This window comes from Halichoerus grypus, chromosome 1 (genome assembly GCF_964656455.1).
Source record: "Halichoerus grypus chromosome 1, mHalGry1.hap1.1, whole genome shotgun sequence".
NCBI classification, from domain to species: domain Eukaryota; kingdom Metazoa; phylum Chordata; class Mammalia; order Carnivora; family Phocidae; genus Halichoerus; species Halichoerus grypus.
The window spans coordinates 105,868,142-106,001,416 of NC_135712.1; the positions used below are offsets into that span (position 1 = coordinate 105,868,142).

General features: G+C 38.7%; 1 protein-coding gene and 1 pseudogene across 1 annotated transcript; both read right to left on the reverse strand.

Annotated features, from left to right (window-relative positions):
- Window positions 1-51,764: 51,764 nt before the first annotated feature.
- GMPS (guanine monophosphate synthase) lies at window positions 51,765-115,834 on the reverse strand. The gene is made up of 16 exons (XM_078070025.1): window positions 115,347-115,834; window positions 95,181-95,362; window positions 91,162-91,276; window positions 86,108-86,205; window positions 80,853-80,956; window positions 74,385-74,578; window positions 73,963-74,128; window positions 70,737-70,888; window positions 70,079-70,252; window positions 68,478-68,583; window positions 66,049-66,164; window positions 63,656-63,781; window positions 58,038-58,153; window positions 54,623-54,753; window positions 53,492-53,664; window positions 51,765-51,887 (listed from the first exon to the last, which is right to left on the reverse strand). Exons 1-16 carry the CDS (start codon window positions 115,371-115,373, stop codon window positions 51,786-51,788), a joined length of 2,082 nt encoding a protein of 693 aa, XP_077926151.1. The 5' UTR covers window positions 115,374-115,834; the 3' UTR covers window positions 51,765-51,785.
- Window positions 101,948-102,037, reverse strand: LOC118553589 (U6 spliceosomal RNA; annotated as a pseudogene).
- Window positions 115,835-133,275: the final 17,441 nt, after the last annotated feature.

Sequence of the window (133,275 nt, forward strand, 5' to 3'; positions counted from 1 at the left end):
TTGCTGACTTTGTCACTGGTGCATTGAACAGACTCAGAAATAATCTTCTTTCCTCCTCCTCCTCCTCCTCCTCTTCCTCCTCCTCCTTCTGCTTCTTCTTCTGCTGCTTCTTCTGCTTCTCCTTCTCTTTCCTCTTCCTCTTCTTCTTCTTCCTCTTCCCCTTCTCCTCCTCCTCCTCTTCTTCTCCTCCTTCTCCTCCTCCTCCTTCTCCTTTTCTTTCTTCTTCTTCTTCTTCTACTCCTCCTCCTCCTCCTTCTTCTTCTTCTCTTTCCTCTTCCTTGTCCCCTTCTTCTTCTTCCCCTTCTTCTTCTTCCTCTTCTTCTTCTTTCTTCTTTCTTCTTCTTCTTCTTCTGGCACAAATGCCTGAGAATTTCTGGGTTCTTTCCTAAGAATCCCCTCTCCTCACCTTCTTGCTAGGCTCTTCTCGGAGATGTCTCCCAATCTCTTTCTCCAGGTCCCTCTTTGATGCTTCTCAAACATCTCCCCCTGAAGTATAAATTCATAGAGTATTTTCAGAGAAAATCCAATAATATGTATCAGGAGCATGAAAAATGTGTATACCCTTTTAATCATGTGGTCTTACTTTGAAATAATTATCTCAAGGAAGCCATAGAGATCCATACCCACATTATGTATAAGGATATTAAGTATGGTTTTATTTATAATAGTAAAGATGGAAATAAATGAACACAACAGAGAATTTCTAAGATCAGTTATAATCTATTCACATGATGAAATACAAAGGAGCTATTTAAATCATATTTTAGAAAAATACAAGGGAAAAGCTCACAATATGCATAAAGTGAAGATAACAGAACAAAGCAGCATATACAGTTACGTTCTAAATTTATAAAATTTACCAATATGTTATAGTTCTCTTTCATCCATATATTTCTTTTTTTTTTTTTTTAAAGATTTTATTTATTTATTTGACAGAGAGAGAGACAGCTAGAGCAGGAACACAAGCAGGGGGAGTGGGAGAGGGAGAAGCAGGCTTCCTGCCGAGCAGGGAGCCCGATGCGGGGCTCGATCCCAGGACCCTGGGATCATGACCTGAGCCGAAGGCAGACGCTTAACGACTGAGCCACCCAGGCGCCCCATCCATATATTTCTATTAAAAGCACTAGAAAAAAACCACTGAAATCCAAAAAAGGGAAAAAGACCAAAAAATCCCTTTCCCCACTATTTTAACAAACCAATAGTCATATTTCCGTGTTCATTTTCAGTCCAGGTCAACACCCATAATAGTACTTTTAATTACTTTTTGGTGGTAGATTGTGGTGATTTTAATTTTCTCCTTTATACTTTTCTATATTTTCCCATATGTTCAACAATATTCTTGTATTTCTTTTACAAACAGAAAAAAATGAGACTGCAAAAAAAAATCTTACTTCTTTTTTACAACTCCTCCATACATGCACATTCAACTCCCCTACCAGCCCTGCCACACACACATCACCATCATATCATTAGCACTGTCAGTCACCTGGGTCCCACCAACTTCCACACAGAAGTCATTTCCTTCACCTTGACCCACTAAAGGATTCCAGCACACATTTGTTGGTTAAGTGTCATCTCTGACCCTGGGGAACCCCAAAAGAGAGTCTCTCCCATTATTACTACTTCCCATGGCTCAGTCTCCCCACAGCCAATGAGGCCTTCACAAGTGAGCATACCGCTGGCCTTTGGGTGAGTGACACTTCCATCTGTTGAACATCTGACTAGTCTTAGTTTTCTAAAATGTGGATGGTCCCCAGGTTCTACCCTCAGACTTTCAAAGTGATACTGAAAAGATTTAAGGAAAAAGAGAGATTTCCAGAGGATTCTCTTCCCTGATAATGCTTCAGAATCTGGCTTCAGCCAAACCAATTGGCCCTCTGGGTGACAGACCACTCCTCACCAACAGCCTGCGAATACCTCTCTTGAGCTGTAAAGGCTGGCCTTTCTCAGAACTATTTGGAACTATTCTTCACTCGTGTTTGCTCTATTTCTTACCAGAAGGCAGCTGTTTCTAAGCAATTACCCCTCTTGTTGCCAAGGGCTACCCTTGCGCAAAAATATGTTTATCACCAAAGCTGATCTGTCTTAATCCTCTGGGCAAGAGCTCTGCTAGGGACCACTAAAAAAAAAAAAAATCACGAAAATAGATTGTTACATGAGTAACAAAACCTAGCATTTTTATAGCATTTTACATTTTGCAGATTGTTTCCACATACATTATTCTTCCTCTAGGTCAGGAACAAGATTCAATGTTGATGAGGCTTCCGATTTGTGTGGCAGCATCTGGTATCCAATGTTTTTGTAATTCCCAGGATGACAGTATATTTTACCAGGGCCACAATGACTACATTTTCCAAATGTAGTAGAATTCATCAAAGATGAGGCAAAACATAGGAAAACAACATCAGGGTTCTTGTGCAGAGGGTTTTTATTAAAGGCAGTGATGGATGCTCAACACCTCATTTTTCCCTTATAGCATCCTACGTGACTGGTTTTCTTTTGTTCATTTTACAGATGAAGAGATGTGAGTTCACACAGCGAGTACATGCTAACATGCAGATAACACAACCCATGTGGTAGAGAGATAAGACACAGACCATGTCCCTAAGGCTGGGTCCTAGATCCGGCTTCTTCACTATCCAGCCCTCTCTTTGTCTCTCTGGACTGCCAGCCCCTCATCCTCAAACTGGGGGCTTTGGAAGAAAGGCCTTTTTCAGAGTCCAGGTGTCCTAAGGAGTCAGTGGTGCTCAAGTTCTGGGTGAACCTTTTCAAGGCTCATATTCAATGACAGTTTAACTATATGCTGTCAGGGCAAACAGTAGCAAGTTGTTTTGTTAACTATCAAGATGAGATTCTTCTTTCAGTAATACTTTGAACCTAATTACCATTTCCATAGGACTGATTTCAGGTACTCTTGGTCAAGGCAAAAGACACCAGATGAATGTTAGTGCAAATGGTCATGAATATTTAGTCCCATGTGTCCGCACCCAGACTCCTGTATCTGAGTCTGTACGTTTTCACCCCCCTCCCCCAAACCTGTTTGATCCTAGCTGTTCTCCAAGGGCCGTGGCGAAGGTCAGGCTCCCTTCCAGGAGCAATAACATATTCTGTCCAGACTTGTCTCTGGCTTCAAGTAAAGGAAAACACCTGAGCCTCTAAAGGTTATGAGAACCACCTTATTAACAAAGGTTAAAAGAGTATTTAAAGGCTGTTCTATGATTTACAAGAAAAGCTCCAACTCCAAATCAACTGCAGATGACACTTCTGTGTGCTTCTGAAAAGCCCAAGCATTAGAGCCATCAATGAACTCATGGCTGGCTGACCATCGCTTGGTCAGACACAGCTTGCCGGATGTTATTTGACATTTATATTCCTCTATGTCATCCCTTTAGCTTTATAATCATTTATAATCAGGGAATATCCATGCCACACCATCAGATGAATGGAAACACTAATCTACCTTATTTTCTCATTTCTCATGCAGAGTTGTCCTTCTAAACAGTCAAGAAATGAATAGGACACCTAGTTACATATGTTTAAATTGCTGTTTTTGCTTTACAAAATATATACTAGGTTTTTTTTTTTAAATGTATGTCTCCAACCGTTAAAGAATTGCTACTTGTATTGAATTTTGTGACATTATGACATTATGGCTTGCCTGTATCTTTATCATGAGAAGAAAGGAAGACGAAAAATAAATCGATTTTCATAAGGATGTTATTAGTTGAAGTGCAAATTATTGATGAGTGGCCCTGGGATACATTAAAAAGCAGGCTTTGGGATTGTTTCTTTTTAAACATGTCAATACTAGCAACTTGTTAGAGAGAGCCTCCTGTACATCTAAATAGAGAAAGCCCTCGATTACAGTCAAGGAGAGAGAACCTCAGACACTGCAGGCACGGAATTTTAACCAGCTGCCTTGTTGAACTGAGAAAGCCACAGGTTACCATCTCTTGTGCTACCTCTATTTTCAGGGGAACAATCTGACAGCCTGATTAATCCCCTGTCTCTAACTCAGCTGATGTACTAAGCAGCAAACTCTTACCATATAAAACCTAAAGCATCCTTTCTCCCTGGCTGTGTCACATGTTACAGAGCTACGCTGTGCTGTGGCTATAACAAAGATTGTGAAGTTGGTCAGCAGTTGAGTAGAACAGTTGACTAGAAACTGTTATCATCACAGACTTCTAGAGAATAAGCATCTATTTTTAATAAAATTTGGAATTAAAACAACCTGGCCAGCTTTAACTCATGCCTGAAATATTTAACCTGCCTGCCTGCATCCAATCTTTACCCCTTCTATTTCCATTCCCACACTGATGGAAACTATGTCAATCCCCAGTACATTCTTTAAAACTGTATACATCTTTATTGAGATGTAACTTGCATACCATAAAATTCACCTATTTAGAGTGTGCAATTCAAGTTTTTAGCATATTTGCAGACTTGTGTAACCATCACCACAACCTAATTTTAGAACATTTTCATCACCCCAAAAAGAAGCCCATACCCATTAGTAATCATTCCCCACTCTCTGTCACCTCTACCCTCAAACCTAGACAATCACTAATCTACTTTTCTGCTGCCAAAGCTTTCCCTATTCTGGATATTTATATAAATGGAATCATGCAATATGTGATCATTCTTACTGGCTTCTTTCACTTCACATGACGTTTCCAAGGGTCATCTGTGTTTTAGCATGTACTTTACTCCTTTTTATTATACCCTTTTTTTGCCCATAACATTCCATTGTATGGATAGACCACATCTTATTTATCCATTCATCAGTTGATGTACATTTGGGTTCTTTCCACTCTTTGGCTGTTATGAGCAATGCTGCTGGACATATTCTTGTACAAGGCTTGGTGTGGACATGTGTTTTCAATCCTCTTCGGTAGATACCTGCGTGGAATTGCTGAGTCATAGGGTAACTATATGTTTAACATTTTGAGAAAGTGCCAAACTCTTTTCTAAAGTGACTGTACCATTCCCTCAGCAACGTATGACAGTCCCAGGATCTCCACATCTTTGCCACTATTTGCTATTATTAGTCTTCTTTTATCATAGCCACTATGGGTGTTATAAGGTGGATATGAAGGGGTATCTCACTGTGGTTTTGATTTGCATGTCCCTAATATCTAATGACTCAAAGAAAGCTTTATGTTTTCTTCTAGACACTTTTAAATTTTAACTCTTATATGTAGGTTTACCAGACATTTTGGTTGACTTTTATGGATGATATCAGATAAGGTCTAAGTTCATGCTGTTGTTGTTTATTTTATTTTATTTTATTTTATTTTTAAAGATTTTATTTATTTATATGACAGAGAGAGACACAGTGAGAGAGGGAACACAAGCAGGCGGAGCGGGAGAGGGAGAAGCAGGCTTCCCGCCGAGCAGGGAGCCCGATGCGGGGCTCGATCCCAGGACCCTGGGATCATGACCTGAGCCGAAGGCAGACGCTTAACGACTGAGCCACCCAGGCGCCCTATGCTGTTGTTGTTTAAATTGTAAATAACCAACTATCCCGACACCATTCGTTGGAAAGATTATTGTGTCCCCATTGAATTATCTTGGCTCCCTTGTCAAAAATCAATTGACTGTAAATGTAAGCATTTTTATTCCATTGGTCTCTATGTCTTATCCTGAAGCCACTATTGTGCTATTTCATGACTCTAGTTTTGAAGTAAGTTCTAAAATCAGGAAATTTAAGTCCTCCAAACTTTTTATTCTTTTTTGAGATTGTTTTAACAATTCTGGGCCCTTTCCATTCATTTTAGGATCATCAGCTCATTAATTTTTAGGAAAAAAAAAAAAGGAGGAATCTTGACAGGGATTGTGTGAAAGTTAGAGATCAATGTGGAGGGGCGCCTGGCTGGCTCAGTTGGTAGAGCACATGACTCTTGATCTCAGGGTCATGAGTTCAGGCTCCACACTGGGCACAGAGCTTACTTAAGAAAAGAGAAAGAGAGACTAATATAGGTCAATGTGGGGAGTGTTGCCATATTAGCAATATTAAGTTCACGTAGCAGAAGACCCAGGTCATCTTCAAGGGCTCTGCAAGTGCCTTAGGATGAAACCTATACACAACAGGCCTTCCAAGGTCCACCTTGATCCAGCTCCTAGGTAACTAACCAGCTTCCTCTATTGCAGCATCCCCCTCCCAGTGCCAACCCAAAATACACTACCAGCCACATAAACCTGCCGTCAGTTCCTGAAACACAGGATACTCTCTTTTATCTGCAGGTCTTTCCTTACTCACATATGCACCACATTCCCTGTGTCAGGACCTTTCTCCCTTAGGCCCCATCACCTGATCCACTGCTTTTCCTTTATCTCTCTACTTTTCACTCCCTCTGAGAATCATATCCTGAAACACACAACCCCCCACAGCCTACCTTATTTACTTTTCTTTGTCCTTACATAGTGGACTTCAGGGAATTTGCAGAAAACAGGCTGGTCAAGACCTCAAGCTGGTTGAAATGTCTTGGTTAAAATGGACACCACTGGCCCCTATTTTGGGCAGTATTAGAAATTTTGGCAGTTTTACAACTGCTCAGATGTCTTTAAACATTGTTATCACATTTCATAACATTTTCAGGATTTTTTTACCTAGATTATTTTACCTGTTCACATTGTTTATACTGGTTGTTATTGGCTGGAAGAATAGCGGCCCCTCAAGATGTGCGTATTTTAATCCCTGGAACCTAGAAATATGTTACATTATATGGCAAAAGGGCCTTTGCAGATGTGATTAAGGGCCTTGAGATGGAGTACCTGCATTACCCAGGTGGGCCCAATGATATAATCACAGGTGTCCTCATAACAGGAAAGTAGGGGGAGATACCATACAAAAGAGAAGGCAATGTGACAAAAGCAGAGATTAGAACGCTGGCAGCCTCTAGAAGCTGGAAAAGGCAAGGGAATGAATTGTCCACTCACAGCCTCCAGAAGGAACCAGCCCTGCTGACATCCGACTTTAGCCCAGTGAAACTGATTCAGATTTCTGATGTCCAGAACTGTAAGAGAATAAGTTAGTGTTGTTTTAAGCTACTAAATTTGTAGTAATATGTTACAGTAGCAGTAAGTAATACAACAGTAATGAGTTGGAAATAACCTAATATCCAACAGTTGGAGAGGCTCCTAGGTGGCTCAGTCAGTTAAGTGTCCAACTTCGGCTCAGGTCATGATCTCAGGGTCCTGGGATCGAGCCCCATGTGGAGCCCCAGCTAGGCTCTGAGCTCAGTGGGGAGTCTGCTTCTCCCTTTCCCTCTCCCTCTGCCCCTCCACCCATTCATGCTCTCTCTCCCTCAAATAACCAAATAAAATCCTTTAAAAAAAGGGGGCGGCGACCAGTTGGAAACAATCTCAATATCCAATAAATGTGTTAGTTGGAAACAACCTAAATGTCCACGGGATGGAATCAGTTATATAGCTTCTGATAACTTTCAAAAGAATAGGTGTGGCTTGATCCCTTTTAAAAAGTATTAAAAATTATTTGGAAGGCCATCTATCAAGTTATTAACGTATACAGAATAATCAGTATTCATATGTTAATCTTTTTATTTGTTTTTATTTGTTTCATCTGCAATGAGCCTAAGGCTGCATTGTTCTTGTTATAAGGGAGAAAAGGCAATAAAATAAACTTAAGCAATGAAAGAAATGAGAAAATAAAGGAAAAGGATTTGGAATTTTTGAAAGCTTTTATGGATTTGATTTCTTAATTTCTAATTTATATTCATCCAGCTTTTCCTGTATTATTTGTTCAGCATTGCTTTCAAGAACTTTTCTATCTTGTAAATTGGTTGAAAATGAGTATTTCTGATCCCCAGTTCACATTTTGTAAACTTTTGGAAGTACTATACATATCATCTTAGAACCTCTACTATTTATGCACCATAAGACACAGTGCCTGCCTAGAAATGATCATTTAGATGGAGAGAATCAACAAAACTAAGTGATATAGAAAATTAGGCAATATGCAATAACATGTTAAGGTATACAGCTTGGATTTTAAAAGAATGTTGATGTGGTGTTTCATAAAACCATACACATAGGTTTGCATGTGCTTAGATTATTTATCTAAGATTATCTCCCAAATGTTAGTTCAAAATAACAACAGTAATGGCAATGGTAATAGTATTAACAATAATAATAGTGTTATATTCCATAGTATATTTGTCTAACCAAAAAAATTGTCTCACTGTTCATCCACCCTTACAAAAACTATATGCAGCAAATGCTATTTTACTATTAGTTCCACTTTATACATGAAGAACCCAAAGCTCAGAAAGGTGAAGCAATATTTTCAAGGTCATAAAGGTCCTTAGTGGCTTGGATGAGTTTTCTAGCCAATGACCTGCCCATGGGAGTACACATATCCCAGCTGCCCATCTGTCTGTAAAGAGAAAAAGTAGGAAACCTCACCAGAAATCCCACTGGGGATTTCCAGTGAAGAGGAAAAAGGAGCCAGAAATTGCTGACTGACATCTGCTCAAGGCTCAAGGAATTGCTAGTGCCTAAGGGGTCATGCTGGTCAGTTTGTTTTTAAAAGAAGTTACTGCTCAACTTGCCAAAAGTGACTTCCAATATTATTGTACACATCAATAGGATATAGCAGAATCAGAATTTAGAATGATTCAAATGTGTACTAAATGGAACTTTATTTTCCACCACTGTTCTCATCGTGCTCCAGCTTGCTCTGTCTCTATTTCTGATGTCCATGGAGGTAGAGTTGGAAGGATATTGGGAAGGAATCGTGACTCTCCAGTGGCCACAGTACAGGCCACGGGGAATAAGGACACTATTTTAGGGCTGTCCATAGAAACACCTCTCCCTGACATTACTTCTAAACTATCCCCGTGCAATGGCACTGTGTTGAACAAGGTGCCATAACAAACTCAGAGCTTCCTTCAACAGCTGATAGTCTCCCCAGCCTGGACGCTCCCTGACAGCCCCAAACCTGTGTACATGTTTAACCACACCCACCCCCTGTTCAACCCTAAGGACATGGGGAGCCAAGAAACTCCTCTCTTTCTCAACTCTTTTCTGCCCATAGCACCAGAAGGACTTTCTACTTAACTTTTCCTTCCAGGAGGAACTCTATGTCATAGCCTCCTTCTTCCCTATCCAAGGAGCTTTTCCTTTTTTTCTCACTAATCAAAAGTTTTTATTGAAGTATAATTAACATACAATGTTATATTAATTTCAGGTGTACAACATATTGATTTGACAATTCTCTAATACATTACTCAACCTATGAGCTTCTTTTCTACAGGTGGATATCTTTTCCCTTCCTTAGCACAAAAAGCCTCATGATCTGGCCCTAATGGTGGAAAGATTATAGGAAAAAAAAATTTTTTAACGACCAAAAGGCAAGTACATGAGGAATTATTTCAAAATATTCATTTCTTTACAATAGCAGTGATTAAGTGTGAGGCTCTGTCTCCAGGATTTGGAAGCCCAGCTGTACCACTTACCAATGGCATGACCTTGGACAAGTCACTTAATTATTCTACACTGCAGTTTCCTGATATGTAAAAATAGAGACAATATTAAGCTCGTTGTGAGGATTAAGCATGACTATGAAACAGCAGGTATAGGGGGGCCTGGGTGGCTCAGTTGATTAAGCAACTGCCTTGGGCTCAGGTCATGATCCCGGGGTCCTGGGATGGGCCCCGCATCAGGCTCCCTGCTTGGCAGGGGGACTGTTTCTCACTCTCCCTCTGCCACTCTCCTGCTCTCTCTCTGCCAAATAAATAAATAAAATCTTCACAAAAAAAAAAAGAAACAGCAGGTATAGCACTCAACATAGTCACTGGCACACAACGAAGTATCTAGCTAACATTAGAGACTGAGTGTTTCTTTGTCCCTTAGCTACCAAAGCAGTCATTCACTCATGTTATTGAATTTCATATGCAGAAAGGGAACACTCAATGAAGGATATCCATCATTTTCTTTCCCTACAATAACAATAAAACTGTACCTCCAGTGTTTTAGATCTCCTTGCAGAAGGTCATTGCTGAGATGCCTGACTAACCCTGGATGGCAATGTTACAGTAGGTAGAATTTATATATTAGACCTGGGAAAGTGCATTCTGGCTTTCTGAGAAAAGGGCAGAGTTCAAATCAACAAAAATCTTGAGAGGCACCTGGGTGGCTCAGTTGGTTGAGCATCCGACTCTTGATTTTGGCTCAGGTCGTGATCTCGAGGTCCTGGGATCAAGCCCCGCATGGGGCTCTGTGCTGGGTGTGGAGCCTGCTTAAGATTCTCTCTCTCCCTCTCCCTCTGCCACCACTCTCCCTCTCTATTAAAAAAAAAAAAAATCTTGACAAAAATCTTAGGTGAAAATGTAGGGTGTATTACACACATGCACATTAAAACCAACCAGAAAATATATCTAAAAAAGGTATAAGCACATTTTAAATGATCTATTTAATACTATATCTTTTTTAAAAAAAGATTTTATTTATTTATTTGAGAGAGAGAACATGCATGGGGGGGGGAGAGGGAGAGGGAGAAGCAGACTCCCCACTGAGCAGGGAGCCCAACATGGGGCTCAGCTTCATCCCAGGACCATGACATCATGACCTGAGCCAAAAGCAGACACTTAACCGACTGAGCCACCCAGGTGCCCCAATACTGTATGTTTTATTAGCACTGAAAAGTGTCTCTTTTTATACTACTTAGTAAGTGCTATTATCAGTATATAGTGTTCTGTGTACAATTGTCAAGTGTTCAGTAATATCTGATTACTCTGGCTTTATTGTCCAAGTCACTTCTGAATGGATCAGAAGCACTTTGAAGCCTGGCTAAAACAATTTATCTCATGGTGAAAATGCAGTTCAATGAAACAAGCTAATAAATTTCCTTGGCTCACAGTCATGCACTCTCAATCAAAGTTTCTTGAATAGCAAAAGGTTATCGTACAGCTGCCTTGAACCAAATGCAATTCTTTAGAAATCACCATTATGGGGGCACCTGGGTGGCTCAGTGTGTTAAACATCTGCCTTTGGCTCAGGTCATGATCCCAGGGTGCTGGGATCCAGCCCTTTGTTGGGCTCCCTGCTCAGTGGGGAGTCTGTTTCTCCCACTCCCTCTGCCCCTCCCCCTGCTTGTGCTCTCTCTGTGTCTCAAAAAGAAATCACTATTGTGGAGATATTTGGGGCATAAAATAAATTTTATTTAATTTAGTGAGATACATATAATAACTCAAATCAGGCTATGATATTCCTTTGCTCATTAGTTCCTTCAAACTATGTTGAGAGAGAGATCTTCAAAATAAGCCAGATTTGCAATTTCAATAGCCCACACCAGAATGTACAATTTTCCCATTTTCCTCTTAGAACCTAGCAGTCTAAATAATAAATATGTGCTTAATTTAACTAAATATTTTAATGATATTTCTTAGATGCCTGGGATATAGTTACTCTTATAAATATAAATCACACCCACCCCAGACACTACAAGAATCTTATTTATAGTATTAATTTTCACCATCTATGAAGAAAGGGTTTGTAGAGCAAACTTCAGACTAGTCCCTGTGGAATTTAAACTATGTGGAACTTGAACTAGGAGACTTTATAGCATTTAGAACCGGAGCCAGAGCTGTTCCCCTGGAGGGTATCCGCCTTCAGAAATAATATTACTTCTTTTGCTTAGCAGAGTCTCCATTTAAGGAAGTGTGAACAGTATTCTAATAAACAAGTGTCTTCTAAAATTTGGGGGGTAGGTCTTTCAAAGCAAAAGAGAGGACTTTAAAAAAACTTTACTGCCCCACCTTGAGGGGCACCCTACAGGGACACGTGGATGATGGATACTGCTCCCAGGGAAACAGAGAGGAAGAATTGGACTGATGCTACCTCCAATATGTCCTTCTTACTGCCAGTTTCCAAAAGCAAATGGCTCTTGTCTGGACACTGCAAATGAATTTTGTCAGGTCAAGGTGCAAATTGGTATTCTTCTCTCTCCAAGAAGCCAGGTTTACATTTATTAAGCAAATTCGTTTCACCATTCCTGGCTATCTATATGCATGTCTGCCTTTTGAATTCTCTTGAACTGGTTATACATCTCCCTGTTTCTACACTAATTAGTGAATCAAATAAAATCATGGCCATTTTTCATTGTATATTTGTATGAGAGTCATGATTTTTAGCTTTTTATTAAAATTATCTTTTAAACAGATCCTGACATCCCCTTGACAAAAGGGAATTTCGAATTTCCCTTCCAAAAAAAAGGAAATATTAATCCTAAAATCACCCCTCAGAAATCATCACCAGTGGCAAATCACACATACCACCATCGCTGCTATTTTTATTGTTTTCTTTTTGTTTTTGACAACTTAATTAAAAAATAAATTAACTCAGAAAATTTAAATACTAAATAAGTGTATAAAGCAAAAAGTGACAACTTCTTCTTAAACCCTTAGGTATCACTTCCCAGAAGTAACCCAGAAGTTAACAGTTTACCACTCCAATTTTTATCTAGATAAAATAAAGGTTAAAATGAAGACGATGTACATAGATCTAGACTATATAGAGAAGGATCACAGGAAGGTAACAGGGAGGAAAAAGGGATAAATTTAGCCTTGGTGTTGGGGAGGAAGTCTGGTCACTGGATTTAAAGTCAGGAAACAGGTTGGGGCATCTGGGTGGCTCATCTGTTGAGCATCTGGCTCTTGGTTTCGCTCAGGTCCTGGTCTCGGGGTTGTGATCTCAGGGTCGTGGGGTTGAGTCCCGGGTCCAGTCCCGAGAGGGCCTCTATACTCAATGCAGAGACTGCTTGAGATTCTTTCCCTCTCCCTCTCCCTCTCCCTCCCCCTCTGCTCCTCCCCCTGCTCACATGGGGCGCACAATTGTGTGTGTGTGTGTGTGTGTGTGTCCCAAATAAACAAATAAATAACATCTAAAAAAAATTATAAAGTCAGGAAATGGGAATCCTGTACTGCTTCTGTGGACTCCTCACATGTACCTGTGAAGAGACAGGTGCCCAAGGAGAAGAAGCTGCCCTCGGGCTCTGGAATTGCTTCAGGCCCGCACCCCATTTCATTCACCCTCCCTGATAGGCTCCACTCCTGGGGTTTTGGTGGTGGTGCTTGTTCCCCGTTTTGTTTGTGTAACTTAATTCTTGTTCTTTATACAGCCTCCAAAACCCAGTTAGGGACCATCTGCCTAGTGCTCAGCCTTGGCACTCCCTAGAATATGATTGCCTTCTTTGCCCTCTGGGAAAAGAGGTGAATAAAGAGACCCCAAACCAGGTGAGAGGGTAGCCCTGCTGGCAGCGAGGCCATGCTGTTCCCAACTCAAGCCACACTCACAGGATAGAAACAATGTCTAAACAGGGCCACTCCTTTACCATATTTGGAAGGAGACTGCGAGGCCACTCTGCAAGCACAAAAATGATGAAACAGCCCCCTCTTCTGTCTAACAGAAGCGACTGCCGCTACCTTTGCTTTACCAACGAGAACACCCACCCCACTGTGGTCCTCCTATCTGATCAGGAAACCCTGTTAAGACACACAATCACAAAATTGCTCCTGCTTCCTGAAACCTCCAGTCCAGAACTGGCCTCCACTCCCTTAAACTCACCTTGCATCATCCAACACACACCCGTATTCTGTAAGAAGCTTCTCCCAACTCCTCATGGTTCTTCCGGAGTGCTCTCAGTTTGGCTACCACAAGAAAAATAAACCTAATTTCTTTTCACTACAATAAGTGTGTTCCTGATGATCTTTTGTTGGTGGGCTTTAATAGGGAATAACTTACTTACTTGAAAGGAATATTAAATTTCATTCTGATCTTATAGCAACCCTTAAAAATGCTTCTCTCTGCCTGCTTTGTATTCTTCCATTTCTAATGAAGATCTTACTAAAATACATATGCATTTTCTCACTGTAACCTAGCATCCAACATGTAAAGCAAATAAAATAAGTCTTTTTGTCCCCAACAGCCACTGAGGTTGAGACTTGGGCAAGTTCATTCGGGGAGTTATGAAAAATGCCATGTGGAAACCTGAATTCTCCATCCTGAGAATACTCTAACATGAGAAGAGTAGTCAAGGAAAGGGCCAAATCCTTTAAATTTATCACCTCAAAAAATACTCCGGGGGCTTCAGGAGCTCCTCGAGAGGCACTCCAATCCAACTGTGCAGGGGTTCAGGAAGTGTGGCCACTGACACCTGCTCAATGGACAATCAGCACAGAGGGCAAGGCTAGCCAAATAAGCTACTTCTCTTTCCCCTAGGGCCCTAAGGAAATCATCTCATTAGGGATGGTCAGACTGGAGAGAAGGTCAGAACCAGAGGAAGAACAAGACCTGCATTCCACTCCCAACTCTGCTGTTAATTAATTTATTCATTGCTTCTCCAAGGAGAGGAGTGGTTAGAACTTCTCCATCCCTAACTCCTTTAAATACTCCATCAGTCCCCTTCTCTGATTATCACACACGCCTGGAATCACCTTATTTCCAACCCTCTACCTTCCCACTTCCACACACCCCACCCCCAACTTCACTAATGGAGTTGAAGCCCATAAGCGCCATCTCAACACTTCAGACTGGCACAACCTTCCCCAGAAGGGGATCACCAAAGAATCTTCAGCAACACTGCCCCTGTGTGTGACACCAGCAACTTTGTAAGATGTCAAGTCAGCAGATGCATAGCTGGTCATTAAGACTTCCTCCAAAGCATTGCTAAGCTCACCACCAAAGAATAAGTCTTGACATCCCAACTTCAGACACAAGCTGTGTCCAGAACCATCTCATTCCCCAAGAGAACTGAGGTACTGGCAGGGGTTAGGGGTCGCCCTCCTAGTAAATGCCCCTTAGGGAAATCTCAAGTGGCCTTTCTTACACTGCTCCCATTGGGGATGATTTCAATCATCAGAGATGTTTTAATAACAGTTACCATGAGAAGGGGAAAGTATCAACCCTTGATCCCAGATGGTTCCACGTCCCCTATGCAAATGGGACTACCACCATCCCAGCAAATATTGAACACTTCATTCTAAAGGATATAGATTAGAACCCACATCTCATTAGCTTCAAAGCCCTTGCTTTTTCCCCTGAAAATAACTGCTTCATAAAGGGGCCCCTGCTAGAGATCATGCCCACATTAACCTAGCACTAGCAAAGGACACATTCAAACTCTGCCGTCATGACCTGCACCTCAAATAGCAAGAAGGCATGTAAATGTTAGGAAGATTTTCAATTCTTTTAATATATAATGTGGCAAAGGAAATAGCTTTTCAGGGTATACATATTAAATAAACTCTCTTCAAGCCGATTTCTATTTAGATAATTATTTGCAAACACTAGAAATAACATGTTCTATGAGCTGTCACTAGATGGATCAAACACACAATTTTCAACCAAATGTCAACCTTAAGTCACTAATATTCATATAAAATTCCAGCATTTCATTGCTCCAAGAAGAAGGGTTGTTGGTTTATAGAAAGTCTTCTGGACGTCAAATATAAACACATTTTAAAAGAAAAGTCAGGGCGCCTGGGTGGCTCAGTTGGTTGGGCGGCTGCCTTCAGCTCAGGTCATGATCCTGGGGTCCCGGGATCAAGTGCCGCATCGGGCTCCCTGCTCAGCAGGGAGTCTGCTTCTCCCTCTGACCCTCCCCCCTCTCATGCTCTCTCTGTCTCATTCTCTCTCTCAAATAAATAAATAAAATAAAATAAAATAAAATAAAATAAAATAAAGTCAGTCATTCGCTTCCAGAATTGGCGGTACTGATGGGGAAGAGTAAGTTAACTCATGCTATTTAAGTTTTTTCTCAGAGGCACTTTCTCTGGTGATTTTTACATAGGGTCTATGTCTCATCCCCCTAACTAGACTATGAGTTCCTGAGGACTAGGACTGGGCTTTCTACCCACTATATATTCCTCTTAAAATGCCATAGGAGAAACTGACATTTAATGAGCATCTACCATGTGCTGAGAACAAATAGACCTCACTTAATTTTTTTTCAATAACTCCAATTACCAACAGTCATATAATTTTAAGTAAACTGAGGCCCAGAAATTTAAGACATTTACCCAAGATCACTAGGGAAGTTAATGGAAAAGTTGATGCTTGAGCTATTATTTGAATCTGGGGTCCACCCACTACACTGTACTGTACTATCCACCATACCAAACCATACTACACCACACGATACTATCCCACACCACACCACACCATACAATACCACACCACACCATACCACACCATACGATACCATACCACACCACACCATACCACACCACACCATACCACACCATACAATACCATACCACACCACACCATACCACACCACACCATAACATACCACGCCACACGATACTATACCACACCATATTATGCCTCACTCTAGCATAGCATGAAAGCAGGTGATATTTACTAAAAGCTAGTGGTAAAGCTTACTGCTGAATGAAAATTTAAGTCAGAGTTATAAGACACCCATATTTCTTCCTTCTATTTCCAAGAACATCAACTCTCTATTTAAGAGTTTGAAAGGCATGTAGCAAATTGACAAGAAACTGGCAACTTAATTTCCAGCATTTATTTACCTCACAGAACTATGAGCAGATCAGCCCAATAACCACAATACAAATCTCATCACCAGAGATAGAGGACAACCTAACAATTACCTGGCTAGAGTTAGAGCCACATACCTGACGCATATGTTCAAAAAACACTGAATGAATGAATGAATGACTCAAAACTAAAGAACAAAATCTTGCTTTGTTAAGCATTGTGAAATCACTTCAGTTACTCCTAAACTAGAAACAGTAACACAAAGCCTAAGATAATGAAAAAACTGACGTATAAGATATACTGATTCAATTGTTTATCACAAAAATTTCAGCACTGGGTGTGCTGTCCCTTTGGCTGGGGAGGGAGGCAGGACACTTAAGCAGATGTTGCTTTGCAGCCACATTGGAAAAAGCTCAGCAATGGTTCTTGGACCCCGGGGGACTAAGCCTATAGTGTTTTATTACAATTTGGCTGAATTTCTGAGCTTTAAAGTTGAACTAGTAAAAAGTATTTGGAAATCCAAATGACGAAAGGGAACAAAAAATCCAGTAAATCCAGCCTGCCAGGAGGCCCTCTGCTGAGAAGACTGGCAAGCCCTGCCTCCCCATCCTGCATGTGTGTTCTCTCTAAATATCACAGTTGCTGCAGAACCTTAATATGGGGGCGCCTGGGTGGCTCAGTCCGTGAAGCGTCTGCCTTCGGCTCAGGTCATGATCCCAGGGTCGGGATTGAGCCCCGCATCGGGCTCCCTCCTCAGCGGGGAGCCCGCTTCTCCCTCTCCTGCCGCCCCTGCTTATGCTCTCTCTCTGAAATAAATAAATAAATAAATCTTAAAAAAAAAAAAAAAAAAGAACCTTAATATGGGAAAGGCCAGAAGGGGCTCCCCAGACTCTGCAAAAGAAAGGCAGGATGACCCTTTAGAGACCCAGCTTTGGGCTTATCATTAACACAGCTCCTTGGAGGGTGCTTCGCACACCTCGCCAGATCTGCACAGAGAAGATTAATGTAAAAACAGGCAGAAAATGAAGGAAGAGGGCAAAGGGGTCTTGTAAAATCCAACCACCATCTGCCACTTCAAATCCAGCAGCATTAAGGTGGTTTAGTTTGCAAGAATTTTCCCTCTGGTTTCTACAAAAGCACTGCTTAGGCAAAAGTGGTGTAGGTCGTCTGGCAGTTATGTGCAGGAGGACTTTATTGAGTGCAAATAAATGAACACACTGAAAGCAACAAAACAGGAAGACCACAGATGTATGCCTGGGCAACAGGGAACTGCAGCAACCCAGTTAGTGTGTGGTTACGGAGCTGCTCGAGTCATACCAAACCATGAATCCGTTCCACCCCCACAAGTTAAAAACAAAAGAAAAAAGATCAAAAGGGTTATCTTTGACCAAAATATAAAGAAATAGTAACTTTTTTGTTGATGTTTTTTATAACTCTAGGTTTACAGAATGGAATGGATCATATTCTTCAGTTCATAGTATGCTACCATTGGTGGCACCTGCAAAGTTATTTTATTCTATTTCATTTTATTTTCTCTTTATTCCCAATCCCAATCTTGCCCCAAGTATAGACACCCACTGTGGTATATTTAGAGTCTGATCTTTCACACATATTCATTTACAAATATGTGTATGTGTATTGTGATACGTAAATCTTATTTCTATCAAGCTTCTGCCTGCTGTATAGTAATCTATGAAGATGGATTGCCACAGTCTACTTATACATTTCCCTAAAGATAGACACCTATATTATTTCTGACCTTTTGTCTGTCAGAACATGTAATATTGCCATGAACATTCTCATATGTCTTTCTGCGGTCTTTTTTTTTTTTGCAAAACTCTAGGCAAGTGGCTCTCTGGATGTTGAAATTTGTCCAGGCATGGAATTTCTAGGCATAGGGTAAGCATATTCATAATTTCACTCTGCACTGCCAAGACAGGTTACTGGAATACCTGTTTATACTTCCACCAGCAACATATGAGCAATCTCACATCCCCACATCTTTGGCCAGTATTTGGTGTTACCTGACTTCATATATTTTGCCAACTGGATTGTTGTAAAATGGAGTCATTTTATTATAAATTGCATTTTTCTAATTATATTCAGAAATTGGAATAAGAATCCTTAATTTTGATTAAAAATAAAATTTTAATGTATAGTGTTGACTATCTGGACTCTTCTTTAAGAAATCTATCTTCAAACAGCATAACAAAGAGAGTCTCCTACATTTTCTTCCATAAATTTCAAAGTTTTATTTTTCCTATTAGGGTGTTTAATCCACCTAGATTCATGTTGCCTCCCAAGGGGACAACAGCAATGCAGCTCCAGCCAAGGTTGCCAAACAGGGATGTTGGCAAAAGTTGACAACTCTTTCCTTTTTTCATGAAAGCCAGGAATCTGGATTCTTTCAATGTAATAGCTCCTGATTTTTAAAACTCTGTGTTGCCCAAATAAAAGGTATATATGGCCCAGACTCAACCTGTGAGCTACCAGCTTGTGTCTTTGAATCACAAAGTATCTCTAGTATTTTGACCTGACTTGCGAAGCTTTGTACTCTAGTCATTGCCAGAATAAGCAGTTCTTGCATTTTTTCTACCCATTTATTATAGTTTGCCTATCCTTAATGTGTTCCTAATCCTGCCCATTTAGTAATTTTATCCCCATCTCTGAACAGAGGGAATAACTGACCATCACTCAGTCAGCATATTTCCTTATTATTACACACATGCCACCTGATGGCAATGGGGTAGCCACATGCTTCTCAAGAAGCAAAATCTGACTTGTCCTAAAAGAGAAGTCATTTTTCTTTCCTTTTTTTTTTTTTTAAGATTTTATTTGAGAGAGAGGGATAGAGAGAAAGAACACAAGTGGGGGGGTTGGGGCAGGAGGACAAGCAGACTCCCCACTGAGTGCAGAGCCCCCCCCCCCCCCCCCCCCCCCCGCCGGGCTTGATTCCACAACCCTGAGATCATGACCTGGGCCAAAATCAAGAGTTGGACACTCAACCAACTGAGCCACCCAGGCGCCCCAAGAGGAGTTATTTTTCTACCATCTCACAATGCAGATTCCAGGAATATATGTTTACAAGGAGTTGCTGGAGAGCACTGTTTTGTAAATACCTTGAGAGCAAGTGCTGGGTCTTCAATCCCATGCAATGCCCAAGGGTGCCTCACAAAAGTATTTATCTGATGAATTCCTTTGTCCCATCATCCTCTAGCAAAGGAGTGTAAAAGAATTCAGCCTCAAAGTATGGAGGTGGTCGATAACAACTACACAGTAGTAATCACAGTCCTGCAACAACTTGGATAAGAGAATTCTCCATAGCCAATTCACTTATTCCTGGGGCAAACTTGGAGAAAACTATATAGTAAATTGTATGAACATTCCAAATATCTCTACCCCTTTCTGTAGGAAAATTACACCTTCCACCACACTGATGTCATGCATGGCCATGTGATTTATAGTACCCTTTCCTGGAACCCATCTTCTTGAACTCAGGAGCAGCCAGATGACTTGCTTTGAGCAAAGAAAGGTGAACAGAGGGGCTGTGTGCCTCTCTTGAGCAAAATCTTCTCTCTTCCTTTGACTGGCATGTCCCAGAGAGCGCCTGCTCCTTTAAACTAAGTTGCAGAATAAAGATGACATGGTGCAAAGGCCCAGCTGACCTGCAATGGATATGTAGCATGAGTACAAATAAGTCTGTGCGGTCATAAGCCACTGAGGCTATGAGGCTATTTGCTACCACAGCATAACTTAGCCTAAGCTGACAGATAAAATTTCTTACAAGAAACTCACCTTAGTTGCTTCTTGGACACTTTCCTTCCAAACTATTCATTGTGCATTATGTTCTCTTGCTAATACTCTTCAAAGTAGTGGGGGTTTTGTTTTGTTTTGAAATTATCTGTCAATAAATACAATTACTGTTGTGTGGCCTCCATCCTTTAACACCGAGTAGTCTTTACCAGACTACTAAGCACACTGCCTAATGTCCCTGAAAAGTGCTTTGAGAACTTAGAAGTGAGTTAAACTTACAAGGTTTTTTTTATTTTAAAGAGTTCTCCAGTGTACCAACTTTCAGTTTCCAGGCTGGTATGTAAGGTGCTTAGAAGTTGCCATTTTGTCCTAAGAAGTGGAAAACCAGACAAACAGAAAAATCAACAATTCTTTTTAGATATGTCAGAAAAGAGAGGTCACAGGGCAAACTGCTACCCTCAAAATTGTGGATAGGTAGATACAAAGAATCACAACTTGACAGAGCAGAAGCCTCCATGGAAACCAGTGCAGGGGTAGAAAAACCTAACCTGTAATTGATGAATTGTTGGAGGCTGAGTGTGGACAAATATGAGAGTTAAAAATGCCAGGGAGGAGAGTCATAGTTTTGTGAGTTTTACTTCCTGGAGCTGAACCTGCTTCTCATAGTGAATATCAGAGAAAAGTCCCCTTGGGCTTCCAACAGTGAGAGAAGAAAAGGAACCATTTTGAAATACACCAGAACATTCTGTTCTTAACAAGACCTGCCCTCAAGAAAAACCGTTTTACTAGGGTCTAACCTACTGGGGAAAGGGAAATAGCCAACGCTGGCCACTGTAGCCATCCTGTCCCACCTAAGCCAGAAGCAGTAGGTCTGAAACCAAGAAGCACTTGTGATGTTCACAGCCCAGGGCCACAGGCTCACTAAAAGAGGGAAACCTAATTCTGGGACTGTAGCACACTTCCCTTACTCCCACACCTCACCACCATATCACGAAAGGCTTATTTGTTGGCATTCCTTTCACTCAGTTCATCCTGTCTGGCTTTCAACCAAATTACAAGGCATACCAAAAGGCACACAACACAGTCTGAAACTATAGAGCATCAGAACCAGACTCGGATATGGCAAGGACGTCTGAATTATCAGACTATGAATTTAAAACAACTGTGACTAATATGCTAAGGGCGCTCATGGTAAAAGAACAAATGAGTAAAGTAAGCACAGAGATGGATATTCCAAAAGAAGAAGCAAAAAGAAATGCTAAAGACCAAACACATAACAGAATAAAGAAGGCCTTTGATAGACTTGTTAGTAGACTACACATGCCTGAAGAAAGAATTGCTGAGCTTGAAGATATGCAAGAGTTCTATTATGTGGGGCTTTAAATATAAAAATGTAAATTTAAAAAAAAAAAAACACAGAAACATCTTTATTTGAAATCTTTGAGTTTCTAAGTGTTAGCTTTATAGGACAGCTTCCCTTTGGGCATCACTCAAAATTATGAGATGGAAGAATCTGAAAAAAAATAATAACCAATTACAAAAAAAATAAAACCCATAACTAATTTGAACACTCCAACATCCATTCCTGCCATCAGAGGAGTGAGGTTTCCCCTTGCTATCGTATTCGTCACCTTCTAAGGTAAAGTAGAGAAGGCAGCAGCACAGTGAAAGGGAAGCACTGAAACACCAGTCAAGTATCTTACGATTCTATCCCCAACGCCCATTTAGTCCTGAAGCTCTGAGGACAGTCCTGCCAGTAAAGGAAGGTTTGGTTTCTCTTAGACAGCTAGAGAAATACAGGGCAATACACAAGGGAAATCCATGTAAATATCTACAGGTTTCTTTCTTTTATTTTTACTTCTGAAAATTCTTCTTTCTATCTGGCTTCCTGGGGAGAAAGGGAATCCTATGGGCATCCAGTGGTTACAATAAGTATTTTAACATTTCAGAGCTCTTTTATCAGGATACTGGATCATGTCCACATTTTGACACTGACATTTCTAAGGTCTGTAATATTCTACATTTGTGATGAAAATGAAACACTGAGAAAATATAGGACTTTGGGATCATAGCCTGTAATATCATTTGACAGTGAGTAGCACCTGGGTTTTTAAAAACTCATAAGCACATTTTTTTTCTAGCTTCTCACATAATAGACCTTATCATTTGAAGATTTCTGAAAAGAAATTTGAGTTTGGGCAATACTGGCCCACAAGCTGCATCACCAAGTTATTCTCATGGTACCTAAGAATTATAGCTATGTGACCCATCAACACATAGATATTAGCAACATGTATATCTAACAAAGAATCAATACCAAGAATCAATAAAGAACTCCTACCAGTCAATAAAAAAGGATACAGTAGAAAAATGTGAAAAGGACATGAGCAGGTATTTCAAGGAAGCGGAGGCAAGAATGGTGAATATAAATATAGAAAGATGTTCAATCTTCTCAAGAAAATAGAAAGTAAGATCACATCAAGACACCATTATATTCCCACCACATTGACTGGTAATAGCAAGTATTAGGAAGGAAGTAGATCAATGGGAAATCCTATACCCCTATATGCATATAGGTAAATATACTACATATATGCCTATACATTATATGAAACTATAAATTGGTACTGAAACTATAGAAGGTAATTTGATATTATCTTGTAAAGGTAAGCATATGTGTATCTTATAAACCAACAATTCCACCCCTTGGTATATACCCAAGAGAAATTCTTACACATATGTACCAGGAGACATACACAACTATTTTTATATAACTAGTGTAAATGATAGCAAAAAAACTTCCTAGGAACACCCAAAGAACCAATGACAAAAGAATGGATAAATTCTGTATTCATATAATGGAATACTATACAGCAGTTAAAATGAATCATGATTGAGGCAACATGGATGAATCTTAGAAACATAAAGTTTACCGGAAAAAAAAAAAAAAACATGTTTTAAAAGAATACACATAGGTGCCTGGGTGGCTCAGTTGGTTAAGCATCTGCCTTCAGCTCAGGTCATGATCCTGGGGTCCTGGGATCAAGTCCCACATTGGGCTCCCTGCTCAGCGGGGAGCCTGCTTCTCTCTCTCCCTCTGCTGTTGCCCCTGCTTGTGCTCTCTCTCTTTCTTTCTCTCAAATAATCTTTAAAAATAAATAAATAAAAATAAAAGAATACATGTAATACAAAAACAATTTTATAAAGCACAAAAAATATGATTTAGTGATACATATATATGTAATAAAACGACTTTTTTAAAAAAGCAAGGGAGTGGGCGACTGGGTGGCTCAGTTGGTTGGGCGACTGCCTTCGGCTCAGGTCGTGATCCTGGAGTCCCGGGATCGAGTCCCGCATCGGGCTCCCTGCTCAGCGGGGGGTCTGCTTCTCCCTCTGACCCTCTTCCCTCTCATGCTCTCTGTCTCTCATTCTCTCTCAAATAAATAAATAAAAAATCTTTAAAAAAAAAAAAAATAAATAAATAAATAAAAAAGCAAGGGAGTAATAAATCTATAATACAGGATAATGTCTACCTCTAAAGGGAAAGGCAGAGGATAGAATACAGGAGAACACTGATGGGTTAAATGGCATTGTCAAAGCTCTAGCTCTCAGATTGGCTTGTGGATTCATCAGTGTTTCTTTTATTATTATGCCTTATAACTTGCATCTATGTTATATATGTTTGCATATAAATAAAATGTTAAATAATTTTTTAAATAAAATTTTAGAATATTAAGCTGATTTCTGATTGGCAATAGCCTTAAGTTCTGGAAGATCCTCATGAAGTATGGCAGCTCCTTAGTCTTTCACTATAGGAGACTCTTTAAGAGTCTTAACACGTCTTAAGAGTCTTTTTTTTTTTTTTTTTTTTAAAGATTTTATTGATTTATTTGACAGAGAGAGACACAGCGAGAGAGGGAACACAAGCAGGGGGAGTGGGAGAGGGAGAAGCAGGCTTCCCGCCGAACAGGAGCCCGATGCGGGGCTCGATCCCAGGACTCTGGGATCATGACCTGAGCCGAAGGCAGACGCTTAACCGACTGAGCCACCCAGGCGCCCCATTAAGAGTCTTAACTCTTTTTTTTTTCTTTTAAGATTTTATTTATTTGACAGAGAGAGACACAGCGAGAGAGGGAACACAAGCAACAGGCAGAGGGAGAGGGAGAAGCAGGCTCCCCGCTGAGCAGGGAGCCCGAAGTGGGGCTCGATCCCAGGACCCTGGGATCACGACCTGAGTCGAAGGCAGACACCCAACCAACTGAGCCACCCAGGCGCCCCAAGAGTCTTAACTCTTAAATAGGTCTTATATAAGACAAGTCATGTACTATGTGCAATCTGAATTTTGATTGCTGAGGTTAAGTTCTACTGCTAGGGCAAGAAGTTCTGATTCTTTCTTTGAAAATTCTACTTCAATTAATTATATTTTCATGGATATAGGGTGACTTTTGCTGATGTTTTCTCTCTTCTGTGTTCAGAGGATTTTGATATATCTACTTTATATAACACTGGAGCCTATCACATGTATGTTACTGGTTTGAGAATATATTGTTTGATTAGTGGCTCGCTCTGGTTTTTGCTTTTTCCCCTAGAAGAACAGTTCTAAAATGTGGTTTAAATATCACTGGGAGGACCAAAAAGACCCTTTCAAGAATTTCATGAGGTCAAAACTAGTTTCATAATAACATTAAAACACTTTTTGCATTTTTTAAAGTGTATTAACATTTGCAGTGATAGTGCAAAAGCAATGATGAATAAAACCGTTGGCTCTTTAGTATGAATCAGGGTAGTGGCATCGAACTATACTAGTAGTCATTGCATTCCTCATCAGCAGGCGGTGAAGGTGTGTGGGGAGGAGCCAGTTCCACTTACAAATGTCTTGGAGGCAGGAGTTAAATACAATTACATTTTATTGTTTCTCATTCCTTGAGCATATGTCTCTTAGTATTCTTTGGCATGAAATGGAAGTACACATAGAGGCCTTCTGCCTCATACCCAAGGTTGATATTTGTCTCAAGGGAAAACACTTGTGCATCAGTTTGATGTGCAAGCTGAACTACTTTTCACGTGGAATACCATTTTTATTTTTTTTATTTCAAGATTTTATTTATTTATCAGAGAGAGAGAGCACAAGCAGGGGGAGCAGCAGGCTGAGGGAGAGGGAGAGGGAGAAGCAGACTCCCCGCTGAGCAAGGAGCCCGATGGGGGACTCGATCCCAGGACCCTGGGATCATGACCTGAGCCGGCAGATGCTTAACCAACTGAACCACCCAGGTGTCCTACCGTTTTTATTTGAAAGAATAGCTGATAGGGGTGCCTGGGTGGTTCAGTAGGTTAAGCATCTGACTCTTGATTTCTGCTCAGGTCACTATCCCAGGGCTCCGTGCTCAGCTTGGAGTCGGCTTGTCTCTCTTCCTCCCCCTCTGCCTCTCTCCACGTGCACTCTCTCTCTCTCTCTCAAATAAATAAATAAATCTGAAAAAAAAATAGCTGATAAACTAGGTTTTCCACATTTGAGTTTGGTAGATGTTTTTTCATAAATGAACGGTGAGCCTGTCACTTCAAGACAAACACCTGACAGTATTTTTTGCTAATAATAAAATTCAGGTTTCAAAGATGAAATCTGGACTTTTGAAAACTTGTGATCATCACCACGAACTTGACAATTTCTCACTCCCAAAGACTTTTCTGATGAGATCAGTGGTGACATTAACAAATGTGATTTTCTTTTATTGTATAATGAAATCTGCTACATTTGGAAGACCTGCATAAGAATAAGCCAGTATTTTCCAAATGACAAATGCATGATGTTATAAAATTATGCATGGGTAAAAGGTGAATTCAAACTGCAAAATAGATGAATGAAGTATTTAAACAGAGTAGGAAAATTAATAATCTTGTAAATATTATCAAATTAACTCTTACCAAGTCAGATTATTTTAACAACTTTAACAAAAAGTTATTTCTCCCTCTTTAACTGTAGGAGAGAAAAGCATTTGCTGCTTCTCTTTTTCAAACTCCTTTGGTTAATAATGAAGACTGGTTTTTTTTTGTTTTTTGTTTTTTTAGGATCTTAGCACTTATAAACTAAAACCAGGCCGGTACAAAACTATAATAACAAAAAGTAGATCAGGGGCTGCCTGGCCCTGGGGGTGGCGGACAGGGATTGACTGTAAAGGGCCAGGAGGAAACGTGTGTTCTATATCTAGATTGTGCTGATAGTTACAGGATATCGTAAGATTGCTAAAATTCATCAAAATAATGCCTTAATAAGAGGGGTGGAAACTAGCCTGTAGAGTTCAATTTTACTGGCAGAAATGGAGAAAGAGAGGAACAGGTTTTACTTAATAAAAATGAAATCGGAGCATGGAGCGTTTTTCTTTCCTGGGTCCAGTGGTCCATCTGGAGGGAGTATACATAATGGCTACAAGTTCAGATACTGCAGATGCAGTCCTAAGCTTGAAATCTAGCATTGCCACATACAATCTGTGTGACCTTGAGCAGGTTACTTATCTAAGCCTCACTTTCTTCATCTGTGAAATGAGGATCGACATAGCACCAATCTCATTATTTTAAGAAAATAACTTGCATAAAGTGCCCAGCCTAGTAAATGCTCCATAACATTAGTAATTACTGAACCATTTAGACACCTGGTTGCCACATACATATTCCCTTAGATGCTGTGATGTCTTGAACTGTGTTCCCCCAAAAAGATGTTGGAGTCCTAACTCTCAAAATGTGACCTGATTTGGAAAGAGAGTCTTTACGGAGGTAATCAAGTAAAAATGAGGTCATTTTAGGGGTAGGCAATATGACTGTTATCATTATGACACAGATACAGACACATACACAGGGAGAATGCCATGTGAACAGGAAGGCAGAGATCAGGATGATGTTTCTATACGCTAAGGGACTCAAAGATTGCTATCAAAACACCAAGAGCTTCCAGAAGCTTCCAAAGCCTGGAACAGCTTCTTCCTCACAGCCTCAGAAGGAACCCACCCTGTCAACACCTTGATCTTGGACTTCCAGCCTCCAGACCCGTGAGACAACAAACTTCTCTCATTTAAGCCACTCTGTTCGTGGTACTTCGTTACAGCATCCCTAGCAATGTAAAAGGATGCTAACTGTGCAAAGGCCAACCTTTATTAACTCAAGTCACCAAGCAACTGAAAGAAACTATACAACATGAACAAACATGAGTCACTGCAGGCAAAGAGGGGACAGGAGAGGCACAGAGAGGAGGGAGAGGAAAGGGGAGGGAGAGGGGAAAGAACACAGAAACGGGAGCCTGAGGTGGCTCAGTCGTTAAGCATCGGCTCAGATCAAGATCCCAGGGTCCTGGAATCGAGCCCCGGCATCAGGCTCCCTGCTCCGCAGGAAGCCTGTTTCTCCATCTCCCACTCCCCCTGCCGGTGTTCCCTCTCTAGCTGTCTCTCTGTCAAATAAATAAATAAAATCTTAAAAAAAAAAAAAAAAACACAGAAACGATTAGGATTCCAATGGTGAAAGAGGAAAGGCTAGGAAGGAACAGTTTGCATTAAGAAGAAAAAAAAAGAACGCAGGGGCACCTGGCTGGCTCAGGCGGTAGAGCATTCGACTCTTAATCTCAGGGGTCCTGAGTCCAAGGCCCACATTAGGCATAGAGCTCACTAAAAAAAAAAAAAAAAAAAAAAAAAAAATTTAAAAAGAGAAAAAAAGCACAGAATCCAGCAAGCATGTCCCTTCCCTCCACACTCAGAGGCCCACCCACCATTTATCACTGCATAATAATTTTAAATCTTCACAACTCATAGGTGGCATGATAATGACTGTCATCTAAGGTTTTCCTATAAGAAATATTTCTTATTTATTTTTGTTATAAATTGCCGGGCACTTTGAATTCAAATGACTAGTCTGAGTAAGGGAACCACAGTATTTACTTACATGATTTTCTTAAAAAATATCCTAGGGGAAAGAGTCCTTTAGGATAATCTCGGTTAATACAACCACCAAATATTTAAATTCTGGTCAAGAACACAAGGAGTAATTGAACCAGGACTCAAGTATTAAATTCTTGACTTTTTGTACAATGCTTTCTCCTGTATATCATTCACTCCCTACAACTTTATAGTAAAAATGATAGGGTTTCACAATCAGGTAGGGCCAATCTGGATGCTGACTTTGCCCTTCTAAACAGAGTATAGACTCCCTCCTTTTACAAGGACGGCTAGCTCTAAGTATACCTCAGCCTGTTGTATGGAAAGTAGGAAGCAAATGCTTGACAGGTGTTTATGCAGATGTTGGCAGCTATCTGTTCCTTTCTGTTCTAAGAGCTCTGGAGGCCAAGTCACTGTGCCTCAGCGTGCCAGAGCAATTGTAGGATGCACAGACCAGTGACAGGGCTCAAAAATGCCGGTGCCATGCACTGTCCTCAGGGTTGAGCAAAGAAGTAGGTCAAGGAAGGACCAGAAGAAGGAAGATATATACTCAAGCAAAACCCTGACCCTCTTGCCATTGTTGGGAACAGGCTTCCAGTAGCTGAGATTCTGACAAGTGTTCACTCCAAGGTGAAAATACAAAATGACCCTTAGCAAATGACTAGTTCTCACAGCACCTAGAATAGTGTCTTTGCTTTCTGTGTTTACGCCAAGCACTTTACACGTATTAACTCATTTTCTCAGCGTAACTGCCCCCTGCAGTAGACATTATTATCCCCACTAAACTGACGGAGAAATTGAGGCACGAAAGTGTTAAGTAACTTGCCTGCCATAACAAAGCTAGCAGTGGCAAAACCAGGATTCAAACTGAGGCAGCCTGCCTCTGGGGTCCATACTCTACATTGCATACTCTACATTTTCTATTATTCATATCTCTACTACACCCAAGGATGTACTGGTAAATGTTTAACCACCAGTTCTTCCAGGGGAGACAGGCTCTGATATATAGCATTTCCCCCATTTCTATGGTGTAAAGACTCCCGGGCGAATTTCAAGCTGTCAACACGTATCACTGAACATGAAATTGGGAAGAGATACACACAATCAAAGGCTTTGTCTGGCCACCCTATTAAAACAGCACTCTCAGGGGACACCTAGGTGGCTCAGTCAGTTAAGTGTCTGCCTTCAACTCAGGTCATGATCCCAGGGTCCTAGGATTGAGTCCCGCATCGGGCTCCCTGCTCAGCAGGGAGCCTGCTCTCCCTCTGCCTGCCGCTCTCCCTGCTTGTGTGCTCTTTCTCTCTCTCTGATAAATAAATAAAATCTAAAAAAACACAAAAAAACAAAACCCAGCACCCTCAGGAACCTCCTAGCCCCTCAACCTGCTTTATTTTTCTTCATAGCAAGACCATCTGTCACGATAAATTATCTCATTTGCTTATTGCCAGTCTCTCACTAGCAGAATGTAGGACCTTCATTTCTTTCCCCTAATTGAGATAAGCAGAATAATGGCCCTGAAGATGTCCACGCCCTAATCCCTGGAACCTGTGAAATGCACTGCTTTACACGGCAAAAGAGACTTTGCACATGTGATTAGTTAAGCACCATGATATGGGAAGATTATCCTGGATTAATATGATTCAGCGTAATCACAAAGTTCCTTAGAAGGGAAAGAGAGAGGCAGGTGAATCAGAGGGGAGATGTGATAACAGACACAGAGGTTGGAGCGATGGGGATGTAAGATTTATCAGGCCAGTGCTATGAAAATGAAGGAGGGGGCCACCCACCAAGGAACACAGGCAGCCTTGTGAAACTGGAACAGGCAAGAGAATGGATTCTCTCGTAGGGCCTCCAGAAAGAACACAGCTCTGCCAAAACCTTCATTTTTGCCCAGCAAAACCCATCTTGGAACTTCTGACCTCCAGAACTGGAAGGTAATAAATCTGTGTTGTTTTAAGCCACTAAATGTGTAATCTGTTACAGCAGCAATGAAAAATGAATATACCAGTATCCTCAGCACCTAGAGCCAAAGGAAGAATAAGAGTTTTGAAGGTGATTGGGGAAAGTTTTTTCCAGGCAGAGGGAGGAGCATACATAAAGCTGTGGCAGCAAGAGAATATCATGTTTTCAAAGGAAGGGTATATAGAATATTGCCCTGGTTGATAATGTACTTTCACATGCAGTTTCTCATTTTTTCTTCCAGAGCCTCTCTTCTTCTCCATCGAATAGGTAAAAGCACCTTGTGGCAAGTTTGAATTCCTGGCTCAAGAACCCAGACGAAGCTAAAGGGTTCCTGCCAAAGACCACCAGAAACATAACTATATAATCAAAATGGTATACTTGCCAGCATGGAAAGCCACGGGACCCCTTGGTAAGAGTTTCTTAGGAAGGGCTTATTATATGAACAGAGCTTGGGATCGATGTTAGGGAAGATGTGAAGAAATGTGGTTTCGTTCTGGATTGGATGCTCTTAGGTAATGGGGCAGTTCTGTACTTGGCTATTTTGATCATCTGTATCTAGCAGGGAGGAGGAACAGAGCAGGGGGCAAGTGCTATAACTGGTGGAGGAGCAGATCAGTGGCCACTCGTGTGAGCCAGGTGAGGGGACAGTTAAATACTCTTGCACCAGGTTCTTATTTTCATCTGTGCTCAGACATGATTACAGAGTGGTCTTGTTTTTGTCTCCCTTCACCATGGACACAGAATGACCTTGGCAGATACCGAGGTTTTGTAAAACTATTTACATTCAGCAGGACAGCACCATAGCTAAGGCCCAGCTCACAGCTGTCACACTGAGCTGGGGCTCAGGATCACGTCTGCTGGTGGCTCTTCCTACCTCACCGCCCCGTCACCAGGTCGCTCTGGTCTATAGAGCTGCAGCGGTTACAAGACCCTCCCTGGCAGTTCTCATCTTCCTGTTTCAATTCCTTCTCTCACTTACTCTGTTTATTTTCCACTTATGTTGTATGTTTTCCATAAATTAATGAAAAATTGTAATCCCCAAAGGCAAGTAAATTTGTACAATACAATCACTTACAAACCCACCTTCCTAACACACCACATGACTGTTTTGTATTCCCTTCCAGATATGGTGTATAAGCATCCACGTTTTTTTTTTTTTTTTAAAGATTTTATTTATTTATTTGACAGAGAGAGACAGCGAGAGAGGGAACACAAGCAGGGGGAGTGGGAGAGGGAGAAGCAGGCTTCCCGCTGAGCAGGGAGCCCGATGCGGGGCTCGATCCCAGGACCCTGGGATCATGACCTGAGCCGAAGGCAGACGCTTAACGACTGAGCCACCCAGGGGCCCCAGCTTCCACGTTTTTACCAGGCATGATGATAGGGTAAATATAATTTTGTATTTTGCAGTTTTCATGTAATAATTTTTTCAAAAGATTTTATTTGAGAGAGAGAGAGAGAGAGGACAAGCGGGGGAGGGAGGAGATTCCCCACTGAGCAGGGAGGCCGACCTGGGGCTCGATCCCAGGACTCTGGGATCATGACCTGAGCCAAAGGCAGACGCTTAATCGACTGAGCCACCCAGGTGCCCCACTGTTTTCATTTAATGTTAAATTTTGTAATTTTCCCAATTACAAAATTACATAGCATAATGAAGAACAGCTTTGGATAACAAAGGGTGTCCTTTCAAAGCATCTACTCATTGGGTGGCTGTCAGTGGCCATCAAAACTCTAAGTATGAAAACCTAGTCTGAAAAAAATTAGGCGGAAAGTAAATTGGTGTAGTGGGTGGGGCTGCTGATTGGCTGAATGACCTCCGCCACATTTCCACACTTCAGAGACTACTGCAGATCCTGAGATTCCATAAGTATTTCCTTGAACTCTATCTACCCTGGGATCCTGGAACACCTCGATGGGAATTTAAGTGCTCCCTAGAGGCAAAGATAATCTAAGGATCTTTTCTCCTGTCTCAGAGAACAGCACACACACAAACCAAACAAAAAACAAAAAAACAACAAAAAAATCTTAAAGGGAAACCTAAAAGATGACTGCTTCCTCAACAGCAACCAGTAAGAGACTGAGTAAACTCTTGACGGAGCTTGCACTAGGACCACTGGCAGGAACTCACCGAGGAGCTGCCTCAGCGATGTGAAGGTCAAAGTGGAATACAGAGTTGTGGGGTCTGCTGGAACCCAGTAGCCAGAGAAACATTGCCCCCTGGGAACTGAAGACACGTCTGTGTTTTGGAAATCGACTTCTCAAGAAGTCCTTCTCAAAAGGCCTCCTCAAGGGATGTGAGGTGTTTGGGCGCTGATTCCATGTCTCTTAGTCATCTTCCAGAACTGAGCTTGTTAGGATCCCTTTAAGTGTTTGCTGAATGACTGAAACTGACCCAGCTGGCTGAGGAAAGCACCACCAAAGGCAGGACCAAAATTAGCTTCCCTGAAGAATGAGCTGCTGCTCCCCAGGACCACCTGCTGAAACCCTTGGGAACTCTGACACAAAGCCCTTGGTCCCCTGCCTGGAAACTCAGCAAACCCTGCCAGGCAGCTCGAAGACTCTGCTCAGAAGCGAGGGAATTACTGACAGGAGGAACACTGCAGGCTTCAGGACTGAAAGCAGAGCAGGTCTTGAGATCCCCACTGGTGAGCTTCCTAGTCATATTTCCTATTGGGAGAACAGAAAAGGTAGAGATTGATTTCTTTTTCATCGGTAGGTAACCGTGGGGAGGCAGTAGGCAGCATAACCAACTAAGAAACTTTATGGGGTTTGGCTGATAAAGGTATTTGGACCTAGATGCAGCATGGGGCCAACCCAAACCCACAAAGTAGCATGAAGACTGTTTCAGGGGGAAGGAGATTCATAGAAAGTACTGAACTTATTGGGATATATTCTAATCTCTGCTTCATAATCTGGGTATGTATGTATGTGATGGCCAGTTCCTTAACAAGCCGTTTTGGCTCTGGGCTGGGAAAGATATTTACCTTTGAGATCTGAGGTTTCTAGGTTCCTGTTCTCTATGCAGGAAAGAAAAATCCTGAGGGCTGAGCTGGGTATTGAGACAAAGAAAAAGGAGACACTTGCAAAGGGAGAAGTTAAGGAGTTTCTCTCTCCCTAGAGGGGAATGTATTGCCAGTCTTAGGACAGGGTAAAGGGGATTGGTGCTCCAGAATCTGATGGTTTCTTCTTAAGGCAGCACTTCTCAAGTGTCTGGGGTAGATGTGTGGAATGCAAGGGCCCCAGGATAATTGCAGATTCAGTGAAGTAGGCTGGGTTGGATGGGAAGATGGGGTGTTGGTTTTTTCTTTGCTCATGATAAAGAGAAGGTAAGGGGACGAGACACACACGGCCATCAAAACCATAAGAAACAGTTGAAGCATGAAGCAGTCTAAGACTATAGGAAATGTGGCCACTTCCTCTTCGGAGGCTGAGACCAGAACATGAGGAACTGTTCTGTTGAATTTGAGGAGAATGGCCTCATTTCATTCCAACAGGAGAGAGTCTCTGGTGTCACTTCTAAAATCATGTAGACAAAGGGAAAGAGATGAGAATGTCAAAAAGCAATGAGAGGAGATATGAGGGTACAAGGAAAGGGAGAAGCTGCTGGACAACGGATATTTAACAAGGGTCTTAGTTTTACCCCTGAGTATCACCTATGGGGCTATTTGGAGCACGTCCAGACGTTTGGAATCCAAACGAGATCTGGGGACATTGGACTGACAATTGTCAATACTGGTGAGTGGATTTTTGAGCATGGAACAGGAATAGGACAGAAGCTGAGGTGTTGGACAGGGAGTCTTCTCCAGGATGTAGAGAACTAGCATCTTAATTAGGAAAGACTTGGGTCCCAGGAGGTGCTTCTTTATTACAGTATGCTTGAATCCAAAAGGCCAGGTGAGGCCCACATTAGTGAGCACTGAGCCCCAGGAAATGTTGGCCCTCCTGCTAATGATAACTGCATGAGTGGAGGAGGATGTAGAGTGAAACTGTGGTAGGACAAAACATGGGTGACCAACCTTAGTTAACAGAGACAACCCAGGCAGGGCTCACACTGGGTGAGGACCTGGTGCAGGCAAAGTGTTAGCTCCTTTGTTGAGGACAACTGGAAGTGCTTTACAGTGGCTATAGAGGAGCAGTGAAATAGATAAAACTTAGCCAATGTTTTTATTCACAGAGACAATCCTGATTGTGTCTACACTGAATGAGGAACAGAGTACTGGAAAATGTTGGTTCCTTTGCTGATGATAGTAATTAGAAGACCTCTGGGGTGACTAGTGAGATTGGAGTCAAATGGTAGGGCAAAACTTGGCTGGCCAATTCTTCATAAGGACCAGCTAATCAGTGCCCGTAATTAGTAAGGATCTGGGCCCTAAAAAAAATGTTAGTTCCTTTGTTGATGGTAATTGGAAGGGCTTTAGGGTGAATAAAGAGGAGCCCAGAGAGAAACCAGAGAGAAACTGGGTTAGGATAACACCTAGATGGCTAAGCTGGATCCAAAAGGACAAGACTGGGAAAGTACTAATTTCTTAAACCTGTTGATTGGGTCAGCGGCCCTGCTCTGCCGGTGGTCAAATGAGAAGCTTCCTATGAGGTCTGATTCATATAATTTAAAAAAAAAAAAAAAGTCTGTCACACAAAGAGGAAGCTTCAGAGTTGAAGTTGCATTGAGAATAAAAAGAAATGTAGATGCAGGGAGAGAGATGAGCTCCGCATCAGGTTCCTGCTCAGCGGAAGGCCTGCTTCTCCCTCCCCATCTGCCCCTGCTTGTGTTCCCTCTCTCACTGTCTCTCTGTCAAATAAATAAATAAAATCTTTAAAAAAAAAATACAAATACAAATAAGAAAAATAAAAGTTCTATTTAGTACCCTTTTTACTCATCCGCAAATTTTTTAGTACTTGTTCTTAATGGGTGCTCAATTGAAATTTATGACATAGAAATATGTCTCTAAATATTCATTTAAAGGGCACCTGGGTGGCTCAGTTGGTTAAGCGGCTGCCTTCGGCTCAGGTCATGATCCCCGGGTCCTGGATCGAGCCCCACGTCTGGCTCCCTGCTCAGTGGAGAGCCTGCTTCTCCCTCTCTCTCTGCCTGCCACTCTGCCTACTTGTGCTTTCTCTCTGTCAAATAAATAAAATCTTTAAAAAAATAAATAAATATTCATTTAAATCTTGGTTTAAAATCTCATCATAAATACAAAATCTAAATGAATAAACTAAGACGTTTTTTAATAATTTTGAGAAATTATGAAATCTTCCTCCTTTTAACTGTTAACTGACAACCAAATTTGATATTTGGAATAGAAAAGGAATTTGTCCAGGCTTAGGTCGGTTTGGATGAATTATAAACCAGTTTGTGCTTTCCTAAATAAACTTCCCTGGTTTGGGCAACTACTAGCCACATGTTAATTAGTGACAGTGATCCAACATTAAAATTCAAGAAACTAACCAAAGACAAAAAACAATGCATGTCCAAGTATGCCATTACGTATAAGCCCCCATACTCATTCCTCTTCATGTGCACCTTTCCAGAGCCACTGTTTTTACCTTCTATGAAATGGATGGAGCAGCATCGCCCATAGGTGGATGATTCAGAGCTTTCCCTTCTCCAATCCAGGGCCCCAGCTCTGTGGCTTCTTAGCTGTAGATTTACATTTAAGCAAGTTAAATAACACAGAGCTCATTTCACCTTACAAGGTGCCCAGGTTCCCTAGGCATACTTGATTTCAAAGACCCAGTTCAACAAGGGCATCAGGCCAAACCACAAGCTGGAGGTTTCCTGTTAGGCAACTGCTTTTGTGTGGTGTTTTTTTGCACTTTTCCTTGGACTTTCAGAGAACTCATACTCCCTTGTCAAGTATCAGTAAGTTTTGCTTTTATCACGATTTATCCTTTCTCATATTCTCCCAGGCTCTGAAAACCACTTTTAATCCATTAATCTCACTTAAAAGTCCTATTCCTGGTTTCTTTAGTTTACAGTTAAGCAAAATTATGGTCTAATTAAAGTATTGTTAGGCCTTCCTCTAAGAAGAGCATCTACTTTTGGGGACTTTTTTTCTTACTATGAAAGTAGCATGTGTTAATTGTGGGGAATCTAGAAAATTCAAACAAAAAGTGGGAAACCAAGTCCCCTCTAATCTCACTATGCTGAGTTAACACACCAATAACACTTTAGTGAATATCCTTATAATATTTCTGTATGCACATTTTTGCAGAAAGTCTCCTTTAGTAATAATGTTTTGTATACAAAAATATCTTAAAAGTTCTTATGATTACAATTTTATGTAACACCAATTTTAATAATCACATGGATGTGCTTTAATTCATTTAGCCAGTATGTTATTATCCTCAGGTTACCAACCCTGAAGACTTGCACCTAGAAGAGAATGAACCACCAGAGGCCCTGAGAATAGAAGCTACATGGTATGATGGGAGTTGTCTTCTGATGGAAAGGACAAGATTGCATTTGTGGTTAAATGTGGGGAAGTAATTATGTCAGGTAGAGGATTCTTTACCACTCTTTCCACTTATGGAACAAATGGTTCTCTATCTTACACTAAGAAGCCATAATGTTTAAACATTAAACCTCTCTTGAGGTGTTTGCCCATTTCTTAGTATATTTCTTTAAAAGTGATCTTAACTTCGAAGTCATGTTCAACATTGGGCATGGATACCAAAATAATTATAGACATGGGTATATACATGGGCTAAACTACATACAGATATTTCCTAGTTTCGTCCACTGAGAGGGCCTAGAAACAGTGACACACACCCCAATAGCAACAAGCACACCCAGCACCCAGATCTTGGTTTCTAATACCATTCTCCAACAAAAGAAACCAGACTCCTTGAAGAAATGGCTGATTCTAGGGCTGATTTTGGGGGTGATGAAAAGTTCTAAAATTGACTGTGAAATGGTTGTACGACTTAGTGGATATACTTAAAACCATTAAATTGTACACTTCAAATGGGTGGGTCTTATGGTATGTGAATTCTGCAACAATAAAGCCAGTATTAAAAAAAACAACAAATGGAGGCATATTCAACAAAATACCTGACCAGCACACCTCAAAATCAAAGTAATCAAAAACAAAGTCTTACATATTGTCACAGACAAGAGGCGGCAGAGGAAACATGAAACTAAATGTACAGTGGTATCCTGGATAGGATCTTGGAACAGAGAAAGGACATTAGGGACAAACCAGGGAAATAGGAATAAAAAATGTTAATAGTAATGTACCAATGTTTGTTCCTTCGTTGTGATAAAGGTAGCACATAGTAATGCAATCAGGCCTGACTCTCCATAGTCTGGTGTTTATCACCACTGGACACCCTGCCTCTCTTGTAGTCCTACTTAGGGAAGATGAGCCTCGTTCCTGCTTAGGTGCCACTTCAGTCTGCGATCACCTCCCATTCTGAGGTTGGGATTCATGGACACGTGGAAATTGGGGATAATCCTAAACCATGTTAGGTGTACTCACCCAGGCCCTCATAGTGGAAGTTCATCTCTGTCTCATCCAGGCCTACCACTGAGATCCCAGGAGTCATCATCAAAAAAAGCTGCATAGGTTTAAAACAGAAATATCACTTTCTTCATAGCTCTATCTAGAGAGAGATTAAAATATGAAGCAGAATCAAAGTATCTGAGAACCATTTTATGATTCTCTTCTGTTCAAGTGTCATGAGATGATTCACCATGGAGTTGGCATTCAGAAGTTGAATGGTTAAACAAATAATTAAATGAATTAGCTTTTGAAGGCATTAAATGTCTTTTCTTCAAACGTTTAAAAAGTTAAATTCTGCTTTCCCAGAAGACCTCTAAAGATTGAAAAATCAGTGTCTATGATCTGATACATATAACCTTGAGGCCAACAGTATTTCCTCTGCCACAAAACCTCTTTATAAGCTCAAGTTATGAAGAAATAAAATAAACCGGGTGCCTGAGTGGCTCAGTCAGTTGGGCCTCTGCCTTCGGCTCAGGTCATGATCTCAGGCTCCTGGGATCAAGCCCCACGCTGGGCTCCCTGCTCAGCGGAGAGCCTAATTCTCCCTCTCCCACTCCCCCTGCTTCTGCTTTCAAATAAAAATCTTTAAAAAAGAAAAGAAAATTAACCAGTTTGTGTTTCTATGCCTTTCCCTCTTATTTCCTTCCCAATGCCCAAGATGATAACAAGCAGTTCAGTAGCTATGTCAGGCGGTAAGAAGACAGGAAGCAGAGAACATAAATAATTAGGCTTGCATAGCTGAGGGATGGATAGGTATCAATAAGCATTTTAAACTTAAATTATGGGGTGCCTGGATGGCTCAGGCAGTTAAATGTCTGCCTTCAGCTCAGGTCATGATCTCAGGATCCTGGGATCGAGGCCCACATCAGGCTCCCTGCTCAGTGGGGAGCCTGCTTCCCCCTCTCCTCTCTGCTTGTACTCTCTGTTGCTGTCTCTCTCTCAAATAATAAAATCTTTAAAAAAATAAACTTAAATTATTGTACCAAGTCACGCTATATGAGCTCCAACAGCTTGCACCCACCAATTTATACACCCTATTTTTGTTTTTCCTAGAGGCCAAAAAGCTCCAGAAGAATGGTAACTGATTAATTGCTTAAAACAAAGAAAAACTGACTTCATTTTTTCCCAGACATCTGGTTGCAAATGTATTTGAGACAGGCTGACTTCTGGTGCTAAAAGATGAAAAGGGAAAGGAACCAATTAAAATAGGAACTCTTTTCCAGGCTGGATCAGAAACTAAGCTGGTAAAGAGGATTGTGCCTCAACTTGGGTGTTGGAAGGTGGGAGAGGGAGCTGGAGATTTGGGGCGCAATTAATCTTTACTGCGCAAAGAGGACCCTTAGGTAAATCTCATTATTATTTCTGAACTATTAGACCGGAATGGATGGATTATTTTAGCCCATAATTTCATTGCCTAAACTGCAAAACTGAACTAAGATTTTTTTTTCCCCCTTGTTCAAATTTTCAACATTTGTGGCATTTAACTGCGGTTGTAAACGGCAGTCTGTGGACTCCTGAGTCAGTTCTTTTGGCTCCTAATGCCAAGCTCCTGTCCACCACAGGAGTCTGGGGTGGGCTCTACCAGCCCAGTGCCCTGTACCCTTGTGCCACAAGTGACCACCTTCGAGCTCCCCGGGGAGAACAGACTGCTCCTGTCGTGCCTCGCCAGGGCTGAAAGGACCCAGAGAGGACACTGCAGACAATCCCTCGGTGACTGCCCGTCTGGAGAAGGGCACCAGGCATCAAATGTGCAGTTCCTGTGTGAGCCTGCCTGACCAGCTAGCCTGTCACAGCCCTAGGACAACAGGACGTAAGAGCAACAAAGCCCAGATGTCACATGACGCCAGCCCTTCTGTCTTCTGTGGCAAGACACAGAGGGCCACTCATACCTTCCAGAAAGCTATTAAGAGCTACTCAGCACTGAGCCTGCCATCTCTTCCCACCCCCGTCCCCCAACTTCTGCCCCAGTACAGGATCCCTGCATCCGTGCATCTCTTCTGTCCTCACCTGACCACTTTCCCCTGCTTACTCATAACTACCTTGCACAGGGCCAACACAGCCTCTCAAAACCCAACTTTAATTTACCTTAAGTTCCTACACCCCTATGTAACTCATTCTTTCAGAATCCCCTACTTTATTTCTAAAGGCAGGAAATAGTGGTCAACTATCTAGGAGGAGCCCTTCGTGCCACGCCATCTCAGGTCACTGGCCGGTCTTTGAACAGGCTGTCTGTCTCTGTGCCTGTCAGTTGTAGCTTGGAAGGCATAAGGTCACACAAAACAAAACCAGTCTAGCGAAGCAGCGGAGGCTGTGGGCAGAAGAGACGGTGTGTACGGATGACCACTTGCCGGGAAACTGTTATGTGTCAGCACTGCATAGGTGCTGCATTTCAAACACCTTATTTAGTCTGTACAACAATCCCGGGAGGTAGGCAATATCTGCATCTCATTACAAGTGAGGAAACAGGTTCAGAAAGATTAGGTAACTTGCCCCAAGATTATATAGCTGGTAACTGATAATGCTAGAGAAACCACCTCAGGAAATCTCCCTATGCCACGTTGCTTCTACTCTGAAGCTGACCTGCTTGTCACCTACAAGCTACCTTTGACCTTCCCTACCCAACCCCTGTTAAGTTTGGATGATGATAGTCCAGTTCCTCTTTTAAGCACAGATAATGGTAATTTATGAAAATTAAGAGCTTGCTGACCAAACAGCAAGCAATTAAAAACACATATAAAACACATATAAAACATATAAAGCATTTGCTGAGCGTCTGCTGTGGGCCAAGCACCATGATGGGTGTCGATGGGACCCAAAAATCAAGACCTGTCGTCTCCCCTCACAAAGTTTACAACTGAGTATGGGAACTAAGCAAACAACTGCACAGCAGAGCAGATGGGATAAATGCCATCATACAGAGGTACATAATGTGCTACAGGAACGACGAGGAGAGAGCAAATGCTCTGCCTTCAAGGAACCAAGGAAGGCTCCTACAAGTGACATGAGCTAGGCCTAAAGCATGAGCTGGCTTCACGGCATCTGGTGGTCACACCAGCCTGGGTAGAGCACAACCTGGACACCCACACAGAAGCAGAAAGATGCCTAAGTTTGAGGGGTGGCTAGAAGATAGTTTTAGAAAATAAAGCTGGAAAAATGATGATGTGGTAGCTAAAGCAGCCAGGGTGTCATTCCCTGGACATAGCTTATTGATGTACTTTGAACAGACAAATAAGGTGACCAGGATTTTCTGAGTCCATGATCTGTGTTTTGAAATGGAGGTGCTAGTTCGGAGAGAGAGGAATCGAAGGGTAGAGAAAAGCCCTCAGCTGCCGCTGTAATAACACAGTTCAGAGACAACGGAGGGCTGGACTGTGGTGGAAGCCCGGAATGGAAAGGAGCAGATTGAAGAGCCGTGCTGGAAGGAGGGGGTCATTTAAGAGCAAACCGGATATGTATGTGGAGGGTTGGGTATGGTGAGGAGCCAGGGCAATCGAACAGGACATGACCTCCTCCAGGTTTGGAGCCTTGTTCTCTGGAGTCCAGCACAGTGCCGGGCACAAAACAGGTGCTCAATCCATAGTTACTGCCACGATTGAACTCCTGCGTGCTGGGAGGATAGCAAATGTCAAGTTATTTATACCCTCCTCTTACTAAATAAATGCAGAATATTTGAAGTAATGATGATGATGGATAATACATCTCTCTCGCTCTTCTGCCATTAAACTACAAAATAAACGCAGCCCATGGCTGCCTCACATTTGCCCGGCCGTCAGCAGCTTCCGTACTCAAAAACAAACCTTGTAAGATTAATACCATTAGGATTTTTGTGAGTAATGAACTAGTGTTCCCTGCTACAACAAAAGCTGAAAAACAACACTAAAATCCTCAAACTTGTCTCATCTTCTTTTCTCAAACTCTTTTAGCTTTGTCAAAAAGAATACTTACAAGGTGTCCAAAGAAGAGCAAAAGGGAAGAACAGTTTCTAAGAGAAACCTGAACTGCCACTTGGCCGGTCTAACCGTAAGCACCATGGAAACCGTTGAGACCACCTGACGTCAAGACTACCACCCCACTTCTTAGAATTCTGTGGTTTTCTGCTTCCCACACAGGCAGGCCCTTAACCACCCAACCTCATTAAAAGAAAAAATTGAACAAATCCCTAGTAATTGCATGCTGTTCTCCAAGCATTCATATTTTAATTTACAAGTCAAACAGAATTTGTCAAAAAAACAGACTGTCTGCCTAAAGTTAAAATAGTAATTTTTAAAAGCACAGCAACAGCACCTAGGGCTGTAGCACCAACAGCTGAAGCTAAACGTAGGTTTAAATATAAGTAGCTTCCTATTTGGTGATTTCAAGTATGAAAGTAGGGGTACGGGCTAGGTTACCTGGCTCAGTTTAGTTTCTTCACTTAGGTGTCTGATGCTTGGAATTCTACTATGAGACATCTACTCCTCTGAAGTAAGCCTTGTCCTCTTGCAGGTCTTTAAAAAGCATTCCATTTTTATATTTTATGAGCCAGGCTCTAAGACTTCAAAGGTGAGTAAATCACTGATCCTGCCTTCAAGAAGTTTATAGTCTGGCTGTAGACAATATAAACAAGTAAAATAGAAATAAGACATAAAATAAAGTCCTGGAATTCCTCAACAGGTAGTGGGAGCTTAGAAGACGAGTACTCCATCCTACAGACATGAGGATGAACTAAGAAGTTTTTGTAAAAGAAACCCTCCCAAGTCTTGAAAGCTGACTTAAATGTTTGCAGAGTAGGCACAGGGGCCTGGGGCTGGCACTCCAGGCAGGGAGAGCAGTAGGGACAAAGGAAGAAGTGGAACAGCAAGGGACATGAGGGACCCACAAGTGGATCGGCCTGGCTACAGAAGGCAGTCAGGCCAGATTGGTGGGCAAGTTAGGCTGTGCATGGTCTCAGACAGACGCGGGTCACTTGAGCCATATAAACAGCCTGGGTAACGTCTGTATGACTGACTAGCCGACCATAGTGTAGCACAGAGAGGGAGAAAAGGGCAAAGGAAAAGGGCCGGTGTGACTGTCTCACGAGGTAGCTCGGCTACCACAGAGTAGAGCTATTCTCGCTCTTCTGGCTTATCCAGCACACACCCCTAACTGGACACAACCCAATCCCTTGGCTGAATCATAGTCCTCCACAATTTTACACCAACTCTCCAGTTTTACCCTCCCAAACAACCCATGCTAGTCACAGTTTATTCATTTGTGGCTCTTCCTGGCCTCCACCTATCTGGAATAGTCCATACTTTCTACCTCTCTGGAACCTACCACCCAGACTCCACTCCAATCCAGGGCGTGACATAAACACTTGAACGTCACGAGCTTCAGGTGTTCTCCCTCACCTCTCAACATTTTATGGAAAGTGCTACCTGAATATTTAATTCGGTAATTACTCACATGCTGACTTATCACTTCTATTTTTTTCCAAACTTCTTTACCCAACTATGAGATTAATAGAGGGGACAAATATTACATTATTGCATATACCACTAGAATCAGAACAGAAAGAAAACTAGACACCCAATTTTTGTACTTTTCAAGTGCAAGGCTGGAGACTGGGAGACAGTTTTGTTCCCTCTCTTCTTTAATATCAAGTGGCATAAACTTCATAAAGATGCATACATAGCCCTTGCGTAGTTGAAAGCAGGTTATCCCAGTATCACCCCACCCTCACAATCTGGAGATCTGACATGGTGGTAAACTTCTCTGAATTGTCCCAGCTAATTGAGCACAATGGGATTAAGCCCACATCATTTGTCTCATCTGCACTGCCATCTGTTTCAAATAACAGACTATGCTTACACTAGCATTTTACAGATAAAGCATATTTTCATAATGTATTCACTTTTCCTACATTCTTTCACTTGACCCACCCCAGTAATATTATTCCTACATTAGAGTCAACCATTGCCCAGGAGATTGCTGCCTTGCCCAAGGTAACACAGCTATGTGCAATCAGAAATATACCAAGTTTATTGAATTTCAGGCTGATGTTTTATCAGAATTAGGAAGAAATATTTCTAAAATAAATTCCCAAAATTACATCTAACAACAGAACTAGGAATCTTATCCTATGTCATTAATACTCTAAGATTTCGTAATAGATTCCTATTCCCAATTCTCAGAAAATTTTTACATTTTCTACAATGGTTCTCTTCTGAGATCTAGAGTAAAGAAGTCAAAGAAAGGTGAAACTATATACAAGATAGCCATGTTCTTTTACTAAGCTTTAAATTCAATTTATTCCCAAAGTGATGTGATTAATGTTAATTCCCTCTCTCTGTCTTAACTAATCACATCTCTAAACTCTAAAAACATTCAAGGGATGGCCATCATTGTCTACATAACCAAAAAAAAATTTTTTAAGTGTATGTGGTATGTAACTATTTCCCCTTGTTTCACAAAGAGAAATCAATATAGTAACAAATGTGTAGATAGCATATTTGGCATGGTGTAAATCCAGTACATTAAAATATTCACTTCGGGGCACCTGGGTGGCTCAGTCGTTAAGCATCTGCCTTTGGCTCAGGTCATGACCCCAGGGTCCTGGGATCCAGCCCTGCATCGGGCTCCCTGCTCAGCGGGAAGCCTGCTTCTCCCTCTCCCACTCCCCCTGCTTGTGTTCCCTCTCTCACTGTGTCTCTCTCTGTCAAATAAATAAAATCTTTAAAAAAAATAAAAAATAAAATATTCACTTCTACAGTATAAAGGGTATATATCCTCAACTTAAAAAGTATAGGAAGTCTTTATAGTAACAACTGTTACCAGACAAAGCAAGCTCCAAAGTAAGTATACATCAAACTTGGATCTAGGCAGATTCTATGCATGTGTACATTATGTAACATATGCCAAATCTTATTTCTCCACTCATAAAAAGATGTTGAGATTTTAAAATCTTTTTGCAAAATATTCCAACTCTTAACATCAAAACCAAGACAGACCATCAATTTTAAGGATACAAGTGTATTTTAAATGTATCCTTTGAAGTTGAGAAGGGGGAAAAAAATAAAAACTCAGACACAGTGGTTCTCAAACTGTTCACTGAGGCACTCCGAGCCACCACAGCAAACTCACATATACACAAGATGAGCTACTAGCTTGTGGCAGGTCAGTTTCCACACAGCATCATGCTCCATTTCCTCCAATGATGTCATGTCTTTGCAAAGCTGAGTTTTCACTGGCTGCTGTGATAAAAAGTACTGCATAAGCATCAGCATGGAACAGAAAATGAAGATGGCAGTGTTCAATGCATGCCAAAGTTCAGTACGATGCACAGTCCCCAACAGATGCATGCATCCCATTAGTAACCATCTCCAGTTATTTAAGAATGAAATATATTCTTTCAAAGGATATTTTTTCAAGTGGTTACCATGTTGTTAGGGCATAAATATTTAAGTTGTTTGAACATTACCATCACTTAAAAAAATGGGACTATTAGATAATTTTTTTTTTATAGCAACCCTAGACCAAAATAACACTAAATGGAACTGTGAAAGGAGAAAGTTTGAAAAACTCCACACTAAATTCACATCAGGTGCTTTAAGAGCCTGACCAGAAAAGAAAAAAAGAAAAGAGAGAAAAAAAAAGGTAAAAAGATCTTTCAAACTGTTTCCTATTCAATGGTAAATCCTTAAATTTCTCTTTAAGCAAAAATCTGAAAACAGGCTAAGCCCACAACATAAACATTAAATTATTTTTAAATATTCCAAGATACTGCATTTACTTAAAAATCTCTGGGTACTTATTATCAACTTTGGGGTAATTTCAACTCTGTGCTATATGATTTACCCAGTAATTAAGGAAAGGCACTATTTTACTTCTCGAATCTGAGTAGTAAGAAGATGTAGAGGGTGCTAGCTGCACTATTTCACTTGTGAGTTGCTTGAAAATTTTTAAGCAGATTCTTTAACACAAAATGGTCATGATATATATATATTATTATTATTCCCCCAAAACTATAATAAGCACTATAAACAAGTTGAATTCATTACATCTTCATCACCCACACTGTAATAGAATTTGCTTTTGAAAAGAAATCAGAAGATGGAATTTTCTTGCACTTAGCTAAATATTTTTTAGTCTGTTGAAACTTTTTTTCTATTAAGAACAAGTATCAATCATCCTAATGCAATTAGGTAAAGACACCTTGACAAAAGGCCCTCATGTTCTCCACTATTTAATGTAGCCACATTTAGTAGGAATTTTTAAAATAGCGTTTTCTCTGTGGTGTTAATTAAAAAAAAAAAAAAAAAAATGTGTGGGCAGGTTAGGTATTGTCTAAAAAAACCCAGTAATATGCAATTGTAAGTGGAATAGCATTCTAAAATGTGAAAAAAGGATTTAATTAAAATTTGACACATTATTTGGATAACAGTAAGGTTAAAGTGAGATTTTTAGCTGTGTTTCTTAGAATCTAATGTCTTATAACTCAGAATAATTCACTAACAATCTACCAAAAAAAAAAAAAGGTTAGCTATGATGTAAGATAATTTCGATAACAATATTTTTTTAAAAAAAAGATGTAGAATGGCAGATTTTTGAGAGTTCAAGATAAAACCTCAGTAATATTTTTGTTTTGGGCCATGTTAAAACAGCAAAACCTTTACAGTTGAATCTTCAAAATACAGTTTTCTCAAATAGCAGGTCAGACCAGGTCACTGATCTGTAAGAAATCATACCACAGCAACGTAGCTACCTGAAAGTAATTACTGAGTTCAGTTCCTAAACATGGTTTATTTCCTCTCATCATCATATTAGCGACTTAATACATTTACTTTGATGGGTTTGATCAACTCTTATACTTCCAAACAACAAACAGGATCCAACTTTTCTATCAAATTAATAAAGGTAATATATGTTTTAAGAAATTGAGGACAGAGTTAAATATAAATAAATATGCAAGAAGTCAAATAAGTGTGCATGTGTATAGGACTTTAATTTTGGAAACACATACACACACCCTTCTAGCTATTCACTTAAAAAGCTACCCAATATTTTGTTTCTACCATGTCCATTGTTACACTCTGGGCAAAACCCTGACACCCTTCCTTATATAGAAGAGAAATAGATTAAATTTATTATCCAGAAACGTCTGACAGTATATGCAATTTCTTATTTCCCGTACCCTGGTAACGTCTGTCCTTCACCGACTTTCTCATAAACACTGAAGCTTAATGACAAGTTATGAAAGTCATCATTTTTCCTTTATGAAGTATATTGAAAACAAAAGGCATTAAAGTCATTCATAGTAATTTGGCAAAGCTATTTTATGCCATTACCACAACATACAAGATGTATCAGTATACCATAAACAATTACATAGTGATTTCACAACTATACTACTTATTCCAATTAACAAAATACTTCTTTATAAAAAAATCTGTTCAAAAGGAGGTTACATTCACTTCTTCATTTAATACCATAAGATTGTAACAATGTCACAGTAGGTTCAAAGACAGAAAATTACTTACCTTAAATATCTGTATTCTCCAAAGGCATTACTCCACTTGGACTACTTAAGGTCAGGCTTTGTGGACAACTTAGAAGGTTTCAGAGCTACTGAACTTCGTATACCCAAGAAATAGCCAAACTCTCTCCAAAGTCTCACAATTTTGCTAATCAAGGAGCCCTTACCAAGGTCAAAAGATGCCATGGGATCCACCAGTGAACAAAGACACTAATGGATAGGTCACTTAAAATGGGGCTGTTCAAAAAATTCTCATTCCGGGAACGTAGGTTACAGGTAGGTACTCTCCAGCTGACAAATTATATCCAAATGACACAGCTCCAGAAAGATTTCTCAGTTGGTGGAGTAAGAAGAGCTCAGTGTGTTTCATGATCTAGCTACAGTCAAATTCAGAGAGGTGGCTACAGCATAGGGGTGGGTTTCTTTTCTGTGACAAAAAGCAAAAGGAGTAAGGAGAGGCTAAGAGACGCCTAGGTAGTTGTTGCATGGACCTCAACAAGAGTTAACATTTACGTCAGCTGCAGACCAAACGCCCTCAGAGTGTCTGACCTACCATACAGTATACATAGGATCAATTCCAGTCTGGTCCCTAGTTCTGAAGTAATTTAGCTAGGATGTCTTCAGCAAGACATTATCTGTGGCCTCCTCTTATCATTTCTCTCATAGACTTGACTAAGATTTTAAGCCGTAACTAGATAGGCCAGGTATATTCCTCAGTAGTATTTCTTTGGAGCGGAGAGATTTAAAACTATCAATAATTGGGCTCTGCCAAGATTCTAATTTAATTGACTTGATTGTGGGGTCTAGACATTATACAGACTTAATTCCTCAGGTAGTAATAATACGCATCCAGGGTTGAGAACCACTGACAAAAGGTCAGAGTTGGGTAGAATACCTGGGCCTCTTCAATATAGAAGACTAAGTTTGAGAGCTGGCATTTTGGCACTCTTGGGGGTGGTGGTGGCGGGGAGGGATTCCAAATCTCTTCACTTGTCATTAAATGAAATGGTCAGGAATATAAGAGCCAAGGATACCACTGTTACTATTGTCAAAGCCCTGCAGTGGTTAAAAAAAAAAAAAGAAAGAAAAAACGGATACCCTGGTTCCCTCTATCACCTGCACGGCTAAACTACCTCAGTAAGAACAAGGGCGGGGGGGAATTTCCAAGGGTAGAGAGATCCAGCTTATACTCAGTTCCTTATTACTTTCTGAATTTGGGCCAATGAAAGGAATACCCATTGAGGTAATAGCTAAGGTGTGTCCTTACCACATTCCAATGAAAATTCAGGAAACAGTAGGAGAGAGGAGGAGGGTATGGAGAGTAGTGGAGAGGAATAATAAAAAGAAAGAGGGTTATAACATTGGGCATGACAGAAACTACTTATTGTAATTACGTAAGGACATGATTTACACTTTAGAAATACATTTATCCCTGATGGGTCAACTATACAAGGAGAACTTCCTGTTAAGCCTTGTTTTTAAAGGCCTTAGAGCATTACCTCTTCAATAGAGAGAAAAAGAAAAGCCTGGATTCTAGCTCCAGCTCTGCCAACAATTAGCTACAGATAACTGATTATGGGAGACTTTTCATTCTATTAATGGATATTTTCCAAGTGTCATGGTCACAACAGAAGATTCTCAAGTAGTCAAATTTTGCGGATCTATATTACAGCTTCAAAAAACAAGGTAATTAATATTTGACTTTAAACTGTATTTTGATGTTTACCTTTGACTGGGGTAAGGTCATATCTAATGTTAAAAGAACTTAAAAAAAAACCCTCAATTTCTCCATTCTGTCTCCTGCTATGCTTTTCCTTGTTATTTATGAAAAATTTATGGCTGAATTTGATGTAAATTTAACCCAACTGTCTCATCTTACAGATAAAGAAACAAATTAATCGTTCACACAGCTGTTTAACGTCAGGACAAAAGCATTGAAGATGGACAGTCCCACCTACCTAATCTGAATGCCCTCATTCTTGAGGGATTTGATTCATTTATACAGTAAAATAGGCTATCAGGAGATAAGCCCAAACAGTGAGAAAAAAACTTTTATGATGCTTGTTTGGCTTCATGCAGGCAGCTACCTCAGGATGAAGGGGCAGCAAAAGATGGAAAAACAGTGTAACCCATCTTCCAGATACATCTAAAGACCGACCTTCAGAAATTATGCCAGGCCATGTTATTTCTAAAACAGCTGATGATTAAAATAGCACCATTAAGGTGAAACTGGGTACTTGAAAGGCAAGTACCTTTTCAAGGCAAGTCTGCCAATTTGGGGAATAAATGATGCTTTGACCTGCCTACCTACTCCTAATCGGTATGAAGGAACAAAATATATTTAATTTGATGGGAATGCAGTCATAATCTACCAAGGATCATATTTCATTCTGAATTTCATTAAGTAACCATTACTAAGCTGAGCTTGTTTCCTTAATGTAAAATGGACTATAATCTTAACTTTTCTCAGCTGCTTGGATGACATACTGTGAAGATACAGAGTAATACTGTATGACACAAAGCAAAAAGTGCTTTGCAAAGGAAGAGGGGGGTTCAGAATATTAGGAAATTTCAAAATTCCCAAAAAATTAACTTTTTTACTATATCATGTCAGGATGTGTTTTGGAGAGACCACTTTTTCCAGTATTAAGGATTATAAAAAGAGTTTAGCAGACAAAGATGAGGAAAACATCAGGTTAAGAAAGTTTAACAACTGTTTTTCACATCAAAATTTCTCAGAGCTTTGAATATAACGTACACCATGACTTTCCAAGATAGAAGGACAAGCGAACAGCACTTTCCCAACTTCCATGACCATCTAACCCTTTTGACAAGGATCAGCTCGGTGGAGCAGTGTTCCATAGAACATACAGAGAAAGAAAACACTCTCACTATATGTTCTTCCTAGTTTCCTATTTGCTCGAAAACTTCTGCTAGAAGAGGAATTTTTTCACATAAATGTAAATATTTGTAAGCCTTTTAGAGGTTGTCTATTCCAGCTCTAAGATAACATGACTCCAACAGCCAGATCACTTACACATCCTCTTTCCAAAAGGCTAGTATGAATACCTCATCATCAGGACAGAAAATGAACCTTTCAAGTTCTGTAGAAGTCAAACACTCCTTTGTTTCGGGTACAGATATCCATTACAACAGACAGAAGTTCTTCCCTTGCTGGTCTGACAATACAGTTTTTTTGTCCTCTGGGCCAGCCAGAATAAAAAGCAGACTTCTGCCATGCATGATTTTACCATTTACCTAATACTGAATCCCGAACAAAATTTTGTACTTGATTAATACAAAGGATCTTGAAAATAAGAGGCAGCAACCTGAGAAAGGCATGAAAAGGCATGAGAAAAACATGCATAAGAGGCATGAGAAAAACATGACACCAGAAACTAATCTGCTATAGGTCAATTACACCTCAATTAAAAAAAAAAAAAGGAAAAACTCCTTAATGTTCTTAAATAGTAACAACAGCTAAAATATTGAGAAATGGTTATAGAATTTAAGTCTAGTACTATTTTTATAGTGCTTATACGAATGTTATAAAGGATCTGGTAGACACCAGTGGCAATGGCAAGGAGTCCTATACAAGTTCTTGAATCTTACAAATGATAGAGGATTACAAGGTGTGGCAATATCTTGCATGGACCAAGACTGGTTACAGTCTTCTGAACAGTGGGTAATAAACCTGCCTACAGATTACATCTAAGAGTTCATTTTACAACTCTTTACTAGATAGTCTAAGCTGTGGGCATGTGTAATGGTTTCTGTGGTCTCAGAGCTGGCCCTCTGACCAAATGAGATCAAAACTCTGACTTTATGCTACACCAGAGACAGCCTCTTCCGGGAAAGAGAACAGAAACTTCCTCACAAGGCTTTGGGAGCTGGCAACATGGGTGGGTGGTGGGGGGACAAAGCTCCTCACTAATGAACAGGCTGACAGTGAACACCATGGCATCTATGTGGAACAGGATTTGAAAACATTTTAAACCAAGACCATTCGTAGTTTCTTTCTCCCATGGCTGCGATGTCATAATATTCTAAAGTACTTCAACAAATTCCTGGTGCTTTCCATCTTAAGGGAGCTTACATTTGATAGCTCCAGTGTCCTGCAAAAGGGCTGGAACAGCCCACCTACACCTTATCTGGTATGTTCATCCCTCACCCCCACCTTTGGAGGAGTAAGGTTACTTATAAGCAAATTCAGATTCTCTGAAAGACATACATACTAAGTCACACTGGTAAATAACGCGTGTTTTCTAACAGCTCTTAGAAACTGGCAAGGGGACAGAAGCCTATTACTACCCCCAAACTCACCCACCTTCATATATCTTCATTGACAGAGACATTAATAGCAACAGTGAGTTTATACATAAAGAACAAGTGAGGCAAAGGCAAAAGCAGTGCCAATCTGTCTGATACGTGTAGGCAATGGTGCTTTGATTATACCCGTACAAACACTTCAGTCCCTTTTAGTGATCCCCGACTCAGCGCTCAGGCCGCAGATTTTTGCTGTAGAGAACTCAGATGTGATGCAGCTGCTCCAGTAACTCTTTTCACAGTACCGCATGTCAATACTGGGAATGGTTTCTAATCAATTTAAACTGAACACAATACTTTAATAGAACAAGAAGTTTATTACTCCCACTCGGTAGTTCCTGGGGGCTTTGATGTTAAGTCATACATAATTCGAGAAATACCAGGAATCTTCTTAATCTCAGTGACCATCTTTAACACCACCTGTTATAAAACAAAGATCATAAATAGAAGAGCCAGGATCCAGCGCATGTCCAACATACTTAGAAGGCTTGCATTTATAATTAAAATGCAATCTACTTTTATTATTCTCTTCTATGTATATAGTATGGTCTCTGATTAATTTTATGTAGTGAACCTAATTTCCTTCTATAGATTTAAGTGAATTAACTCAGTACTACTCAAAGCGTAGTCTGCAAACAGTTGCCAGTCTGCAAATTATGTTTGTCCTAACAAGTGTTTAGAAACATTTATAGCAATTTGAAATTGCTGTGACATCCAAGCATGTGATACTATGTATTAAAAGCCAATGCTTCACATATATTCTGTGGCTGAAACATACAAGTCCACGGCCAGCACAGTGGCACATAATGCACTGTAATAACAACCACTACCAAGTGTACAAGAGAAGAAGGCCTGGTCACTTGAATGGATAGAGATTTGGCAAATTTGAGCCTAAGGGGAAGCAAACTCTCAGCCACAATCCCCAACCTAGCTATCTAGCTATAACCAGAGCCTTGCATTAGAGTACAGAGCAGAGGTCCACCTAATAAAGTCTCACTTTGATTTCCTTTGCTACTATGCAAATAGCTGCTCTGGAACACTCCAGGGGAGAGAGAACAGGAGAGGGAGATGGTGATCAAAAATAGTTGGTAGTCAGAGCACCTGGGTGGCTGTCTGTTAAGCATCTGCCTTTAGCTCAGGTCATGATCCCAGGGTCCTGGGACAGAGCCCTACATTGGGCTACCTGCTCAGTGGAGAGCCTGCTTCTCCCTCTCCCTCTGCCCCTCCCCCCCCGCTCATGCTCTCTCTCGCTCTGTTCTCAAATAAATAAAATCTTAAAAAAAAAATAGTTGGTAGTAGGCAGAGCATTAAGCAATTCATGGGTGTCTAGCCATCATGGTATCAAATCTCATCCATATTTCTAATAAACTCTTCTTCACTACCAGGGTTTTCTCCTTTATTTGGAAAATACTATTTATAAAGTAGAGGTTGGCAAGATTAGATAGAATTGTAGATTAGAGGTGGTTACTCCACATAGTAATCAGACATCTGGAAGGGTATAATAAATTTAAGATCTTTTCTAGAAAACTACAATAATTATTTTTTTAATTTAAATTCAATTAGCCAAGTTATAGTACATCATTAGTTTTTAATATAATGTTCAATGGTTCATTAGTTGAGTATAACACCCAGTGCTTTATTTAATCAATTATGTGGAGATTAAAAAAAAACAATAAAAGCCTAGGGGTGCGTGGGTGACTCAGTCTGTTAAGTGTCTGACTCTTGATTTTGGCTCAGGTCAGGATCTCAGGGTCATGGGATGGAGCTCTGCCTAGAGTCCCCCCACACACACACCCCTTTCAGGCTCTATGCTCAGTGGGGAGTCTGGCCCTCTCTCCCTCCCTCTGCCCCCCATCCCGCGCACACGCATGCTAATAAATCTTTAAAAAATAAAATAAAAAAGCCAATCTTACAAACAGAAAACCAACCCCAGAAATATCAATTTTGTCATAGCATATTCCAGTCACCATATTATAAAATGTAGGAGATATTAAAAATGTACATGAGAAAAATATATAAGTTACCTCTACAGGGATTTCATTGCCAGGTGTTGCAGGTATACCAGTCATGAAATCACTAGTAATAAAGGTTCGAATAACCACAGATCTCTGGCATGAAGGCTGCTTCTGAAGTGGGTCCCGATCAAAATGCAATGGTGTCAAAATCACCGGCATCTGGCTAATTTTCCCAGCATACCCTAGAAAAAGTAAACACGTAGAACCCAATGATCACACCATGGAAAAAGCACTCTAACCCAATCCCATTAAATCCTCCCAGATAATATCTAAAATCACATACATAAACATACCAGTTAAGACTGTCATCATGCATTGTTTCCAACTACTGTCGTATCTATAAGTAAACTCAACCACAAATACAAACAGTAGAATTTGATGATTGCAGTGATGTTACAGTGATGCAATATATATATAAGCCCATTCTTGTTACTCAAGGTAGTTATGGTCTATACTATAAACACTGAATTAGCAAATTGTAAACCACTGTCCCTACAAGAAATAAAGAGATTCCTGCAAGCCTCTGGTCACAACATTTTCATCAACCAATCAATACGTAACCTTGTTTTATGTATGTTTCTGTTTAAGGACACCTTTTTTATTCTGGATTCATTAACACTGAATTATAGGCAACAGCACTATAATTCATACATAAATAAAGCTTATCTAACCCACATATTTTCTCCATAAGGCACATGACAGCCTTCCTGTGCTCAGAAACCCAGACAGCACCTCAGCCCTATGACTGGGGGACATTTCAAACAGTAAAATCAGAAATAAGCACAGAAATGCAAAAAACATGTTACTAAATAGACTACAAAAAGGACACTTAAGAGTGAACAAAAAGAATATCACCTTATATAACCTCAGCTGGGAACAATGGGAGTCAGGCAACTCAAATTTTTGCTTACATGTACATATCCACAAATGACCATAAAGGTGAAAAATTTTGTATGGCAGGCAGTATCATAGAACTGAATGAATAAATAATGAATGAATAATAAATAATAAATAAATAATTAATGAATAATAAAAATAAAAGCATCTAAAAACTCAAACTTGCATCCTCCTAATTAGCAATCATAACGCCACATTTCAAAATTCTGGTTAGAGCATGTAGTAATAAAATGAACAACTTACCAGACTCCCTGAGAATGTTATGGGCCTCAAAGTCAGCTTGGCGTAAAGTACTGAGCACCCCTGTTGTCAAGAAAGTGGGAGTGACATCTGTAGGGGGTTCTTTAACTGGTGGGCCAAATATATAGACAACTCTAGAAGGGGAGGTGAAAATTATAGAGAAATGACAATTTAGTAGAAGAATCAAGGAACATAGACTACCATTCTTTCCATTAATTCAAGGAACATAGACTACCATTCTTTCCATTAATTCTGAGGCCCCTCTCTTACCCACTTCAAATCACCACATGGGTAAGACAGGATATAAGATTATATATATAGGGGTGCCTGAGTGGCTCTGGCATCTGACTTTGGCTCAGGTTATGATCTCAGGGTCCTGGTTGAGCCCTGCATCACGCTCCATGCTCAGTGGGGAGTCTGCTTGTCCCTCTACCTCTCCCTCTGCCCCTCCCCCCACTCATACTCACTCACTCTCTCTCAAATAAAATCTTAAAAAAAAGATTATATACTTTTTTTGAAAGAGAGCATGCACATGTGGGGGGGGGGTGGAGCAGAGGGAGAGAATCTTAAGCAGGCTCCACACCCCGCGAATAGTCTAACACAGGGCTCGATCTCACAACCCTGAGATAATGACCTGAACCAAAATCGAGAGTTGGACACTTAAATGACTAAGCCACCCAGGTGCCCCGGGATATAAGATTATAGAAGGGTCTGTGTTCTTATGTACCTTCTTGAAAGTGTATTCTTTGGAAAAATAATATCTCAGACTATACAAAGATATATGGGATTATCACAATCCTCTTTTCATATGATGTACTGGATTGATACATATCCCCCAAACTTCATGTCCATCTGGAATCTATAGGTGAAAATAGGGTCTTTGCAGATGTAGTCAAGTTAAGATAAAGTCATAATGGATCAGGGTAGGCAAAAATCTTTGAAGGTGTCCTTCTAAGAAGAGGAAAATTTGGAAACAGACAAAATAGAGAGGGCCATGTGAAGATGGCAACAGAGACTGGAGTTATACTGCCACAAGCCAAAGATTGCCAGTAAACGCCAGAAACTAGGAAGGGTCAAGGAAGGATCCTCCCCCAGAGCCTTATGCCATAGATAGCATGGCCCTGCTAACACCCTGACTTTAGACTTCTAGCCTCTAGAACTGCGAGAGAATAAATTTGTTTTAAGCCTCCTGGTTTGTGATAATTTGTTATAGTACCCCTAAGAAATAAATATACATAAGCCTGGGAAAACACTGAGTTGAACAAATAAATAGGTTGTTTTATGCCAGAACTTCAGAAACTATATGCTAATATGCACTAGAAACCTCGAAGATAAGGCTACAGTGCATTTCCTAAACTTATTTGGCTAAATTCTTTTTCACTTTGCAAAATACTGATCTCAAAGATTGATTCTCATTTCCCCATTATTAAAAATGTTACCAAAATAGAACTTGATATCCTACTATTTGCTCCTAAAAGGAATAACTCACTACTTCTTTAAGTAAACATCTGTTTGAAAGATAGGAAGATGCACTGCAGGCGTTAATAAAAGTAACTTTAATAAAAGAACACAGCTTGAGGAAATTAGGATCAGATAATTACAACTCAAGAGAAATCCTACCACTGGTTGGGAGGATCTGTTCCACAACCTTCACCCAGAAAACAAGGGGCAGTCAGGATATAGGTATGAATGCATCCTACCTCTCCTGACTTGGACTCCAACCAGCACCCAACTGTCCCCTTTCCCTAGCCCTATCTGTCTTAACCAAAGAAAATACATCTCTCTTGGCAACTTCCATGGTGAAGTTTAATAATGCTTTTTTTCCTTTTTCTTAATATGTACTTGGAATAAAAACATACAGAAGAAAACAGCATCAGATCAAAACCACACTACCACCAACTAATTCACTGCCTCCTCCCAAACATACTATATAGCAAGTTTTTGTCCCATGTATCAAATACCACACTTTTTTTTTTAAATCAGTTGCATTTCTTTTTTTTTTTTTTAAAGATGTTATTTATTTATTTGACAGAGACAGAGATAGTGAGAACAGGAGCACAAGCAGCGGGAGTGGGAGAGGGAGAGCAGGCTTCCTGCCGAGCAGGGAGCCTGATGTGGGACTTGATCCCAGGACCCTGGGACCATGACCTGAGCCGAAGGCAGCCGCTTAACCAACTGAGCCACACAGGTGTCCCTCAAATACCACACTTCTACTAAACAATACAGTCCCTAGAGTTCATAAATGATCCTTCGAGGAAAAATCAACTAGGAAAAAGAATGCCATGAACTCGCTCTTTTTGTCTTATTTCTTACAAATAAGAGTGTTCCTGGGTGCCTGGGTGGCTCAGTTGCTTGGGTGACTGCCTTCAGCTCAGGTCATGATCCTGGAGTCCCGGGATCAAGTCCCGCATCGGGCTCCCTGCTCAGCGGGGAGTCTGCTTCTCCCTCTCCCGCTCCCCCCTCTCGTGCTCACTCTCTCTCTCTCTCTCTCAAATAAATAAAATCTTTAAAAAAAAAACGAACAAACAAATAAGAGTGTTCCTAGAATGTACAGGAATAAGTAGTCTTTCACATTGTACAGGACAGTAAAACTGGAGCAGACACTCTCTATACAAAGTCCACAATGCAAATTAAGAAAAAACTTGGCAAAAATAGAAAAAAATGTTTTAACTGTTTAAATTCCAATTCCTAAAACAAACCCTGGCAAGGAAATCTAAAATTCACCAAGACTCTTAAAGGCTTGCTAGGTTCGTATTTTAAAAATCTATTTTTTGTTTGTTGGTTGTTAGACTTTATTTTTTTGCAGGGGGGAGGGACATTCGGGAAAGGAGGGAGGAGCAAATGAGGGAAAAAGAAAACAGGCAGAGAAACCAGCATATAAAAGGACATTAGAATTACCATGCAAGTGAGAGAAAAACTGGATCTGAAAAAAATAAATTCAAGATAAATTCTACATGTAGTTATTTTAATGATATCTGGCATATGCCTATTTCTTTTCTGTGATTTCTCCTGGGATTATTACTAAATTAACCAAGTCTCTATCGGTAATTCTATAACTCATACATATTCCCTCCAGTAGAAGAAATCCTGGAAGAAAACATATTACCATAAAACCAACAGGTAGCATAAGCTCCTAATTTGGAAGACAGGTTTTAAAAGTGCCTTTAATATTTAATACTTAATAAAAAAAATCCTTCCTATTTTTTGTTTAAACAAGAGCAAAAAGTTTTTTAATAAGCAGATGATGGCACTGTGATGAAGGAACAAAACACAAGGTATTATTAAGTATCTGCTCAATTGTTACCTATGTGCATGCCTGTATCTATACTTTTGAGTCTTTTGGTCTCTCAAAAGTGGGAAGATCTTAAAAAATACACCCTTCCGTTTCACCTCACCCCTTGTCCCCTGCAGAACATACCTGTTAATGTTGTGACACATGCGAGGTATAAGTCTAGCCAGGAAAATAAGAGATTCCCAGTCAGGCTCATCTTTACTGGAGATGCCACACACATAACTATAGGAACGACAGTCACCCTAAAAAAAAAAAAAAATACAGTCAATAATTTTTAATGGTTTTATAAAAGCCAAAAGATGGATTGGAAAATATTCCATGCATGGTAACACCATTAACAATTTGTTTTTTTTAAACAAAAACATGTTTGATAAAAGTATATACAAATATTTCTCTAATGATATAAACCCTAAATTAAAATCCCATATTAAATTCTATCTAAATCAGTTCAGACACAAAGTGTTGTGGTAGTTTAAAATTTTATTCAACACATGCCAGAGGCCCACTGGGATTTCATTCCAAGCATCTGCACAAATGTATATAGCCAGCACACCTAATTTGGCAGACAAGACCTGCCCATGTTTTACCTCAACATAATGAAGGCTATATATGAAAAACCCACAGCTAACATCATGCTCAATGGTGAAAAGTGAGAGCTTTTCCTCTGAGAGCAGGAACAAGACAAGGATGTCCACTCCTGCCACTTTTATTCAATGTAGTACTGGAAGTCCTGACTACAGCAATCGGAGAAGAAAAAAAAAAGAGCTATCAATAGTGGTAAAGAAGTTAAGCTGTCACTATTTGAAGGCAACGTGATGCTACACATAGGAAATCCTAAGGACTCCACCAAAAAACTACTAGAAGTAATAAATGAATTCAGTAAAGTTGCAGGATACAAAATGAATACCCAGAAATCAGTAGCATTTCTATACACTTACAATGAAATAGCAGAAAGAGAAATTAAGAATACCATTTACAATTGTACCAGAAAGAATTACATACCTAGAGATAAACTTAACCAAGAAGTAAAAGACCTGTAACTCTGAGAACTATAAAATGCTGATGAAAGAAACTGAAGAGGACATAATCAAATGGAAAGATGTAATTCTATGCTCATGGATTAGAGGAATTACTATTGTAAAATGTCCATACTACCCAAAGCAATCTACACATTCAATGCAATCCTTATCAAAATACCACCAGCATTTTTCACTAGAACAAATAATACTAAAATCTGTATGGAACCACAAAAGACCCTGGATAGCCAAAGCAATCTTGAGAAAGAAGAACAAAGCTAAGGTATTACAATTACAGATTTCAAGATAAACTATAAGGCCATAGTAATCACAACAGTATGATACTGGCACAAAAACAGACACATAGATCAGTGGAACAGAGTAGAGAGCCCAGAAATAAACCCACACTTATATGATCAATTAATCTATGACAAAGGAGGCAAGAATATACAATGGGGAAGAAGTCTTTTCAATAAATGGTACTAGGAAAGCTGGACACCTACATGTAAAAGAATAAAACTGGACCACTTTCTAACACCATTCACAAAATTAAACTCAAAATGGATTAAAGATCTAAATGTGAGACCTGAAACCACAAAAATCCTAGAAGAGAACACAGGCAGTAATTTCTCTGGTATCAGCCATAGTAAACATTTTTCTAGATACGTCTGAGGCAAGGGAAACAAAAGCAAAAATAAACTATTGGGACTACACTGAAATAAAGTTTTTGCACAGTGAAGGGAACCATCGACAAAACCAAAAGGTAACCTACTGAATGGGAGAAGATATTTGCAAATGATATATCCAATAAGGGTTTAATATCCAAAATATGTGAAGAACTCACACAACACCAAAAACCCAAACACTCCAATTAAAAAACGGACAGAGGACCTCAATAGATATTATTTCAAAGAAGACCTACAGATGGCTAAAAGACTCATGAAAAGAGGCTCAACATCACTATTCATCAGGGAAATGCAAATCAAAACCACAATGAGATATCCCCTTATACCTATTAGAATGGCTAGTATCAAAAAGACAAGAAATAAGTGTTGGCAAGGATGTGGAGAAAAAGGAACCCTGGTGTACTGTTGGTGGGAATGTACAGCAACTGTGGAAAACAGTTTCTCAAAAAATTAAAAATAGAAATGCCGTATGATTCAATAATTCTGTAATTCTACTAATGGGTATATACCCAAAGAAAATGAAAATGAAGAGATTAAGTCGAGGGCGCCTGGGTGGCTCAGTTGGTTAGGCGACTGCCTTCGGCTTAGGTCATGATGCTGGAGTCCCAGGATCAAGTACCGCATCTGGCTCCCTGCTCAGCGGGGAGTCTGCTTTTCCCTCTGACCCTCCCCCCTCTCATGCTCTCTCTATCTCATTCTCTCTCTCAAATAAATAAATAAAATCTTAAAAAAAAAAAGAGAGATTAAGTCAAAAAGATACATGCACCTCTATGTTTACTGCAGCATTATTTACAATAACCAAAGTATGTCCATCAACAGATGAATGGATAAGGAAGATGTGATATGTACACATGTACACACAGAGAGAGAATATTATGCAGCCATAAAAAAGGATGAGATTTTGTTTTGTTTTGCCATTTGCAAAACATGGATAGACCTAGAGGATATTATGCTAAGTGAAGTAAGTTTGACTGAGAAAGACAAATACCGTATGACTTCACTCATATATGAAACCTAAAAACCAAATAAACAGCTGAATCAGACCTATGAATACGGAATAAACTGATGATTATCAGAGGAAAGGGGGGTGGGAGGATGGGCAAAATGGGTGAAGGGGGAGAGATAGAAGCTTCCAGTTAGAAGTTAACTAAGTCACAGGAATAAAAGCCACAACATAGGGAATACAGTCAATGATTTTATAATAGGGATATATGGTGACAGATGATAGCTACACCTGTGGTAACAAGCATAGTATAACATATAGAGAAGCTGAATCACTATGCTGTACATTTGAAAATAACGTAACATTGTGTGTCAATTATACTCACACACACACACACACACACACACACACACACACACACAACTATTAAAATGAAAAAAGATCTACCCATGTTTATTAGGTGGATATTCTTAAGTATTCTTAAGTCAGAGATAAAAATAATTTCATAAACATTTACTATAAATTTCTTTAAAAATGAACCACTGAAAGTTAACTTAAAAATAAAAGAATAAAACGTAATATTGATTCCCTTTCCCTTTGTCCTTTTTATTTTTTTTAAAGACTTATTTATTTGAGAGAGAGAGAGAGCACAAGCAGGAAGAGCAGAGGGAGAAAGAATCTCAAGTAGACTCTTCGCCGAGTGCAGTGCCCAACACAGGGCTCGATCTCATGACCCAGAGATCATGACCTGAGCTAAAACCAAGAGTAGGATGCTTAACCAACCGCTCCACCAGATGCCCCTCCTTTGTCCTTTTTAACCCAAGTGATTTGCTTAAAAAATTAAAAAAAAAAAAAAAGTTAAACTAAAATAAGCAATTTAAAAAGATTCATTAGCTGGGCACCTGGGTGGCTCAGTTGGTTAAGTGACTGCCTTCAGCTCAGGTCATGATCCTGGAGTCCCACATCGGGCTCCCTGCTCAGCAGGGAGTCTGCTTCTCCCTCTGACCCTCCTCCCTCTCGTGCTCTCTCTCATTCTCTCTCTTGCAAATTAAAAAAAAAAAAAAAAAAAAGATTCATTAGCTAACTACCTACCAGCCACTATACTGAGAATATGAGAATTCAGACTATATGAATGCTAATTTGATAGTATCTATCAAAGTTTAAAGTGTGCATGTTCCTAATTCAGGACATGATCTTACAGAAGCATGAATAACTGCTTGAAGAATAAGATATTACTTGCTGAAATGCCTATAATAGTGAAAAGCTGAAATAGTTTAAATGTCCACTGGTAGGGAAATGATTAAACTATGGTATAACCATACATGGAACACAAGGCAGTAGTTAAGAATAATCTACTTGTAATGGCACACAAAGATAAGAAATTCATGTCATCAAGTTTAAAGGAAAAAGATGACAATACACATCTATAATTCCTTTTCTTTTCTTTTTAAAATTAATGTTTCTGGAAGGACACATACAATACAACTGGAGAATAGGCAGAGGGAAAATTATCCTAAATGTACTGAATTTTTTTTTTACAAGTATGGTTTATTTTGGTATTTAGAAAATAAGTTTCATCGCTATACTAACCACAAATTGTGATTTTTTTTCTGGGCTTCCAAGGGTCTCACCTTCAAAAGCATAAAAGACTAGAATAAAATAAGATATCTAACAACAAAAGAAACTTTTACTTTGATGGTAAAAGTAGTGGAGCCTGAATAAGCTTCATTTTTAAAGAAGTCATTCATCTAACAAATTGCCTCAAACACCTATTCATCTAACATTATTACCTATAATAATTATCTAAGGAGGGGACTGGGGAACTAATTCAACTTCCCGCCTAGCAGGAGTTAGTATAGAGTTGCAAGTCCTCTGTAAAAGATCTACTTAGGACTGGAAAAACTTCTACAAATCAAATAACTTATCTGTTCTTCTATTTTTATGTAGTAGGAGAATATCTGCCTGTAAGTATCATAGCATAAATTTCAAAATGAATCTGTGTATGATAACCAAATACCACTGAAAGAAAATTATTTCTACAATTCTGGAAAGGCTTATTTTAATAGCGATTTAAAAAGAATATACATAGCTTTCACATATGGCCTTTAAAAAGGGGGGAAGAGGGAACAAGTTCAAAATAACTGGACCTATTATTTCCATGAACTAAAATACTTTAAAGACAACAATGAATTTTTATTGCCTCATTTACAGACAGAGCTACATGGATTCAGGAGAAGGAGGAATTTAAACTGATGACTCAACTTCATGTATTTAGGAAAAAAAGTATACTTACTAAGTTTCAGATGAATAATCTCTAAAACAGAGTTAATTTCTTCCCACACATAAGGAAGGCCCAATAACTGGCATTCATACCATTTTGAGTTGAATTACTGACACTTTTTCTAGTTTTCATTTAACTAAAAGCCCTAACAGAATAGAAACTTTCCTCTTCCCTACCCTCCCAAGCTTTTCCCCAGAAACTCACTTGAGGATCATATAAAGGAGAATTAATATAATCTATTTATAAATAACATTTTAAAAAGTGAAAACTATATTATCCTCACATGCTTTTACAATTAGAAAAACAAAAGAATAAATACAAAAATGTTAGTTGTACATGATTACAGCTAAGAAAGAACATGTTGAAGACGCAGAGAGCACTGGGTTTAAGGAATACACAAGCTGAGAGCAAGACTTAAATAGTGTAACATGTTCATCTGGGGGCCTTCTTGCACTGAACACTTCTAAAGTCACAGTACACTTTCACACCAAGAAGCACACATAAGGACAGGACTTCCTGGTACCTGCCCTTCAAGGCAGAAGCAAGCAAGTCAACCCTACAGCAAACCATTGTTTGAATATTTACTTTTGGTTGGAGAAGACAGATGTTCCCAAACTACAAAATCTCAGCCTGAATTTTTAGTTCCTATAACCTTATTCACTCCATGAACACTCTATAAAGTACCACCTTTTTACATTTCCAAATGTGGTGTATATACTTTCATATTTCATTTTCCTAAGTCGTTACTATTTCAATATTAGTGGAAAGAATAAACTGCAAAAAGTTACGTTACAGATCAATGAATTCACACAACTCACCTGCACACCTACAGTTTTAATTGGCAACAGGAAGGCATTCAATGAATGCAAACTTGTAATTTGCATCAGCTTCTCCTGATCCTCTTCCGTTGTACAAGCTTTGACTCTTTGTAATAGTGTATGTGGCTGAGAAAACCAAACAGACATTTCTTAAGATTTCAAGAAATAAGGTATTCTTTTGGTATTTATTACTGTCTTATGTATCTACACTTAATGGTTTACGGCAATAGATCCTATTTGATATTTGACTTGTGTGTGCTATGCAGTACATCAGAATTTCATTCCTGAGGGCCAGGGCTATGAGAAGTATCCGGATAAGAAACACAGATTATATTTGTATACTTCAGGGATTTAATCCTGTCAGCAGCAAGGGACATACATCGCATGAGTTAAACCTTTTCCTTATAATAAAACCTCTTACCATAAAGTCACTTTTGTCTAAAATTAATATATCTCCTCCAACTTCCTTTTTTTGGTGTATTTGTCTGGTATATGCTCTTCCATTCTTTTACTTTCACTCTTTCTATCCTTAGGTAAACAGGCTGTAATTAGATTTTACTTCTCAATCCAGTTTGACAATCTATGTCATAACTGGAGATGTTAGTCCTTTTAATTAATTGTGGGTTAATAATATGGTTGGATTTCACGCTACCATTTTATTCAGTAGCTTCTATTTGTCCCAGTTTTTAGGTTTCTTTGTCTTTTCTTACATTTTTCTAAACTATTTGTCCCAGCTCATTTATTTCCCTTCTACTGGTTTTGAAGTTAAACCCTGTATTTTTCTTCTTTTAGTAGTTCCCCCTAAGTGTTAACATGGATACTTAACAGAAGAGAATCAATCTCTCTGTCCCCCTAGCAAACAATACAAGTACCTTTGAATGCTTTAACTGCAATCAATTTCCTGTGGCTTATATGCTATTTTAGCTGTATATTGTTATAATATTTTTAAACAAACAAAAATTAGAGATTATTTTTATTATACAGCCCATGTTTGTTTCAGGCTGAGAACCACTGCCTTTAGTTCCTTAAGTAATGGACTGTTGGTAATAAATTCTGTTTATCTAAAAATGTCTTCATTTGCCCTAGTTCTTAGAAGACAGTTCATCTGTTCACTATTCACAATTATTTTCTCATGGCACTCTGAAATCTTCTCGTTTTTCCTGTGCTTTCAGTATAATAGTCTTTCCTTCAAAGGATAAACCATCTTTCTTCTGTAGCTGTTTTGTCTCTGGCAGTCTGCAGTTTTGATAGGTATGCCTACTAGGTGTCAATTTTTTTTTTCATCATCCTAAATGAGATGTGTTACACTTCCTGAATCTGAGCTATGGTGTCTTCACCAGTGTGGACGAATTCAAATACTTTTGTCTATTATCTCCCCCTGGACATATGTTAAAATTGACCTTTTCATTCTATTTTAACCTCTTCTCTATATATTTTTCTCTTTGATGCTTTGTTCCGATTTCTGGATAATTTCTTAACATCTGTTTTTGAGTTCATTACTTCTCTCTTTAGCTGTTTTTAATTTCAGTTATTTTCATTACTAGAACTTAATTTTTTTCAAAGCTGCCCAAGTCATTTTGATAGTCTTTTACCATATACCTTATTCTCATTATCAACTGCTTCTTTTAATTCTACGTACTTTACACTAACTCCAGTATCTGAAGTGTTTGAGGGTCTTGTGCCAGTTTTTTCCACTAGCTCTCATTCATGTTACCTTACTTCTATATATATTTTTCAATATTTTAAGTTCATATATATTTATTGGAACTGTATATGTGGAGATCTTTTAAGGCCTTAAGACAATCCCAGAAAGAATTTACATTGCTAAGCCTGACACCTGGAAGCACTACCAACCAAGGTCCGCTTTAAATTCTTAGCTTGAAGTTTTTCAGACCACAAAGATTATAAATTTAGGCACCAAATCTACAGAAGGACTGGGAGACTTTTACATTCATCCTTAGTTTGGAGTAAAAATGTTTTCCCTTATTTTCTTGCAATACATATAAAATATATTTTTTAAAGATTTTAAGTAATTTCCACACCCAACATGGGGCTCAAACTCATGACCCCAAGATCAAGAGTCGCAAGCTCTACCAACTGAGCCAGCCAGGCACCCCTAAAATATTTTTAAACACCCCTTCATATCTAGAATTTTTAGGGATTCAAGGTATCTTATCTGTTGTAAGGCTAAAAAGATAAGTTTACAAGTCTCTGTAGAATATTTTCTGTATAGTCATTTAACATGTTAAATTACCCTAAATTTTAAAAAAATGAAATTCTAATAAATTCATTGTAGATACTAGAGTACTACAAGAATCCATTCAATTCCTTATACTGATGAGCTATGTCTATTTAAAGCTCCTGTAATATACAAATTCAATGCAAATTATTACCTTCTTAACACTTGCAGAAAAATCAGCTACTATTTTCAAAATATTGTTGGTTTCAGGAAAGTCCTTACAAATATAAGGTTCTTCAGCACATATTACTCTGATTGCCAGGCCAGGACCTAAAGAGAACCATAACAGTGGTATTTAATATAAATTTTATATTTAAATATAAAAATATCAGTTTCCAAATATAAAATCCTTCCAAAAATTAAAATCCATTGGTCATTTTAAGTTTTTTCCAGTTTTACTGAGATATAACTGACACATAACCATTGTAAGCTTATTTTTTTTTTAAGATTTATCTATTTGAGAGACGGGGAGGGGCAGAGGGAGAAAACCCCAGGCAGACTCCCTGTCAAGAACGGAGACCAACTGGGGGGCTGATCCCACGATCCTGAGACCATGACCCGAGCCGAAACCAAGAGTGGGAGACCCAACCGAGCCCCTCCACTTCAAGTTTTTTTAAGTGTTTTATTTCAAATGTAACTATTAGTTTCCCATCCAACTCACCATTTTTTAGAATGCTTTAGTTCTCTTTACATCAATGATTTCTATCTCCTGTTTTTGGTAGCCCATGTATTAAGTGTCACAAAATTCTCCAATAAATATTAATTCACAATATATGCACCCATCTTTTTTAAACTTATTAAAGGAATTTTTAAATATATAGAAAAGTAAAGAGGACAGTGTAATGAACCACCTTATTATTCATCACCCATGTTCAACTACCAATCTAATTTAGGAAGAAGAATATGCTGTTTAAAAAAAAAAAAGTACAACAGTGTTTAATTCCAAAAAATGCAAACTGGTATTTCTATTTTACCAAATACTTAAAAGGATGAAAACATAAGGTATGTGTGGATCTAAAAAAAAATGGATTCTGCTTCTTTACTGTAACAGAAAAGGTATCCTGTGAGATACTTGGTTATAGACAAAACCTTAGCCATGTTCCATTAATTCCTCAGTTTCATTCTTCATCTGTAGAATAAACAGCTTATTTAAAGTAAGTAGTATGCCTTATTTTTTTAAAAGCACCAAAATATTTTTTACCAAAGAAATCTTACACAATAAAAAAAATCCAATATATAAATAGACTTTTAAAAGTCAAGTGACTCTAGTGCAATGATGACCAAGGACACAGGACCACTTGGCTCCCTCCATTACATTCACACACAATCCTTTGCCAACACACAGGTTAGAGACTGAACATCTTGAATTCCCAGATTTGAAGTTTATTAATACAAATAGCGCTAATCACCACATGAGTTATACCTTTGTGAGACTGCTTATAGGACCAATATGATATTTAAGAATACAAGTTCTGAGGTGAGACAATCAGGGCTAGAATCCCAGCTTCAAACCTAATCTGCATTAACTTTTGGCAATTAGGCTCTGTTCCCAAAATTTCCTCATCTATAAAGCAGAATAATGGTAGTTTTATTGTGAGGATCAAATAAGACAGTTGTAAAATATTTAGCAGAATGCCTAGCACATACTAGTACTTAAGAATTGTTAACTTTTACTATGCTTAATTAGACCATTCTCTCGACTCATCACCTAATGACTACTATAAAGAACCAGAAACTGAGGTACAAGACTTACCCAAGCTCAAGAACTTCTAACAAAAACAGTTTAAGACTCTCAGTCCTAACTTTAAATAAATACCACCTTCAGTTAGTTATTTTTCTATATGACAGCAGCAAATGACTATCTAAACTGAGTATTTTTTATTTGTTCATGAATTCGTTACATACAGCCCTATGCAAAGAAGTAATTCATTCAGATAAGTAGTCAACCATAGGATTAGGATTGCAGAGAACCACGTTTTAACCTTGTCTTCCATGGAAGGCATCATGGTATAGTAGAAAGAACATATAAATTGCAGCTCTAACACTAAGAATTGTATGGCAATGTGGGGTACCTGGGTGGCTCAGTTTAAGCATCTGACTCGATTTCGGCTCAGGTCATGATCTCAGGGTTGTCAAATCAAGCCCCATGTTGGGCTCTGCACTGGGTGTGGAGCCTGCTTAAGATTCTCTCTCCCTATCCCTCTGCCCTTCCCCCTGCTGGCATTCACGCTCACTCTAAAATAAATAAATAAAATCTTAAAAAAAAAAAAAAAAGAATTGTGTGGCAATGTTATTAAAATATCTCTATACCTTGTTTTTCTCATCTGATGGCAACATTATAGGCCAGACTCACTGGGGTGGTGTAATATTTAAATATAAATACAATGGAAAATAATTATGTAAGAAAATGAAGTATATACAATAGATATTAAGAAGAATTTTGTTCCCTACCCACACTTTCCTTTCTCTAAAGTTACATATTCCGAGATAAAAAGTTATTTCAAAATTGTCTGAATTGATTTTTCTTCAACATGAAAGTCTAATGACAAATTGAGCAATTCCTTTTTTTTTTTTTTTTTTTACCTGGAAATGGATGCCTGGAAACTAACTCTTCTGGAAGTCCAAGTTCTCTGCCTAAAATTCTTACTTCATCCTTATGAAAATCTTTCAGAGGTTCTATTACTTTTCCCTACAGAGGGAAAAAGCCAATTAATACAAATTAGTAATGAAAATGACATGGAAAATAAAGAATAACATATTATTGGCCTTTCCTGTTGATTTTTTAATCTAAGGTGAAAGACATTTCTTAAAATTTCGTATCTTAAACTATCTTCTCCCATGTGTTCATAAGGAATTAGATGAATATTTTACTGATCTTCGTACTTCTCTTTGAAACACATTTTAAACATAAACCTTTCAAATATAAATAAATCAGAGCAGTCCTACCCACCATCTCTGATCTAGTTCTCATTAGAATACAAGGCAATTAGAAAACATCATACTAGTGTTTCAAAATTAAAGCTCTCCAAATGATACCATGAAGTGAAAAGACAACCTACTCCTATTTGATAAAGGACCTACAGACAACTACTCCTATTTGATAAAGGACCTACAGAGTGTATAAAGAACACTTACAATTCAGTAATAAAAAGATAAATAAACCAATTAAAAATGTGCAAAAAATCCGAATAGATATTTCTAAGAAGATATACAAATGGCCAATAAGCACATGAAAAGATGCTCAACATCATTAGTTTTATTAAGAAAATGCAAATCAAAAGCACAATGAGATATCACTTCACATCCACTAAGATGCCTAAAATAAAGACAGATAGTAGCCATCTTAATGAGTGTGAATTACAAAAAAAAAAAAAAGAGAGAGAAAATAACAATTGTTGGCAAGGTGTGGAACATTGTTGGTAGATTATAATATGATATAACTGCTTTGGAAATATTAAGAAGTCCCTTTTAAAAATTAAAAATAGAATTACCATGGGGTGCCTGGCTGACTCAGTCAGTAGAGCATACAACTCTTAATCCTGGAGTTTTAAATTCAAGCTCCATGCTGAGTGTAGAGATTACTTAAAATCTTACAAAAACAAAACAAACAAAAACTACCATATGATCCAGCAATACTGCTTCTTGTATATAACAAAAACAAAAAACAAAAAACCTGAAAGCAGGGTCTCCAAGAGATATCTGCCAACTCATGTTCATAGCAGCACAATTCACAATAGCCAAAAAGTAGAAGCAACCCAAATGTCCATTAACAGATAAATGGATAAACGAAATGTGTATATACATACAATAAATTATTATTTAGCCTTAAAAAGGAAGGAAATCCTCTCACATGTTACAACATGGATAAACCTTGAGGACCTATGCTAAATGAAATAAGCCAGTCACAAAAAGACAAATGATTTCACTTTTATAGGATATCTAAAGTAGTCAAATTCATGGAGACAGAAAGTAGAATGGTGGTTACCAGGGGTTGGGAAGAAGGAGAAGAGAGTAGCTGTTGTTCAAGGGATATAAAGTTCCAGTTTTACAAGATGAATAAGTTATGGAGATCTGTGTCACAACAATGCAAATATACTTAATATTACTGAACTATCCATTTAAAAATGGTTCAGGGAGAGGGGGAGGGAGAAAGGCTTTATGGCAAAGTTCTCATAAGCTTTTACCTCTTCTCTCAACTTTCTGATAAGCTCTGTGTCATTGTGATGGGTTTTGATGAGTTCAGCTTTGCCACTTGCAACAAGGGATGCACTTTCAATTAAATCAGGCCGTAAAGTACCTTGCGCAAGGAAAACCTCCTCCGGTTTCAGGTTCATTTCTCCAATTACTTCATTGGCAATCTATAACCAAGAGGAGTAAAACAGCCTTTTAAAGAGATGAATCTTTAAAAAAAGATAACAAAGTCTTTTTTATTTATACTTTCGACAAGATTTTTCAGAATCCTTTTGCAATACTGACCAAGAGATAAAATCCACACCAACTCCCAAAGTAAACTCTTTTAAGAACATATGCTTTAGAAAGATTCATAAAGATAGGCAAACATTCAAGAGCCTGAAAACTAGCCATTGAAATACTCAAAGAACTAAAAAGTCTAATATCAACTGAAACACCTATTCTTAAAATAGTTAAAAGAAAAGCCTGGCAACATAAGTATATGTATTTTTTAAAAACAAGTCAGTATAATAGTAACATACACTAAAATTCTTAATCAAAAAAAAAAACAATCAAAATTAGCAAATTTGATTATTTCATATAAGGACAAGGAAAAACAAATACTAAAATTCACACCAAAAATAGTACACATTGTGGGTATTAAAAAGGTACCTTAACAAAAGTATCCCCAATAATTTTTCTTTTCTCTTCAGGACTTGTTGTCATATTTAATGTTTTGCTAATTCTTTTTCGTGGAGTTCTATCTTCATCTGATATTGGTAGGGTTGTTGTTCCGTTGTAGAAAGAATGAGCAGCATTTATCACTGAGGAAGAGAAGAGAAGCACATTTTAAAACTAACAGAAGATTTTAAAAAACATAAATAATGGGTCAAACTACAGAAAGAAAACCTAGATCAATCTTTTACCTTTTATCTTTTATCTTGGCTACATATTACAGAACTACCAATAAACCACGATTAATAGAGTCCAGACACAGGAACTTACTAAATTTTGTTTTTTTGAGAATCCTGTGGCATTTAGTAATCTAAGGCCATAATATCATACATTATGCTGGTTGCTTTCCTGTATTCAGTGCCCCACCAGAACAACAAGCAAAAGCCAAAGGAAGAAGCATAGCCCCAAGGGAACTAAAAGTAGTGGTTCATATACAGGGATCAAAGTCCTCCGAACTGCACACTGAATTAAACAGTCTCTTGAAAAACTGATGTTTATCAGCATACATTTAACAATCACTGGCTATCCTTTTATTTTTAAAGAGCAAGGTACTTAAAAACTTACTAAGATCTCTATTTTGTAGTAAGGCTGAACAACTGGTGAACCTCACTGAAATACAGCTGGCTATTTCACTGGGGGACACCAGTGAATTTGTAGCTCTTTCTCTTAAACTGGTCAATTACCCCAGAAAAGACACCTCCAATCTCCTGCCTATCAGCATTCTGATAACGAAACACCAGAAGGCAGGGAGAGAGTCACCATTCAGTATACAGATTTTTGCTTCACCCTACTGTTTCTAATGTAGAATCTTATTTCCACCCTCAACTATGCCTGGTATTGATATGCGCAAGTCCAAAGTTTCTTTTACGTAGCCTCTCTAGAGAATAAGTCCACAGTCTTCCCATAGGGAGGGATAGCAATTTATTCCTGTGTTAAGGAAAAGAACCGCCTTCTCAGATTTTCAATCAAACTGTTTTAGGCTCACCCAGAGAACCACACCCCACAGGGAAGCCAATGTTTCCAAATCTTGAGCCTCCCCACAAGTCCTGCTTTTGTTAGTTTCCTCCCCTTAGCAACATTTTACTAGATATGTCTCCTCAGACAAGGGAAAGGAAAGCAAAAATAAACTATTGGGACTACATCAAAATAAAAAGCTTTTGCACAACAAAGGAACCCATCAACAAAATGAAAAGGCCACCAACTGAATGGGAGAAGATATTGCAAAGGACATATCTGATAAGAGATTAATATCCAAAATATATAAAGAACTTCTACAACTCAACAGCAAATATACAAATAACCCAATCAAAAAATGGACAGAGGACCTGAAGAGACATTTCTCCAAAGAAGATATACAAAAGGCCAACAGGTACATAGAAAGATGTTCAATATCACTACTTATTAGGGAAATGCAAATTAAAACCACAGTGAGGTATCACCTCATACCTGTTAGAATGGCCATCACCAAAAGACAAGAGATAATAAATGCTGGCGAGGATGTGGAGAAAAGGGAATCCGTGTGCAATGTTGGTAGGATTGTAAATTGGTACACCCACTATAGAAGAGTTTTGAGGGGCTCCTGGGGGGGCTCAGTCAGTTAAGTGTCCAACTTGATTTCAGTTCAGGTCATGATCTCAGTGTGGTGAGATTAAGAGTCCCACACTGGCCTCCATGCTCAGCGTGGAGTTTGCTTGAGATTCTCTCTCCCTCTGTCCCCCGGCCCCGCTCACACTCCCTCTCTCTAAAATAAATAAAATCTTAAAAAAAAACAAGTTTTTGGAGGATCCTCAAAAAATTAAAAATAAAACTACCATGTGATCCAGCAATTCCACTTCTGGAGAGATACCCGAAGGAAATGAAAACACACAAAAAGATATCTGCACTCCCGTATTCATAGTAGCATTATTTGCAATAGCTAAGGTATGGAAACAACCTAAGTGTCCATCAATGTATGAATAAAGATGTAGTACACACACACACACAGGAAAATTATTCATCCATAAAAAATAAGGAAACCTACCATTTGTGACAACATGCATGGACCTTAAAGGCATTATGTCAAGTGAAATAAGTCAGACAGAGAAAGACAAATACTGTATGATCTCACTTATATGTAGAATCTAAAAAATGAAACTCACAGAAAAAGAGATCAGACTTCTTATCAGAGGTGGAGGGTGAGGAGAAGGGGAATTGGAAGAAGACGGATAAAAGGTACAAACTTCCAGTTACAATATAAGTAAGTACTAAGGCTGTACTGTACAACATGACGATTATAGCGAATACTGCTGGCTGATACATAGAAAAGAGTGAATCCTAAAAGTTCACATCATAAAAAGAAAAATATTTTTCCTTTTTATTGTTCCCATATGAGAAGATTGATGTTAGCTGAGACTACTGTGATAATTCTTTCAAAATATATGCAAAATCTAATCATCATGCTGTAGCCTTAAACTTATACAGTGATGTAAGTCAATTATTTCTCATTAAACTAGAAAAAAAAAGTGACTATGGACTCTTCACTTCTCTTCTCTGTATAAGCCTTTCAGTTTGTAAAATAATCTGTACATCCATATTTGTTGTAGGAAGACTTGGAAATTCTCATACATAAATAATATTATGGATGGGAAAAGATAACTCAAAAAGAGTGAACGAGTAGAAGAGAATAGAATGACAGATGGAATTTTATTGATTTTTTTTATTGATTTGATTTTTTGGAATTTCTATTGATTTCAGTTTTAAAATTTATCCTAGGACCCCTCTTGAACCAGATAATTACAATGTAAAAGTAAAAAACATAATTATAAGTTTACTGGGAAACCTGTACTTGTTTGTTTTTTGTGTTTTTTTTAAGATTTGAGAGAGTGTGTGTGCCTGTGTGAGCACACAAGAGCAGGGGGTGGGGTCGGGGGGATGAGGGCAGAGAGGAGAGAATCTCGAGCAGGCTCCCCACTGAGCACGGAACAGGAGGCAGGGCTCATTCCCACACCCTTGAGATCATGACCTGAGCCAAAATCAAGAGTCGGACACTCAACTGACTGGGGCACCCAGGCACCTCTGGAAACCTGTACTTGGTGAAGACAATGAGCTCACTCAAACCATAACGCTAGATCTGATTTGTTAAATAAGTCCTCACATATAGACTTTTCTGGGGGCTCATCAATACCTTTGACCTGAATTCCAAGCTTTTTGAGGGCTTCTTCTACAGACTGGCTTTCTCGTTTTCTCATAAAGCCATTATCAATGTGCACAGCAATGACTTGATCTTGGTTCAAAGCACGATTCAGCAAAGCTGTACAAACTGTTGAGTCTACTCCACCACTGAGTAAAACCTACAAGGTGAAATTAAAAATCAAGTTGAGTACAATAAACAACAAAAAAATAAAAACTATCAGCTTAAATCATTACCTTTAAAAACACTGATTTTATCAAAAATAGATATGGTAATTGAAAAAGCACTCTGAAACAGTGCAACTCACAAAACATCCGATGACCCAGTCAACATTTAAGGGCTATGGTGCTGAAGCCAGCTCTGACTTCTAGCATTACTGACATAAATTTGTACACTTTCAGATGTAAATTCCTTACCAAAACTTTTGATGTGCCTACTCTTTCTTTGATCTCTCGAATGCACTCAAGTTCTCTGTTCTGCACAGTGAAGGTCCCACTGCACCCAGCTATATCGTAGAGGAAATTCTTCAGGATTACTTTCCCATTTTCTGTAAGGCCAACTTCAGGGTGGAACTGTGCTCCGTACAATTTTTTAGATTCATTTGCTATACCTTTAATAGAGAAAATAATCACAAATTAAAAATGTTTTCATGTGGAAGACTCAACTAAGTACCCATAGTAATTCCTCACGATTTCTTCCTCTATAAATATAAAAACTGATACAACTTAGTGCATTTTTAGCTACAGGGGGAAAAAAAAAAAAACATAAAACAAAAACTACGTTGCCACAATTTTTCTTTAAAAGTCCTTAGGTAGCAATTAGTGCACTATATAGGACAGTGAAATAAGTCCTACAGAGATTACCTCATAGTACTTTCCTTCTCCACCCAGATTACTTTGTCTATTTAATACAATGATAACTCAATTTTGGCTCTCAGTTCCACATGGCTTTCATATGCAATATACTGCTATCAATTTTATGTATTAGAAAAACCTCATGTATTAGGCCTGTCAGAATATTCTATGTATTCCTTTCTTAGATACTATTAACCACAAATGTAACTTCATGGATTTGAGTAATGTGTTTCTGACAAATTATGAATTATTTACTAAGCAAAAGATGATAGGCTAGATGTTTTACCTGTGTATGCATTACCCCTATTTACGGCTCTGAGATATCAAGAAACTTACAGCTGTTTAAGTAGTTAAATCAGGCTTAGCAGGCTCCCAAATTCATACTCATTCTATTATACCACGAAACCTCACATTTTCTTTACTTGGGTTCTAGGACACCACTCTCTCTTAGTTCATTTATTTCACTGTCTGCTCCTTCTTAATCTTTGTTGTTTCCTCCTCATCTTATCCATCTCTACACATGAAAGTTGCCCAGTACACAGCCTTTAAATCTCTCCTCTATACATTGAGTGATCTACAACTCTCATAACTTTACATTCACCCATATGATGGTAAACCCCCAAATTTATACCTCCAGCTCAATTTTCTACTCTACAGTCTAGACTCCTATATACAACTGCATATTCATACCATTTTTTCTATGTTTAATAAGGCATCTTGAATTTAATCTACAAACTTGAATGACTGCATTCTTTCCTTTCAAGTAAACAGAAACTTCAACTTTCTGGATGGTTGGATCAAAAAACATGGAAGTTAAAACTCAATTATACCCCTTTTTCCCCACTCCAAATACAATCCAACAGGAACTCCTTAGTCTCTCCATTCAAAACATATCAGAATCCAATCTCATTTAAGAAGATTAAAATCCTATCAAACATCTTTTCCAACCACAATGGTAAGAAACTAGAAATTACAAGAACAAAACTAGAAAATTCACAAATACGTGGAGATTAAAAAACATGCTCCTGACAAAGGAATAGGTCAAAGGATAAATCAAAAGAGGAAAAAAAAAAAAAAAACCCAAGACAAATAAAAATGGAAACATAACACCCAAAACTTATGGGATGTAGCAAAAATAATTCTAAGAGGGAAGTTTATGGCAATTAATAACTACATCAAGAAAAAAAGATCTCAAATAAACCTAGATTCCACCAAAAAAACCTGTTACAACAAATAAACAATTTCAGTAAGGTTGTGGAATAGAAAATCAACATACCAAAGTCAGTTGTGTTTCTATAAGTTAAACTATCAGAGAAATTAAGAAAACGTTCCCATTTACAATAGCATCAAAAAGAATAAACTATTTAGGAACAAGCTTAACCAAGGAGGTGAAAGATCTGTATACTTAAAACTCTAAGACAATGATGAAAGAAATTGAAGGCACAAATAAATGAAGAAATATCCTATGTTCATAGATTAGAAGAATATTGTTAAAATGCCCATTCTATCCAAAGCTATATACAGATTCAATTCAATCTCTATCAAAATTCCAATGACTTTTTCATAGAAATAGAAAAAAGGAATCCTAAAATGTGTATCAAACCACAAAAGACCTCAAAGAGCCAAAGCAATCTTGAGGAAAAAAGCAAGAGGCATCACATGTCCTGATTTCAAACTACATTACAAAATGACAGTAATCAAAACAGTACTGTACTGGCATAAATACAGACACACAAACCAAGGAAACATACATACACATATATACACACACACACATAATATATACACACTAAATGGAGTATTACTCAGCTTTTAAAAGGAAGGAAATCCTGTCATTTGCAACAATACAGATGAACCTGGAGGGCATTAGGCTAAGTGAATTGAGCCAAAGATAAATACTGAATGGTATTGCTTATATGTAGAATCTTAAAAAAAATAAAAAGTTGGACTCAGAAATAGAGAATGGAAAAGTGATCACCAGGGCCTGGCTGGAGGAAATAGGGAGAGGTGGTAAAAGGGTACAAACTTTCAGTTGTAAGATGAATAAAGTCTGAGGGCCTAATTAATAATATGGTGACTTATTATTGATAACACTGTATTGTATAATCTAAATTTGCTAAGAAAACAGAACTTAAATGTTCTCACACACAAAAAAAGGCAAATATGTGAGGTGATGGATGTGTCAATTAACTCCATGGGGGAATCTTTTCATTATGTGTACCTATATTAAATCAGCACATTGCATACTTTAAATACTTTACAATGTTGTCAATTAATCTTAGTAAAGCTAAAAAATTAAATTAAAAAAAGGTTGAGAGAAGAAAAAAAAACTACCAACCTAGAATTCTGTACCCTGAGAAATTATCCTTCAAAAGTGAAGAAAAATAGACTTTCTCAGACAAGCAAATATTGAAGCTGTTTGTTGCCAGCACATAGGCCTTGCAAGAATGGATAAAAGAACTTCTTTAGAGAAAAGGAAAATGATAAAGGTCAGAAACTTTAGTCTACATAAAGAAAAGAACATCATTCACAGTTCCTGGCTCACAGATCCCAAAACCTTTGGAATTTCTTAAGAGATTAGAGCTTAAAGGTATCTCTCATATTCATAAGGTGACTTTTGGAAAGCACCTAAGGATGGGGGCTGGTTACCAGGGGGAGACAACCATGTGATTAGAGACTTGGAACTTTCAGTCCCAACCTCCTAGACTCCGCAGAGGGGAGAGGGGCTAGAAGATGAATCAATTACTAGGAAGCAATGATTTAATCAATCATGCCTATGTAATGAAGCCTCCATAAAAACCCAAAAGGATGACGTTTGGAGAACTTCCAGGTTAATGAACATGTGCAGTTTGGGGAGAGTGGTGCACCTGGAGAGGGCATGGAAGCTCCATGTCTTTCCCCATTCTCTGCCCTATAAATCTCTTCCATCCGGCTGTTCCTGAGTTATATCCTTTTATAATAAACCAGGGATCTAGTGGTAAAATGTTTCTCTGAGTTCTGTAAGCCACTCTAGAAAACTAATTGAAACGAGGAAGAGGTCATGAGAACCTCTGATTTACAGCCAGTCAGTAAGAATACAGGTAACCTGGACCTGTGACTGGTGTCTGAAACCCAAGGAGGGGGTCACTAGAACCTCCAATCTATGGTTGTTCAGTCAGAGGCACAGGTGATAACCTCGGCTTGTAACTGGTGTCTGAAGTGTGTGTGGGTAGGGAAGGGGGGGTGGTCTTGTGGGATGCAGCCCTCAACCCGTGCAATCTGGTGCTATCTCCAGGTACATAGGGTCAGAATTGAGATGCACTGAGGTGACTGCTCAAATACTATACTGGTGTATAAGAATTGTTTGTTGGTGTAGGAAACACTCCCCAACTCTCCCCACACACTGGAAATTGCTCTCAGAACACCAAAAGACAGCAAAAACAGTGCTTAGAAGGAAATTTTCAGCACTGAATACATATATTAGGAAAAAAGAGATTTAAATTCAATCGCCTAAACTTCCACCTTCAAGAAATGAGAAAAGAGGGGCAAATTATATCCAAAGTAAGCAAAAGAAATAATAAAAATTAAACAAATCAATGAAACTGAAAACAGGAAATCAACAGCAACCACCACCACCACCACCAACAACAACAACAACAAAACTAAAAGCTGGTTTTTTGAAAAGATCAATAAAATTGGTAAGCCTTTAGCCAGGTTAACTAAGAAAAAGAGAGAGGACACAAATTACTAATGTCAGAAATGAAAGAGGAGACATCACTACAAGTCTCATGGACACTAAAATAATAAAGGAATACTATGACTAACTCTATGTCCACAAGTTTTATAACACAGATGAAATGGACCAATTCTTTGAAAGACACGACTTACCAAAACTCACACAAGAAATAGATAATTTCAATAGGCCTCTATCAGTTTTAGAAGTTACATGATCTGATTCAACAGAGGCAGAAAAGGAATCTGAAAAAAAATCCAACACCCATTCATGATAAAAACTCTCTGTAACTTGGAATATAGGGGAACTTCCCCAACTTGATTAAGATTATCTTCTAAAAACCTACAGCTAAAATCATACCTAAACAGAAACTCAAAACTTTCCCACTAAGATCAGGAACAAGGCAAGGATGTTCCCTCTCCCCACTGCTTTTCAACACCATATAAAATTCCTAACTGACGCAATAAGAAAAGGAAGTAAAAGGTATATAGGCTGAGAAAGAAGAAATTAAACTGTCACAGATGACATGATTATCTATATAGAAAATCTGGAAAAAAAATCAACAGAAAAACTCCAGGAACTAGTAAGTGATTACAGTAGGGTTGTAGGATGTAAGGTTAATACACAAAAGTTCACTGCTTTCCTAAATACCAGCAATGAACAAGTGGGATTTGAAATTAAAAACAATTAGCACCCAAATAAATGAAATACTAAGGTATAAATCTAACAAAATATGTACAAGATCTATATGAGAAAACAATCACTCTGGACCACTTCCACCTCTACCACACTATTCCCTACACTACTGTCTCCTCTCCTGATTGCTGCAGTAGATTCCTAGCTGATCTCCCTACTTCTACATTTGACCCTTTTTCTTTTCTCCTCACTATAGCCAAGGTAATCCTGAAATTAGATCATAAGTAAAGCCAACAATTTCATAGTGGCCTCAAATGGCCTGTGTCCTGGCCCCCCTGACCATCCCTCTAACCTCATCTTCTACCACTCTCCTCCATGCTTACTCTACTCCAACCATGTAGTCTTCCTTGCTGTTCCTCAAACATGGTCCCATCCTGGGAGCTTTGTACTGCTATTTCCTCTTCCCCCAAATATCCAAAAGGGTCAGCACTTACTTCCTTCATGTTCAGTATCATTTTATAGGAATACCTTCCCTGAATATCCTATATAAAAGAGTAACAACCTTAAACACACATATTCTGCAACACTCTTCTCTTCCTGTATTTCTTTTCAATGTACTTAAACACTATCTGACACTTGACATATTCTGTATTTGTTTATTAGCTGTCCCATCCCTTCCCCAAACTGGAATGTTAAACAGAGATTTTTGTCCACTTTGTTCATTACTTTACCCTTGGCACCTGGAAATGTTACTGGCACAAAGCACACAAATATTGGTTGAATGAATACAAATACATAAGCCATCTACCACTGTTAATCTTAAGTAAAAACATTTCAATACGAAAACCATTCTGGATCATTCCTATTCTTATGTTAAGTAATTGCAGGCAAATTACTCAATTCAGTTTATCCATGACAAATCTTTTTTCAACTTACTGTTGAGGTGTGGCATTTCAAACAAAAAAACTTTATTGATAAATCCACTTTTTTTTTTTTACTGACTTCCAGGATTATTGATAATTATTTACATAACAACTATTCAAATAAGCAAGTCAAAAAAAAATCACAAACTGCCAGAAAATCAATTCCTCTTCCTCAAAAAAGAAGAGAATAAAAATGGCTTTAAAGTACAGATTAGCAAAATTTCTACAAAGGGCTAAATCATAAAAATTTTAGGCTCTGTGGAACATATGCATACAGTCCCTGTCTTTTATTATAACCCTTCAATAACATAACAGGCTATAGGCTAGATCTGACCCACAGGTAACAGTTTGCCAACCCTGCCTCAGAGAAATGTCCTGAGTGCTTAGTCTGGTGTTTCACAGATGTCCAAGATATATGCCTATGTACACCTGAGAAAGGCATTTAAAAACCCAATTATGAATAAAGCACACTAGAAAAATAGACCATTCTCAAATTTTTCCTGAGCCATAAAAGTAGTGTTTTACATCTGGAGAACTTTTATTAGAATGAACATTTTTTAAAGTATTTCAGAGCAAACCAGTAAGTGACTTCTAAATAATCTAATATTAAATTCCCTTCATAAATTAATGGTTGATCCTATGACATTTACAGTATCTTTTAAAAATAAAAAAAAAACAGTACCTCATACAGAAACATATTCTTAGACTCTTTAGAGAAGTTTTTTAAAATGAAATCTGCAAAAGTTTTAAAATTTTCACCTGCCACAATGTTCCCAGAACGTGCCACAACCTTGAATCCGTCAGCTACTTTGTCTACACTATCTCCATGAGTAAGCAAAACAATTTCTTCCTTCTGAAGACCCCTAAACATACAAAAAATAAAACACAACACAGAAATATCTTAATTAAAGACATGGTCAATGGGATCTTATGCTTTATTTTTTTCCAGCTTTACTGACATATAATTGACATGTAATAGTGTGTAAGTTAAAAATGTACAACATGATGATTTGATATATATATATAATGAAATAATTACCACAGTAAGGTTAGTTAACACATACATCACACATCACATAATTACCATTTTTTTATGTGTATGGGGAGAACATTTAAGATCTACTCTCAGCAACTTTTTTTTTTTAATTTTTTTTATTGTTATGTTAATCCCCATACATTACATCATTAGTTTTAGATATAGTGTTCCATGATTCACTGTTTGTGCATAACACCCAGTGCTCCATGCAGAACGTGCCCTCCTCAATACCCATCACCAGGCTAACCCATCCTCCCAACCCCCTCCCCTCTAGAACCCTCAGTTTGTTTTTCAGAGTCCATCGTCTCTCATGGTTCTTCTCCCCCTCCGATTTCCCCCCCTTCATTCTTCCCCTCCTGCTACATTCTTCTTCTTCTTTTTTTCTTTCTTAACATATATTGCATTATTTGTTTCAGAGGTACAGATCTGAGATTCAACAGTCTTGCACAATTCACAGCGCTTACCAGAACACATACCCTCCCCAGTGTCCATCACCCAGTCACCCCATCCCTCCCACCCCACCCCCCACTCCAGCAACCCTCAGTTTGTTTCCTGAGATTAAGAATTCCTCATATCAGTGAGGTCATATGATACATGTCTTTCTCTGTTTGACTTATTTCGCTCAGCATAATACCCTCCAGTTCCATCCACGTCGTTGCAAATGGCAAGATCTTATTCCTTTTGATGGCTGCATAATATTCCATTGTATATATATACCACATCTTCTTTAGCCATTCATCTGTTGATGGACATCTTGGCTCTTTCCACAGTTTGGCTATTGTGGACATTGCTGCTATAAACATCGGGGTGCACGTAGCCTTTCGGGTCCCTACTTTTGTATCTTTGGGGTAAATACCCAGTGGTGCAATTGCTGGATCATATGGTAGCTCTATTTTCAACTTTTTGAGGAACCTCCATACTGTTTTCCAGAGTGGCTGCACCAGCTTGCATTCCCACCAACAGTGTAGGAGGGTTCCCCTTTCTCCGCATCCCCGCCAACATCTGTCATTTCCTGACTTGTTAATTTTAGCCATTCTGACTGGTGTGAGGTGGTATCTCATTGAGGTTTTGATTTGGATTTCCCTGATGCCGAGCGATACTGAACACTTTTTCATGTGTCTGTTGGCCATTTGGATGTCTTCTTTGGAAAAATGTCTGTTCATGTCTTCTGCCCATTTCTTGATTGGATCATTTGTTCTTTGGGTGTTGAGTTTGATGAGTTCTTTATAGATTTTGGATACTAGCCCTTTATCTGATATGTCATTTGCAAATATCTTCTCCCATTCTGTCAGTTGTCTTTTGGTTTTGTTGACTGTTTCCTTTGCTTTGCAAAAGCTTTTTATCTTGATGAAGTCCCAATAGTTCATTTTTGCCCTTGCTTCCCTTGCCTTTGGCGATGTTTCTAGGAAGAAGTTGCTGCGGCTGAGGTCGAAGAGGTTGCTGCCTGTGTTCTCCTTTAGGATTTTGATGGACTCCTGTCTCACATTGAGGTCTTTCAACCATTTGGAGTCTATTTTTGTGTGTGGTGTAAGGAAATGGTCCAGTTTCATTCTTCTGCATGTGGCTGTCCAATTTTCCCAACACCATTTGTTGAAGAGACTGTCTTTTTTCCATTGGACATTCTTTCCTGCTTTGTCGAAGATTAGTTGACCATAGAGTTGAGGGTCCATTTCTGGGCTCTCTATTCTGTTCCATTGATCTATGTGGTACTCTCAGCAACTTTTAAGTATACAAGACAGTTGTTAACTGTAGTCACCATGCCTGAACATTAGATCCCCAGAACTTATTCATCTTATAACTAGTTTGTTCTTTTCCTTTAAAATACTAACTCACCATATGTGTAAATCAATAAAATAGAAAAAAAAAGTATGTAGCAGTGCAACACTGCTAGAATTTAAATTTATTCTGTGCATTATAAATAAAGCCAAAAGGAGTATTAAATCTCAAAAAAGGCAATCTGTAAAAACTGAAAACTGAAAAAAATATATTTAAAAGTTGGTGGTGTAACCACATGCATAAAAAATTATTTCAAGAAGCTACAAAATAATAATTTCAACATTTTTTCTCTATTAGGATTTATCTTAAGAGAAGGCATTTCAGAGATCTAAACATTCAGTAGTTTTATATCAGAAAGTAAAAGTACTAATACTGATATTGTTATTTTGCAGCTATATATACTGTAAATGCATGCATGTTATAGGTTAAAACAAATATTAAATAATTAGGAATTGAGGTTTTCAGCCTCAGAGTAAGGAGATACAAAAATCAAAGTTGTTATAAAACCCCATAAACTTTCATTTTAAATGGAAATAAGAGTATACACGGATTTTGTTTTCTCTAAAAGAATACATATTGACTAAATTTATTCACTGAAAGGGCCTAGAAACAAAGACAACCCAGTAGCAATGTGGACCTCTATTTCTCATGCCAAACACGTTAAAGGCATAGGTTAAAGAAGATGTAACATTCATCAAATGCAACATGTGGACTTTCTCTCGACCCTGATTCAAACAAATCAACTATAAAAAGATATTTCTTACATTATGAGAAAATCTGACAGAGGACTGAATATTAAATATTAAGAAGTAAAAAAAAAAAAGTAAATTAAAAATAAAGCAAGAAAATAAACTACATTAAAGCCAAATGGATGTTTCAGGTTTACTACTGTTGTCATCGTTGTTGCTTAGGATTAATGTATGTTGTGAATGAGTTCCACAATTTTACAACTAGGAAGACAGACAGAAAACTTTAAATTTTAACCGGATCTTGGGGGGGAAATTGGAGGAGGAGACGAACCATGAGAGACTATGGACTCTGAGAAACAAACTGAGGGTTCTAGAGGGGAGGGGAAGGGGGGATGGATTAGCCTGGCGATGGGTACTAAAGAGGGCACGTATTGAATGGAGCACTGGGTGTTATATGCAAACAGTGAATGATGGAACACTACATCAAAAACTAATGATGTAGGGCGCCTGGGTGGCTCAGTTGGTTAAGCGACTGCCTTCGGCTCAGGTCATGATCCTGGAGTCCTGGGATCGAGTCCCGCATCGGGCTCCCTGCTCAGCAGGGAGTCTGCTTCTCCCTCTGACCCTCCCCCCTCTCATGCTCTATCTCATTCTCCCTCTCAAATAAATAAATAAAATCTTTAAAAAAAAAAAAAAAAAAACTAATGATGTAATGTATGGTGACTAACATAATAAAATTTTTTTTTAAATGCAAAAAAATATATATTTTTTAACCAGATCTTTAGATATAAAGCCTCTGCAGTATCACATACCACCATGATTCCTAAAATGGTTCTCAAGGCTAGTCACTTTAGATGCAGAAGAATGTAAGCAAAACCTCTCCATTATGAAATGGAGTAAGTGCTAGATTTCAAATGCATTTTGGTAATGAGTAGCTTCAGCTCATAAGATTATTTTGAGCCACCATGGCTTTTTTAATTAATCTTCCTTTGAAAACGAGAATATTCGAACAGATATACTTATTTTTGCTCTTCCTCAAAATTAAAGAGGAGACAGCCACAGCCAGTTTTGTTTATAATCTGGGATATCTCCATTTCAGATAATAAGTTTATAACTTGCATTTTAAAATTTCTGATCTGTCCAACTTGGAGAAAACTATTCATTAGAAATTAATTTAGGCACAAGCATGTTAACAAAACATACCTATAACTAAAAATAATTAGCACAATTAAAAGAAATGATAACAAGAAGTAACTGCATAATGGACAGACTTGAGGAATCACTATGTTGTACACTCGAAACTAATGTTAACACTGTGTCAACTATACTTCAATTATAAATAGATAAAAGTAAATTTCTTGGATTCACACACACAAAAAAAGGGGTAACTGTGGCTCACTAAATGACATCAGTTTTATAAATTTTATAGATTTAATGCAGTAAGGGGGAAACGTAGTTTTAAAGTAAAAATGAAATTTAAGGGGCTCCTGGCTGGCTCATTCGGTAGAATATGCAACTCTTGATCTCAGGGTTCTAAGTTTGAGCCCTGTTGGGTGTAGGATTACTTCAAATCTTTTAAAAAAACGAAAAAATAAAAATGAAATTTAAGTCAAAATGAAGCAAGTCAGGGGGCACCTGGCTGGCTCAGTCAACAGAGCATACTACTCTTGATTCTGGGGTTGTGAGTTTGAGCCCCACACTGGGTGCAGAGATTATTTAAAAATTAAAAAAAAAAAAAAAAAAGCAAGTGAGTAACCCTATCAACAGTCCCCTAAAATGAGCTTTACCCAAAACATGGAAAACTCCCAAAAAAGAAAGCTTCTGGTCCTCTAGAAAACTGAATGAAAATGCAGCCATGTTTTTTTTAAGTCAAGCAGAAGATAAATGGTTCCAGGAAGGGAGTGAATAGCTCATCCACCAATTTTAAATAGATTAGAGCTATAGCACCTAATCTGTTGTTACCTAGAACAAAAATCAATTAATACATTCACTATATTAAAAGATAGTATGCTAGGTACAGTTATGCTCAACGTAGAGAAAGTGAGCAGGAGGGAAACATAACACATATTTAATAATGAGTCCAACAAACTGGTTGTGTGCTAAGTACCCAGCAAAAACATGAGGGAAGAGATAATACAAACACATTTGGTAGATGCAAGATAGTTTAAAACATCCATTTGCCACATCGGGCACATTAATGTTTAGAATCACACTCCAAAGAGTAAAAAGGAAAAACTACAAATGTTGGCATTCCCAAACAAGGATCCAAGACTGCACACATGCTTTTAAGTTATGTCATAAGTGCTTTCCTTACCCCTACTTAGCATCACCACCATCCTCTGCCACCCTGACACTCAAATGGAAAACAAATATGACAGTTACACCTCTGGCCACTAGTGCGGCCTTAATTTGTCTAAGAATTAAGGAATCTCTAATTTTGAAGAATAACAATCCCAAATTTAAGTCAGTTACTCTACTAACTGTTCTTATGCATCTAAAAATATCTATAATACCTGAATAACGAGCATGTGTTGTCCACACTAATACTGAAGACTCCATCTTCTCTAACACTTTTTTTGTGCACAGTACCTCCAAATACCTTATTCATCATCTGTTCAAAGAGAAAATAAATTGACATTAATATGAATCAAAAGAACTACCCAATCATTTTATTATGCTAATTTAATAATTTATATTCCTGTTTTCAGGATATCTGCTGTTTGTGCCCCCAAAATAAAGAGTTAGATAAATGTAGACAGCTTGGTATTATTATATGTAATTATACAGTTATTAAGAGGAATAGTTATAAAACAAAACTAGATTAGAAATCTGACCTGAGGTTAATTTCTATTAAACACTGGCAGATTTTCCATTTAGTGTATTTTAATTCATTTGTTAAAAATAGATACTTAATACTTACATCTGGGTTTAATTTAAAAGCATTTTAAAAGGTACTCTGAGCTTAGAAAAAGCTAGAGCAGACGAAAGGAAGAGCTTTGGTATTAAAACTAGGCAGGTACAAATTTCTCCAAGTGATTTAACCTTTGGCCCCAAAGGAACAGTCTGAAAGCCTGCAGAAGGCTATGTTGTGGAGAGAGCATAAGCAAGAAAATCTGGTCTTTCAATTAAATTTATTTGTATAAATCCAATACACCTACAGACACCCCCCCCAACACCAAATAAACACACACAAAATTTCTACAATCGTTAATTCTGCCTTGATGTGATCACTATGATTCATCTCCGTATATCTGTTTCACACAGTTGTCACAAGATACCTGCCATAACCATGCAAGATACAAGTTGATCCAGCTCCCGATAAAAAAGCAGGCAGAGGGCTAATAAGTGTTCATTCTTATAATGCACAGTGGAATAGCCTTCAAAACCATCAGCAAATGCTGCCCTCTACATTCTCCTCTTAAGACATTCACAATAAAGCTTACTGCAATAAAGGTTTGGGTTAAGTTCAGCAGGAAAAAAACTTGCTAACCCATTTAGCCCAGTATTTCCCAAACAAAAAACCCAGGTTATCAAACACTTTCTGCAGCACATTAACTACCACACAGTTTAGGAACACTGCTACAATCTAACCAGTTCCCCTGCCTCTAGTCACTTCTCTTCTTCCCCCTCATTCTGTACTCAAACCATTCAAGCTAGAGTAATTGCCAAAACAGACCATGTTCTCTCCCCCATGTCTTCAGGTCTCTTCACAGTCCCAGGGGTGTAACAAAGTATGTGGCCCAAACCAGTCATTAAAAGCTGCTGAATGAAAAATTAAGTGCTTTCTTCTATATACTCAGTGAACCTTGTGTACCTCTACCTCCCTTAATTTGCTGTTCTTAATTAGAAGACAGCTGAATGATCAAGATAACTAAAACTGTTGGAACTCAACACAATTTAAAAGTCCACAAAGGTCAATGGGCAAAACTAAATATACTACTTAGGGATATAAACTTATGTATAAAGCTGTAAAGAGAAAAAGGGGAATGAATAACAAAATTCAGGGAAAGTGCTGCCTCTGGTAAGAATAGAGAACAACATGAATGGAGAAAAGTATAAAGAGAGTTTCAAAAGTTCTACTAATATTCTATTTCTTACGCTGAGTGAGGGGATATAAAGATAAAAGGAGCAATGGGCAAGACAGTCTTTTTTCTTCTAAAGCAAAGAATTCCCAGAAAGCTACTAGAAAGGCTCTCACAAGAGTCCAGTGAATGGGAAAGACGGTACATAAGACACTGAAATAACTAAAATTTCAGGATGCTATTGGGGGCAAAAGTATACATACACTAGGGTGAGACCTTTGGTGCTAAACTTACCCAACTAACAATCACTAAGAATTATTAGTCCTTTAAAAACAACATATTAGCTAGACGGTATCATCTATACCAATATTTTATGGAAAGACAATTTTTATCTAAAGGACCAAGATCAGCCTATTCTATTGTCCTAATAAGTAAGTTCAGAGGACATAAAGGCAAATTGTTTTACATATTTAACATGAGCAGGCCTAGCTCTGGCTACCGCAAGATCTCTACTGAATGACAGAAAAATTAGGCCTTACAATTATATGGGGGACTGGCATAAGGGAGAAACAGTCAGTCACTAGCACTTAAGTTAAGGCAGCATTTTCCAGACATATTTCACTATAAGGGGTCCTGAAAAAAAATATCTGTGAGACTCTTCCTTACAGAATGTTATAATACCTCAATATACTAAAAATCATTTAACATAAGTTGTGCTACATTATTAATACTGACTACTCTGGCATGGGAGATCAATAAATTATGTAAATACATTACATCCAAGGGCAAAGGTATATTAAAAAAAAAAAAGCCAGCCAGTTTCCAATGTTCAACTCAATCAGGATGTAGGCTCTTCTAAGAAAATGTATTCATTAGAATACTATATAAGAAAATCCAAAAGTAAGTTGTTATCCAAGTCAAATTCATAACCACCACTTGGCTTTTCAGAAAACTTTAACAGGACAAAAAGAGCCTTTTACTAGAAAATGCTTGTTGCCTAGAGAAAAAAATATCCATTGTTGTAGCTTTTGAACTTCATACATCACATATTTTTAGGGGTCAGTATTTCCTCTAAATCAAAGTGGAAAACTATAATGAACAATTAGCAAGAAATGAAATCTGGTAAAGCTGTTTTACAGACCAGTGATTCCTAATATTCTGCTTTTGTATCAAGTATAAGAACAACAAAAATATTCATTCTTATGTGTACATTGATTTTTATTGTTTTTTCCTTTGCTGAATGCTCCAGGGCCAGATAAAATATACTGGTCTGCTCACCTTCTACCTTTTAGACAGCCTCCTTCTGTACAATATTCATATTAAAGCACAGCAATTTCAACCAGATTGTTTAATTATTCTTTTTTTTTTTAAGGTTTTTATTTATTTATTTCATAGAGAGACAGCGAGAGCGGGAACACAAGCAGGAGTGGGAGAGGGAGAAGCAGGCTTCCAGCGAAGCAGGGAGCCTGCTGCAGGGCTAGATCCCAGGACGCTGGAATCACGACCTGAGCCGGAGGCAGATGCTTAACGACTGAGCCACCCAGGCGCCCCTCAACCAGATTGTTTAAAAAAAAAAAAAAAAAATGACTCCCTCTGTTTTGCCCATTACTAAAATTTCAAGTTATCTTCAATCCAAGGACTTAAAACAACTCAGTCATTGGGAGAAAGAACACATCATCTTAAGCCATATATACAAGAAATCAAAAGTTAATAGACAATTCTCAATAATCAATTAGGGAGGCCCAGTGTATCATGAGGAAATTAAAAAGCTAATATTTTAATTAACACCGATTCCATTTGGTCAGTTAGGATCTCACATTAGATATTCCACTTGTATTGTGACCCTGTCTTCCCTTCTGATTTAGTACAGGCTAAAGCCAAAAGGTGGGCAAAAGGGAAAAGAGATCAAGATCATTTACAAACAAGTGAATCCAGTCATTGTATTTATTTGGCTATTCTTATCATAGCAGAGAATTCTGAGTTTAAAAAAAAAAAAAACTATCTTGCTTCTGACACTAGAAAAGGCAAAATACTATAACATGTCAATTAATAATTATATTACCCAGGGAATACTATCCCAGCTAGCTCAATTTTCAGATGATGTGGTTAAGTAAGATACATTGTTAAAAGTTACCTCAACTAGAAAATCATTTTCCTTACAATCACTAGGGATAACTTTTCTTAAATGTATTTATTTCTATTCCCACCTCCTTAGTAAGTAGATCTTATTGAACAAATCATTCTAAGTGAGAACTTAGCATGTTACTGGCTCAGTATTATCTATCATCTTATTCAGTAATCACATTCTACTTGTCTAATAAACCTATACTCCTCTAAAAAGGTATCAAAGCAGCCAAAATAGATTTCTAAACATTTAACTTATAGAAGAATAGTTTTATATCTAGACCTCAGTCCCTATGTATTCTTGTTTTTGATACAATTCCAAGGTATGCATACTCATTAACGATACAGTGGAGACATGTGGCAGACACCGTCTTAACTAAACGATCAAACTGTCATGGCACACACTGACATCGCGTGCCTCCTAATGACCTGCTCTGAGAGGAGCAGAGCATTTCTGTGCTACTCCTGCCAAAAGAACAGAACCTGAACCTAACAATAAAGAAACATCAAATAAACCAAAACTGAGGGAGAATCTATAAAGTAAATGGAATGTCTTTTTTTTTTTTTTTTTAACTGTCGAGGTCATGAAAGAGAAGAAAAGACTGAGGAATGGTTCCAAAATAAAGGACATGACAACTAAATATAACACATGGTCCTAGATTGGACACAGTACTTACAAGGGATATTAATGAGACAAACAGTGAAATGTGAATGCAGTCTGTGGATTAGATGCAAAACTGAATCAGTGTTAACTTCCTGATTTTGATATTTGGACTGTAGTTACATAGGAGAGAGCTCTCATCCTTAGGAAATACAACAAGTAACAGGACATAATGTGTGCAACTTACTCTCAAATAGTTAAAAATGTCAACAGTAAGAGGGGCACCTGGGTGGCTCAGCTGGTTAAGCATCTGACTCTTGATTTTGCCTCAGGTCATGATCTCGGGGCTCAGGGTCATGGGATCAAGCGCCCCCCCCCCCAACCTGGAACTCTGTGCTCAGCATGGAGTCTGCTTGAGATTCTCTCACTCTCCCTTCCGCCCCTCCCCTGGCTCGTGCACGCATGCAGGCATGCTATCTCTAAAATAAATAAATCGTTTTAAAATTGTCAACAATAAGGGAATTGAGTAAAAATATAAATGAGTTCTGTGTACTATTTCTGTAACATGTAAATTTGAATGTCTAAATTTTTTTTAATGGACAGTGTTATGTTGTATTCAGTAGTATAGTTACTTCTCTAAAAACAGATTTCCACTCAGGTCGGTTCTGCCATACTGCTATAACAATTTGTAAACAGTCGCAACATGCACAAATTAACTCATACAATATCCTAAATACTCTAAAGACAGAAAATATTAGTACAATAAGAATCACAAACAGAATAAATTAAGTCAACTCTTAAGGCAAATTCACAGATGTACCTGCATGCCATAGCAAATTCCAAGAACAGGCTTGCCAATAGTGAATATCGCTGGATCAAACCAGGGAGCATCTTCTGCATACACAGAATTAGGTCCTCCAGAGATGATAATAGCACTGTGGATTTAAGGAAGAGAGTCAGTGAAGAATCCTCTAACTGCTAATTTTTATCCTGAAGTCCATGCCCTCTCTCCTTTGAAGCACTGAGACTCAGTACAGATGCAGAGATTTTGTTATGTTTTCAGTATACCGTGGCAGATCCAGCCTCCTACACAGCTCAATCATCTGTACTCTACTGAAATGTGTGAAAGTCCATCAATTCAACATTCACTTGTTAATAAGTACAAACTTCAAATACATAAATACTAATGTTTCTAGCTGTAAAGGTTTAGCATGAGTTTGTTTTGTCTTCCACATTAATGAAGGAGTAAATGAGAATTCTAAAGGGAGATGGAGAAAATATAGGTCTTCCGGGAAGCAAGGAGTAAAGCAAGTCACAGAAAGACCCTAGATGACACAGCAAAATACAACAAAGGAGGACAGAATATGAATAATAACCTGACTTTCCCTGTTGAAAACCTATCCAACGTTCCCAACAATTTTACCTGAGACCCAGGAAAGGGAGCTAACATACGAATTTTGCCCATATGGCATTCTCTCAGAACCCAGGTCAATATTATAACTTCACTATATTATAATTTACAGAGCATTCGATGGGTTAACTTGGGAGTTGAACAGTTATTATGGAAAAGGCTGCAAACTGAGGCCTATGCTCTTCACCTGGCCAGTGATAGATCTAATTTGGCCCTCAGCATATACTTAAAAGATTGAGAACATTTTAATATTACGAATTTTACATAAAAATCCAGATTTCTGGGTTTTCTTTAGGAAGAGGGGAAAAAAAAATCTAGCAGCACTTGACCTTCACTCTCATATGGCTACAAACAACTGGAATCACAGAGAGACCTGCACCTTCAGACTACTCCTGCTTCCCAGTTTGCCACACATGCCCTCTTATACAATAGAGGCATACCTATGCTCATCACTTAATCTAAGGTATCCTCAAACTCATTTTAGGTTTGAGTTTTGCAGGAATCCTGATTTATCTACATTTCTAAAGGAAAATGCATTTTAAGATCTAACCAAAATCTTCTTACAAATTTAGGCAATTCACTTTGTAATTAGCAGCTGCTTGCCATATAAAAACACACAAACTAAAATACAGGCTTATAATACATCCAGAAGAATGATATAATAGTCAAATTCATAAAAATTATTCAGCAAGACAGGACATTTTTAAAAAATATAACAATTCAAGTGAGCTCAAAGGCCCCATTCTTTGAACTTTGTATTGCTAACATGAATTACGCTATTCATCATGTTTGTTAGCCTGTCTCCTGCAAAAGAGACTAAAGACAACCTACTCAGATGATAAATGTAACATCTTTAAGATAACAATCCTAAAGGGGTGTAGCGTTAGCCTTAAGGGTAGATACGCAACTTAGCTCTTTAAAAATGCATAAGCTAAAATTCTATAAAACATAAATAAACAAGCCCTCTAGAATTTCAGTACATTATACTTAGTTTTATAAAAGATAACCACCATGGGACTGCCCAGCATTTCTCATTAATCTGCTAAACAACTCATGACTGTAAGATTCTTAAGACTATTAAAAAGAAAAGGGAATGGACTTAGTCAAGGATGAAACCTAAGCAGTACTTAAGCCAATTATGAAAATTCTTATCTCAATAACTCTCAAGAAGAGCTAATCACTCAGTCTTCTAGTTCTACCCTGCAATTATTTTGAAACTAACTTGCAATTACAAAGCCAATAAGCCACAAGGCATTCCAGATACCAATTTTAAGCAGGTCAAATTTCCAAAAACAAGTAGGTTAAGAGGTCTTTCCTCTCATAATATTAATATTCTAGGAAAAGGATGATCAACTAGATATCTCAGCAGACAGGATTATAATAAGCAAAGCCACAGGGCTATAGTTCCTATACTCCTACACAGAAAGAACCTCTAGACACAAGCAGGACCTAGGAATTGTTTATAATCAGGTGGCAGGAAAAATAATTAGCATTCTTTTGCCAAGTATTTGGCTACCCTATTCTTTTTTTCTTTTTTTAAAGATTTTATTTATTTATTTGACAGAGAGAGACACAGCGAGAGAGGGAACACAAGCAGGGGGAGTGGGAGAGGGAGAAACAGGCTTCCCGCCGAGCCAGGAGCCCGATGCGGGACTCGATCCCAGGACCCTGGGATCATGACCTGAGCCGAAGGCAGACGCTTAACGACTGAGCCACCCAGGCGCCCCTGGCTACCCTATTCTTAAACATTTAGCCTGGGTTAGTCTGCTGGAGACTTTTTGTTTGTTTGGGGTGAAGGGAATGAAGGAACTTAGTTATGACAGAGAGACATTTAGAATTCTCACACAGTTTTTTGATTCCCTAAAACTGGTTCTCACTGGCAAACTGACATAGTCATGTTAGAGAAACTCAAGGGTCCCTTCTTATTCTAAAAATTCTACAGTTTAAAAAGAGATGACTGGGGCGCCTGGGTGGCTCAGTCGTTGGGCATCTGCGTTCGGCTCAGGTCATGATCCCAGAGTCCTGGGATTGAGCCCCGCATCGGGCTCCCTGCTCAGCGGGAAGCCTGCTTCTCCATCTCCCACTCCCCCTGCTTGAGTTCCCTCTCTCACTGTGTCTCTCTCTGTCAAATAAATAAATAAAATATTTTTAAAAATAAATAAATAAATAAAAAGAGATGACTGTTTTTAACTGTATCCTAAGACTAGGACAGTTAAATTTCAACCTGTCTTTTCTGCTTTCCAATTCACTCTATTTCAGAAACAAGAATCACAGGATAAACAGGTCTATGAAGACTTTAAAAGTTAACCATTTCTCTAATGGAAAAAAATTATGCTTTTGAGAAAAATTAAACATACTGTATTTTGGAAGAAATATAGCATCAATGTTTAAGACCCAATTAAAGTTACAAACTGCAGTTGTTTGCTTTTGGTAACACTCTTAATAAACAAAGACCATCAATTCCATGAGAAAAGGCATAGCATTAACCAGAAATTGTTAAAGGAAGAAACAAATATAAGTTGGCTGTCATTTTGACTAGTTCTGGGCATAAAAGCTGTTGAATTAGACCTTATATTAGACTTGAGAAACCTTCATATTTTAGAAACTTAGTCTCTTGGGATAGGAGGCAAAAGAGACTCATTGGACATAGAATTCTTCTCATTTAGGTATTCTAGCCACTGTATATATTCCTTTGATCAAATGCTTGGGGATGAATGAATGACCATAATAGCCAAATTCAAGTCTGACCCAAAAATCCTAAAAAAAAATAAAATATTCAAATGAAAAATTCTTGTAACTGTGCAATTAAAATTAAGGCAATCTTTTTAACTAAAAATTATTTTTCCTTTAATTTTTTAAAAATCAGAACCAGGGGCGCCTGGGTGGCTCAGTCGTTAAGCATCTGCCTTCGGCTCAGGTCATGATCCGAGGGTCCTGGGACCGAGCCCCGCATCGGGCTCCCTGCTCCGTGGGGGGCCTGCTTCTCCCTCTCCCTCTCCTGCTGCTTGTGTTCCCTCTCTCACTGTGTCTCTCTCTGTCAAATAAATAAATAAAAATAAAATCTTTAAAAATCAGAACCACAGAAGAAAACTTTTTGTAAAACCACTGCATGTCTTATATTCATTTAAAAAAATTCAGTGCCCAGGGCACCTGGGTGGTATAGTCGTTTAAGTGTCTGACTCTTGGTTTCAGCTCAGGTAGTGATCTAATGGTCCTGAGACAGAGCCCCAGGTCGGGCTCTGCACTCAGCATGGAGTCAGGTTAAGACTCTCTCTCCCTCTCTGCCCCACCACCTCTCCCCCAACCCCGAACACTCCCTCTCTCTCTCAAAATATATCTTTAAAAAAAAAATTCAGTGCCCAAGCAAATTAATAAAAAATTCCACAATCTAAGCTCAATCTCATAGAAAATACAAGTGTAAGGTCTACCGGAATCCTTGCTCTTTTATGGCAAATGCTGGTGTTTCCAAGGGAAAGATTTCCGACTGCACGAACAGTTCTCTCACTCTTCGATCTATGACTTTCCCGTACTGGGCACCAGCATCCAGAATGACAACAGCTCCTTCATAGTGGTGGCGGCCATCCTTAAGGTCTCCTCCAGCATTCTCCAGCTGCAAATATTAAGGCAAATGTCCTCTTAGTTATAAAAATTAGAGCTCCTTTAAAAAAGAGTGGTCACTGTCAGCTCCAAAAACATACAGAAACAAAAATTGTTAACTTAGGCCTCTGAGTTGCCAATTCAAAAGCACTTCTTTTAAAAGGAAGATTTTTATACATATCCATACGTGGGCATACATAAACACTTTAATAAAAGCCAGCATTTACTGACTATGTAATATAGTCACTTTACGTATAAATGCATCTTATATATATTATCCAACATGGTGGACATACAACCCAGCTGTGCCAAAATATAGTCCTAGTTTATGCCTGTTATACTGGCATTATTACTAAGAGGGCCTCCTGTGAATCTCAAAAGCATCCTAGCTTGAACAATAAATTATATGGTCACCCTATCTAACAGTCACAGTATTCCTATGAGGGATATACTGATGAAGAACTTAAAGTTTGCTGCCGGAGTATAAGCATGCTCAAATTCACTTCATTAGGATTTTTTGTATTACATGAGGAAACGGTTATATATAGATGCATCCAACCCATAACATTAGAATTTTAAAAAGGTTTTTTAATCTTATTTCTGTCACCTATATATTGATAATGCTTTTCTGGAAAGCAATTTGACAAAATGTAAAATTTTTAACTATGTATGCTGGAATAGTTACCTGGAACTGGCTTCAGATTAATGTAAGAGTAGGTGGGTATGGATGAAACAAGACTGCTTGCCTATGCACTGAAATCACTTTAGTTGAATGATACACAGTCTTCATTTTAGTCTAGTCTCTATTCTGTTTTTGTACATTTTATATAAGAAAAAAACTTTAGGGGCGCCTGGGTGGCTCAGTCGTTAAGCGTCTGCCTTCGGCTCAGGTCATGATCCCAGAGTCCTGGGATCAGGCCCCACATCGGGCTCCCTGCTCGGCGGGAAGCCTGCTTCTCCCTCTCCCACTCTCCCTGCTTGTGTTCCCTCTCTCGCTGTCTCTTTCTGTGAAGTAAATAAATAAAATCTAAAAAAAGAAAAAAACTTTAAAAACATGTATGTACTCTGGAAAAACACTTGTAGGATGCATATAATATAATCCCATTTTAAAATATTTCATCAAGAATGTATATACATGTATGAAGAAGAAACACAGGGACAGATACACACAAAAATACTAACAGAGGTTGTATCCAAGTAATGAGCTACAGGTGATTTACAATTTTTCTTTCTCATACTCTTCAGTATGGTTTTTTTTGTTTCTTTTTTTTTTTAATTTTATTTTATTATGTTATGTTAATCACCATACATTACATCATTAGTTTTTGATGTAGTGTTCCATGATTCATTGTTTGCATATAACACCCAGTGCTCCATTCAATACGTGCCCTCTTTAATACCCATCACCAGGCCAACCCATCCCCCCAGCCCCCTCCCCTCTAGAACCCTCAGTTTGTTTCTCAGAGTCCATAGTCTCTCATGATTCGTCTCCCCCTCCGATTTCACCCTCTTCATTTTTCCCTTCCTGCTATCTTCTTCCTTTTTTTTTTTCTTAACATATATTGTATTATTTGTTTCAGAGGTACAGGTCTGTGATTCATCAGTCTTACACAATTCACAGCGCTCACCATAGCACATACCCTCCCCGATGTCTATCACCCAGCCATCCCATCCCTCCTATCCCCCACCACTCCAGCAACCCTCAGTTTGTTTCCTGAGATTAAGAATTCCTCATATCAGTGAGATCATATGATACATGTCTTCTTCAGTATGTTTTAAATGTTTACAATAAACATTTTTGGAGTTTTCCCCCCTCCAGCTGTAAAATTTGCACATAAAAAAGCATAAGCCAGTCCTTCAGACACTTATGTAATTCTTTCCATGCCTCTTCCTTTTCCCTTTATATGAAAAAACAAAAGACCTCACAACATCACTAACACTTCTGCTACAGTAATGAAAAAAGCCAACAATCACAGCCATCTACAGAGGAGGATTTGTGAGAAGGACCAAACCACAGGCCAGAAAGAATTACTCAGATCACAAAAATGAAGATTTTAATCATATGAATACTGAACAATGTAGAAAAAGTAGAATACAAAAAGTTTATAAAATATATTAGAGTGCAAGAAATACTAAAACTTTTTCCTTTTAGAGCTTTGCCCTTAGTCCACACACAAACATACATACTACTCTTTAAAGAATTTATCTAAAATTCTTTAATCTTAATCTATTTTTTTGTAAAGAATAGAAAGTGTTGGAGCGCCTGGATGGCTCAGTCAGTTAAGCGTCCGACTCTTAATCTCAGCTCAGGTCTTCATTTCAGGATCGTGAGTTCAAGTCCTGCATGGAGCTCCAAGCCCAGTGGGAAGCCTACTTAAAAAAAGAAGGGGGGAATGAGGAGGGGAGCAGAGCAAAGAAAGAAAAGAAAGAAAAGTTTTGGGGCACCTGGCTGGTTTGGTCGATGGAGCGCATGACTCTTAATCTCCTGGCTGTGAGTCTGAGCTCCATGTTGGCTATAGAGATTACTTAAAAATAAAAATCTTTTTAAAAAAGTGTTCTTGAAGGACTACTTTGTTATTGTGTAAATTTCTCAGATTTCAGTCCCCTTATCACTGTCAAAATTTTTACCAAATCCAGTACAACCTGTTTTTTTTTTTTTTAACACTGCAGGCAGAGTTCTCACTTTCCATGATTCTGACAAGCATAAATTTCAGTTATCATGGTTTATACCAAGGTTTAGTTAACTAACATCAGTCTGCAATAACATGGCTCAAATTTCAGTTACCATAATTAGCTGTGAGAAATTACATTAAGTACAAACTTCGCTGTCAGCTCTTCAATCCATAAATCACCACATTAATAACAAATATGATGATCACTGACCAATGTGTCCCTTCTTTTAAAGTTTATTGCAATTGGACAGTGCAAAACAAATAGCTAGAGTACAGTTGTGTTACCTCCTTATTGCCCAGTGATAAATCCACATGACATTTTACACCTATGGATAATCCAAGGGGGTACAGACCAACAAAGATGAAAGTACAGCAAAGAAATGAAAAGTGATACCCTGGAAGCGAAATATGAATCCATTGTAAATGAAGTTATAGAAGAAAATTGCTGGCCATGGCAGTGTTGACACTGCTGCAGTTTGAGTGCCTCTAAATGTGCAGCCAGAGGAACTTGGTGAAGGTGAATTTATCAATTATCAATGGGGAAAGCAGCTGTGATGGAAAGGATGACAATGTCCCAGAGAAAGTAACTCCAGGAAAATACTTCACATTAAAGAAACTCTTGGAGGGAAGCCTGGGTGACTCAGTTGGTTAAGCGTCTGCCTTTGGCTCAGGTCATGGTCCCAGGGTCCTGGGATCTATCCTCACATGGCTCCCTGCTCGGCAGGGAGCCTGCTTCTCCCTCTGCTCCTTATCCCACTCATGCTCTCTCTCTCTCTCTCTCTCAAAAGTAAATAAACAAAATCTTTTAAAAAAAGAAAGAAACTCTTGGAGGTATTTCATGACATTTCAATTGTAAAGGATAAAATGTCAAAAGCCAAGGAGGCACAGAAAAGATGCAAAGGAAACACTGTTTTAAGGCATAGAAAAGATGCAAAGGGAAAGACTGTTTAAACTACTCTTGATTCATATTTCACAAAGAAAACAATTCTCATTGTGTCTAATGTTTTAACTTATACTAAACAGTTACAGTATTTTATTTCTCTATACTTGTATAATTAACAGTAAGATTTAATGTTTTAACAAAATATTTTAAAGGTCCCCAAACCACTGTAATCTTCACACTGATTAAAACTGCTTTGCATAAGGACCACCTGGGTACCTCAGTCGGTTAGGCATCAGATTCTTTTTTTTTTTAAGATTTATTTATTTATTTATTTATTTATTTATTTATTTATTTGACAGAGAGAGAGAATATGCACAAGCAGGAGAAGCAGCAGAGAGAGAGGGAGAAGCAGGATCCCTGTAGAGCAGGGAGCCCGATGTGGGGCTTGATCCTAGGACCCTAGGATCATGACCTGAGCCAAAGGCAGACTCTTAACCGACTGAGCCACCCAGGTGCCTCTAAGCATCCAAATCTTGATTTCAGCTCAGGTCATGATGTCAGGGTGGTGAGAATGAATCCCGCAATAGGCTCTGTGCTGGGCATGGAGCCTGCTTGAGATTTTCGGGGTGCCTGGATGGCTCAGTCCATTACACATCAGACTCCTGGTGTTAGCGCAGGTCATTATCTCATGGGTCTTGAGATCAAGCTTGTGTCAGGCTCCACACTCAGGGAGGAGTCTCCTAAAGATTCTCTCCCTCTACCCCTCCCCCAACTCTTCTGTATGTGTGCACATGCATGCATTCTCTCTAAAAAAAAAAGAAATAAATTACTTCGCATGGTTTCAGCTTGCACAATCATTTTTATGGTCGTCCTACTATTATATAGTGAGGACTGTCTGTATTTCTTTAAATCAACTCATTTTTACTTAACTGAATTTTAAAAGAAAAATGTATACTGTTTTCTTATCAGCTTTTGAAAATGTTCAATCATATGATATCAGAGGTCATTGAGGAAATACTGAATCCTTGACTCATTCTTTCTACCTCAGCTATCAACTTGCCTATCCAGCACAAACTGCAACAACTCAGGGGAAAGCAAAAAGGTCACCAGTAACGTAAGCAAAAGTTCCTTTCCCTCAAAACCTAGACTCTATTTACTCCTACTTCACAGAGTTATAAAGTTTGATAGACTTCCAAACCTTAACAGATTAGAAAAAGGACCCTAATGAGAAAAGCTGTTAGTCACATCAATAGTAGAGACAAATAAAATTCAACAGTACACAACAGAAAAATCTATTATATCTATTTATACAATTAAAAAGTAAACACAAAGACACCTGGCTGGCTCAGTCTGTAGGGTGTGTGACTCTTAATCTTAGGGTGTAGAGGCGGTAAAATCCTTAAAAGAAAAAGAAAAAGAAACACAAATGCCTAAAAGGTTCACATCCCTCTCAACTGACTTGAGATCATCATAATAAAGTAAATGATGTTCATAAAGATATCTTTTAAGACATCAATAAATGATATTAAGGAAACAATCAAACCATATCAGTACCCTAATTTAACAATAAAGCAAAATAATCTGGCAGATTCTCATAAGATGGAGATGGTATCATTTTTGGATCTTCCTGAATTTCCATGTATCACTGAATAGCAAAACCAAAAACTAAATGACAAGTTATCTCCCCAAATAGAAGCTGGTAGGAATAAACTACCATAGTCACAAACTCTAGTGTAACAGCATTTGTGGGGGAAACAACCGAGTTTCACTGAATAACTTGAGAACAGAATTCCAAGATAGCCAAAAAGGTACTCGCTAGAAACCACAGGGGTCAGGAGCGCGTGGGTGGCTCAGTCACTTGAACGCCTGATTTTTGGTTTCAGCTCAGGTCATGATCTCAGGGTCGTGAGATTAAGCCCCAGGTTGGGCTCCAAACTCAGGGGGGAGTCTGCTTGAAGATTTTCTCCCTCTGCCCCTCCCCCTACACGAGCACACTCTCTCAAATAAATAAATAAATCTTTATTTAAAAGAAAAGAAAAGAAAGCACAGGGGCCAATTCGACTACAGCAGTTGCACCGGGAGAAGGTATGCATACTCCAATAGTAACATGAGTAGCAGGAGACCCAAGGTAATGCTTAAAGGGGTGGAAGGAGTTTAATCCCCATGAACTTTCTCAACTAATGGGCCAGGGCTCCCTTCTAGAACAAGGCTCACAAATGAGAAGCAACTGCTGGAAGCAGAATCAAAATTAAGCAGGACAAACAAGGGCAAGGAAGAAGGAAAATAGAAGTGTCAAACTAAAATAGAGGGAAGAATCAGAGCAAGGAATCCTCAGAGAACAAGCTGCCATAATTTTAACAGAAGAGGGGGTTCTATAAAGTTATAAAAGTTATCCGAATCAAGATTCCTTCTAAAAACTCAGGAAAACTATATTCACATATAAGAGAAACAAATTATAGAAGTCAAATCCTGTACAAAGTTACTCAAAGTAAAAAAGAGAGAATAAGGAATAAAAACATCCTACAAGAGCAAGCCAAAAAGAAGAGATCAAAACTGGAAAGTACAATTTCTAAATGAACTAAAAGATATTAAGAAAATTATGTAAGGCATAAAAGATTATGAATCAAAATTAGACTATGAACCCAGAATGACCAATCTCAACATATACTTGTGTTTACATTTTTATTTAAATTCCACTCAGTTAACATACAATGTAATATTGGTTTCAGGTGTACAATATAGTGATTCAACACTTCCATACAACATGCAGTGCTCATCAGGACATGTGCCCTCCTTAATCCCATCACCTATTTCACCCATCCCCCCCCACCCACATCCCCTCTGGTAACCATCTGTTTGTTCTCTAGAGGTAAGAGTCTCTATCTTGGTTTGCCTTTCTCTCTTTTTTCTGCTTTTGCTCATTTGTTACGTTTCTTAAATTCCACATATGAGTGAAATCATATGGTATTTGTCTTTCTCTGACTGACTTATTTTGCTTAGCATCATACTCTCTCTAGAGCTCCATCCACATCGCTGCAAATGGAAAAATATGGACCGCTTCACAAATTTGCATGTCATCCCTCCACAGGGGCCATGCTAATCTTCTCTGTACCAACAAATATGCTTAACAAATTACTGGGCTTTAAAGAAAAAAACCTTTCAATATTTTGGATAAAAAGCACACATGACTTATAATTCACTCAACTATACATTTGTTGTGTGTAGTTTTCTTTATCCATGTTTTATTTTACAATAAAAAGATTTTTAAAGTAAAAAAAAAAGGGAACTAACATTTACTTCATACCTAGTGTTTCATGTGCTTTACATATTTTCTTATTCATAATGGTATGTACTTCTATTTTGCAGATGAAGAAAATGAGACTCAGATACTATATCACCTGCCTAGGGACACACTGGCAGAAGCAGAAGGTAAATGTAGGCCTTTGCAAACCCCAAAACAAGTAGCACTATAGAGGTGGGTAAATATGCACTATATTTTTGGAAGACTTCAAAGTTATTTTAATTTTTAATATTTTGGTACTTAAAAGGTAAGCTTTATTACTTTAGAAAGTTTGCTTACATGAGTGAAATAATGTTCTGCTGATGTCTGAGAAAAGTAGTAGTATACTATATAAATGATTTTGGAAGTTGAATTTCATCAGTACTAAACTTATTCAGGTAGTTGCTCTTCAAAAAACACTTTAGCAGACTTCAGTTGCCAAAATAAAAGTCTTAGGGTTAAAAGAGATTTTAAGAACCACCCCCCACCCACACACACAGACATTTTAGTCATCTGAAATACTCAACTACCCAGAATAATCCTTTCATTACCAAAAGGCTACTGGAAGTAGCATATTTACTTATTTAATCTCACCACACCTATAACTTGGGAAAAATTGTACATTTTCTTCACAAAATTATCTAACATCTTAGGTACTTTAGAAATGTCAACAAACTTAACTGAAGGTTTTTCATAAGAAACCATCACCTCACATACAACACTGAATGAAGTTTGAGCCTACAATTAAACGGTTAAATCGAAGAGACTCTCTAGCTCTTGATCTTATCATATGCTTGTGTCCTACCCTCCTTTTTTTATTTTTGAAAAATTTTAAACCTACAGAAACCTACAGAAAGGTTGAAAATATGGCACAGGGTGCCTGGATGGCTCAATCAAAGGACCCTGTTAACTCTCGATCTCGGGGTTGTGAGTTCAAGCCCCACACTAGTTGTAGAGATTACTAAAAACAAATAAATAAACTTTTAAAAATTTTTAAATTTAAATAAACTTAAAAAAAAATCTATAGCACGATAAACCCCACTGTCCACCTAAATTCAACAATTAGTAACATTTTGCCACATTTGCATTATTTCTATCTATATATACTTCTTCCTCTGAATTACTGGAAAATAAATTATAGATATTTCTCTCCCAAAACACTTTTCAGCATGTACTTACTTCCTACCAACAGGGACATTCCTCTATATAACTACAATACATAATCACACCCAAGAAATTTATTTTTATTTTTTTTTTTTTAAAGATTTTTTATTTATTTATTCATGAGAGACAGAGAGAGAGAGAGAGGCAGAGGGAGAAGCAGGCTCCCAAGGAGCAGGGAGCCCGATGTGGGACCCGATCCCAGGACCCTGGGATCATGACCTGAGCCGAAGGCAGACGCTTAACCATCTGAGCTACCCAGGCGCCCCCACACCCAAGAAATTTAGTCCTAATAGTATCTACACACAAATTTCCTCAAATGTCACCACTAATGTCCTTTATGGCTTTTTTTTTTTTTTCAGATTTGAGAGAGAGAGAGCATGAGCAAGTGGGGGGAGGAGCAAAGGGAGAGAGAGAGAATCCTGAAGCAGATCCCCCCCAAACCCACTGAGGGTGGAGCCTGATCCCAGGACCTTGAGATCATGACCTAAGCCAAAATCAAGAGTCCGCCACTCAACCAACTGAACCATCCAGGTGCCCCTAGCTTTTTTGTTTTGTTTTGTTTTTAATTCCAGAACCCTATCAAAAACCACAGACTCTGTACTCACACTGTCATGTCATTGTCTCCTTTAATCCAAAACTACCTATTCACCTTTTTACGGTCTTTTAGGACACAGCCATTTTTTTGAAAGTTCAGACCAGCTTTCTGTAAAATATGCCTCAACCAGAATCTATTTGCTGCCTTATGATTAGATTCCAGATAAACATTTTTTTGGCAACAATCTTACACTGATGATGTAATTATGCCTCTTCCTAATAAAACACAATGGCAAGGATACGATGTCATTTTATTCCACTATTGGTGATCCTGACTTTGATCAGTTGGTTAACAAGCCTATGTTAAAAAAAGAAAAAAGAAAAAAGAAATTGGACTTCAAGTCCTCCCCCTGCTTAAAATTCTTCAATTATTTCCCCTCAGAATAAAGTTCAATTAAGTCCAAAATACCGTCCAAGCCCCATAAGGCCTTGACCTAATCTTTAACCTAAACTGCTGTTTAAACACCCCATGATCCCACAGAGGGTAATGTCCTCTTTGGCTGAAAAATCCCAACATGGATAAATCAATCTCAGACATGCCAACTGAAAGAAGCCAGACATCTCTAAAATCACACTGTATCTTAAATTTTCCATTAGCTCAGTGACACAGCTGTCACTGCCATGGCTATAGTTATGTACAATTTGATATAAAATCCCTCAAGGGAAAGAGATTCCCTGGAGTCTCTCAGAAAATTTCCCTTAGAGCAGAAAGATGTCCCAAGGTTTGAGCAAAAGAAATATAGCTGAGCTTGGCTGAAATTCATCTAGGATAGACATTATGAAACTTTATATAACTCTATTTCATTTCTCTATGTCATTTCTCTATGTATTCTATAAACACTTGAGCAAGACCCCTGGAGAGTGCAGTGGCTTGTTACTACTAGTAGTATCACTGGACAAGTGTAACCCCTTAACATTTAAAAACTACTTGAAGAAGGACTGAATTCTGGATACTACCTGAAAAACTTCCATTGATATCTTCTGGTAAGATCAAGGAAGTACTAGCATCAAAACTTGCAGAATGAGGGAGGCCTGGGTGGCTCAGTCGTTAAGTGTCTGCCTTCGGCTCAGGTCATGATCTCAGGGTCCTGGGATCGAGTCCCGCATCGGGCTCCCTGCTAAGCAGGGAGCCTGCTTCTCCCTCTCCCACTCCCCCTGCTTGTGTTTCCTCCCTCGCTGTCTCTCTCTCTCTCTCAAATAAATAAAATCTTTAAAAAAAAAAAAAAAAAAAAAATTTGCAGAATGAGTCATCAATGGCCTGGAAAAAAATTCCAGAAGTGAGCACTCTCAAGAAATGCTGAATCATCAAAATTCTTGATGGCATAGAAGATGTGTGGAAAAACAGTTCTTGGACAACTCAGGTCAAAAAATAACTTAGAAGTATCAGACTAAACATGAAGAAAGTTTTAAAAATACCAAAACTAATTTAGTTCATATTTTTTTAATTGTAAGTGGTATATGATTCTCAAAAAAGTCTAAGTCTCTTATGATATATATAAAAAATTCTAGGTACGATTATTGAATACAGTTGACAGTTATACAGTAGTTCATTCTATGTATACGTATATGAAAGAAGTCTGACCATATGCTTATATCTGTTTAGCTGGTTAGTACTTTATACTCTTTGCTCTACTTATGCATGTTTTTAATATTGTGTATGTAACAGACTGTATTATTGGCCCTAATTCTTCACTATTCCCTATATCCATGCCATTTCTCATATGACTTTGCAGTTCATCCTGTTTTAGGCAGAATATATTTCCTCACTCTTGACATTGGGCTCAACCGTGAGACTTGTTTTGGCCAAGGTAATGAGGGCTGAAATGGTAGAGTGCCAAGCCATCTTAATGATTCTACTTCCATCCTGTCCTTCTGCCATCATGAAAACACCATCAACCTAGTAGTCCCAAGAGAAGGATGAAAGTAGTGGAGCTCAGCAATGCTGAGCTGACCCACAAACTTGTCAGCAAAAAATTAGTTCACATGTCCTGAATGTTTAATACCACCTAAAGTGAAATTTTACAAAAACTGTTTAACACCAAAGCACCCATGGCAGGTTCTCAATTGGTAACATACTATGATTCTGCTTTCCCTGGCCATATATAGCAGAAATACATAAGAATACAGGGCAAAATTATTCAAAATGGCTGTAATCATGCTTAGCTCTCTGTGACCTTGTCCTTAAGATACACATTACACTGATTCTCTAGCTTTGGAAATTTAAAACATAAATACATACTTATCTTTTTTTTAAGGGGGTAACTAATGAAGGAAAGACATCAGGGAAAAGGAACCACGTAGAGGCACTATTAATTAACCTCTGGAGAGGTAGGCCTGGTGAACCCAAGATTTACCATACCAGGATAATATGCCTCACAAACTGATAGAAAAGTTCTTATCAAACACCTGAAAATAGTTTTTTATATGCAAATACTGCACCAATGCCAAGGTTGCATTTTTTAAAAAAAAAAAGAAATAGAAACCCAGCCTTATTAAATCCCGAGTGCTTCCAAATCCTTTTTCATCAGCTTTATTGTCAAATTATTTTTTTATTTTATTTATTTTAGAGAGAGAGAGAGTGCATGGGTGCACATGCAAGCAGGGGGAGGGACAGAGAAAGAGGGAGAGAGAGAATCCCAAGCAGACTACCTGCTGAGCGTGGAGTCCAACACAGGACTCAATCTCACGACCTTGAGATCATGACCTGAGCAGAAATCAAGAGTCAGATGCTTAAGTGACTGAGCCACCCAGAAGCCCTCAAATTATTTTTGAATTTAAAATTCAGATTGCTATTATCAAATAAAGAAATTGTTCATTTCTACTGGTACATGTTTATAAAGCCAATCTAAAAGTAGCCTGTTTACCCACAAACCAGATCCTATTCCCATTAAAATACAGCTCAACAAGGTACTTTTTAAAATACCCTTAAGGACAAAATATTATGATGCAATTTTTTTTTAAAGAGTTTATTTATTTATTTATTTGACAGAGAGAGACACAGCAAGAGAGGGAACACAAGCTGGGGGAGTGGAGAAGGAGAAGCAGGCTTCCTGCTGAGCAGAGACCCCAGATCCCAGGACCCTGGGATCATGACCTGAGCCAAAGGCACACAGTTAACGACTGAGCCACCCAGGCGCCCCATGATGCAATTTTTTTAAGTTTATTTTACTCTACCAGTGTTTATCTCTTCCAGGCATCAAGTAGATTATTAGAACCTAAATATTCTAAACTGTACAAAATAGAAAATACCAAAACCTATTAAGGTATCCTCTGACCCAGTAATTCCACTCCTAGGTATTTATCCAAGAGTAATGAACATCTATGTCCACAAAATCTGGAAACAGTCCACATGGCCATCAACACGTGAATGGATAAATTCTAGTATATCCTACAGTGGAATACTACACAACAATAAAAATGAACTACTAATACAACATAGATAAACCTCAAAAACATTATGCTGAGTGAAAGAAGCCAAACATCACCATACGATTCCATTTATATAAAGTTCAAAGCAGACAAAACTAATGTCTGGCTATAGAAATGGGAACAGTGGTTGCTGCTGGAGGAACCAAGGGACATGCAAGAACTTGGGAGTGATAGAAATGTTTTATATCTTGACTGGGGTAGTGGTTACACAGGTATATACATTTGTCAAAATTCAAATTGTACACTTAAAAGATCTATACACTTCACCTATGTACATTTTACCTCAATAAAAACAAGCAAAACAAAATATTTATTAGTGACCTTTTTCAAACCATGTGTCTCCACAAACTGACAAACAATGTTACAATAAGCAATTGTTTACCCTCAGCCTTCAGGGGCACCAGATGGTCAAGCTCTGCCATGGTGTCAAAAACAAGGCCAACATTCACTCAAATCTAAGAGCCCCTCCATTACAAAACCAAAATCAGGTTAAATCCACTTAAGTGGATTAAGCATCCAATTAACCATCCATTAAAAGTTTGTACTTTTATTCCTAATTACCTTTAATTACCTTTTAAAAAGTTATCTCCTCAGTCTAATGCTATAAATCTGGTGCCTTATTTCACCCAATCAGATGTCGGGAGTTGGGAGGACCATATCTCACAGTTCATGACAATAATGCAACAATATGAAAATGTTCCACCAAATTATAACTTAGGATCTCACAACAAAAATGGATCAAAGACCTAAATGTAAGAGCTAAAGCTACAAAGCTTTCAGAAGAAAACATAGGCAATTATACAAGATTCAAGGTCATTAGGAAATGCTCCTTAGGAGGCAAACCATAAAACAGACTCTTACATATAGAGAACAAACTGAGGGTTGCTAGAGGGGAGGGGGAGGGATGGGCTAAATGGGTGATGGGTATTAAGGAGGGAACTTTTGTGATGAGCACTGGGAATTATATATAAGTGACGAATCACTAAATTCTACTCCTAAAAGTAATATTACACTGGATGTTAACTGGAATTTAAAAAATAATAATAATAATAATAAAAAGGAAATGCTCTTTAGATGAAACACCAAAAGACAACTGACAAAAGAAAATAAGTTGAACTTCATCAAAATTATAAGCTTTTATGCATCAGAGGACACCATTAAGAAAGTAAAAACCCACAGAATGGCAGAAAATATCTGCAAAACATATTTCTGATAAGAAACTTGTCAAACTAGAATAAAGAACTCTTACAACTCAATAAAAAGATAAGTAACCTACTTTTAAAAATCAGCAAATGATTTGAATGGACATTTCCCCCAAGAAAATATACAAATGCACAATAAGCACGTGAAAAGATGTCCAACGTCATCGGTCGTTAGGGAAATGCAAATCAAAATCACAATGAGATACCACTTCATACCCACTATGATGGCTATAAACCAAAAGACAAGTGCTGGCAAAAACGTGGAGAAATTAGAACCTCATGCACTACTTACAGAAATGCTGCAGAGATACTGACAGAAATACTGCAGCCACTTTGGAAAACAGTCTGACCATTCACCAAAAGGTTAAATACAGAATTACTACATGACCCAGCAATCCCACCCTCATGTATATACCCAAAAGAAATGAAAACTTATGTCTACGCAAAAACTTGTACAAGAATATTCATAGCAGCATTATCCATAATATCCAAAGGGTATAAAAAACCCAATGTCCATCAGCTGATGAATTGATAAGTAAAAGGTGGTATATCCATACAACAGAATATTATTTGGTAATAAAGAATAAGGTACTTAACACATGCCACAAGACAGATAAACTTTGAAAGCATTACACTAAATAAAAGAAGCCAGTCCCAAAAGACTATATACTGTAAGATTCTAGTCATAGAAAATGTTTAGAATGGGCAAATCTATAGAGACAAAACAGATTAGTAGTTGTCTAGGGTTGGGAGAGAAAGGCAGACCAGGAGAAAGGAGGACTGATTGCTAGAAGGTACAGGATTTCTTTTGGGGGTGATGAGAATGTTCTAAAATTAACTGTGGTGATGGTTGTACAAATCTGTGAGTATACTAAAAACCACTGAACCCTTTATATGGCACAATCTTATGGTATACGAATATCTCAATAAAGTGGTTATAAAAATATATTTTTTAAAGATTTTATTTATTTGACAGAGAGAGACAAAGTGAGAGAACGAACACAAGCAGGGGGGAGTGGGAGAGGGAGAAGCAGGCTTCCCACTGAGCAGGGAGCCCGATGCAGAGCTCGATCCCAGGAGTCGAATGCAGATGCTTAATGACTGAGCCACCCAGGCGCCCCAAAAATATATATATATTTTTTTTTTTTTTTAAGAAAAATAAAGAGTAGAATCTAGGTTTTACACCTAAATGCTGACTAAAATTTCAACTTGCTTGTCAGTTTGAGATGTTTCATAAAATGTTAAAGGGGGAAAAAATTACAGCATAAAAAGTTTCACTATTACCAATAAATGTATCAAAACAATGATTTATCTATAATTCATCTAAATTTTCCCAAATTAGTTAGGAATTGTTCATCCAAAATTTGTTCAAAGCAGCATTTTAGAATTCCGGAGTCTTAGATTTATATTCATAATGAGACTCAGAGGATAAGAATTACTAAAACTAATTTTCCAAATTACAGACAAGGTGAAGGTGACTTAAATTTACACAGATCTCAGTAAGTTTTAAGAGACAAAAAGGATTCTGTTCTCCTGTGACAAACAAGAATATCAGAATTTTGCATGTCCAGGCAGCTTTAAAAGTTTGGGAAACATCCCCTGAAAACGTTATGGTAGATTAGAGCAGATTTTATCTGTTGGTCAGTTTCAACACTGCTGGTTCTCACCTTTTAGAAAACAAGTAATTTGACACTCAGTTTTTAAGAATTTCATAAACTCTTAGCATAGTTACTAACTCAGAAATAATTATTCTAATATACACATTAGGATTAAATGTTAGCCAAATTTTAAATAGATGTCACTGTTGAAATCAAGATCCAAACTCAGGGCAATACGTGCTCTATAACTAGAGTGACCATATGGCCCAGTTTGCCAGGACTGTCCTAATTTACACCTGTTATTCCCACACCCACCCATTTATCTCATAGTCTTCATTTTTTAACATTCTTATGAATAACTGCATTAAAGTAACATAGGATGGGTTTCTTACACTTTCACTTTATACTTCCACCTTCTGCCATGGTTTTGTCTAGTTCTGTGGAGTACAGGTGCAATGAACACAGAGTTCTCACTTCTAACTTTAGGTTCAATCTGAAAGCCAACCACTCATATACCATTTCTTTTTCCACATCCTTTCCTAATAAAATGAAGTACACTTGGACAGGGGCATCTAAGGGTAGCTAACTCTATCCAGTCTTGAGTGCCACAGCCATTGCTCAGCTTGCAAGATGCACCAAACCTCTAGGCCACCATCATCTGGGTCAGTGGGAAATGTGAGTAAGGTATCTGTAACGTATATGCAGGAAAGAGATGTTGTGTGTTCCCGTGCATGATTTCCAGAGAGAGTAATTTGAGCATTCTTGCTACAGGAGTTTTGCCATTTATTTACTATATTGTATAAAACCAAAATTTTTTATTTTGTTTGGTAATATTTTATTTTAGAGAAATTACAATTTATTTTTACCAATTCCTTTCATGTTTAAGTGCCCCAGTTTAGACAAAGACTATAAGGTCACACTACTATAACCAAACACCTCACTCCCTATCACATTATAATGTATTGTATTAGGGAATGTACGGACATAACTATATAAACCATCTCCTTGGTCCTCAAAACATGGCAAGGGTCCACCACTAGAAAACCAACTAATACCACATTACTACTACAGTAAAACTATTTTTTTAAACCACTGTGATTCTTAAGCAAATACAGAAACGTCTCTATTCCACAATAAGCATGAGAAAAGTATTCTACACAACTCAGAATTATACATGTTATACAAAGATTCAAATTCCTATGAAACGATTACTTTTCTGTTGATTCACAAAGTGCTTCAGAATTGTTTTATCCCTGAGGACTTCATTCATTTTGAGCATCTAAACAGAGTCTAGGTTAGAAGGAAACATGAAGACATTGTAAGCACCGTAACAGAGGTAAATTTTATTCTTCTGGATAGCAAATAAGTATTTATTACGTTAAACAGCATCCTTTGTAATAGGAATCATTAAATAGCCTTTTAAAAGTATCAAATACATTTGAACAAGTATAGGACAAGTCTACATTTGGTCCAGCTAAAAGACAAGGCTATCTGAAGTTCCTGGAGGAATTTCAAAACCTTCCAAGTCTAAGAACAGGAAACAATAAAAACTATTCCTTTTGTAACAGCTCTTTCATTCTAGATGAAGATTCTTTTTTAAGGGGCGGAGGGAGAAAGAGAGGGAGGTAGGGTGAGGGAGAAAGAGAGAGAATCTTAAGCAGGCTCCACCCCTAGCACAGACCCCATTGTGAGCTCAATCTCACAACCCTGAGATCATGACCTGAGCCAAAATCAAGAGTCAGACGTTTAATCAACCTAGCCCTAGATGAATATCTTATTATCTGAACAAAATCTGAAGCAGGAAAAAAAAATCATCGATCTTTAAAAAAATGTTCTATAGAGTTATCATAAAAGGACAGTTGTTTAATACTCAATGCAACCCAGGAAAAAAATCTTGTTATCTTTCAATCTGATTCAAAAACTTAGATTTAAAGGGGCACCTGGGTGGCTCAGTTGGTTAAACATCTGCCTTCAGCTCAGGTCATGATCCCAGAATCCTGGGATCCAGCCCTGCCCCTCACCCCATTCATGCTCTCTCTTACTCTGTCTCTCTTTCTCAAATAAATAAAACCTTTAAAAAAATAAAATTTGGCTTGTTTTATTAAAAAAAACCTTAATTTCTTTTTTTTTTAAGATTTTATTTATTTATTTGACAGAGAGAGACAGCAAGAGAGGGAACACAAGCAGGGGTAGTGGGGGAGGGAGAAGCAGGCTTCCCGCTGAGCAGGGGGCCCGATGCGGGACTCGATCCCAGAACCCTGGGACCATGACCTGAGCTGAAGGCAGACGCTTAACGACTGAGCCACCCAGGTGCCCCCCCAAAAACCTTAAATTTAAAAATGCCAAATTTAAAATTTTAACAGTAGAGGTCATTAAAGATTCTATATCACATACAATCAATTTATAAAACACCTTTAATTCAAATATGATTTACCCTAGTCAACATCTCAGTAAAGGTGATGGAGCAGGTCCCACTTCTGCTCCAACCAAGAATGTGAGGGTTAGATAAGGCCAAAAAGTGGGAAATTTCACAAGTAGCCCAAAGAACAATATTCTGATAATCCTGCCTTAATAAAACAGAAAATAGTTACTATGTCTGATACTTGACCTTTATACTATTCATATATAACATTGAGTAGCAGTAAAAAAAGTTTTTAAATAAACCATTATATAAGATCTTAACTTCTTAACAACATTATATCAACTCCTTAAATAAGAAAACAATAACCTCTGCTTTGGATAGTTAATCAGCCCAAATGTTTTTATAAATGTTAGGTCTCTCCCTAATTTCTATCATGCAAAAATGTCATTTTAGAAAATCCTGATACAAATTGAAATGTACCAGAATAGGAATCAAAATCAGCTCTTTCCTCCCACTTTAATTTATGAACCAGGATTTACACAAAACTGTCAAGAGTCACAATAGATGTAACAAAGTAAGCTTGGGTACAGTACTTGTATTTCACTCCAGAGGGAAGGGTGGTTCAGTGGTAAACTATGGAAAAGAGATGCCTACTCAGATTTCCAGGTGGACCTCTTAGAAATATCTTATTTCACCTAATTTATTATGCATATTATCCCAAGTTTACACATCTCTTTACTTGAAATGTTTCTTATGATCAATGACATACCACCATTTAACTGTAGGGAGTTTTTTCCTCCTTAAGAGTACATGAAATAATAATAGATTTGATGAAATATGTTATTTCCCTGATGGCTCCTCCTGAAAGTGCTTCCAATTCAGTTCACATCTAATTGTTACTCCAAACACACACACACACACACAAAAACACACATCCTTGAGTATGTTTTTAAAGGACCTTGAAATAAAATCAATCAGCAATTCACTTGAGGCTCAAATATCCAAAAATATATCAAATTGATCGAGACTCTCCTTAAAATGCAAGTTAAACAAAACAAAAATATCAACTAGGAAAAAAAAATGTATGCTCTATACACCTAAGACACACAAATTTGGAAACTGAGTCTTGAACTTTCTGCTGCCAGTTAATTTTGTGAAAATACTCTTCTCAAATCACCACATATCTTTCAAAGTCTGAAATTAGGTTTAAGTCCTCCTATTAGTGGTCATTTCCTCTACCCGCACAAAGATAAGTTATCAGTCTCAAAACAGAAAAATGCTTTGCAAGTGAGCTAATGTACAGAAAAGAGCTGCACAATGAGGTTTACATTAGCGTCTGAGGTCAAAAACAAGTTCGACTGTCTTCATTCCCCTTTAGAGTCCCGAGAAAAGAGTTTCACATCGTCTACGCATTAGTTTTCTCGGTTTAAAAGAACATATCGCTACCTTATCATCTTTCCTCATTTGTTCAACAAATAGTTTTTTAATGTTTAGGAGGTACTAGGCAGTCATTAGTAGGAGGGGACCTACTACTAATATGTGACACTTAGACACCACCTTTGAAAGAGAATACCACCTGCATGAGGCACTACTATCTGACTTAGAACACCAATTCCCACCTGACTTTTAAAATCCCATACACATGAATAAAATTTAATGAAGTAATTTCTTAAAGCCAGGCTCTAAACAGTGTATAGGAGATACATCTTGCTCAGGTTAATCGCCAATTCCAAACTATGCACTTTATCGCTGACAAAAGCGACTTTGTGAGGGTCTGAAAACTCCAAGCCAACGAAAATTTTAATACAGAAGTGAACGCGAAGGTGCTCAATTCAGAAGCGAGACGAAAGAGGAGGGTCTAAAGAAAAAGTGAGTTGGAGGCGACGAGAAGCGCAACGGCGACCCAAACGTGCTCTCCCCACATCAAGTTAGCAACTTCTCCAACACCCCGGGACTCCCCACTTCCCCAGCCCTCGGACGCGGTGGCCGCGGCTCGCGTCCCGGAGAGGGCTCCCCACCGCGGGGAGGGGATCCACCGCAAACAAACGTGCAAAAGCAGCAGCCAGCGACTAGGGGCGGGGTTAGACCCACGCTCCAGCCCTCGGAGAAGGAGGGGGGGAGGGCAGCGGGGCGAACGACCCTCGGGTCACCGGCCCTGACCGGGGACTGACTGGGGGACGGGGGGTGGGGAGGAAGGAGGACTGCAATCACGCGGCCTCGCGGAGGGCCGGCCTCGCCGCCGCGGACCCCAAGGCCGGCGTTGGGGAACGGGGAGGGCCTCACCGAGGGCAGGCGGGAAATGGGGAGGCGGGAAGACTGGAGGCCAGCACAGCTTGAACGCCGCACGCGAGGCCCCGACCCTGCCTTGCCTTCCGCGGGCCCCAGGAGGTCCACAAAAGGCCCCCAGCCTCCCGAAGGCACGGGGGTGAGGGCTGAGGAAGCAAACACACACACTCGCTTGCCTCCCTACCTCCACCCTCCGGCCGCGCTCCTCGGGCTCCGAGCCCCACAGCGGAGCGGGGGAGGCGAGGGCCAGCGGCGTGGCCGCGGGGAGCTGACGCCCTCCCCGACGCCCGGAGACCGGCGGGCGCAGGAACCCCGACACGAAGACAAAAATCAACAAAGCACCTGCCGCTCCCGAGGAGAAAACATGCCACAGGCCCCGACCGGGGACTCTCCGACGCGCAGCTGCCCGGGCCGCAGGGCTGCGCAGACGGGCTGGGGGGAGGGGGGTCGAGCGGTGGTTCCCTGGCCCCGGAGCCTCGCCTGCGCCCAGAAGCGGCGAGGCAGGGAGCCCCACGCCAAAGACTGACCTTGGAGTCTCCGTTGCACAGAGCCATCGGGGCCGGGGCCGCGGCAGCGGCGGCCACAGTATGAGACGGGGCGGGAGAGGGCCGGCGGGGTCGATGCCGCGGGCTGGGGCTTGAGGAGGAGGCCTGGTCTAGACGCGGGCGGGCGCGGAGAGGAGCTGGCCGACTGCGAGGCGCCGAATCTAGCAGCAGCCGCGGAGCGCGGGCCCCAGCGCCGCGGGAGAGGAGACCAGCAGCGCGCACGCTGCCCCCGCCTCCTGCTTCCGCCCCGGCCGGCCACTGGGAGGAGCCAGAGCCCGTTCGGCTAGGCAGCCAAACCGCGGACACCTGGCAGATGCCCCCGCCGCCAAATAAGCCCGCCTGGGGAGGAGGGGCCTTCGGGGTCCGGCCCCGCCCCCCAGGTCCGTTCCCGCCGCCCAGGTCCGCCTCCGGGAAAAGAAACCCGCAGCTTCTCCGGCCCGCGGGTCCACGGGAAGAAGGGACTGCGGCGCCCGGCCCCGCCTCCGCCTCCAAAGTCCGTCCCCCAGTAGGAACTTGACCCGCCTCCGCCCCCTCTGGTCCTCCCTTGGGGGGGAGGAGCCCGCAACTAACAGCCCGGCTCCCGTCCCGCCCCCGCACCGGGCAACCGGCCTTGGGAGGAGGAGGAGCCCGAGGCGGTCGGCCCCTCCTCGCCGTGAAGGCCCACCTCTGAGAAAAACCCGAGCCTCCGAGAGCTTGCAGTAGGCTTGCCGGCCGGCGGCCTTCGACCACTGTGAGAAGCTGGGGGAGCGGAGTAGGAAGTCTCCGGAGAGCTGGGTCCTAGCCATTGGCGCGGTCTCATGTCAGGTTGTGGGACACGGGGTCAGCCAAGGCTACTGTGAAGAGTTTCGTCGTGACATCTCAAGGGACGTCAAAGTGAGATTTGATCACATAGGTCCGCAAAAGTTCTACAGCGGGTACAGACTTTCCATAAGAAGGAGGTTTGGGAGCGGCAGTCTGGTGGGATGCTGGGCCAGGGCACTGGCCATGAAGCTCTGTTTGCACAGCACCCTATGTTTTTATTTAGATGGTTTGTGGGGAAGGGGCTACAGTTCTTCCAGCTACTTACTCCTTGACAACCGGCAAGATGAGGTATTACTTTGGTGACCTGGGAACCTAAATCGCGGTTGGAGAATAAATAACATTTGGAACAGCTTCCAGATTCACAAAGCCTTTTAACAAATACTGTTACTACGATACAGCCATTTGCTGAGCTCATGCTATGTGTCAGGCTCCAGGTATCAAGGAGCCAGAGTAAGACAACCCTGACTTACAAAAACTCATTTTATTCTAAGCTATTTCACGAAAGTAGTGAGGTAGGATTTATGTTCTTACCCACTTTTTACTAATAAAGAAAATTGAGGCTCAGTGAGGTAATGTGCCTCTCTGCCTCTCGGAATAGGAGGTAGGGAGTACCTGATCTGGGAAAAGATAGACAGTTTATTACTATCGGGAACAAAAGGCCCAAAATCCTAGCGGACCCCTGAGTCAATGAAAGTATTTCACTTACCCTTTTTGGGGTTGAAAAACGGGTACTTGAACTTTCTAAAGCCATGGATACTGTGCTCTCTTGGTAGGTCTGTATGAGCAATCAAGAGAACAGTGCAGTAACCAATAGGAGAGTCTCAGCTTACATCATTATCCACCCAGAATGAAATGGAATGGAATGTGATGTGCCAGCGTTAGGATTGGCTAAAGCCCATCTGTAATAGATAATACCTATATTAAATATATTCTAGTGGTCACCTGTGCTTATGGCTAAGGTACCAGGATCCTTATATCTAAAGTTCTTCTGCAAATTTTGACTCTATTGACCCCTCCCTCATTCTTGAAACTGGATTTCTCTTACAGTGTATCATAGAGGTGTCCTTTCACCTGTAAGATTGTTCTTGGTCTTTTTTTTCCTATGATAGTTGACACTGTTTCAGTCACCTTTTCTTGCCACTCTTTCTGTATCTATCCTACAGGAGGAAGCTTAAGTGTTGCTTTTCTTCAATATTTCCGTTCCCTACCCTCTTCTTTTCTTACTCTTCACCTGTGTTTCTTTGGGGTTCTTGTTTAAAAATCAAAACTAGTTTTGGGGCGCCTGGGTGGCTCAGTTGTTAAGCGTCTGCCTTCTGCTTCTCCCTCTCCCACTCCCCCTGCTTGTGTTCCCTCTCTCGCTGTGTCTCTCTCTGTCAAATAAATAAATACAATCTTTAAAAAAAATCAAAACTAGTTTTAAAATGTCCTTTAATAGGCTCTATGACAGCTCTTTCCTCTGAGCTCCAGATCCATATCGCTCTGCACATCCCCAGTTAGATATTCAGTGGTATGTTGGGCCCTGAACTCAACAAGTCCAAAACAAAACTTCCCAAATTTCTGTGCCCAATATCACTGAAACCATGATATTAGAGAGAAAACATTCAGTCTTTCATCCATAAGCTGTAGGTTTTTCATAGATTCCCTTTATCAAATTGAGGAAGTTCTCCTCTATCCCCATTTTGCTGAGAGTTTTGATCAGGAATGGATGTTGTCAAATGCTTTTTATGATGTGTCTGTTGACATTATTATATGGCTTTTCTTTTTTCAGTTTGTTAATGTGGTAGATTACATTGATTGGTTAATTTTTAAATGTCAAACCAGCCCTATATTCTTGGAATAAGCTTCAAGTAATCATGATATATTTTCCTCTTCGTTTTTTAAGATGTATTTATTTTAGAGAGAGGAAGAGAGGACCTGCATGCAAGCACGAGCATGTGCACAAGTGAGTGGGGGGAAGGGCAGAGGGAGAGAATCCTTAAGCAGACTCCCCACTGAGTGTGGAGCCTGACATGGTCCAATGTCATAGCCCTGAGATCATGACCTGAGCCAAAACCAAGAGTCAGATGCTCAACCAACTGAGCCACCCAGGCACCCCCATACATTTTCCTTTTTATATATTGGATGTGATTTGTTAACTCTTGCTTTCAAATTTTCGCATCTCTGTTAATGAGGAATATTAACTGGCCATTTTCTTGTAATGTCTTTAACTGGATTTGGTATCAGGGTAATGCTGGCCTCAGAGAATAAAGTTGAAAGTTTGTGTAGAATTATTCTTTCCAGAAGAGTTGGTATAGAATTGGTGTTATTTCTTTCTTAAATGTCAGGTACAATTCACCAATGAGGACATCTGAGCCTAAAGTTATCTTTGTAATAAGGTTTTTAACTACAAAGTAAATTTTTAAAAGATATAGGGCCCTTCAGGTTATCTATTTTTTCTTGACTGAGCTTTGGCAATTTGTGTCTTTCAAAGAATTTGTCAGTTTTGTCTAAGTTGTCAAATTCATAGACAGAGTGTTATTCATAATATTCTCTTATTATCATTTTAATATCTAGACTCTGTAGTGGTATCAAATTTCTCATTCCTGATATTGGTAATTTTGTTTTCTGTTTTTCCTCAACAGTCTGGCTAGAAAAAAGTTTGCCAATTTTATTGATCCTCTCAAAGAACAGCTCTTAGTTTAATTTATTGCTTTTCTGCTGTTTCATTGATTTCCACTTTAGTCTTTTTTATTTCCTTTCTTCTTACTTTGTGTTTAGTTTGCTCTTTTTCTAGTTTTTTAAGTTGGAATCTGAGATCATCAATTTGAGATCTTTCTTCTTTTCTAATATAGGTATTTAGCTCTATAAATTTCCCCCTAAGAACTACTTTACTGATATCCCACAAATTCTGATATATCATATTTTCATTTCCATTTGGTTCTAAACAGTGTCTAATTTCTCTTTTTGATTTCTTCTTTGACCGATGAGTTATGTAAAAGCACGTTATTCCATTTCCAAATATTTGAGGATTTTTCAGAGCTCTTTCCGTTATTGGTTTCTAAGTTAATTCCATTGTGATCAGAGAATATATTTTGTATGATTTGAATCCTTTTAAATGTATTGAGGTTTGTTTTATGGCTTAGAATATAGTCTATCTCGGTGAAAGTTGTGTGTGTACTTGAAAAGGAGAATGTGTATTCTGCTGTTGTGTGGAGTGTTCTATATATGGCAAATAGGTCAAGTTGATTGATAATATTGTTCAAGACTATTATATTCTTGATGATTTTCTGTTCATTTATTCTATCAGTTATTGAGAGAGGGGTTCTAAAATCTCTATAATTGTGATTTTATCAACTTCTTACAGTTCTATCAGTTTTTGTTTCTTGTATTTTGAAACTCTGTTATTAGGGTCATAAATGTTTAGAATTGTTATTGATCACTTTCTCATTATGAAATGACATTCTGTATCCCTGGTAATATTCTTTACTCTGACATTTGTCCAATATTAAAATAGCACGCCTGGGGTGGCTTGCTGGCTCAGTTGGTAGAGAATGCGACTCTTGATCTCAAGGTCTGGAGTTCAAGTGTCACGTTGGGCCTAGAACTTACTTTAAAAAAGAAATAAAAATAAAATAAAATAGTATGCCTGCTTTCTTGACTGGTTATTCGTATGCTATAGCTTTTGCAACTATTTAACCTGTTTCTGCATTTATGTTATGTCTTAAAGTGTTTTTCTACAGGCAGCAAATAATTGGATCTTGCTTTTTTGTCTGATCTGCCAATTTCTTTTAATTGGAGTATTTAGACCATTTATATTTAATGTGTTTATTAATACTGTTAAGTTTATGTCTATAGAGATTCTCAAGGCAGTAAGCTGGGGCAATTGAAGGGCTCATCTCTGTCCTTTAATGCTTGATATTCAGTATTTCAAAACCATTGTTTCAAATATTTTGTCTGATTTTTGTTGTTGTTATTGTTGTTGTTTCAGCAAGAGGGTAAATCCAGTTCCTGTTACTGCATCTTTGGCAAAAGGGGAAGTCTGGAAACCTCTCTTAATGAGTAGTTGAATAATCTTAAACCTATAAGTCCTTTACCTGTCTCATACGTAGTTTTGTTAAGGGTGAAAATTGCCCTAAATTCAGAACAACTTAGGCAATATAGACTAGTGATGTTGATATTTATTAATGTAATTTTGTGGTTTCTGAAACCAACACATTTTTTAGATAACATTTGATAAAATCCACAGATAGAAATTTCACATGACTTTTCAGATTTGGTGAGTATCATATCATAAAATACTTCAGGTATAATCCAAGGTCATTTCATCTTTCAAACTGTAAAATATTTTAAACTTCCCATTAAAAAAATTAACTTTAAAGCTTATAAAAAATATTAGATGCCAACTTAATCCCAATGTGGGAGGAAGTATATAGTATTTCAAAATCCTTTTAGGATGGTATGTGAATTGTTTCTTTTTTAATTGAAGACAACTGTTCTAAAATGATTTTGGGGGGCACCTGGGTGGCTCAGTCAGTTAAGCATCTGAGTCTTTGTTTCGGCTCAGGTCATGATCTCAGGGTCGTGGGATCAAGCCCTGCATTGGGCTCCATGCTGTGTGGAGTCTGCTTAAGATTCTCTCTCTCCCTCCCTCTCTGCCCCTCCTGCTCATGCTGTCTCACTCTTTCTCTCTTTCTCAAATAAATAAATAAAATCTTTTTAAAAATGATTTTTGATCATATATCTCTTGCTTGGAATCTTCTTAATAATTCTCCATTGCTCTCAGGATAAAGTTAAAACTTTTAACATTGTTCATTTGGTCCTTGTCTTGAGATTTGGCTATCCCCTGTTTACCTTGTTTCCTGCTCTCTTACTGCTGCCCCCTCACTCTACTCTAGCCATACTGCTTTAGTTCCTTAAACATGACATATTCTCTCTTGACTCAGGCCTTTTGCACATAAATATGTTCTGTCTAGAATATTTCTGTTCCCCTCCCCAAAACTCTTAAGCCTTAGGTTAGATGTCTTTTCCTTTTTTGTGCTCCCTCCCACATCCCTTTCCCTTTCATTAGTACTCACTACCCTCTACTGTATTTACTTGTCTCTGTCCACAGAAAAGCCTGAGAAGCCACCAGATACTGTTTCTAAATACTATTCTCCAACAAGAGGAACCATGTTTTCTTGGAGAAAAGGCTGATTTTGGGGGCAAAGCAAGGACAGGATGACCAGGAACATCTTTTTGGGACAGGAAGTAAGGAAGTATTCAGAGAAGAATGGGGACATGTCAGAGGGATACAGAAGTCAGTTTGAAAGGACTTTTACTAGCCAAATCTGGGATAATATATCAAAATAAAAGTGATGGTAAACAAATCACATCCACTGATTAGATTAGGGGCCCATCAATCTTTGATGATATAAATAAATGGATGATTAAATAGACAGAAAACCCTTCCTTGTAATACAATGTCAACTAATAAAAGTCAAAGGAATAATTGAATTATAAAATCATCATTTTGCAACCCTCATAGAAATAATAAATTCAGGCAAGAAACATCAATGGATGGCAAAACTTACAGATGAAAGATGGATCAAGAGGTTTTATTTACATTGTCTCAGAGTATCTCTCTACAAAATAATCATACATGAAAAAAAGAGTAATTTTATTGTGGAGAAACCTGAAGGCACATCCTTATTCAAGTGATCCAAGTTAACATCAACAGTAGTGGAACAAATCAACATCATACACTATCTGATGGATGCAGTGAGCCAAGCACAGAATTACTTCAGTGGTCTTGCCTAATACATAACCCAACTGTGAGTAAACATCAGGCAAACCCAAATGGAGGAACATTCCACAAAATAACAGGTCTACAATTGTTCCAGTTATCTACTGGTTTGTAACAAACACCCTAAAACCTAGTGGCTTAAAACAACACTATTTACAGTTTGGACAAGGTTCAGCGGGGATAGCTCTTCTCAGTTCTAAGCTGTCAGCTGGTCCAGCCCAGAGCCTGGCTCCACTAGGCCTCACCTAGAGTGGCTCAAAGGCTGGGAGCTAGAATCATGTGAAGACTTTTGCACTCACATGAATGACACCTGATCTGGAAGACTCACACAGCTGAGGGTTGGAACAGCTGCAGCTCCTCTGACATGTCTACTCTATGGTCTCTTCATCACCACAGCCTCAGGGTAACTGGATTTTTCTATATGTCAGCTCAGGAATCCCAGGGAGTGTGTATATGTGTCTGGGTGTGAAAGAGAGCCAGGTAGAAGTTGTATGGCCTTTCTAACCTAGCCTCATAAGTTACACAGGTCCACTTCTCTATATTCTGTTCATGAACCGAGGCACAGGGTTTGTCTAGATTAGATGACAGAATTCTAGAAGAGCATGTGGAACTGGAAATGTGGTGCAATGCTCAGAAAAATACAATTAGCACAGTAATCTTAGAAAATGAAGGTCACAGGAGGGCTAAGGAACTGTTCGAGATTGAAGGAGAGTAGAGACATGACAGCTGAGTAAATACATCCTCCTGGATTGAATCCTCTTGCTATAAAGGGTATCATAGGATAATGGGAAAAACTTGAAGGCCCTCTGTAAGTGAAGGGTATATGGGAGCTCTTTGTACAGTTATTGCAACTTTGCTATAAGTTTGAAATCACATCAAAATTTTAAAAGATAATATACACCATAAAATCTCATTGTTTAAAAATCTTGCAGTTAGAGGTGCCTGGGTGGCTTAGTCAGTTAAGCCTCCGCCTTCAGCTCAGGTCATGATCTCAGGGGCGTGGTATCGGGCCCTGCATCAGGCTCCCTGCTCAGCGGGGCGTCTGTTTCTCCCTCTCCCTCTGTGTGCTCTCTCTTTGTCTCTCTCAAATAAATAAATTAATAAATCTTTTTAAAAAATCTTGCAGTTAATCCTTTCATAAAAGAATAGATAATTATATGATAAAAATAACCACCCATATATGATACATTCCTATTTTTAAATATCCTGTTTTATTGAAGCAGAAGACCATTGAATAAACCTGATAGAACACTTCATGTGCCAAGGCACTATTGTAAATTATTACATATATGAGCACATTTAATACAACGGTCTTATGACATGGGTACTATCATTATCCCCTTGGCATCTTTTCATGATTGAGAAAACTGAGAGAGAAATTAACTAGCATAAGGTTATACAGCCAGTAAACCAGAGGACTGAGATTCAAACCAGGCCAACTGGCTCTAGCCTTTTCATTGTTCATTAAGCATTCAAAATACACTTTGCCAAATAATCTTTAAAACCACAATTATCACTGGGTATATATTAAAACAGTAATGGCCCTATTACCACTGTTTCTTCCATCTGTTTGCAGTGCTATAATTTTGATGGATTTTTTTAACTGGTTATCCTTTACAAAATTCATGGGTATAAATTCACTGGGTGTTTATGTAATGTATTTAATTGTGGTAAAAACATGTGATGGAAAATTTACCATCTTAGCCATTTTTAAGTGAACAGTTCAGTAGTGCTAAGTATATTCACATTGTGTACAGCAGATCTCTGTATTTCATCTTGCAAAACTTGAAATGAACAATTCTTCATTTCCCCTTCTCTCAGCCCTGGTGGCCACCATTCCATTTTCTGTTTCTACGAATGTGACAGCTTTAGATACCTCATATAAGTGAAATCATACAGTATTTGTCTTTTTATAACTGGTTTATTTCACTTAGCATAATGTCCTCAAGGTTCATCCATGCTATAACATGAGACAGGATTTCCTTCCTTTTTAAGGCTGAATAATACTCTATTGTGTGTATGTGTGTGTGTACCACATTTTATTTATCCATCCATCTGTCCATGGACATTTGGGTGGCTGCCACCTTTTGGCTGTTGTGAGTAATATTGCTGTTGGAGTATTTGTGTATTAAAAATAAAAAATAAAAGAATGAAACATAGTAACTCATAAAACAGCTTGCAGTGAGGGTGAAGAAAATGAAGTCCTCCGGGTTTTGAAATGCAGTATGCTTTCTGTTTTTGCACAAGTAATGATAACACTTTCCATGGAGTTTTTAATTTTTTAATTTCTTTAAAAGATTTTACTTATTTAATGAGAGAGACAGACAGAGGATGAGCGGGGGAAGGAGCAAAGGGAGAGGGAGAAGACTTCATGCTGAGCAGGGAGCCCAGTGCAGGGCCGGGTCCCAGGACCCTGGGATCATGACCTGAGCTGAAAGCAGATGATTAATTGACTGAGCCACCAGGCACCCCTCCATGGAATTTTTAAGTTTAGGATTTTAGGCTGTTTTCATATATTTCATATATCAATATATTAAAATTGCATATATTAATTTTACCTATATTCACATAACATCCATGAATTTAGTATTCTGGCAATAGGCATCATAATACTTATACAAATGCGGGGCGCCTGGGTGGCTCAGTTGGTTAAGCAACTGCCTTCGGCTCGGGTCATGATCCCAGGGTCCTGGGATCAAGCCCCGCATCAAGCCTCGCATCGGGCTCCTTGCTTGGCGGGGAGCCTGCTTCTCCCTCTCCCTCTGCCTGCTACTCTGCCTACTTGTGCTCTCTCTCTCTGTCAAATAAATAAATAAATAAATAAATAATCTTTAAAAAAAAATAATACTTATACAAATGCAAAGCTCAATTTGTAACCAATAGTTTTATGTTTTTATTTTGACCTCTTCCTAGGAATCAGCTCTGCATTCAGAGCCTCCGTTCAACCAAGATACCACAAATTTGAGGTGACTAGAAAAAAGCAGCATGACCCCACTTTACTTAGGACAGGTTACAAGAATAGACACTCTTCCTGAAATGAGAGACTTCACCAAGTTTGCCTTTCCATACCTACTCCCGTTTTATCTAAGATTTCTTGCCTTATTGGTAGTGTTAGTTGCCCAAAGTAAAATTCTTTCTCTGGGAATAACTTGTTGGAAAAGGTAGGTAACCAGTTAATTAGCATTTCCAAAGACCATAAAAAATGTGAAGATACATTATAAGGATACCCAAGGTAATTTCAGGGTGGGACAAACATGGTAACCCAATCTAGTACTCACTGAATGTCCTTCCTTTCTCCACTTCCCAACCTCCCCCTCACACATTTGTTACCTCTTTCTCCAACTTTCTCCATCTCTTAGCCAGTTAAACTCATCTTTTGTCTGTCCTATCATTCATTCTCATATTTCTCTCTGTACACACACACACACACACACACACACATAAAGAATGTTTGGTTGTGGGTGGTTGTATTTCTTTTTACCTTCATAGAATTAAATAATATGTATGAAAGCACTTTTTAAATGTTAAAGCACCATAAAAAAATATTGGTTATTTTCAGAATATGGTCCCATGACTAGCACATTGTTGAGTACCCAATATGATTGTGAAATGATTCACTAAAGCATTATGTACTCTGTCCTTATTTTGAAAACCATGTACATTAAAACATGACAAGATATGGGGAAATTTTTACAGAAAAATAACAGATATGTGACTCTCTAAAACAGTATTAAAATGAAAACAAACAACATCAAGACCCCAATCATGAAAGGGAGAGATAAAATTCAAAAATTAGGGGCACCTGGGTAGCTCAGTCGTTAAGCGTCTGCCTTCGGCTTAGGTCATGATCCCAGGGTCCTGGGATCAAGCCCCGCATCGGGCTCCCTGCTCCGTGGGAGGCCTGCTTCTCCCTCTCCCACTCCCCATGCTTGTGTTCCTGCTCTCTATGTGTCTCTCTCTGTCAAATAAATAAATAAAATCTTAAAAAAAAAATTCAAAAATTAGTCACTACAAATAATTAATAAACATAGTATGTTACTTAAAATATTTTGGTATCATCTTCCCAATCTTCTAAAAATCCCACAAAATAACAGAAGAAAAAATTTAGGAGTAAAACATGGCAATATTGGAAAACCATGTAAGATGTCATGAGGAGAAAAAAAAATGTTGCTGGTTGGAGTGTAAAATGGCACAACCACTTTAGAAAACATTCTGGCAGTTTCTTAGAAAGTTAAAATATACACATATCACACAACTCAGCAATCCTATTCTAGGTAATTGCCCAAGAGAAATGAAAACATGTTTACACAAACACCTGTACACAGTATTTATAGTGACTTCATTCATAACTGCCAAAACTGGAAATAATCCATATGTCCTTGGACTAGTGAATGGATAATAAACACATGCTGGTACATCCATACAACAAAATACTACTCAGTGAAAACACAAAAAGGGGGTGAGGAGAGGGGAGAACTATCAATACAAGTGACAATTTCAATGCACTTTGCTAACTGAAAGAGGTCAGACTCAAAAGGCTACATATTATATGATTCTATTTATATGATATTTTAGAAAAGCAAAACTAGGGAGAGAAAACAGATCAGTGGGGGCTTGGGGGCTAGAGGATGGGTGGAGAGATTGTCTTCAAATGAGTGCAAAAGACTTTTTGGAGTGATGAAACTGAATTATATAGAAGATATAATTCAGATGATAGTGAGCTGGAAAACCAGTCAAGAAATCTGCAACCACACATAGGTGTAGGAAAGGGCCACTAGATGGTGGTGTTCATTTTTGCAACAGAGCCCAGGAAAAACTTCAAGCTCAGAGATCAAAGGCCTGCCGGAGGAGCAGGTTTTTTTTGGCAAATTTCCTATAACCCATAGCTGTAACACCTTCTGTCTAGCCTTGAGCTATAGTTCCTGTGTTTTTGCTAGGCCAGTTCCCCCATCCTTTTACTGATTCTGGGAGGCCATCAATATCCTTCCAGTAAAACTCTGTTTCTCTCTCTGCTTTTGTTTTTGTTTTCTGAAACGGACCGAATAGAAGAAGTATTAATGGTTATTAACCAATTTATTTTTTGTTTGTTTTTCTTCGTTACGGAGAATTTTGAATATATACAAAATAAACAGACTGGTAAGATGATCCCCCAATAAACCCATCAGTTTTGAGTCATTGATAATCTGATGTTCTTAATTCAGCAAGCTTCCACCACCCCCAATCCCCATGCAAATAATTTTCTACAGTCCTTCTTTTTAATGAGATAAAATTCACATATTTTAAAGTAGCCTTATTTTTAAAATTTATTTTAGGTTCATAGCAAAATTGAGCAGAAAGTACAGAGATTTCCCATATATTCTTGTCCCCACTCATGCATAGCTTCACCCATTAACAATATCCCCCACCAGAGTGGTACATTTGTTACAATTGATGAACCTACATTGACACATCATTACCACCCAAAGTCCATAGTTTACATCCCGGCTGACTCTTGGGTTTGGACAAATATATTATGACAAGTAATTACCATTTTAGTATACAGAGCAGTTTCAGTCCCCTAAACATCCTCTGTGCTCCACTTATTCATCCCTACCTTCCCCTGAGCCCTACCAAAGTGCACAAATTTTAACTGTACAATTCCAATTTATCAGGGCACCTGGCTAGCTCAGTTGGTAGAGCACGCAACTCTTGATTTTGGGTTGTGAGTTTGAGCCCCATGTTGGGTGTAGAGATGACTTAAAAATTAAAAAAAAAAAATCCCAATTTGTCTTTGAAAGACTTAGTTTGGAAGTTCCCAATAATGTAGAGTAAAAAGAAAAAAGAAAGTTATGAGAGAAAACTTAAGAGAGAAATCCAGTCGTGGTGAAAATTCTGAACTCTAAGAAAAGGAAAATCCCATAAGCTTCCAAATGGAAAAACAAGATACCAGCAAAGGAACAAAAACTGGGTTGATATTAACTAACAATAATATAATCATATGTGATAAGAACTTTTTTTTTAATTTGAATTCAATTAGCCAACATATAGTACATCATAAGTTTTTGATGCAGTGTTCATTGATTCATTAGTTATGTATAATACTGTGCTCATCACATCACGTGCTCTCCTTCATGCCCATCACCCAGTTACCCCATCCCCCCACCCACCTCCCCTTCTGCAATCCTCAGTTTGTTTCCCAGAGTCAAGAGTCTCTCATGGTTTATCTCCTTCTCTGATTTCTTTCCATTCTGTTTTCCCTACCTTTCCCTATGATCCTCTGCGCTATTTCTTATATTCCACATATGAGTGAAACCATATAATAATTGTCTTCCTCTGATTGACTTACTTCACTCAGCATAATACCCTCGAGTTCCTCCATGTCAGTGTAAATGGTATTCATCCTTTCTGATAGCTGAATAATATTCCATTGTATATATGAACCACAACTTCTTTATCCATTCAGAACTTTTCTGATGTAATTCATATCTTATTTTTGAGAGCTTCAGCCTCAAATTGCAGGAAAAATAAATGAAATTTTTAAAAATATGTATACATATAATAAATGTGAACATATGCTTTTATCATTAAAAGAATACAAACTAAAATAACATCACATATTTGTACTTGTCATATTGGTGTAGACTGACAAATTTGACACGTAAAGGGTTAATGCGGGCAAGCAGACATGATTAATCACAGTTAAACAGTGTAAACTAGCACAAAAAATTTTTGTAGGGCTATTGACAATATTATCACTTTTTATTTTTTAAAAAATTTTTTAAAGATTTTATTTATTTGACAGAGAGAGAGACCGCCAGAGAGGAAACACAAGCAGGGGAGCGGGAGAGGGAGAAGCAGGCTTCCCGTGGAGCTCTATCCCAGGACCCTGGAATCAAGACCTGAGCTGAAGGCAGACGCTTAAGGACTGAGCCGCCCAGGCGCCCCTATTATCACATTTTAAATATACATTTTCACCCAGAAATTTTACTTCTAAAATATATGTGTGTATGTTATATATATATGTTATATATATATATAGAGAGAGAGGGATAGTGAAAACAAACCATCAAACTAGAAAGAACCTAAATGGACGGTATCATCAATATGAGACTGGTTGGTAAATTTTAGCAAATCCATACAGTGGACTCTGATAGGCCTAGAACTGACCCTGTGTTCACCCTTCTGGTCATTCAGGCATCTGCAATGGAGAATGGGAAAGTATGGAGTGGAGCAATTGAAAGCAAGAAGGGATTGTAGCTACCACCAGGAAGGGTTTGTGTTTGGCAGCTTCACCAGCTTCACCAGAACACCTCAATCAGAGAAGACCAGGAAAAAGAATGATATTACCAGAAGTGAGTAAAGGGCATTGAGTATTCAAAAGGAACAGCTGTTCGTAATAGTAGTGGCTAAAGGTCCCATGCAGTGTCAGTCTTGTTTTCACGGTGAGAGTTGCTCCACATTTGCTGAGGTACCCTGAGAGCCTAGTGGGAGAGCATGCCTCAGTTGGCAGGGAAGTGTTTCAGTCTGTCCCATGAGACTACCATGAGGTCTTCTGAGAAAGAAACAACGATCTGGGCATGGCTTAGCAGTGAAGACTTATTTCTGCTCCATGTGGCATCAGCAAGCAGAGCTTAATTTGCGACTGGAGGATTCACTTCCAATGTAGCGCACACAGGGCAACCAAGTTGGTGCTGCTGACTGGCAGCTCAGCCAGTAACTGAGAGCCATGGGCCTTAGTTCCTTTCCAAATAGTTCTACCCTTAGTGCATAGTACTCAGTTCCAAAAGAGATTGTCTCAAGAGACAGTAAGTGGAAACTGCCAGATTCTTAAGACCTGGACCTGGAAATTAGTTCAGCATCATCTCAGCTGTATTCTGCTGGTCAGTGGGAGAGCCTAGATTCCAGGGAAGGGACACAGCCTCCACCTCTCAAAGGGAGAATTGATAAAGACTTTGGAAGCTATGTTTTAAAACTGCCACATCAGGTTCAAGGAAATCAATTTCAGTTATTTATGGATCCTCCAGAAAGCCTTGAGAGTTTAAATACGGAGAATATATTATGTATGACCAGCATTACAATGTTACTTACACGTTAGTTAAACCAAGATTACCCCATATTCCATATCAGAATTTCCTGACCCGTCCCTCACCTCCAACCTCCTTTTGGTCAAAATAAGATAGGAGAGCACTTGACTGAAAAGGAGATGGTCTCTTTTTGAATGTCAGCTCTGGGTAGACATGTAGTAATATTTACATGTCTGGCATGGGGCACCTAACTAGCTCAGTCGGTAGAGCATGCAACTCTTGATCTCAGAGTTCTAAGTTCAAGCCCCATGTTGGGTGTAAAGCTTACTTAAAAAAAACAAAAACAAAATCAAAAACAAAACTCTGGCAGATGATGGGGAAAGGCATAAAGAATGAAGACAATCATAAATATCATGAGACATTTGGAAACTATTTTGTATTTAATTTTTTAGTCATTCTGCACCTAACTTGAGAATAAATATCAAGGATCAATTTGATCAACTTTAACCAAATGGCCTTTTAAAAAATTGACTAATTGTTTCACCTTCTTTTGATGGGTACAAGATATATTAGCTAGTGTATGGACTCTCTCGTCTGGCCTGTAAAAAGTCAAGGGCAATTGTTTTATTTTGAGTGATTTTAGATAACAAATTTTTATTAGTCTGTTGATTTTCTTAGTTGTGTCATAGTCAGTATGATCACAAGTTTTAGTTTAGAAACTTTTAGCCAGTGTTGACTCCTGTGTCCTGGACTCCTGGTAAGTTAACTGGGCTTTTAAAAATGATGAGTTACTGAGGTTTGTTTTGAATATCGGAAAGGCAGGATGACCAAAGTACAGTCATGGTTGGTGTGGTACATATATGAGATTTATAATACACCAATACCCTTCCATTGGCACCTCCACCTGAGTTTAGCCAGAGCTGCACCATTTCCTTCATGAGAACTTCTCAATTTAAAAACCCTTTAAAATCTGCATATAGAAATAAAAATTACATGTAATTCTTAAAATAATAGAATACTTCCCTGACCTTGAGAAAAGATTTTTATATTCAGATTGAAATAATTCACTGATTCCCAGTATGACAATTTTAAAGTATATCTACAAGTTCTTTGATATTCCTCCCTTCAAGAAGTAAAACTTTATTCTCCTTCCCTTGAGGGTATGATAGGCTTAGTGACTTGCTTGGGATTGATAGAATATGATAAAGTATGTGACTCTTGACACTGTGTCTTAAAAGCATTGTAACTTCTTCCTTGTTCTTTCCCATAAATCACTTGCTCTGAGGGAAGCCAGTTGCCATTTCAGAAAGACACCTAAGCAGCTCTACAGAGACTCACATAACAAGGAACTGAGGCCTCCTGCCAACATCCATGTGATTGAGCCATGTTGGAAATGGATCCTCCAGCTCCAGCCAAGCATTCAGATGACTAAAGCCCCAGCTCACATCTTTACTGCAACCTCATTGGAGATACTTAGCCAGAACCATCCAGCTAAGCCATATCTGAATTCCTAACCAGTAGCAATTATGAGATAAAATGATCATTGTTTTAAGGTGCTAAAATTTGGAATAATATGTAACCCAACAATAGGTGATAAATATACCCAAGAAGGATTAAGATTTTAAAAAATAAGGACATATCTAGAAGTTAGAGGAAAAAAAAAAAACTTACAAACACCAGACAGAACAAGCTACTTACAAATAAATAAAATCTGATGAAAACTTCTTAATAGTAAAAAGGAGGGGCACCTGGGTGCCTCAGTTGGTTAAGCGACTGCCTTCGGCCCAGGTCACGATCCTGGAGTCCTGGGATCGAGTCCCGCATCGGGGTCCCTGCTCAGCAGGGAGTCTGCTTCTCCCTCTGACCCTCCCCCCTCTCATGCTCTCTCTCTCTATCGCATCCTCTCGCTCAAATAAATAAATAAAATCTCAAAAAAAAAAATAGTAAAAATGAAAGCTGTAAGTCAACAACATTTGGACAAGCAAAGATTCAGTTTGCCAATACATCCTATTTACAAAAATAATGGAACTTATTTTTCTTCTCTAATTCTCTAATTATATAAAATTCTCTAATTATATAAAAATGGAATATAATTTAATCGTGACTACCCCAAAGATAGTAGGGCAAGATAAAGAATACAGAAAAATCTATTTTACAATATTTAAGTGGATGAGACAGTATGAATAATTTATAATGAGTTTTGAAATAAAAATAATTTCCACTTACATAGCTCAGTAGTAAATTTTCTAATATATAATACATCATTCAACAAGTATTTACTAAAACTTACCATGCCTATGTACTTTAAAAAAATATTTCAGCAAGTTTGTGGACTTCGAAGCCATTCTTTGAAGAATGAAGTTTCAGGCCATGGGGGTGGCTCAGTCAGTTAAGCACCAGATTCTTGATTTCAGCTCAGGTCATAATCTCAGGGTCATGAAATCAAGCCCTGCTGGCCTTGAGCCAGCTTAAAATTCTCTCTCTCTGCCCCTCCCCACCACTTGCTCTCTCGAAGGAAGGAAGGAAGGAAGGAAGGAAGGAAGGAAGGAAGGAATTAACTGTGTAACTTTTTTCGAGATTTATTTATTTATTTGAGACAGTGTGCACACCAGTAGGGGAGGAGAGGGAGAGGGAGAGAGAGAATCTTGAGCAGACCCCCCCACTGACTGTGGAGCCCCACAGGGGGCTTGATCTCACTACCCTGAGATCATGACCACAGCAGGAATCAAGAGTTGGATGCTTAACCACTCACCTACCCAGGTGCCCCATAAATGTGTAACTTTTTGTATTCAAATTTTAATGTCCATCTTCAGGAAACCAACCTTTTCCTTCTTAAATTTTGAGATGGAGAAGTTATTGCAACATTTGACTATTTGGGAGAGGCCAGCAATAACATGTTTTATCTTTTAAATGGTGTGAGGTTTGGTATGTTTAACTTTTAAGCATATGTTGTTTTCAGTATTCGTTATCCAATGGAAAATAGTATGTAATATAAATAAACATTATATATAAAACTTTATAGGTATTTCCTATACAATTAATGCTATTGGTTCCCTAAGGTTATTTTCTCTTATCATTTCAATACTGCATATATATCGAGTTAACATGAAACAAAACTTTAATATTTGGCTCTTACAAGACCTTTTATCAACAGTAAGAGGGAGGGAAGGAATCTTATGATTCCAACCGACCCAATATAACGAGTTAGTTACCCAGATCCCAGTTCCACTACATTTCTTCCACCACACTGGAAAAAACGGACTACAGAGAAATCTAGCACCTCTGAGCAGTTTCAATCATTCCATAAAAAAGCAGGCACTGTTGAGACACGTATTTCTCCATTTAA

Bases quoted from the DNA above. Each gene is read 5' to 3' on its own strand.
- GMPS (XM_078070025.1), bottom strand. From the start codon at position 115,373: ATGGCTCTGTGCAACGGAGACTCCAAG. The intron at 63,782-66,048 runs GTAATAATTTGC...TGGTTTTCTCAG, and splicing joins TTTCTGCAAGTGTTAAGAAG to CCACATACACTATTACAAAG. The intron at 54,754-58,037 runs GTATGTTCTGCA...CTCCCCTTCTAG, and splicing joins ATGTGTCACAACATTAACAG to AGTTGTCTATATATTTGGCC.